This window comes from Neltuma alba, unplaced genomic scaffold (genome assembly GCF_004799145.2).
Source record: "Neltuma alba isolate B1F8T4 unplaced genomic scaffold, ASM479914v2 tig00012467_pilon, whole genome shotgun sequence".
Taxonomy (NCBI): domain Eukaryota; kingdom Viridiplantae; phylum Streptophyta; class Magnoliopsida; order Fabales; family Fabaceae; genus Neltuma; species Neltuma alba.
This window is the reverse complement of record NW_021636943.1, coordinates 103,124-236,648: the sequence shown is the minus strand read 5'-3', so window position 1 is coordinate 236,648 and position 133,525 is coordinate 103,124. Positions and strand designations below refer to the sequence as shown.

The window sequence follows — 133,525 nt, the reverse complement described above, 5'->3', positions numbered from 1 at the left end:
AATCGGTTTTATATTTGTTCAATGACTGTTTTAATAATTTTAAATTAAGATTTTAGTTGAAAAATTTGTTATCCGGAGATATAGAATATTTTTACCAATAAAATTAAGTTAAATAATTTATTTAAGTTATTTAATATACTATTCAAATTTTAATCGGTTTGAATATTGAATATATTAAAGATATATTTTTAAATATTTTTGAAGACTTGAAAAATTGTAAATTGAGAATTTTGTAAAATAGATAAAAGTACAATTTTTTTAATATTTAAAGAAGTTGTTTGGTTTGAGAAAATTTTTTTAAAGGAGACTATAATGAATAATTCAGAATTTTAATATAAAATATTTAGATTTTGGGTAATAAAATATATTTACTTAAGTTGTTAAATTTAAATAGTCTTATATGTAAATCATATTTTTCAAAATAATATTATATCTGTTGTAAATGGCTAGATTTGGGAGAGTTAATATATTTATGTAATTTTGATTTAGAGGGTAGTTTAGAATTTTAGAGTAGTTTTGAGTTTTGTATTAATAAATATTTATGTGCAATTTTATAGATTTTTGATAATTTTAAAGTAATCTTTGTGTGATTATTTGTAAGCTAAAGAATACCAGGTAACTCTGAAAATTCTTTCTTGTATATGTGAATTGTGTATGATTATATTGTAGATTTATTAATTTTTATACCATATTGAAATATAATATAATATTATGATTTTTTTAAATACATGTTTTGGTATATTCCCTGATTTTATTAAGATTTATTGCTAGTAATTATGATTAATATTTAAATATATTAATAGCTATGAAATTATCATGAGTTGCTGTTAAATAGTATATGAATTTTATTGCTCTCTTGTTTTTAATAATATATTTGAGAACATATTTATGATGTACCGTTATTTGCATATGGACATGCATTGTTGGGCTAAGGATAGAAGGAGATTTGCATGGATATAAATTACCACGTGGTATGCCATCACTCGGTGCAGTGAATGACACTTATTAAGGCCTTTCTTCCATGTTTTCCTTTGGCCGGGAATTCATTTGAGCTGTGGGACATGTGACACTTCTCTATTCGCAAAGGAGGGGAGCCATAGTCCGAGCTTGAGCTTTATATCTTTGGCCGGATATTATCTCTAGTATTGGTGAGCTTGAAATAATTCAGTAAAATTGATTAATTCTTATTAGACTATGTGTTAGCCTATGGCTCCAATCAGCGGTATAAGGATAGACGGTGATATAAGGGAAACAGCATATTGCATTATTTTTGGATATATTGGAAAAATGATATTGGTATATTGTTGAATCAAAAATGAAATTGAGTTGAATGTGTCAAATCCGTGATTTTCATACACACACACACAAACAGATTTTTGTTTATCATATATGGTTTGCTTGTATAGGTTAGAATTTCAACAGTTACTGAGACGTTTGATCTCACCCTTTATATTAACAATTTTCAGACGAAGGATCTAGTAGGAATCAAGGGAAGGCACCAATAGAGTGAGCCGTGAAGGCTTCTGTACTCCTCGGGCACATGCTATGTTATATTTTTAATTGTCATGACTATAAGACTTTAATAGTTTATTTTGTTGTTATGTCAGAAATATTTTGAAATTATGACTTTGTTGGAGGGTTAGTAATGTATAGATTTTTATATGAAATATTTTATCGGGTATATAGATATAATTATGTGAGGTGTTATGGCACACGCTCAAATTTAGATCTTTTTAACTAATTAAATTTTCAAACAGGAATTTTTTTTACCAATTTTTCCTAAAAATAATTCCCCAAAGTATTTAAAAATGATCGCCTAAAAAAAACTCACCAAACAACGTACTTTTTGACCAAGCTATCAGCGCCAAGCAACAAAAAAAAAAAGGTAAAAAATTTCTATTTGAAAATTTGATTAGCTAAAAAATACATGAATTTGAATGTATGCAAATATGATCTGTAAGTGCAAAATATCTTTCACCATGTGTAAATGACTTTTATAGTAATAATTGTTGTACATCATTAATGATATATTACACACAGCAGAAGATATGTTACATTCATGAATTATATTGCATTCGCTCAAATTCAGATCATTTTAACCAATTAAATTTTAAAATAGGGATTTTTTTTGCCAATTTTTCCCAAAAAAAGTAAATAAATAAATAAATAAACAGGAAAATGACAAAAAAAGAGACCGTTGAAATAGAAAATTACACACGAGAACCGAATTATAAAAATTATTGTCAAAACCAGAGAACAAAAAACCAGATTGAACCGGCAAGTGGTCTGATTCGTTATGGATATTGAACCAAGGGGAGTTAAACCGGTAGCCAATCGGTCAAACCAGTGTGAACCGGTAAAAACCGGTGTAAATCGATAATAAATCAGTTTGGATGATTATGTTATTATTTGTCCTGTTTTTTCTCATTCAGCTCTTAATATCTCAACCCCTATAAATTTAAATGAATTTTAATGATGATTTTAGTATTAATAATTATTAATTTTAGTTAATGATAAATCATAAAAATCAAAATTTTCAATGTTATTATACTTTGTTATTGTTACAATCAAACTATTTTTACATTTCATTATTTTTTGTTATTAGTGATTATTAATGTTATTATATGTTGTTATTTTTAATTAAATTATATTTATTTTAATATGGTCTTGGATCCCGAGTTAACTCTGGTTCAACCAACTGACCTTTGAACCACTATCTCAACTTGTTTAGTATCTGGTTCGGTTTTTTATTCTTTATTCAAAACTTATACTATTATTGTCAAAACTTATACTCCTCCGGTCCTTATTTAAGACCCAATTTGACTTTTTATTTGGTCCTAATTATAAGACCCAATCCATTTTGTCTCTTATATTTATGCATTTTTTTCCAAGATAATCCTTCTAATAATGATAGTTTTAGCCAATATACTTAATTAGCAAGGATATTTTAGGAATAACAACACTTATTTATTATAAATAACCAACTTAACTTACTTCCTTAATCTCCTCAAATAAGTCAATTGGGTCTTATAATTAGGACCGGAGGAGTACTAATATTATTATAAGTCTTTATTTGTAATTTTTCTATTTTGATAGTTTTTTTTGGTCATTTTTCCTAAATAAACCACCAACTTTTGGCATGCGTGCCATAGCAGCAATGGCAATTTTTGGAACAAAAGATTTGAGCGCGCACGGTCCCTCCTGCTGTGCGGGCTCTGGTTCCCCAAGAAAGCATGGTCCCTACTCCCTCCACCCTCTCTGAGTTTCCTTGTTTTATGCTGGGCTGGTGCCCTCTTTTTGTGCCCAAAAAACAGATACTCTGAGTCTGAATGTTCTTCGGATTCTCTGTTGAGGGCGTGGCTTCAAAATCCACAAAACATTCAGTGCTACTGTGTTCAGCGTTCAGATCAGAGCCAAGCCGATAGCCATGGCTAGGATTTTGTCTACATCTTTCTCCGCTGCCTCTTCCCCTTTATTCACTCATCGTTATTTCTCTCTGACCCCTAATCCACGACATTGTTCTTTTCCACGTCCAATCGTTCCCCAAAAGCACAAGAACTTGGGGATTGCTGCCCAGGCCAACGTTGCTCAGAGTGGAGGCTCGTCAATTAAGTCGTTCGGCCAGGTTTACTATCACGTCTTTTGTTCATCGTTTATTCTTTTGGATTTTCTTGTAAAATTTTTCATCCATTTTTTTTTTAATTCCTATCATCAATTATTTTGCATTCCTGAATGGTGCAGTTGATCGAATCGTTGATTAATGGCGAGAGTTTATCGGAAGCCCAAGCTGAAGCATCCCTTGACTTCTTATTGAACGAAGCGGATGAGGCATTGATAAGCGCTTTCCTTGTACTTTTGAGAGCCAAAGGAGAGACTTTTGAAGAAGTAAGTTCGCTGCTTTTGGTTCTTCCCTGGCCAATAGACTGGTTTGGAGTTTGGATTTTAGGCCCTCCCCTGGAGTCGACTGATGCTTTTGGGTTCTTCCCTAGCTAAGAATTATGTTTTTCCTTTTACTTATTATTCATTATCTAAACAGATTGTGGGATTAGCAAGGGCGATGATTAAACATGCCCTGAAGGTCGAAGGATTGGTTGATGCGGTTGACATAGTTGGAACTGGAGGCGATGGTGCAAACACCGTAAACATTTCAACTGGGGCTTCGATACTTGCTGCTGCTTGTGGTGCTCAAGTTGCAAAGGTGAAGATGCATTTTAGTGCATACACTGTCAGAGAGGCAGAAAATTATAATGCAGTGGGAGCATTTATTGATGTCGAAGTGTAATTTATTATTTTTTTACTGCAGCAAGGAAACCGTTCAAGTTCTTCTGCGTGTGGAAGTGCTGATGTACTAGAAGCATTGGGAGTGGCTATTGACTTGGATCCCGAGGTTAGTACAACGTATATCAAGGGTGGTATTTTTAGACTAGTTAAGAATTATGACTTTGGTATCAGTTCATCCTAGCCCTGTCTTTCTGGGGATAATTATCAATGAACAAAAGCTGTCAGTGAGATGTTTGGCAACAATGCTAACATATTTATAATCAAATCAGAAGACCTTTGTCTAGGACATTGGATGTAGTTGTGGTCATCAATTTGATAGAAAAGTGTTAGAATTATCCTGTGTATAGCTTTGGTCTAAAGAAAGCTATTTAAGTTTTAATAATAAGTTATGCTCTCGGGTATGCTTTTCTAGACAAATAAACTGTTCGATGGTTTCCTCATGATTCTGTCAATTTGAAGTCTAAGATGAAGCAGTCACAAGATTTAAGTAGATAAAATAATCAATTCATTTCGAAGTGTAGGATTACTTAAGAGTGAAGGAGAGTTTTGAACCTCATGTACTTTTATTTAGTTAATAGAATGAAGCAAAGAGATAATCTTGACATTGACAAATGTGTATAGTAAATTGATTTTGTTGTTCCCTTTTTTAATCGCAATCAGGGAATAATAAGATGCGTGAATGAAACTGGAATTGGTTTTATGATGTCTCCGAAGTACCACCCTGCGATGAAGATTGTCCGTCCTATAAGAAGAAAGCTAAAAGTAAAAACTGTTTTCAATATATTGGGTCCCATGTTAAATCCAGCAAGAGTACCTTATGCAGTTGTTGGAGTATATGCAGAAGATTTGGTGAGTTCATTCATTGTTTACTGTTGCTAACTGAAGATTAAATTCATTAGCATTCTACATCATCTACGCATAGTAGAAAACTATTTGAATCTTTCCTTCACCTAATTTTTTTTGGTGGAATATCGCATGCCTGATTATGAAATTATTCATTGTGTGAATTCTATATGCTCATAATATCTTCAATACTAACACTAATAATGGCAAAACAACTTGATTTATCAATTATGAACTTATGCATCACCCTGAAAGCCAATTCAGATTGTCTGCCTCTCCAATTGTCAACCTATCTCAATCGATTTGTAATCTAGGTTCCAAAAAAACTGGCATCTAAAACAACTTGTTCACAAACTTGAATTCACATCTGTCCAAATAGTAAGGTAGAATCCCAAGCATGTTTAGTTGGGTACTATGTAATCTATTGATTAAATTCTGAGATGTTGCTTAAGACTGGCTGATTCTCTTAAGGCTATATCTATTCATCCTATTGTGATAAGGTTATTGTGGAATAGTATTGTTTAAAATCAAACTAAATATTTAGATTACCAATACGATACCATGATTTTATCTAATAGCTAACACCAACCCAGGTATATAAGACATTTTCTTAGTGAGTTGACAGTAAAACTTAATGTATTATGTAGTTACTGCTTTTTTACAGTTGTACAGGAACTAAAGATTTAAGCTGAATGGATTTGGCATCTATTCTACCATACACGCTGCATCTAATAAGCTGTTTGTTTTGGCTTTTTGGATAGGTCTTCAAAATGGCTGGGGCACTTCAAAGGTTTGGCATGAAAAGAGCTTTGGTTGTCCATTCTGAAGGCTTGGATGAAATGAGTCCTCTTGGTAAAACCTCTTGCTTTCATTGCAGTTCTGGAGATTGTTTATTTGTTAGCTGTAGGTATTTGAATCAGATTTTCCTGACATCTGTATTTCGGTATTCTTGTGTTTTCCACAGGTCCTGGTTTGATACTTGATGTCACTCCAGAAAAGATTGAGAAGTTCCTATTTGATCCATGTAAGCGTGCGATAAATAATGGCTTTGTACATCTTATATTTTGTGAAGTATTTTGATACGACACACTAGCAACTAAATGAGTGCTATGAGAGATCTTTTATGTAGAATGGATAGTTGAATGCACTGATATGTGAGAACTATTTTCTCCCCCTGGAATAGTGGAGTTCAATATACCTCGGTGCACCCTTGGTGATTTGAGAGGTGGTGGCCCAGAATACAATGCAGAGGTTTTGAAGCGTGTCCTAGCTGGAGAGAGAGGGCCTATAGCTGATGCTTTGGTGAGTGGCTTTTACTTTCCTGATCTTTAAGCAGCTTAGAAGGTGGCACCGGTTTTACTTTCCTGTGTGTCTGGGATCCACAAGCTTCAAGCTTCCTTATTAGATGCGCTTATTATCGAGGCCAAATTTGTTACATCCGGTCTTAGTTTTCTCTTTTGTCCTCTTACTTTCAAAATTCTTGCACATTCTTTAAGTTCACCCTCCTTTTCCTGTCACGACTCTGAAACACCATCAGGAGGTGAAACTTGGCTCCCTATGGATTTTTAAAAAGTGTATTACACCATTGGAACTTGTTGATTGCTTATCTTGGTGGATTCTTCTTTTTTAAGATCCCCTGAAACTTTCACCATAGAAAATTATGGAGGCTAACCAGAAAAACAAATGAGAGTTTTAGAATTTGTTGAAAACCTGCTTTCGTTTCATAAATGTTTCCTCGAACTTCCACCGTAAAGTAAACGTTGATTCTTTATTACTTGCCCTTTTTCATTTTTCTCATTAAGGTAAATTATTGCATCGTGTGCTGCTTTGATGTTCATCATGCACTCTGTATGCACATGAAATGAAAGATCTATTTTGTTTTCCATATGCCAAAAAAAAAAAAATGGCTAGGTCCTCAATGCAGCAGCAGCTCTCCTGGTCAGCGGCCATGTAAAGAACTTAGGCGAAGGAGTGTCTTTGGCACGTGAAACACAAGGATCTGGAAAGGCTCTGAAGGCTCTGAACGCATGGAAGGATGTCTCTAATGTAAGTAAACTGATCCTTATTATTTAAATTCCATGACAATCTTCTTGCTAATCTCATTTCCCCATCACATTTCCACAATTGAAGAGAGTGAAAGAGAATGCAGCGGTGGGGATTGCTTGAATCAATTGTGTATTTCTCGAACTTAGTCGCTGGATAAATGCAGGGAAGGCCTCATACTGAATATGAATAAGCCAAGAGATGTCCGATCATCTTGCACGCAAAAATTTGTTTTGGTAGTAGCATGTAAAATAAATTATCCATCTCTAGCGGAAGGTTAGTCGAATGGTAATTTTAAATTTAAGTTTAGATTTTGAAAATAGAACAGAGTTTTGTAAGTTTAACAAAATCGAAGGAAGGCGTATCTATTTATTTATTGTTTTGATGTAAATGTGAAGCTCCTGATATTTGTTCTAGTTTGGAATATTATTGTGGCGATCGGTAGGAAAGAAAATGAGAATGAAGACAGCTAATGCACGGCAAGTTTGGCAACAATGAAGACATAACCACGTGATAGTTTGCTACAATAATGAACCTACCACCCGGGCGTCGCTACCATTCATTCGCTCACCTGCGCGCATTTTCGTCGTCATATGCCTTGCTGTGTCCGACGGCGACAGGCTTACTGTACATTCGTACACACAGTCGCTTTAATAAATCAGCAAGGACAGAATACTGCTCAAAATTTGAATCTTACAAAAATATCCCCGACGTTAAAAATGAGCAAATAAATTATAGAAAAAATGATCGAATTTTAAGAAGACAAATAGGTTTATTCTTGTAATGCTTTTTTTTTTATTGAGCTTAGGGCTTCCTTCTTCTTCACAAATAAGACCGGTGATTTTCATGGTGACACACTCAGGTAAATGAAGCCCTTCTTAAGCAACTCTTTTAGTTGTTTTTTTAGTTCTGCTAGCTCTAAAGGAGACATTCGGCAAGGTGCCTCACAGAAATTAGTAGATTACCACCTGAACGGGAAATTAAATTTACTATTGATTTGGTACTTAGAACGAATCTAATTTTAAAAGCTCCCTATTGAATGGCGAGCTTCATAGTAGCACTCCATCTGGTCCATTTTCCTAGCAAGGCCTTCTCTTTCAGTTTTGGACTCATCTAGCTCTCTAAGAAGTTCAAAAAGTTTGGCTAGCAGTGACTAATCCTTCCCTACCGTAGAATTCTTGACTAAATGTTTAAAGAATTTAACTAAATGCCAACTATGTTAGATCTATAGTTATTTTTCTAATGGTTTTGATTACTTTTACAATGATTTTGACAAATTAGAATATGTCAAAATTATAAATTTGTCATTTTGAAATTAATTAGGTATTTTTTTTAATCATTCTCCCTAAATTATATAGTTGCGGTGGTGCATTCTTAAGTAGTGTTTCCTTTTAAAATTCAATTGTTCGATTCAATCAAAAAAAAAAAATTCAATTGTTCGACGGAACTGAATCGCAGTGGGACGTTGAATTGGAAGTCCTCCAAGCAAATCCGCCTGATGCCGTCTGAGCCAAACCGGCACGTGCCACCTGTTGCCTAGCACGCTGCACAAGGCCCCCGTCATTCCCTTGCCCCAGATGCCTCACCCGGATCATCAACTCGTAATGGTGCCAGATGATAGGCACTGCTCTAACCTTGCTGATTCGAAGCCACTTCCTGCGTCAATGGGAAGTTGATATGGTGTACTCATTTTAATGAGGCATGCTGATGTGCCAACTGAGTTGCTGGACCATCCCATAAACTCTCCTCTGGTTTTCCGTTTACAAAGCTCCTTCCAAGCCTCGGATGATTGGCACAATTGGTGGAGCTAATCTCGGTGATCGAAATCTGTTGCAATTTGTGGAAAATTAGCTCTAACATCATAATCACCCTGGCTTTAATACATCCCAGCAACTATTCCAAATCCATTCACTTGGTGCTTAAATGCGACACACAGCTAACCATGCGTCACCTGTATCAAATTCAGGCCCAGCTTCTCGGCTTCCCTGTATTTGCCGATGCAAAATCTATTGACCCTAACATTGTCGCCGTTAAGCTCATAGGGGTATGCGGCGCCCGCGCCAATGCTCACCACGGTGCTTTAATCTTCACGCACCACCTTACAAACCCAAATATCTTCGCTTACAATGCCCTTCTCAAAGCATTTGCTCAGAACAATCTCTGGCACGATACCGTATATCACTTTAACAAGCAATTGTTTACGCCTGGTGCTCCAAACCCAGATGAATACACGTTTACTTCCGTTCTCAAGGCTTGCGCTGGACTCGCCTGGGCTGTAGAAGGTGAAAAAGTTCATTGCATGGTCACTAAATATGGATGCGAATCAAACCTTTTTGTCCGTAACTCGCTTGTGGATTTGTATTTTAAAGTGGGTCGGCTTGGGATTGCTCAGGTGCTTTTTGATAAGATGATTTATAGAGATATTGTATCTTGGAACACTTTACTTTCTGGTTATTGCTTAAGTGGAAACATCAATCAGGCAAGGTGGATTTTCGATGGGATGGGTGAGAAAACCATGGTTTCTTGGTCGACGATGATTAGTGGCTATGCAAAGATGGGCAAGTTATACGAAGCACGCCAGCTTTTTGATAAAATGCCAGAGAGAAATGTAGTTTCATGGAACGCAATGATTTCTGGTTATGCCCAAAACGAGAAATATTCTGATGCTATAGAATTATTTCACCAAATGCAACAACAAAGTAATCTGGTGCCCAATGATGTTACACTCGTTAGTGTATTGTCTGCTTGTGCACAGCTCGGAGCACTTGATTTAGGGAAGTGGATTGATAGATTCATAAAACGAAATAAGATAAAGCTGAGTCTGTTTTTAGGGAACTCACTGGCTGATATGTATGCAAAGTGTGGATGCATAGGAGATGCTAGGCATGTTTTCGATTCAATGCAGGAAAAAGACGTGACCTCGTGGACTATTATAATCACTGGCTTGGCAATGCATGGGCATGCAAATGAAGCCTTCATTTGCTTTAGAGAAATGATCGAAAATGGATTGAGGCCAAGTGATATAACTTTCATGGGGCTACTAACAGCATGTACTCATGCGGGACTGGTTGATGAGGGGCTGGACTACTTTCATATGATGGACCAAGTGTATGGAATTGCGCCTAAGATTGAACACTATGGGTGTGTGGTTGATCTTCTTAGCCGCACTGGTCGTCTGGAGAAAGCTGAGAGTTTGGTTATCTCAATGCCTATCGAGCCTAATGTCTTAGTTTGGGGTGCACTGCTTGGCGGGTGCAGGAAATATAGAGATGCAGAGAGAGGTGTACGCGTAGCTCAACGCATTCTTGAATTGGCTCCTGACCACTCTGGAAGCTATGTCTATCTTGCTAATATATATGCTTCAAAGGGAAGGCTAGACGATGCAGCTAAGTGTAGGTTGAGAATGCGAGACAAAGGAGTGATAAAAACACCTGGGTGTAGTTGGATCGAGGTGGATAATACTGTTCACGAGTTCTTCATGGGAGACTTGATCTCACATCCTCAGTCAGAGAAGATTGATTTAATGATTAGAGAATTAAGATGGAAATTGAAGCAAGGTGGATACAAACCTAGGACAGATCTTGTGGTACATAATGTGGATGAAGAAGAAAAAGAGGATGCGTTATCCATTCACAGTGAGAGGTTGGCCATAGCATTTGGGCTGATTAGTACTAGCCCAGGAACGACAATTAGAATAGTAAAGAACCTGCGAGTTTGTGACGATTGCCATGATGCTATAAAGATGATATCTCAACTTGTTCGGAGAGAAATTATTGTGCGTGACCGTAGTCGGTTCCATCATTTCAGAAAAGGCACATGCTCTTGTGATGATTTTTGGTAGTGAAATAGAAAAAGAGAAAAGATCTCTTGTTCATTTGCTTGAGTACATATTCAAATGACTAGGTCCCTTGGCAAACAGGAATGGGATGAGATGGATACGTTATGTGGTCTCTGAACTACAGTCAGAACCAGTCTATCTTCTTCCTAGCAGTTGGATAATTTTGGTAGCCTATAGTAATGCGGAGGTGTTGTTTAGCACAGGGTTCCCCAAAGCTTGACAGCGAGGACAAAAGATTTGGCATGAAAAGAATTTTGGTTTGGCTTTGTGGATAGGTCTTCAAAATGGCTGGGGCACTTAAAAGGTTTAGCATGAAAAGAGCTTTGGTTGTCCGCTCTGAAGGCTTGGATGAAATGAGTCCTTTTGGTTAAACCTCTTGATTTCATTGCTACTCTGGAGATTGTTTATTTGGTCGACGTAGGTATTTGAATCAGATATTCCGGATTTTGGTATTCTTGTATGTTTCCCACGAATCATGGTGTGATACTTGATGTCACTCCAGAAAAGATTGAGAAGTTCCTATTTGATCCATGTAAGCGTGCGATAAATAATGGCTTTGTACATCTTATATTTTGTGAAGTATTCTGATACGACACACTAGCAACTAAATGAGTGCTATGAGAGATCTTTTATGTAGAATGGATAGTTGAATGCACTGATATGTGAGAACTATTTCCCCCCAGCAATTAGTGGAGTTCCGTACACCTTGGTGCAACCCTGATAGCTTGAAAGGTGGTGGTCCAGAATAGAATGCAGAGGTTTTGAAGCGGGTCCTTGCTGAAGGGAGAGGCCCATAGCTGGTGCCTTTGTGCTGTGAGTAGCTTTTTCTTTCCTAATCTTTAAGCAGCTTAGAAGATGCCACCACTAACTGATGAGAAAAGGTTAACCTCAATTTGTGTTTGTGTGCATGCATGTATATGTACGCATGTATGATCCACGAGCTTCAAGCTCCCTTATTAGATGCTTATCTTTGAGACCGAATTTGTTACGCCTGGTTTTAGTTTGCTCTTTTCTCCTCTTACGTTCAAAATTCTTGCACATTTTTTAAGGTTGGCCTCCTTTTTCTTGTCATGGCTCTGAAACATCAGGAAGTGAAACTTGGCTTATCCTGGTGGATTCTTCTTTTTTAAAACGTTGCCCTTAAACTTCCACCATAGAAGTTATGGAGGTTAACCAGAGAAACAAATTAGAGCATCAGAATTAATTGAAAACTGGCTTTTCTTTCATAAATGTTTCCTCGAACTTCCACTGCGGAACACCTCAGATACCGACCAGGAGGACCATAGTAGTAGTTTAGTTTTGACCGCTCTCCCCATCCCTCTTGTTGCTTCAGTGCACTGTCTCATTGATGTTGAAGTAAACGTTGATTCTTTATTATTTGTCCTTTTTCATCTTGCGCTCTGTATGCACATGAACTGAAAAATCTATTTTGTTCTCATTATGCCCTTAAAAAAAAAAGGCTACGTCCCCAAGGCAGCAGCAGGTGTCCTGACCCGTGGCCATGTAAGGAACTTGGGCGAAGGAGTGTCTTTGGCACGTGAAGCACAAGAATCTGGAAATGCTCTGAAGATCCTGAACATATATGCAAGGATGTCTCAAATGCAAGTAAACCGATCCTTATTATTATTTTTTTTGGCAAAACCGATATTTATTGTTATTTTCATTTCATGACAATTGTAATGCTAGTCGCATTTTCCCATCACATTTATGCAATTGCAGGGAGTGAAAGAGGTTGCACCGATAAAGAATGCTTCAATCACTTGTGTATTTTTCAAACTTAATCGCTGGATATATGCCTCTCATTCTGAATATGAATGAGCCAAGAGATGTCCGATTATCATGCACACGAAATTTGGTTTTGGTAATAATATGTAAGATTATTTTTTTTTTAAATAAAAGAGAGATTTATGTAATTTAACAAAATTAAAGGAAGGTGAATCTATTGAGTGTTTATTTTTGGGTGTAAAATGTAAAGAAATTGAGTAGCTGATGCTATATGTTTTAATTTGGAATATGAGATTGAAGACAACTAATGAAAAGGCAATAGATAGAATGGCAAGTCAGGCAATAATGAAGAGAACTAATGCAAAAACAAAGTGTAACTCTCTCTCACCCCCTCCCCCAAAAAACTCCTATTCTCTGTTTCTGTGTTTCACTCAAGCATTTATTTACAAAGTGTGGTTTGATTCCACTTTTGTTAAATACTCTCAGGCAGTGGCCAATATTCAAATCCAGATCCAGATCACTGTCATCCATAGCAGCATACACGCAAATGGTTCTGCAAAAGTTGTTAGAAAACAAAGATCCCCATTTAATAATAGCCACATGATAGTTTGCTAAAATATGAAGCAACCACCCTCTGATAATTATTTACATGCTCACCTCCAAGCATCTTCATCATCATAGGCTTTGCTGTGTCCGATGAATATAAGCTGACTGTAAATCACCAAGTAAAGAATACTCTTCAAAATTAAATTCTTAAAAAATATCTATGAGATTCAAAATAAATAAATAAATTCTACACATTCTTTTAAGATTCAAATAGTACCACTTTTTACAATAAGGACGGAAATTTTCTTTTAAGATTCAATTGTATGACTGACCTGAATCACAGTTGGACGTCGAATTGGAATCCCCACACATGCAGATTTGCCGGATGCCGTCCGAGCCAAACCCGCACGTGCCGCCCGTCGCCTCGCACGCGGCACAAAACCCATCATTTCCTTGCACCGAATACCTCAAACGGATCCCGTAAGACCACCCTTTAGGCCCGTCAACCCGTAATGGAGCCAGATTGTAGGCACTGCTATACCCTTCACACCCAAGCCTGCTCAGATTTATGGCCTTAATCATCTCAAACGGCACTGCGCAACATTCGGGTGGGCCTGAGGCGAAGAACGACGATTCTGGGCCCACCCTCTTGTGGCCCAACATGTCCCAAGCTGGGCACCCATAATACTCTTCACAGCTCATCCCCGAAACGTTTCGACAAGGCATGTGCTTCCCTGGGAAACCTTGGAACAAAGGAGAGTCCGCCGAGCATCCTATGAGCATGAACACGTTGTCGGCTGTCGGATTCATGTAGGGCTGCCTCCACGGCTCCACCGAGAAGCCGTTGCCACGTCCTCCGAGGACGATTTTGTCGCATGTTGACATGTGAGGCTCGTGGAGAGTGAGGGCCCGATAAGCATAGTCTATCTCCAGGACTCTGTATGATCCGGAGCTTACGTGAAACATGAGGACGTCATTGATGCAGAAGAGAAGGTCGCGAAAGCCAGGGTGGCCGCATCCGTATCGGAGTGCAAATGGGTAGTCTATGGTTATGTTTCCACAATATGATCGGCACGAGTGAGGATGACCGGAGCTTAACGGGATTAGATCGGTTAAGAAGACAAGACAGAGAAGAAGGAACACTATGGGCATGACTGGCTGGAGATTGAAGGAAAAGGACTAAGTATTGAGTGAACGCTTGCCTGAAAATGAAGATAATATGCTTGCCTTGGTTATGACTTATAAATAATTTGATGATGAGAAAGGTGTCAGTGTTGGGTGGCTTTGTATTCACACATACACCCACAGAGAGAACCATGCATGGTAGATGCAGCTAGTGTTGAGGAATCTGGGTTGAATTGTTTATGGGTTTTCCTTCCACTTTTTGCTGTGTCGGAAGAATTAGTTCTTTAAGGTGATATTGATGGCTTTGTTGGTTAGGCTGCTTTAGAATCGAATATTATAGTATTGCTTCTTGATGACTAATGGTAGTGAGGAGGTTCCAAATTTAAAGTGAGCTTGCAAACTAAGGACACGAAGGAAGACAGAAACCGTCAGTGCCAAGAAAAGGATATCTGAAAATTAGAAATGTGGGAAGCAGGGTGATGCTCAAGCATCCAAAATTTAAATCCACATTTATAGATTTCTCAGCCCTTCTTTACTGAGTCAATAAAATACGATAAGTAAGTTGAACAATCTAGTTGGAATAATCAATTTTTTGCATCTTGAGAGAGAGAGAGAGAGAGAGAGAGAGAGGTTGTCTGTATTTTGAACTTGTTTACATTGTTTTAGCTAGTGTTCGATTTCATTTTATTCAAGAAACACCTCTCTCCCCCCGAGCTTTTTACGCACATAGATGTCGACTAGCTAGTTGAATGGTGGCGGCATATAGAGTCTGGACCTTCTCTGTTGCAAGACTCTGTTTAAAATGATGCCTCATATACTCTAATCCGTATGTTACATTACACTGAGAATAAATGCACGTTGCGAGCAAAGATGGAAGTGTGGCGTAAAAAAACACGAGCAGAGGAGATAAAATCTCTCATTTATGTAACAAAAACTAAAAATGACATTTGATTTCAAACTGTTGGAACAGGTTGCGCAACTATTAAGGTTGTGTTTGAATTAATGACGACAAACAACTAATTTTTGTAAATTTAAATTAGAATAAAAATAAACAGTGTAGTATGATTTATGTTTATATTAAAATTTATAAAAAAATCAATTGAAAAAGTTAAAATTTGTTTGGATGATTAATAAGAAAATAAATTTATATATAAAAAGACTAAAAAGAATATGAACTATATTGAATAATAGTATTTTATATTATATGATTTTAATGTGATAATCATTAAAAAATAATAAAAATTATAACTATAAAATAAAAATATTTGTTAATAAGAAAATTGTAATAAGAATTTTAAATTGGTAAAAAGGATTTAAATTAAAGGGTTTTTATAAAAATTTAATTTGTAAAGTGCCGCTACCCTGTGCATATAAAAATTTATCGAGTCTTTCTCACCAATTAAATTTTTAGTGAAGAATTTTTTCCAATTTTCTCCAAATTTATTATTTCATTTTTCTTTCTTTGGACAGTTTTATAAATATATTTCTCTAGTCCTATATATAAGACACTTTTAGCTTGTTTCATTTCACATAGACTAAGAAAAACATCAAATTGTATTAACTCTCTATTAAAGTTTAACAACTTCCCAACTTTACCTCTATTTAATATATATAACTTTCAAAAAAATAACTATCTACATTATAATAAATAAAAGATAAAATTATACATTCATGCTAAAAATTTAATCAAATTACTTATAAATAAAATTAAAAAACTTTCTCTTTTTACTTTATAAATAGAATAAGAGGAAATATAATTATTGAGTATTTTGAAGTAATTTTTTATTTTTATTAAAATAAAATAGAACCCACCTTGAGACACTCCTCGCTCTCATCTTATAATCATCTTTCGTCAACGTTGAAACACATCCAACTTTTACTTTAAAAGTTAGTTGGGCTAAAAGCCCTCCCAAACAACTCACAATACTTGAATAAGTTCCCAACCTCAATCTCACATACTCCAAGGCACTTTTGCAACTTAAAATGACAATCCAAATATGCCCTAAGCACATTCACATAAGTTGAACAAAAAAACTCTTATTACATATTATTTTGTTTTTTGTAAATCATGATTGAAAAACTATTTTAAAAATATTCTATCATCATCGCATGGGCAATCTCATTTGAGATAAAGTTTAAGAAGCAACTTAAAATATTTTTGAGATATGTCAAGTTCTCTAAAATATTTTGTGGTTCATTCAACAAGAAGTATCTTGAAAAATTAATTTAGGGTGCTTAATGAATTACTAAATATTTAAGATGTTGAATGCTTCTTAAAAAAAAAATTCAGCATGTTGCTTAAACTGGACCCATCTCATTTTAGTACTAAAATATAAAATTTATAATAGCCTGATTTTATAAATTACCACTATAATAATATGATTACCTTTTGGAAATTCACGTGCCATATAGGTTCACCTAAATTTAAATAAAAAATGATGCAGTGTTATTAAACTTTTTTTAATTCAAAAAGAAGTAGTATGATTAGATATTGGGTAGTTGGTTCAGGCAAAAAAAAAAGATATTGGGTAGTTGGCATAACTTAGGTTTAGTTTGTCTCCATTAAACGGGCTTTATGACCATCGCACTACTTTAAAATTTCAGGCTCGACTAAACTTAACGAATATATTATCTCACATAAAACCATTAATTTTTTTTTTCAATTGAAGAACAACTTTTCTTCAAAAATCTGGATTCATCGATTGCAGTTACCTCAGATTTTCGAAGTGATTCCTTCTCTACACCTCCTTTGAGTTCTATAAAGAAGGATTGAACATATTGTTTGATGCAGGTAAAAATAACATCTCGTTTAATTTGATGTGTGTTAAATTTTCACAGGAACAGAAGGGGCAATTATAGACTTACGATTAATATATCAAATAAGAAAAAAAACTTCGTGCTCATCCTTCATATGCTTTTTTATATCAACATTAATTAAGTATATGAATTATTATAGAATTATTAATCCTTTCATCTTTTTAATAATAGGAATAATATAATCTTTTCAACTATAATAAATATTGCCGTAAATGTATCAGGTCGAGACAAAACTAGCCTGATTAGGCCCTAAAAATTATTACACAGGAAATGGAAGCGCATGGGTGAATTCAGGTCAGCTGGTCCCATTTCAATTTGGCACATCACTCGTATATGGTTCATGTGTCCGTAAATTGTACTCTTTTTGAGATAAAAAGTCAATTTATTTCACTAATAAAATAATAAAGCCATAGCCATATATAAAACCACCTGTTGATTCTAGATTGGAAGTTTAAAGTTTGAAAACAGGAACACATTAGAACAACATAACATAGACGCTAACCCAACAATATCTGAAATAGATAAAATAAGAACTTCAACCAGTATGCTCAACAGTTGATCAGCACTTCAAAGACCAGCCAAAAGCTTAAGCCCCATCTTGAATCAACTGCAGCAACACCAAATCAGGCAGTGCTCAAAATCCCAAAGAGCAAGAGTAAATACTACTCAGCAACATCGATAAATCAAGAGATGCCAAGAGAGGACGCTATCACGAAACACCAACTCATACTAATGACCCATAATGTTGATAATTTTTAAGCTATTAAAAGGGGTCTGACTAAGCACAACCTTGCTGAAAAGAAGAAGTGAGCATGTAAGCCACAGATAGTGTGTCGAAAACCTTAATGAAGTGATGTTCAGTAAGAGTTTGTAAATACTGCTTCGGTCATTAATATAAGACCCATTTAATTAATTTGATTAGATTAAAGAAATTAGGTAAGTTAGTTAATTTAAAAAATGTGACACATTTTTCCTGAAACACCATAATGTTTTTTCTTAATACTCTCTCTCCTTCTTCTACTTGATTATGATTGAGGGAATATCTATAGGGGTAATTTAGAAAAAACTGATAAATATGAAAAATAGGTTTTATATTTGAATCAAAATTAACTCAATAATTAATTCTTATATTAAGGATCGAAGGAGTAGTATTCTCTCCTGTTTTAAAGAGAGGATCTAGTTGGCGTGTTTAGTTTAATGTTATATAAAATATTTCAAATCTATTTTATCCTTTCAAATTCGTAACATTTCCTTTAAATTTTCCTTACTGATTGCACAAGGAAGTTTCTATTAGAAGATTATTTGCACTATACATGACTAAATAAAATATTTTAGAAAAATCGATCAATAACAATTTTTATAAATAACTAAATTAATTTTTTAATTGTTAAAAATTAGTTATCTAGATTCTATAATTATAACTTGAGGGAGTATATCTTTTTTATTTTTTAACGATGTTGATGTCTTTTTTGGCCAATCCTTACCACCATATTGATATTGATAATTCAAACCCACAAATTATAAGCTTGCAAGGTGAGGCCAATTTGTAGCAGTTTTTTTTCATATGACAGATCAAGTTGGAACTCACAACAAGGATTTGAAAGTTGAGTCACATTATTTACAAGATTTGGCAAGTTTGGAGTTCTTATTAAAGTGATTAACACTCAAACTAGCTTCTATTTATAATTACCTCTGTTGATAATGATGATCGTGGCGGGGTAATATTTAATAGTTTTGCCTTGAAAGAAGAAAATGAAAATCCCAAATTACCAAAAATACACGACAATGCAAAGAAGTCAAAAGGATAAAGCAATCTATTTTTATTAGAGCTTCATGCGTTCACGTTGTTTCATTTTGGATAACTTTTGAACACAAAATACTAATAAACTTTGACAAATAGTTAGGGAACTATTTTAAAAATGGGGTGACGAAATCTATTTTGACCAACGGCATGCCTCAGCTTTCTAAGCCTTTAGTTAGCCTCCATGGTTGATTCTCACGGCAATTTCTAATTTTCTATAGAACTTCGAAGTTTATGTTTATGGTTCTTCCCATTTCTACGTTTTCCCCTATCTTCCCTCATAATTTTTGTTTTTTTCTCAGATGAATTTTTTTTTCTATTAAGGAAGCGTCCGTTTGATTGGGTAAAATATAAATAGAAGTTTATGTTTTTCTAGCAAAAAAAAAAAAGACAATAAGATTAATATCTTATTGTGCTATTCTTCGGAGGTAAAAAATCCAATTGAATAGCTATTTGCATAAAAATATTTTTTTAAAAAATGTTTTAAATTATTTTATTAAATATATAAAACAGTAGAATTGATGTATGCGTGGAATTAATGAGTAGCAAGTATTACTCACTTTATAAAATATGTAGGTGTATTGCTAAATTATTACTATTGTATTTAATTGTTTTAAAAAAGTATTAATAGAGATAATTTAAAAAATTAAAAATTAATAAATATTAAAAATAGATCTTATATTTAAGACCAATATTAAATTTCTAATTAAGTTATATATTAAGAATCTGATAAGCATTTTTTAACTATAGTACCATTAATTGCTTTTGTATTCTTACTCCTTTTTAACTTTTAATTTTATTGAATGAGACAAGACAGAGTAAGAGACAGACATGCAGAGAGTTAATATAAAAACACCTTTTTCAAATATAATTCGCATTTTTATATTATAAGTTATTTAATAACTATTTTAAATTTAAATGATAGCCACATTTTGTTAAAACGGCAAAAGATAACAGATTTGGGTTCCTATATGCGACGGTGTTTGTTTTTCATATTTTCCTTGGTTTTTTCTTCTAATTTTGTTTAGAGTCGCCTTCAACTTCTCAGTAATTTCACCAATCTCACCAAAAACAAAACAAAATATCCGATCCTAATTATAAGATCTTATTTATATACTATGAGATTTTATAATTATAACGTATGATGAAAGGCGAGTTGGGTTATCCACAGGAGAAGATGAAGGTTGGTCCATGATTATGAATTTTAATTGACTGGACAAATATGGTGAGGGACACACATTAATGAAGCTTTACGCCGGGGTCCAAAAAAAATGAAGCTTTATGTAATTGAGCTATCTCTTTCTTGAGGTAATATTACACTCTTCAATACTAAATGTGATTATCTTTTTTAATAAGAATTCAAATCTTAATTTACTACTCCTCCGGTTCTTAATATAAGATTTAATTCTTGAGTTTGTTTTAGTTTTAAATATAAGACTCATTTCTCATATTTATCAATTTTCTCTAAATTACCCTTATAGATACTCCCTCAACCATATTCAAGTAGAAGAGGGAGAGGGGTATTAAGAAAGATGATTATGGTGTATTAAAAAAAAATGCCACTTTTCTTATAATTAACTAACTTACCTGACTTTTTTGATTTAATCAAATTAGTTAAATGGGTCTTATAGTAAGGACTGGAATAGTACAATATAAGAGACTACTTTTTTTCTTCTAGATCCAACTCCACCGATAAGTTATACTACCTCTGATTTTTAATATAAGAACTAGTTGACCAATTTGAGTAGATTAAGAAAACTAATTAAGTTAGTTATTTGTAATAAATATGTGTTGTTTTTCTTAAAATATCTTTATTAATCAAGTGTATTGATTAGAACTATCATTATTACAAGGACCACCTCGAAAAAAATGAATAAATATGAAACATAAAATGAATTAGGATTTTATATTTATGATCAAAATAAAAGTTAAATGAGTTTTTATATTAAAGATTTGAGGTAGTATTAATTTATATACATACATGTTTCACAAATAAAATTACGGTATCCTCATGAACGGATTGATACACTACTTCTAGAGTGTTTTGCCATCTTAAATTATAAGATGGTATTGCTTACTACTATAAGTAATGAATAAAATATTTTTTCCATAATTTATTGTTTATAAATCACATGGTTCATATTATACTTTCTATTTCTTTTGTTTTATGAAAAAAAATGAATTTCTTTTAAAAAGAATTGAATTTAGTGGGGACAGCATATCTTGAGTGGACAAAACTATTTTTCACATGTATGCAATGTATATTGAGTCATGTGAAAATGTTTTTCCCATTCTCTACAACTCAGTTACTTTTGAACAACAAATGTTTTAATGGAGAATATTTTTAACAAATTTTGCTTATTTATTTTTGACAATTTTATTTTTTATTTTTATACTTTTACTATTTAAAAATGAGGTATTGGCAGACTTCATTAATTAAAATAAATAAGTTATCTCTTTGAAGGATTTTTTGGATTTGTTAATTGACCAACATGGGTTATGCCTTTATACATGTGGAATTGTCGTTGCGTGCCTCGTGGAGGTAAATTGGTCGTGCGGGGATCTGAATGGGAATTCTTAATCCAGGCTTTGTGTTTCTTGAGTGCTGTTGACTGTTTTCAGACAGGCCAGTCGGAGTTGATTGGTAGTTATACAAGCGTTATAATCGTCATTTTTTTATTCATGGTAGTTTTGAAAATTTCTCCGCTCCGCTCATGTTAAACGCAGACCCAAAAACTAATTTTCACAATCCCTACTCGTCTGCATCGTCATGCCTTCTTTTTCTTTCTTCTAACTTCTGTGTCTCTAGCTACCTACAGTTCAAGGACTTTTGGCGTCCCTTCTATTTTGAAATCTCGTTTGAATCCTGCGAATCTTGCTCTATGCTTCCGTGAATTTCGGAGAACCGGAGCCATCTCGGAGGTTTGGTTTTGTTTTCTCCTTAATCCTTGTTTTCGAGTTTTGAATTATATGATAAGTGGCGTTTCAAATGAGCAACGGGGAGAGGACTCGTGACGCCACCTCCCCCGATCCGTTGGATTCGTTCCCTCCCTTGCGGGTTCGGCAATCGGACCGTGGCGATGCTTCTCTTCCATCATCAAGTTATTCATCGTGCGGAGAGTCCGAGTTCGACCGCTATTGTAGCGCGAACTCAGTCATGGGCACACCGAGTGTGTGTAGCGCGATCACAGTTTTCAACGATTTTCCAGAATACGATTTCGGGTCCGCAAAAAGTGTCGGGATTGGGGGTGATAATGGGTTGGAGAATTTCAGTTTAGCTGAACGAGTTGAGATGAATCACAGGGATCGGAGACTTTCGACTTCTAGTGTGTCGGACGGTACGAGAGATTTCAGAACTGGGTTTGGCAGTGAGAATATCAGAAGCCAGCAGAAATTGAAATACCGCTTAAGTGGATTGGAATTTTACGGTGTTGATAATGATGAACTTACTATGACTATGCTTGATGCATCGAGTTCAATGGAGATTAACCAACTAGAAAGCAATTCGAAGGGAGGTAATGGCTTGGAGAATTTCAATTCACGCAAGGGAGTTGAGATGAATCGTAAAGTTGAGAGGCTTTCGACTCCAAGTGTGTCGGATGGTAAGAGAAATTTCAGAACTGGGTTTGGCTGTGAGAGTATCAGAAGCCAACAGAATTCAAACTACGGCTCCAGTGGATTGGAATTCTACGGTGACGATAATGACGAACTGACTATGACTATGCTAGATGCATCAAATTTCATGGGGGTTAACGAATCAGATAAGAATTTGGACCTGAATTTTGTTCAGCATCATGCTGTAGAAGTTTCCGAAGGGTCTAAAGGACGTAATGAATTTGAAAGTGCCGAGGTTTACTTGTCTAGTGATGCAGAGGATAATGCAGGATATACTCAGACGAATACATCAAGTAATGTGGATGACAAGGGTTCTCATTGTGAAACAACAGTTGGAGAAGGAGGTTTATCAGGTCCAGCTGATAAAAAGTGTGAATTGGACAGTTTTGATGCTCAATCTAAGTTGCAAAATGATGAGGGGGTGATAGAAAGGGAACAAGACAGGAACTCTTCCAATTGTGAGCATTCAGAGGGTGAGGACTCAATATGCAACTATGGTGGTGATGATGACAACAAAAATGATTATTGTTCATCAAGAAGTATTTATCATCTTCAGGAGTCAGAAGTACAACATGAGAATCCCCTCCTTATAAACTCTTCTGTAGCTTTTGGTTCAAAAGACCTGGATGATTTTCTGCTAGAAAATGAGGGAAATGGTCAAGTTGCCCAGGTGTTTAACGTATTTCAGAGTCAAAAAGAGAAGAATCCTGAAATTGACAAAGATGTAATAAAGTTTGGTTCTGTGAGATCAACAGGCATTTCAATTGCAGGCCAAAATGAAGAAGGGAAAGATAAGAATGGTTTGGTCATGTCTACTGAAAAAGTTACAGAGATAAAAGATCTTGGTGAACCCAAAGAAGTGAAAGCGGCCAGAGACTTTCCTGCAGCCTGTTGTCCAGTTCAGGGAGTTGATAAGGTTACTAACACAGCAGAAGGTTCTTCCAGTGCCTCAAGCAAGCCTCCAGGTACAGTCATATCGCATCCAGAAGATGTGAGAGAGATTATTGTTGCGAAAAATAATTTTCCTGAAACTGGTTTAAGCACTAAGGCCGATGATGTTGATTTGGACCCACTGGCAGACAAGGCTCCTCAGCATAGGGATTTGAATGTTGCCAGTGGTGGAACAATTGTAAAGGAGAATGAGCACATGAACACTGAAAAATCTATTGGCATTAGTGTTGTTCAACACGTAGAAAACCCAGAGCCGGATAAATCTAAGTTCAAGTTTGACAATTTTTCTGAAAGTGAAGCTGAACATAGACTTTCCAGTTCAACCAAACAACCTGGGAATATGAAAGAAGATTCCTCAAAGAATCTAGAGCAAAGTGGAATTTCTTCGAATTATGGAATGAAGGAATCAATAGAGAGCTTCTTCACCTCAACAAATCTGCCGGAGAAAAGTCCACAGACATCTCAGGTGAGCAGTGCCATTATCTATCATTTGGTCATCTTCCACTTTCCTGGATTATTGCCAATATCTATATAATTGCCGTTTTAATTGGATTCAGAATACAACTTAGTTTGAAACTTGATGGGGATCTTCATATGGCAATTCTAGTTGAAGCCAAATATATGAAAAATTTTTGGAAGACATTTTGGCTGACAAATAAAAATTCGAACTTGTCAGCTAACTTGCTGTGGTTGGTACGATCAAATAATTTTTTCAATGTTGATGGCATTGGATGCATCATCCAAGAAGCTTTCTTATTTTGTGTGTGGAGCTCAATTCGTATTTTTGTTGTTGAGAAACATTTTGGACTTGTAGTATGTTTGTCCATTAACCTTTGTTCTGGTTTAACCATTTTGCTAAATCAGTTCTAGATTCTGTCATTGTTGATGAACTAGTTTGTAAATTTTAAGATCCGTTGACTTATCTTTGACTTCAACAAGTCAACAAGTCATGCTTAGCAGCAGCAGCAATAGTAATGGTAACGCAGTCGTAGTTGATTTTCATTTTTTAAATTGTGGTTCTAACATCTGATGCAATTTTATGTTGTCTTTATAAATAAATGATTTTATTTGCAAGTACTTTAGTGTTTCTAGGTTTTTCAGTGGAATTGGAGTTGTTTGTTTTATGCATATCTTCTTCTTTTAAATTTTTCACCTTCTGAAAATTAAAGCCTTTCTTGTCAACGTTTGCCTGTTAGGGCAATAATTATTCACTGCAAATGGTTATAACTTGGATCTTGTGTTTCACTGAATGTCGCAGATAGAGAATTTTGAGCCAAATGAATTTTATGATGAGGTTGTCCATGAAATGGAAGAAATTTTACTAGATTCTGTTGATTCTCCTGGGGTTAGGCTTTCTCAGGGTAATAGATATCATGAGCCACAGTTTTCCATGCCTTTAAGAGATGGCGGGTTGACAGCATCTACTTCTGGTACTGATGATGCTTATCTTCTAGTTCAGCGCCCTGGGCGAATAGATAGGATTGAAGTGGTAGGTGCCAGGCAGAAGAGAGGAGATGTTTCTTTAAGTGAAAGATTGTTGGGGGTGAAGGAATATACTGTCTATAAAATAAAAGTGTGGAGCAGCAAAGGTCAGTGGGAGGTTGAAAGACGATACCGTGATTTCCTCACTCTTCACCGTCAGATAAAAACCTTATTTTCTGATCACGGATGGGATTTACCTTTGCCGTGGTCTTCAGTTGAGAAAGAATCCAAGAAGATATTTGGAAGTGCATCTCCCGATGTTATTGTGCAGAGAAGTGTTCTCATTCAAGAGTGCTTACAATCCATTCTCCACACCAGGTTTTATTCAAGTCCTCCAAGTGCATTAATTTGGTTTTTGTCCCCTCAAGGTTCATGTCCCAGTCCGCCTGCATCGAGTCCACTGGTGGCTCAGTCTTCTATAATGGGAGGGACAAATAATGGAAACCTTTCCTCGTTAGGGAAGACCATATCACTTATAGTTGAAATTCCACCGAACAAATCTATGAAACAGATGCTAGAAGCACAACATAACACATGTGCTGGATGTCATAAGCATTTTGATGATGGAAAAACTTTGATTCGGGGATTTGTTGAGACCTTTGGATGGGGAAAGCCCCGAATCTGTGAGTACAGTGGTCAATTATTCTGCTCTTCTTGCCATACAAATGACACTGCTGTCTTGCCAGCCAGAGTTTTACATCAGTGGGATTTTACTCAGTATCCAGTTTCTCAGCTGGCAAAATCTTATCTGGATTCTATACATGATCAGGTAATGTTAAGATCTATCAACTGCATTTTATGGATAGCATCTTTTTTATTTCTCAGGTATGTGCATGCTTATATCAGAGGTTCTGATAGAGCCCCCAACTCTAATAAGCACAAATAGACAACAAACAACGTGAGACTCTAATAATGCTTAGAAGTTACTTGTATAGTTCTCTAGTTTTTGTTTCTGGGCATGTTAGCACGTTAACTATTCTAAATGAATTTTCTCTTGCAGCCCATGCTTTGTGTCACTGCAGTTAATCCGTTCCTTTTGTCAAAGGTCCCAGCCTTGCTTCATGTTATGAACGTCAGGAAAAAAATAAGGACTCTTCTTCCATTTGTCCGATGCCCATTTCGGAGGTCTATCTACAGAGGACTTGGGACTCGGAGATATCTTGTTGAAAGCAATGACTTTTTTGCTCTGAGAGATCTTATTGATCTGTCCAAAGGAGCCTTTGCTGGTTAGCTTTTAATTGACTAACTGCTTTCTGTGCCTCTAATGGAAGTTAACTTCACCTTTTATGTACTCGTACACGCACATCTATATGTTTAGCATATCTCTCTTTTTGTTAAATGTGGAGACCTTGGTCATCCCTCTGATCAATATTTAGTTTTGAAGTGGTTTTGCTGCCTTGAGTGTCCCTGATGTAATAATCTGTTGATGCAGCCCTGCCAGTTATGGTTGAAACCTTGTCATCTAAAATCCTGGAACACATCACTGATCAATGCCTCGTATGCTGTGATGTTGGTGTTCCATGCAGTGCCCGACAAGACTGTGGCGATCCGTCTTCTCTCATTTTCCCTTTCCAGGTGTGTCTCTACCTTTAGCTGTGATAATATTGGACAGTATTAAAAAAGAAAAAAATGTTCCTTTTTTGTCCCCGGAAATGAAATATACTATGTGGCTTTGGAAGAAATTGCCTATCTTTTTTTAATTGTAATGGGGCACCTCTTAAGTGCAGGATGTGCTTTAGATAATGAGTGGCAGTGGTAGCTAGTCTGAAAAATCTTTCAATTCAGATATTTTTATGAACTTCAGGCAACTGAATAGATAAAGTGAGGATTGCTTCTTAAGGGATCTGAATTGTTTCAAAATAAGGCCCTTCTTGTGATTATAATTCCGACATGTAAAGCCAATAAACAGAGATCCTTTGGATGCTTTTCGCAACGAGTTAGTGGTGGCAGTGTTTTTTTGGACAGCTCTGAGGCTCCTGTCTAGCCAGTTCCTTTATTTTCTATAAAAATTACCCATGCAGTGAAAATTCGTCCAATGTATCCCACATTTTGTCTTCATCGAGATGTTTCTTTATTTTGCGGAGAGCTTCATAGTCAGTCCCATCAGTGCTTTCCTTCTGGGGACCCCCGCCCTTTACCTCATTTCTGTTATGCGTTTGAGTTTGTCTGAATGAATGAAAAATGTCGTCCTAATTTGAGACCAAATTTATCAGCAGGAAGATGAGATTGAAAGGTGTAAAGCTTGTCAGTCAGTATTCCATAAGCAATGCTTCAGAAAGCTCTCCAATTGTACCTGTGGGGCGCTCCTCAGATTGGATAAAACAAGAGGAAGTTCATACTTTTTAGGGAGGGGCCTTTCTTATGGGTCGTCATCCGGATTCCTATCTGGCTTGTTTACCAAGGAAGATCCTCACAAGACCAGGGATCATAAAGACATTATCTTGATGGGTTCCTTACCTAGCACTTCTCTATGAACCCCAGTACGTTGATGGGTTCTGTCTATATCTCATCTTGATCTGCTCAGCCATTCACCGTTTGTTGCATGTAAAGATGTTTTGTGCAGTGATCAGAATTTTTCCGCACAGTCATTATTTCTTATTTTGCTAGTGTTATTCTTTGCAACATAAAAATTTATGTACAGTTTTGTGGATCTCAGCATCCAGTTTTGTCCTTACTCGCCTGTTTTGTAATTTTGTTTAAATTCCTTGCTGAATAAAATTCTAGCTTTTATCAGATTCTCAGACGGGACTAGCATTATTTTCGTTTAATGGATCCTCATGGCCAGTTGTTCGAAATTAAAACTGGGCTGTTGAGCATGAATCATTCACTGGTGAAGCGCATGTTAATGTCCATTGGAAAATGAAGCATTTTTTAAATCAGGGAACATTGAGACGGACAAACCAGTTCAGGTTAGAAATTTGATATATTTTTGCATTGGAAGTGAACGAGTAAATGAAATCGAACTCAGAAACTTAGCAGAGCATTCAAGGTTGTATCACTCAGCAGAAAAACATGCGATGTCAGTCCTGAATATAACTTGAATCTGTTTTATCTTTTATATTTATATTTTTTTTTCTCAAATTAATTTATTTAATTTATAAATTGATATAATTTAATATTACATAAAAGTATTTTAAAAAGATTACGTCACATTTGTTAAAATTAAATAATTTATATAGCTTTCTTAATCAATAAAAAATTTGTTAAATAATCTTAATATATTTTTTGAGCTGAATAAGTAATTTTAATATTAAAAACCAGATAAGTAGTAAGTTGAGAGATAAATTTGAAAAGAATTTAAAATCATTCAAACATAGAAAAACTTTTTATTTGTGTAATTTTGATAAATATGTATTATATTTAAAGACAATGAGTACATAAACACGCTGCCATATTGAGGTTGTTTGAGACATAGGTATTCCTACCTTTGCAAAATGAATTCGTTCTTGTTGAGGTAGAGGTAATGCAGAGCAGAATATAATCTAACATCTACAATTGATTTCAACCTTGCGATTTCAATAAATCAATTCAGCAATACATAATTCTTTTTGTCCAAGGATCAACAGCATAAAAATCAGCTAACCATAATTCACAATATAATATATAATACATCCCGTGTGAAAAGCAGCCGTTGCAATTTCGCCCTCTATGATCGTTTCCAGGTGACCCGTTCTTCATTTATCAAAGTTCTGCGAAATTGTAGAAACCGCGGGGCAATCTGACAGCATCCTCTTCAGCTCGGCCTAAAATTTACTGAGGTATTTATTCCTCACAACTTAATAACTTCACAATTAAATAATGCAAAATAATTATCGCAAAAAAAAAAAAAAAGGCAAATAATTAAGCTGCTTGGGAACGTTTGACAAAGTTACTTCCCATTTCATGCTGGGGAAGCTACGTTTGCAATCTCACATGGTATCGCCGTCATCATCTCCGAGAAAAGAGAGTGAAAAGGGAGCAATTGCCACATTAAATGATGGGGATGAGCCTCTTCTATCGACGTAGATCATCTCAAAGTCACCTTCCTGCATTATAGTGTTGGCATAAATCATGAACCAAACAAAGCAGATGTAACTAATGGATTTAAAACTACTGAGAAACATCCAAATTTCGATATTGAACAACATAGCCGTGTAGCAGTTTCTACTGCATCAAATAAACATCGAAGATTGTGCGTTCAATGGCCTTCGTTTAGAGTTTTTCTTTAGCCTTCCTGCTCCAATTTTCATGACCAGCCCTCTGTAGTGTTTGAAACCCAATGCAAACTCGAGTTTATGTCGTGTGTTTATTTCTAAAGCCAGGAAAGTGAAGCTCCAGAAGTGATTCTAAATAATGATTTTATCGGATGAAGCACAGAAATCGATATCCATGAACTTTTGACGTCTTCTGATGGAAAAGGATTAATCTTATTATTACCATATACCACAAACAATAGTATATGGACACTGAAGCTAAATTAGCTCTTATCAGTCAATAGGGTCAACTGTTCAAAATAACAATAAAAGCTTCCTTACCATTCTACCACTCGGGGTGTTTAACGGGCATCCTGAGGAGTACTCAAAACCAGTCCTAGGAAGTATAACTGGCTGTTCACCAACATCCCCGATCCCCCTGTCATAAAGAATATAGAGGTTTATTTGATTGATTGAATGTCGTTTTGTTGATTTGGTCTGTTTGAATCTACATGAACAGATAGGATATATATTATTTTGCTCGAGATTCTGAAGAGTCTGTGATCAACTACTAAAATAGGGAAGAAAAATTACACAGCTCTCTAAGCGGATAGACTTCTTTCTACTTTTGCAAAAATTAAATGTAACCGGAAAGTTTGAGAATAAAGCATAGAGAAAAGTAATTTACTTACCAAACGTTTTCTGTCTTTCCATTAGCATTAGTTATAATCCAGTGCCTTCTAAAAAGTTGAACGGGGAGGTCTGAATTATTGGTAATTCTTATTCTGCATGCAAAGAAGTATATCCCTTTCGAAGGTCGACTTCTGCCCTCTATATAAGCACTGCTAACTTGAACCCTTATTCCCTAAATAAGTCGAGATTTATTAATGTTAAGAGTTGGAGATTTATTTGTTTACAAGCATTTGATGCCTCAAACACAATACAGATTTTGACGCTTTTCCCTTCATATTAAACACATTCTTGTAGAAGGGGTCAAATGCCTCAACCCACCGCCCCCCCCACACACACACACAACGAAAATCCAACATATATCAATTGAGGAAAGGAGCTACCCGAATCTGAACCAATTAGCATGAAAAACAATTTTACAAAAGCAGCTTCATTTTTGTTTTATTGAACATCAATCCCTCAAGAAAGGATCTTGGGGACTGGTAAACTCATTATAGTATGGATAACAATTTCTGCTTAGAAAATTTCAGAAGACACATACCGAGGTTGTGGCATCACTGGAACATTTTAATAGAGAGTGGGGGGCAATATCTTTTAGCCCATCTCGGTATCTAGCTGCATCCTGAAAAGAAAAAGGTTAAACAAGTTTATCAAAAAAATAATAGGACTTGAAATCAAGCCTTTTTTTTTTTTAAATCGAATTAGGTAGTCTTTTCTGTGCTATTTACTTCGAATTAACCACCAAATCGCATGTAATATCCGCAAATTAGGTACCTCAAACCTTTCATCAGCAATCGCTTCCCTCATCAATCTTCGCAGATGCAGAACTGGCTCTTCCTCCTCGAACAATTTTAGTGAATCTCGAATCCTTGCCGCTTCTTTGTAATCCTATCCAAAGTAAACGCAAAATTGTTCAAGATCACCACTCCGTGAGAATGAAGATTCTAATAATCTAAACCCACACACACAGAATCCTTGCCGCTTCTATTTTCTATATCTTCCTTTCAAGTTGCACAGATTGGAAGACCGATTTCATCAATAACTCTAACCTCGGATCTCGCAGCTACTTCCAATTGCTGCTTCAAGAGGGCGTAGGAGTGGGACAAAGAGGGAATCGAACCGGTCGGTCTTTGACTCTGCTTCTGACTCTGACTCTGACTCATACTCCGACTCTCTCTGGGGCCATTCCCATCCCTTTCTGCAGCAGCACACGCTATGGCGATCATATTTCTTCTCCTAACGTTTCTGGGATCCACCCACTGCACCCTCAACCCCGCCTGGGATTCCCCGAAACCCAAGCTTCCGGGACCCAGAGCCCGTAAATCCAAGAAACTCTGGACGCTTAATAACTGCATTTTCCTTATTCCACAATACTGGCAACAATCAGAATTTTGAATTCTCCCAGAAATCGCGTAGGCAGCTTTACTATACAGCTAGTAATCCAGTCGGATCAAGATCAAAATAGATTTTTTATTTCCCTTTTCGAACAAGAGTGCGTGGTTCAGGTCAGTAAAAGCACGTTTTGTCCGTTGTGCGGTTTTCTGCTTTGGACAGCGATGGGTTTAGCAACGTCTTCTGGGTCTGGCTGCTGAATTATTATTATCCAGATGGAGCTCTGAAATGACTGAAGACATGAGATCGGGAGCAAAAGATAGGATTTCCCGCGGATCGTGTCTGAAATAACGAAATTTTGATGGTTGCAAAAGACTCGCAGCCAGAAACAATCTAGCGGGTTCAGATACTTTTTGTGCTTGGGGTCCAGCAGAAAAAGATAGAGGCATCTTGTCGGATTGGAGTTTGCATGAGATATTTATATTTATCCCCTCGCTTCCATTATTGGCATATCTCGGAGATTTTTATTTTACTCGCCTAAATTCTACACGCCGGGAGCTCGGGACTGAGTTCTCCGATGCTTTTATGCCCAATAGATTCAAGCCTAACAAGTTGGCTAACAATGCAGATTTCCATTGCTCAGAGCTGAAGTTGAACCCAACTGGGAAAATCTTGAGTGTGCTAATGAAGGAAAGTGGTTTGCCACCTGCATTAGAAATGCTGACATTGATATCTTCAGTCGCTTAAAACTTAGGCGGGAAACGGATGGCCTCATATCTCTACGATGTTCTGTGATCTGTCCAACCAGATGGGTTAAAATGAAAATTTGCTGGAAGTTTTTACCTAAGTTAGGTAATTTGTAGGATAATTTGCCCAGAAAACTTGCATTTTATTCAGTAGCTAATGACAGTATTTAAAAGCACACATCCTAAGTTATAATCTTCCCTTCGGATAAGCCATATTTACAGAATCAAAGAAACATTAAAAGGAGAATCAAATCTAATCAAAATTGCTTAATAATCTGAATCATAATCAACCTAATGATATATGCTAATAATTAGACATAATGGACCTTCCTATTGGACTAGGCCCACAGTGCCTTCAACACTCCCCCTTAAACTGGCAAATAGATGTCAATCAATTCCTAACTTTCCTCTGAACTCCTCAAATAGTGATCTTCCTAATGGTTTAGTGAATAGATCTGCAACCTTATCGTGTGTTGAGACATGCAATATTTTGATAATCCCTGCATCTTCTTTTTCTTTAATGAAGTGTTTATCAATATCTACGTGCTTTATTTGTTCATGATGACTGGGATTTCTTGCCATTCCAATAGCAGACAAACTAGCACATTTCAACTATATGGGCATGTTAGGAATCACCCCATACTCTTTAAGAACTCTAAGAATCCACAATCCTTCACACACACCATGTGCTGAGACACGTAACTCTGCTTCTGCACTACTCTTTGAGACTACTGTCTGCTTTTTGCTTTCCCAAGTCACTAGATTTCCCTACACCATAGTACAGTAACTCGATGTGGATCTTCTGTCAAGGAGGAATCCTCCATGATCGGCAACAATAATTTCTTGAGACATTCCTTTGGCAAAGAGTAACCCTCGGCCATGAGTCATTTTCAAGCAATGCAAGATTCTATTTACAGTATTCATATGCTCCTCTAACAGCTCATTTGTGAAACAACTTACCACACTAACTGCATAGCTTATATCTGGTCGAGTGCGAGATAGATATAAAAGTTTGCCTGCTAATCTTTTGTCCCTTTCAATATCAACAGTACTGACATCTTCTTAGGTTTGTCTTTCTTCTTTTTGTAGTCTTTTAAGTTCTCAATTGATTCTTCTTCCTTCTCATCCATTTCACTGGTTTGTTCCATGGGTGTATCTGCTGGTTTGGCTCTCAGTATTCCTGTTTCTTTTAGAAGATCTAGAGTATACTTTCTTTAGGAGACTACAATTCCCTCCTTGGATCTTGCCACCTCCATTCCTAGAAAATATCTGAGTCCTCATAGGTCCTTGACCTCAAATTCTTTCTCTAGTGACTGTTTGACCTTTACCGTCTCAGATGTATCATTGCCCATTAGTATAATGTCATCAACATAAACAATCAGTATAGCCAGTTTACCTCTAGATTTCTTGACAAACAAAATATGATCTGCTTGACACTGGATGAATCCTACCCTTTTAACAGCTTTGGAAACCTCTCAAACCAGGCTTTTGGTGACTTTTTTAGACCATAGAGTGATTTGTAGAATTTGCATGCCATTCCAGGGTTGTTGTGCTCGGCTAACCCTTGAGGTACTTCCATGTACACCTTTTCTTCTAAGTCTCTATTTAGGAATGCATTCTTTACATCAAGCTGATGTATGGGTTAGTCTAGGTTTGCAACAAGTGACAAGAGGATTCTAATAGTGTTTAACTTCGTAACAGGGGCAAAAGTTTCTTGATAATTAATATCACAGGTTTGTGAATATCCTTTTGCCACTAGTCACGCCTTGTATTCATTTATTGTTCTATAAGGATTGTATTTCTTTGTAAATACCCATTTGCACCCCACAGTCTTCTTCCCGTTTAGTAATTGGGTAATTTTCTAGGTTTGAGTTTTATGTAGTGCCTTGAGTTCATCTGCTATGGCTTCCTTCCAATTTGGATCAGTAATAGCCTCATAAAAGTTTCTGGGTAAGTTTTCATTAGATAGCTGTGTGACAAAACTCAACATAGGAGGTGACAATCGATTATAGGACACAAAATTACTAATAGGATGTTGGGTGCATTTTCTTACCCTTTTTCTCAAAGCAATGGGCCACCCAAGATCATTAGAGCTTGAAGTTGGTGTTGTATCATGGCACAGTCCAGCTCTAGAGGGTTTGTCTTGGTGGCTTATCTCTGGTTCATTGTCTAGGTCAATGCCTCCATGCTCATTACGTGGGTTGGAGTTATCATGATCTTCCTTTTCTATGCCTTCAGGAATATCAGTTTCCAAATTAGGTAGATTAGGATTTGTTGTAGGCTCGGCTAGAGCTGGTAGTGTAGGGCTAGGCAGATTTGGTCTCAAGTTAGGTGATTCTGGGCTAGGCAGGTTTAGTCTCAAGTTATGAGAGTCTAGGTTTGCTGTTAGGGAATTTAAAACCTCTCGTTCTGTCTCTCTCCCCTTGAATAGGTGTTTTGTGGTAGTAGCTTTGATTTTTTGTAAAGGTTACGTTCATAGTTATAAAAGATTTTTTAAGGATAGGAGAGAAACATTTCTAGCCTTTTTTAGTGGTAGAATAGCCAATAAAGATGCACTTATGGGCACGAGGTTCAAGTTTTCCACCATGATCATTGTGAACATAGGCTATACAACCAAAGGTTTTTTCTGGGATATTTGTGAAGTGGTGCGAATTTGGATATGTTTCAGTCAATAGCTGGATTGGCATTTTGAAGTTCAATGTTTTTGAAGATAGGCGGTTAATTAGGTATATGGCAGTGAGTATTGCTTCTCCCCAATAGAATTTATGGACATTATGAGTAAGCATAATTGCCCTTGTTACCTCTAATAGGTGGTGGTTTTTTCTTTCTGCCGTTCCATTTTGTTGTGGGGTGTTGACACAACTGGTTTGGTGAATAATGCCATGGTCTTTTAGGTAGGATTAGAGAGTAGACTTTAGGTATTCTGTGCTATTGTTGCTTCTCAGGGTTTTGATGGAGGTATCATGTTGGTTTTGGATCATTTTGTGAAATTTTTGAAAGGTTTTTATTAGGTCAAATTTTGTTTTTAGCAAATAAACCCAAGTTACCCATGTGTGATCATCTATAAATATGACAAACCATTGTGAATTTGTAAGAGTAGTGATATGTGAGGGTCCCCTAGGTCACTGTGTATTAGGGCAAAGGTTGAGATGCATGGCAGGCTTGAGCAGGATATGTATGCTTTGTATGTTTTGACAGTTGGTAGATTTCACAAGGAATAGAAGAATTACTAGGAATTTTATTCATCAAATCTGGAAACAATTTGGCCATATATTTGTAACTTGGATGGCTTAAACGATAGTGTAATAACAAGATCTCATCATTCTGAACAGAAACAAAAGAACCAGTTGTTATTTTGTCTCTTGAGGCATCTTTATTCGTCCATGATTGTTCCTTTACGCAACATAAACCCTCTAGCAACTTAGCTACGCCAATCCTCATCCCTGACTCCAAGTCCTGAAACAAATAGTAAGAGGCAAAGAAGTTTACATTACACAACTAAGCCGCGTAGCCTTAGTAACAAATATAATATTGCACTTTAAATCAGGTGCATATAAAACATTTGTGGGAGTTAATTTTCCAGATACCCATGCTTCATCAATGCTGTACACTTACAAAAATTTCCCAACAGCAACTTTAATAAACATAGGATGGGGGTATGCTTTGATATGTTGAATAAAATTTATATCACCTGACATATGATCAGTAGCCCTAGAATCTACAATCTATATACTTTCTCGATGTACTTCAGTTTTAAGGGCTAAAATAGTTTTACCTGTGAATGCTACATTACCAATTGCTACCATGGCGTCTTGGGTGTCACACTTATCTAGGGGCTTTTGTAAAAACTCTATATTTTCTTTCTTCAGTTTGTCACCAAGATCAGATTTAGAACCTAAAGTGGCAGCATATGCCCTGCCTTCTCTGCTCCCTTTTCTTTTGCTATTTGGTGGCTTGCCATAGAGCTTCCAACATACATCTTTGGTATGTCGTGCTTTCTAACAATGTCATCATTTATTGCCCCTGTTTTCTTTATTTTCATTCGGTTGTCCCCCTTTAGAGTAAAAGGCACCAGTCTCTGTATCACTAGGGCTTTGTTGTTTGGGAACCAAGAGTTTTAGTCAGCTCTCCTCCTGCTTGGTGGTGAAAATGACCTCATGCAAACTTAGGAGTGATTCTTGTCCAATGATGCGTCCTTTAGTGGCATCATATGTAGAGTCGAGGCCTAGCAAAAATTTATAAATCCTCTTTTCTTCTTTTATTTTACAATACAACATCGCATCAGTCGTATAGTTCCATTCAATTGCTTCATACGAGTCTAATTGTTGCCACAGCACATGTAAGTTAGTCCAATTTTTAGTGACTGAGAGATTTTCCATTTTAAGGTTGTCCAGGTTTATCTCTATCTCCAGGATTGTAGCCTGGTTTTAACCAGGGCAAACATGTCACGTGCAGTGTCCTAAACGTCCTTGGCTGACTAGAACAAGGAGAAACTTGCGCTGATTTATGTTGTCATCGAGTTAAGTAGCCAATACTGGACCATCGAATTTTTAGTTTCCTATTCGCCATATGACTTGTCAGTGAGTGCCGGTCTGGGCTTCTTCCCTGTCAGATAATCAAGTTTGCCTTTTCTGGTCACATATAGTCTCATACCGGTCGACCATTATAGGCAGTTATGGCCATTAAGTCTATGGTTGGTAATCGCAACGGACTAGGCATCAGTTGGAGCTTGTTGTTTCGTCCCCTGGTTCTTGGTAGTTGTGACGTTATGCGCTGACGGGAAGGGACCACTTTGGCCTTGGGGATCCAATCCAAAATTGAATTAGATCATGGTGATCAGTGTCACTCTGATACCATGTAGGATAATTTGCCTAGAAAACTTTCATTTTATTCAGTAGCTAGTGACAGTATTTAAAGGCACACATTCTAGGTCATAATCAGCGTAATGATATCTGCTAATAATTAGACATAATGGACCTTCCTATTGGGCTAGGCCCATAGTGTCTTCAAGATAATTAATTTTTTGGAGATGCAAATCTACCTAAAAAGTTTGGAATCAAAGCAATTTTACTTCATACTAGTAAAAAATGAACATTAATAATTAAATAGCAACGTCAACCATTAATATTATGAGAGGCAAAAACAGAAAACTACAACAATTATCCAAATTACCTTTCTTGTTCCCTTTTAAGTCCAAATGAGTTGGGTTTACAAGACCTTGGGAAGAAATTTGCCATAGTAAAAAAAAAATCATTCGCAAAATTTTAACAGTTAATATTAATTTTTTAATGGTAAGAAGCAATATTATTGTGATTTTAAACTTTCTAAATAAATTTATACCTAAAAAACACTCTCAAGTACCAAATGTTTCTAAGTAAAAATTTTCAGAATAAATTTGTATTAATCCTTTTTAAAAATAGAACTAAAGAAGAGGATTCCTAAACCAAAATCTTATAGTTCAAATTTAGTAGTTCATTTTAGTTCAAAAAACCTCGCAAAATAAGTTTAGGAAGTATTTACAATCTATGGAAATCAAAGTCTAGTGGCGCATGGCTCATATCAAAATTCAACCATATGAAGGAGTTAGGCACTTGAGACAAAAAAACAGTGAAATTTTATCCTTCTAAACACAACATAGGGTCTTCCAATACTACCAAACAGAGTGGTAATTTTTATTTGAATAGACGAGAATTAAGATTTTATCATAACACTAAAATAAATTTTACAATATTTGTGTCTTTTTGAAATTAATATCATTAAATTAATCAATAAATTTTAAAAAATATTTACTCAAATATTAGTTTATTATTCATGAAATTAATATTTGATATCACTTCAAGGTTTATAATAATATTTGTTAAATTTGTATATTTAGTCAAATAGGATTTAGACTGTGAATTGAAATTGAAATCAAACTATAACTGTATATGATAAAAATTTTATGAAAATTATGCTATTGATCTGTCACGAATTATATACAAGCCGCTTCATACTCCATGTAAACCAGAAGCCCACAATTTTGTTAATTTTTTCCGGGCGTCTGAATTAATGGAAAATTAAACCGGGAAGAATAGTAAAATAGGTTAACCAACTTTTCTTAGCCTCTCTTAGGTTAGTGGTCCAACTTCCTCCTTCATCTTAGGCCCAACCCAAATGGGCCCACAAGCACCTCTCTGGAGAAATCCAAAGGAAGCAAAATGACAATCTAGTGAGTCAACACAGGGCAGGGCGACATCCGGATTCAGGGCACACCAGCAGGCAGGGACTGAAATAAAGAAAGGCGAAAATGTGACTCGGTGGGAAAACGAAAAGATAGCTGATGAAGGCGATGATGAGCAAGATTACTACTATCTCAACGCTACCATTATCACCAACACCACCAACATTTACTTGTACACATGGAATCATCATCTTTCTTCGCTGCAACTACTTGCATTTCCATTTCCACCAACACCTTTCTTACCGCGAAACGCCAACGCACTTTCTGACTACTACCCATGGTAGCTATAATGCTCCTCTCTGCTCCATCTTTCTAATATCGGCCCCCGCCAATCCTGATCTTCCCGTGTTTCCAGGAAAATGCCCAAGAAGTGTAAGCTTTCTTTTTGTTCTGGATGATCGGATGTTTCGGGGTTGTCCTAAATTATGTTGTTTTTTTTTTTTTAATTTCTAAATATCGTTTACTTGAGATTCCATTGTACAAATCTGAGTGCGGACTATTTTGTTGCTATAATCGTCAAATGGAGATGCTTGTTTCCTTTCTCCTCTTTGTTTTTGGGGTTTCATAAACATGTCATTGGATTTTCCGATTGGATTTGATTTAGTAAAAGTAGCTTCTTGATTCTATGGGATCATGGCAGACGGCCTGGTCTTTGCATAATCTTTTTTTGTACTTATTTTTGTCATTGCTCACTCCGTTGGCCTGTGAGAACCTTAGAAGAAAGATAGGCGTTTAGTTTTTGTTTGAATTTCATTCTTTCGTTTGTATATGATTCTCATTGTTGAGCTGGTTGTAATCTGCTAAATTTTCATAGGATTTATCAGCATTTAGTAGAGGCCTGCATGTTCATATATTACAAGGGAAATGGTATTTCAAATATGCGGAGGTGGCTTAAATCTTGCTGTTTTAAACTGGTTTCTTCTGAAATATGTATATTCTTTGTTAACGAGTGTGTTATTTTTTTTATTTTAAATGTGTATGCCTGTTAATTTTTCAAAACAAGAAAATCCTAAATCATGTTTTGCAACAATTTCGCTTGCCTATATAGATGTATTAAACTCTGATATTTTATTTTATTTTTTTTCCTTTTCTCTTTTTAGGAACATGTTTGAAGGGGACAATGTTTATCCCATGTTCTCCTCTTCTGTTAGGAGAAATAGGTTGCAGTATGATACTGAGGGAATTCCGCTGCAATTGTTTGGGGACTGTAAGTATTTCCGAGAGGCTGACTTCTGCTTTGTTACTTCCTTTCTTAATCTGACGTGTTTTTCAATTTGTACCTCTGCAATATGCATTAGTTGCTTGTCAGATGTTATATTTTGCTTTGTTTTGCGCTCTACATGAATGCAACACAAAAACTTACTTATTTTTTAATTCGTACCTTTGCATGCTTTTCTTGATTTCTAGTTTCTTGCTCACCCTGCATTTTCTCAGAAATATTTTCTTCTGCTTCGACATATTGGTCATATACTCACATTCACTGACAAGTATTTGACTTTTTGTTTCTTCTCTTTCTAAACTTGGAACTTTGGATACTCTCCTTGAACTGATTATAGTAGTGGTACTTGTGTACCGATTATCTCTGTTAGTGTCTTTATTCAGTTTGCTGAAGAAAATAACATAATAACTTTGTCACAGCTCGAGTTGGGTGCAACATTGGTTCCTTAAACTGTGAAGGAGTTGAGCATAATCCTCTTACTGAAACAGCGAGAGGAGTTGTAGAAGTAGGATCACTGTCCAGAGAGCGCAAGCATCCAATATCTGTTAATAATAAATCTTTCCATGACAATGTTGGCCAGTCTGGATATGTCCCAAACATGGTTTCCACTGGTCTGAGGCTTTCATGTGAGGAAGATGATCCCAATTCTGCTGTCACTTCTGCCAGCAAAGGCATTAAAGCGACACTTCCTATAATTTTGTCCCTTGATGATAATCTAAAGGTTGAAATTGATCAGCAGAAAAAAGAGCTTGATTGTTATATCAGGTTTCAGGTAAGGAAACCTTTTCATTCCTTAATTATTTCCCTTCTGGTATGGTTATGGTGTAGAATTTCTTGCAGAATAACAAAATCTCTCTAGTTAGACCTAGTGATTTCATGGGTTTCATTCTTTTCCAAATAAGTTTAGATGGAACCTTTTTTGTTGCTGCTATGCAATAACAAGAACTGATAGTGAAGCTTAACTCTGTTTATTCAGGAATATGGTATCTTGTCTGGTATTGTTGTGGCTTGTATTGGATTCCTCGTGTAAACTGATAATCAAAGTAGTTTGTATGGCCATCCGTGTGGAAATTAGTGCGTAATGTTTAGCATGTAACCAGAACGATGATTCTGTTTGCTGGCAGAATGCATATTCACATCTTACCATGATCATATTCAACAGGAGGAGAACACCATCAAAGGTCTGAGAGAACTGAGGCTAAGACACATGGTTTCTTTTCTGAGTGCCATTGAGAGAGGAGTTAGCAGGAAGCTGTATGAAAAAGAGCTAGAAATAGAGAATATGAATAACAAGAACCAAGAGCTATTAGAGAAAATGAAGCAAGTTAGCATGGAACTTCAATCCTGGCAGTTCAGAGCGAAATATAACGAGTCTGCAGTTAATGCATTGAAGAACAACTTACAGCAAGTCATGGCCCAATGTGTTATGCGTGGAAAAGAAGCTCATGGCGATAGAGAAATAGAGGAGGTAGCTTCATGTACGAATACAGGTTATCAAGGAGTTACTGAGCATGCTGGAGATTCAAACTCCTTCAAGAGGCAGATGAATTGCAGGGCTTGCAAAGTCAAAGAAGTGTGTGTTTTAATGTTGCCTTGCAGGCATTTGTGTCTCTGCAAGGATTGTGAAGTATTTATTGATATATGCCCTGTCTGCGGGATCATGAAGACTGCGAGTGTTGAAGTAATTATGTCATAAGAATATAATTTTAGTGAGGCTACGGTTATGCATCTGTGTGTAGTTGTGATGACTCGTCATTAACGAACCCCTCGAAGTTACCGAGTGATATGGATACCTGTAAAATGTGAGATGGCGTATTTCTTCGAACTCAGGAACACGAGGAGGGCCTTATTTTCAGGGTATTTTTCTCAGTGATCCGATACGGCTTAAGTGAACAATCTTCATTTTCATTTTGAAAATATATATCTTCCCCTCTTGTAATAATAGTACAAGTATTCGGATTAAACTCACTATATGAGGAATCCATTTCTGCTTCCAGGCGATTGATAAAACTTCACGTATTTCAGTCTACGAAAATTAATTTTTTGAACCGCTGGATTGTAATTTGGTGTATTTTTGATAATTTTACCTCAATTGTAACTCAATTCTTAAGTACAATTTAATTTATATAGTGTAGTCATTTAAAAAATTAGTTTTTATATTTTCAAAAGTTACGTATTTCATGGAGTTTAAATATTAAGGTTTTAAATGATAAAAATTATAAGGACTGAGCAACTGTGCGTTAAAGTTTAGAGATGAAGTTATAATTTTATTAAATTTATAGGAATTGAGTTAAATTGAGTTATGATTAAGCCTCTAATCTTTTTTTTATCAATAAAAAAATTTACAGCTTCTAACACAAGTAGGTTCAAATTTTATTACCCCAAAAAATTGAAATTCACTCATCACTCCTGAAAGTTATTAGAAGCTTCTCTGCGTGTGTGTGTATGTGTGTTAATCTCCAAATTGTCCTTATGGGGACAAATTAATCTCAAAATTAGAATATTTATTAATTTTTTTTGGCTGAATTCAGAGTATTTAATACTGGTAGTAGTGGCTTTTCAAAAGGGCTTTAACATTGATCCTCCATATACACATTTCAAAATTAGAATATTTATTTTAATCCCAAAATTCCGACGTTTCTTCCCAAATCTCAAAAAATAGGCACCCCACTGTGAGTGGAACATCCAGCATCTTTGAATCTGGATTCATTGCGATTTGAACCCGCAACTATAAATTCCATTTATATTTATATTTCAGGACAAAAAATGATCTGAGCTTTTACGTTACTCTGCAGGCTAACACCTCTTTCTCCCTCTTTTGGAATATTCGAGAATTAGATCCGTCCCTGAACTTCGAAAATGCAGAGCACAGCTTTCACTCTCTCCCCTTCGCTTACTCTTCACAGACCTCGCGGACCTTTTTCCTGCAATCGCTTCGATCCTCCACACCTTTCTATCTCTGCTTCCTCTTCCAAGCCCAATGAAAGCTCCTCCTCCTCGTCCTCGTCTTTCCATCGCCGATATTGGTCCGTTGCTTCTTCTTCCTCCTCATCCTCTTTTAAGTTCAGGCCCTTGACATCTTTGCCCACTCCTGCTTCCTCTGATTCTGATGCTACTACTCGGTTTGAGGCCCGGGCCACTTCTGTGCCTGAAAGCGCGGACGAGAGTCCCAACGCCTTATTCAAAACCCTGCAGCTTGGATCCTTGTTTGGCCTTTGGTACCTCTTCAACATATACTTTAATATCTACAATAAGCAGGTATTCAATCTCAATTCCTATCTCAGAACTACTTTGTTCTTTCTTTTTTTGTTTTTTGTTTTTTTTTACCATTTTAAGATTCCCGAAGAAAAGCTATGGAGATTTTTCCGTGAATTATTTTTTTCCTTAGTTGCTTTTGGTATTAAACGGCCGAAAATTTATGCAATTGTGAACCATAGTCTGTGTACGGTGGAACTGTTGAGAATGCGTCACATATTATTGGTGCTTTTGGACTTTCAAATTATGCCATATTAATTCAACATCTCAGTCCGGATTCCGATATGCTGAAATGTTTCCCGTTTGTTTGCTTGTCGATCGTCTTTTGTTTTTTTTGGTTAATGGTCTGATAATTGATAGATGTTCTTTGGAAGACTTTCGGATACTATCAACTAATTTTCGCCAGAAGGTAGACATTGACATATAGTATTAGTCTTCAGAGGCTCGTAGTTGAAATCCATAAGCTCCCGATTACAAATGGTGGATGGACAAACTTATGAATGAGGAATTAATTCTTGTTGAAAGATGTCTCTGTTTCCGGAGATTTTGAGGTAGTATTTAAACTTTTACTATTTTCCTTGCTCACAGGTCTTGAAGGTGTACCAGTTTCCAGTAACTGTCACTGCTGTTCAATTTGCTGTCGGGACTCTCCTTGTCTTATTTTTATGGACTTTTAATCTCTATAAAAGGCCTAAAATAAGTGGTTCCCTGGTATTTGGCTTTGTGCTGAATTATCTATTCTATCTTATATTCATTATTTGGGCCTTTTCTTGGGTTGGTGTGTGTGTTTAGTAATTGACTCTAAGTGACTTAATGGCAGCTTGCAGCCATATTGCCTTTGGCTATGGTACATACTTTGGGGAACCTTTTCACTAACATGAGCCTTGGAAAGGTGGCCGTATCGTTCACTCACACTATCAAAGCAATGGAGCCTTTCTTTTCAGTGGTCCTTTCTGCTATATTCCTTGGAGAGGTGATAATACATCACTGCACCCCGTTTCTTTTCTTTTCTAGATGCAACCCCTGATATGATTTCTTATGGTCACAGAAGTGGCATTTTATGTAATTTTCTAACGAGTTATAGTTGGTAGTTATGTTAATCACAAGTAGCATATCGGTGTATTTATCATTTACTGGGCTTTGACTACTAAAGTCTAGTGTAGTCTAGTTTAGTTTCTTTTAAAGGAGAAATGAATTTTCATCATGACTAAACTTTTGCTAACCTTAGTAGCTTGTTTCACTGTCTTACAGATGCCGACTGTATTGGCGGTCGCTTCGCTTGTGCCTATTGTTGGTGGAGTGGCACTAGCGTCTGTCACTGAAGCCTCATTTAATTGGTAAGATCTTCTTTTTCGGTTCTTATACCTTAAAGGGGGTGGAGACGGAGAGTGAGCATAGCGTGATTATGGAGGAAAATAAACGGGATATGTCTTCTAATCTGCTGCTCATTCTGTGGAATACTCAAAAGGGCTGGATTTGGGAGTGCAATGGCATCTAATTTGACGTTTCAGTCTCGTAATGTTCTCAGCAAAAAGGTCATGGTTAATAAAGAGGTAATTTGCTGTATGAACACTAGTAAGAGTGTGGGATCTATTTCATTAGATATTAATTATTTGCACTAGTAAGAGTGTTGGATCTCTTATCTTACTCTCTGTCTTTTCACGAAGAAGAGAAAAAATAACAGGTGTTCTATTTTTTCTCAGGAATCAGTGGACAATATAAACCTCTTCTCAATAATAACTGTTATGTCCTTCTTTTTGTTAGCACCTGTGGCTATCTTCATGGAAGGCGTCAAATTTACCCCTGCATATCTGCAATCTGCGGTGAGTATCTTGATTATTAAAATCGATATATATTTTCTCTTATTAAGGGGAAAAAGTTAAAAATGCCGTCTGGTGCTGAGCTTTTTAATCTGTAAGCGTGACTTTCTTTTCTTTTCTTTTGGTTTTTGAAACAGGGGTTAAATGTTAGGCAATTATACACCCGAGCTCTTGTTGCTGCACTCTGTTTCCATGCATATCAACAAGTGAGTTTTCCTCTTCTATGCATTACTGTAGATTTTTCCCCTGATATCCATCTTGCATGTTGACAAAACCAGTGGTTTGACAGGAATTGTTTTTTTTCCCATTATGGATTAAGCTCATTGGTAATCTCTCATGATTCTCAAAAACTTTGTTTGAGATAGTTAGAATTCATTTTGAAATAATTAATAAACGTTATGCCATGCCAATTAGGAAGGGCATTCTGAATGTTACGTGCTGTGGGTCTTACGATGGTCTCATTGAAAGCACATAGTTCTGTTGGCCTCACTTATGGTTCTGCGCTTCTAAATGCACGCTAATACGATTCTGTATGAATGGTTTTGCAGGTTTCTTATATGATATTGCAGAGGGTATCCCCTGTTACCCACTCTGTGGGCAACTGTGTGAAGCGGGTTGTTGTCATTGTGAGCTCCGTCCTCTTCTTCAAAACACCTGTATCACCTGTTAACGCTTTAGGTAAATTTACATTCTTCTTTCATTTCGCAACAGTTAAAGCTCCTTGTTAACTTTAGCTTAACTGCTGCACAAGACACATGGTGATGAGATTTCATGCGCTTATTTTTCAACAGGCACTGGTATAGCTCTTGCCGGAGTGTTCCTTTATTCAAGGGCAAAGAGGATTAAGCCAAAGCCGAAGACAGCTTAGTGTTTCGTAAAATTGTGCTAGTCGCTTTGAGTTTATTAAAGCCGGATAATAGCTGCATTTTATAATTACTTTGTAGGTGAGGCAGGGAATTTGAGTGTTGTCATTCTTGTCCCCACACCTTTCTTTTGATTTTTCCTTCTTGCCTTGTGAATCTTATTGTTTGTAGGATGAATAGCACCTGGTTGTTCTGCTGCAAGGAAAATCTCTCATCTGCTTAAGAACTACCTTCAAGTGTTTTTTTTCGAGTGTACAAATACTATGTCACTTGCACAAATATATGTAAATAGTCTTGTTATATGGTGGGGGATGTGCTGCACAAAATGCGCCCACAAACTAATTCTCCATTTCTCCATTCCCAACTTCGGAAATTGGGGCCAAAAGATGTGAAAGGAGAATTTATGGTTATGTGATCGTCTTGGGGCTTGGCCTGCCACTACCATTCATCAATAGCTTTTTCCCCTGGACCAAGAAAATAGTGTGTCATTACTATTTTACTTGTGGCAAATGCAGGCAAAGCCATGGGATGAAATTTAGGGTATTGATAACATGATTTTGCTTTTTAAAATGAAATTATGAGATCTACTTTTGGTTCATTCATCCATACTTGGAGGAGATATTCAACTCTATAATCAATGGGGGAGGTTTATCCTCTATTTAGAATGAGATAAAACTTTTTTTAACATACTTATATATTATAAAATTGTTTTTAGAAAGCTGATCCAAACAATTCCCTAATCTCAGTTTCTCGAGATAAGCACTAGCATTTCTATATATAATCAATATGAACCATGATAATTATATAGAAGCAAACATCCATAAGATGGTATTGCTGATTTTATTTTAATTTAAATGTATATTTTACTCCATTTTTAATCATACAAAGCTAGTTGGACACCTACTAAGCCTATCAAGAAAATGTGGATGGCGCATTTAACTCATGTTAGGTAAACATTTTAATTTTTGTTTGAACTGAAGAAACATAATTGACAAATTGCTGACGGTGAGTTGTATTTAATTATTTATATCATGCAGCTACACTAAACAACATTTAAGATAACGAAAATATATATTTCTTAGTTTCATCCTAGGTGACTCCATTCCCTATTTAATGGACAACATGACCAAGAAAAACCCTTCGTTTGCAACTTTAGTCGAGAAAAACCCCAACCCCTGGGATAGAAAAAGGACGTAGGACTGCAAAACGAGACAAACTCCTCCACATATTTACTTCGTACATCATAAAAATATTTTTAAAATCATGGTTTTGATTCCATCCAAACACCCCAAATCTTATTAGAACTATAGTCGAAACAAAATGAATATACCTGTTTGCACACCATCCAATCTTAATTTTCATAAGTATAATTTGGAGAGGAACATTAATTACATTTCATAACGAAAATACATGTCAGTGTAGAAATAAAAGAACAATGAATAGCTAAGAAGGAGTAAAATTGCCTCCCTATCAACCATCCAAATGGGTATAGTCAAATTTCTAAAGTGAAGGTTACATACTCACTGAAATAAATGATATGTTACAATAGCAGATAGTAAATATATCTTCAATATTATTTATCCCCATAACCAACAAAGGCTTGCAACTTCTTTTTCCTTGGAATTAAAATTGTACCCGCACGGTATGAAACGAAAAGCAAAGAACTAAATAGCATTATAAAGTAGTATGTATGCTAGTGGATGGACTCCGAAAGACCCGAGAGGCTTTGCCAAAAGCATGGTTTCTTTCCAGTGTATTCTCTCTATACATCACTTCCACTTTAGAATTAAACTGTTTGATTAAATCTAAATAGTCTGAATTTAATAATTCATAAAAACATTATCAAAATATTGAAATATAAAAAAATAACTTTGAATGGTTTAAAATTGTTTCTGAACAGTCTAGAACTACTGTTGAGAGAAAATATAAGTAGTGGTATAAAAGCAAAGAGTAACCATGTTCGGTTTGACAATATTAATGATGAACTACATAAATAACATAACTGAAGTATTATATCTTATTCAACTTCATTCATAACCTTAATAGCAGTTACTAACATAGCAAGAACAAAAAAAAAAAAACAGAGAGAGAGGCTTGATTTGGGTCAATTAACTCATTTGAAGTTTGAGAAGGGTTTATATCCCACCATTGGATGCTTCAAATATTAATTAATGCATTCCGACTCTCCACTATAAAATTAAGACCAGGGAAGAACATGTCCTTGAAAGTGGAACATTAAGATATTGGTTAGATGCTTCCCTCATTTTCTGTTTCACTCTCTGTCATGGATCTGGAAACAAAGAGCAGAGAAAACTATGTCTCCCAGCAGCCAATGCAGTTGCAACAAATGGGTGCAAAATCCAAATTAAAAGATCTCGAGTTTCCTATTTTTGGGGTTCCTTCATCACAAGGTAATTCCCTGCAAGGTTTACTCCATATAGATCCATTTCAAGTATATGGATCTTCATCAAATCCAGTAACTGGGGTGCAAACTGCAAATTTTGTTAACCCTTTTGATAGTTTCTCCTTTGGCTGTTCATCAGCAGATTTTGATGTTTATGAGTCAAAACCATTTACTGAAAATATTAATGCCAATAAAGCTGGTCATGCACATGTTATGGAGAATTTCCACTTCGGAGGTAATAATTATAGCCTCAACGTCTCTCACGAGAGAAATCAAATGGAAATGGTGGATGCAAACCTAAGCAATTATTGTTTGCCGTTTGATCACTCTCAAGAAACCAAGCCTATGAATTTTGTAGTACCAGATGATGAAATCTCAATCATATCTCCCGATCACAGTTTTCTCAGAAGGGTTGGCTTGAATAATAGGAATAGAAGGTTATCAACTTCAATCAGAAGGGCATGCAAAGTTCGGAACAAGTCCAACGTAGTAAAGGGACAATGGTCGGTGGAAGAAGATAGGTACACACACACATATATTGAAAAGATCAATTTTTTTCAAATATAATTAATTCTATTATTATTTTCCTTTCTTCAACTTGATACTTCTTGCATTTTCTGCTCATTGCAGGCTGCTAATTCAACTGGTTGAACAATACGGAGTGAGAAAGTGGTCTCTTATTGCTCAGAGTTTGCCAGGGAGAATAGGAAAACAATGTCGAGAGCGTTGGCATAATCACTTAAGGCCTAACATCAAGGTTCTAATTTGTCTCTCATATTTTGTCATGCTTTTTCACCTACACATGTTTTCTCTTATGCGAAGCATCACTACTCTTAAAAAAAATATTCATATAAAATAAAATACACACCGAATATGATATCAATATATATATATATAATGTATAGAAATTCGTAAGTTATGAGTACGATTTAAACTCTTGTGATACATCGGTTGCAAATATATATAGTTGTGTTCTGTTTTGGCATGTTATCATTAACTTCTTCTTTTTATACTTTTAAAATGCATTGCGATTTTTTGAAATATTCTAATACATTTCAATACCTTACAAAAAATCTTGGTAATATGAAAGGAGATGCTTATATTTAGCCCACATTTGATACCTAATAATGTCTCAAACAGTATTAGACGATACTTATACTTAGCAAAAAATACACACACACACATGCAGTCCCATATATCCGATAGTGCCTTCAACTTTTTCTTGTTTTGGGCTTATGTTGCAGAAGGACACATGGAGTAATGAAGAGGATAAGGTACTGATCGAAGCACACGTAGAGATAGGAAATAAATGGGCAGAGATTGCTAAGAAGTTGCCGGGAAGAACTGAAAACTCCATTAAAAACCATTGGAATGCAACCAAGAGAAGGCAATATTCAAAAAGAAAGTGTCGCTCGAAGTGCCCTAAGCCCTCGCTTCTTCAGGAATACATCAAGAGCTTGAACTTAGACAGAAACCCACCCATAGATTATCGGAAAAGATCCTCTTCTTCTGCTAACCGTAACAACAATAACAATCCTATGACTGGTAGGAGGAAAGCATCAGCAACACCAGCAAGTGAGCAGTTTTGTCCCGACATTGACAGATTGGTTCCTACATATGACTTTAACGAGGTCGTCCCAGACTTTTGTTTCGATGAGAACATAACTTTGTTTCAAGAGGGATGCAATCTTGATTCTTTGCTTGATGATATGCCTTGTGCTCCTGATCATACTGTGCATCGAGGAGACTTTGAAGTAAAGTTGCAATTTTGTGGCGATGACGTTGTTGATAATACTATTGATCTTGATGGGGATGATCAGTTTGATTCAGAGAAATCACAGAATGAGAATGTGGAAGTTAAGCGGGAGATGGATTTGATGGAGATGATGTCTCAGATGAAAGATGTTCTTTGATGTGTTAAACTCTTGAAGGAAATTTTAAAGGATGATGATACGTACGTACAGAGCCGGATCGTCGGTGTGTCTCAGAAGCACAAACACCATGAAAGAGAAGTGCAGTTTGCAGATAAAGAATATCCAAATCCAGAAAATGAGGGAAAATAATACACCAAAAATAAATAGTGGAATAATCGCGGGAAATATTTAACATGTATATGCAGCTAAATAAAGTTTGTACTTTGATGTCTTCAACAAACAAATGAAAAAAAGAAGATTGTAAGACCTCGTTCCTAGTTTGAGGGGAAAAGATGTGCATGTGGCCTTGAAGCCACTTCCCCCCACACACACGCACACCCACACGCGCGAGCACACACGCACTGTGCGGGCTTAAAAGGACCGGCCTTGCAGGACTGAAATTTTAAAAATACCCCAATTTGCTAGGGCCCGCCCTTAAGCTATAAGGCCAGAGTTGGTCCGCGAGCTTTTGACCCGTTTAAAAAAAATACTATTTTTTATATTTATCATATTTTTTTTATAAAAATATAAAAATAAACCAATGAAATTATTAATAAAAGACATAAATATGAATAAAATTAAGTCACAAATATAAAATATCATCTTATATAAATATTCATCAACATCTAAGAACATCTAAAACATTCATTAACAAGATAACAACATCTAAAAGTTTTATCTATAATGCAATTGTGCAATAAATAAACACTATTATTAATCTTTTGAAACTTCATCATCACTATAATTAATTACTTTTTTTCATAAGTATACTTTTGTTTCGTAACAAAAATATCAAGTTTTTCTTTTTTATAAGAATTTTATTTTTAAATTTTGCAATCTAACTATTATTTTACTTTAATGTGAGAAACATTGTTGTTGAAACTCATGAATTTCTAATTCAAATTATAGAATCACAAGTTATATAAGTATAAAAATATTCTATTATCAAATATATATATATAGTTTAAAAATATTAACGCATATAATATAAATCAAATCATTATTAAAATCCAAATTAACCCATTTTTAAAAATTTAATTGGATAAATTATTATCTAAAACTAAATTTAATTTTAAAATGATAATAATAACTAAATATTTGAAATATTATTAACAATGTAAAAAATTAATAACATTAATATTATATAAAAAATTTAAAAAATAAAAAAATTATAAAAGGGTTTAAAAGGGCCGGCCCGCGGCCCTCCAGGGCTTATTTCTCATTTTAAGAGAAAAATATCTGACGATTTTCCCGGCTCTACGCACACACTTCTGCATAATTTTATGTTTATGTAAAGGTGATATTGAAAAAATCAATCAAAGGGATGATTTGGCTTTGAAAAAAACAAAGGATATAAGCTGCAACAAAAGAGATGACGTCTGCGGGAAGGGCGCAACGGTAATTATCGAACTTGTTTAAGAGCCTACTATTATCAGCTTAAGTGGATACTGATAATGTCTGTGTCTCCCGGAGTTAGTTAACGACAGTAACTTGTCTGAAGAAGGCAATTAATAGTCCGCTCATTGTGCTTTAACTACGACAATTAATGTTATTAAGATTAATTGAAGTCATGAATCTTACTCAATTGGTATTGTACCGTAAATTCAAAATAAGCCATAACTGAATAAGATATATTCCCCTGTAAGTTTAATAACATGTTCAAATGATCATTTTCTGTTTTGCCCCGGTTGTTTAGAATAACAAAGGTAAAAGATGAAAAATAATTTCATGAAATTGGACAACTTTATTTTATTTTTTTTAATTGAACAACATGACTAATTCCCAAGCTTCTTGAGAGGCTCTAGGGCTGACAACTAGAAGTTATATCACAAAAAATTTTCTAAATCAAACTATTTTTAATCTTTCATTTTTTTTTCTCAAGGCTTTTTTAACCTTTTGGATTGAAAAGAAACGGTAGGAATTGAGAATTGGTTTAGAAACGTTCATTCATCCATGCCTTCGGGAGAAAAGAAGTTGTGTGCTCATGCAGTCACAGCTGATCCTGTTTCACATAAGCTCCATCTTCATGAATTCGAAATCAAAATTGTGCGAATTTAAATGATTGAATCAACTGAGTGTTTGTATAATTATTATCATAAGCACTTTTTATACGTGCAAACTATTAAAAAAAATAAGTTAATATGATAATTACATAAAAGATAGATTTTATAATATATTTTAATATGAAAGAATAAAGTTGTTAATAATATATTTTTTACCAACATAATTAATAATATATAAGATAATATAATTAATAAATAATTAATGTGTATATATATGTATAAAATATAAAATTAAATATGTTTATAAAAAAATAATTGAGGAATATTAAAGTCATATTATCGTTGAGATCTGCTCTGACAAACACAATCATACTCTTTAATTTGAACCAGAAGCAGAATTGATTTACTTCATCCAAAATCATGATTTTGGACTATGAAACCATAGTTTTGAACTCAAACCATGATTTCTCCATATTTGGCAATCTCTTTTTCCAAACCATGATTTGGGATGACATCCAAACAGGCCGGCCCCTTGGGGTATGACACCCAACCAAAGGGGAAAGCATTGCAAAATTGACCTTCTTTAAAGCATTGAGGATTGAACTGAACAAAAAATAAAAATACATAAACTCACACATGAGCCGACCCACCCCTAGGGCGATGATGGAATGGGCCATAAGCCATGTATAAAATGAACAGATGAAACTTCACCCCAGCCTTGCCTAACCCAACCACTGGGCCCATTTTCACAGCTTACGGAACGAGTGGCTCTGAATGTGAAAGACCAGCCGAACAGCCCATGTCCATTTCATAAATGTTTCTCAATGGGGCAACTTCGGTCAGGAATAAACTTCAATCTTGTTCTGTTAGAAAAACCTATCTAGTTCAGGAAGAAAATTCCATGAACTCCTCACCAAACTCAGCACAGTAGGAGTACAACATAGCGAAAGTTCAACCCCCAAAGAGTCCGTGGATATCAAAATTCACAAACATTTTTGCTGGAAAGCAATCTCAGGACTTTTTCCATCAATTAGTGAGTGGTGAGGAAAATCATATGGCATTTCTTCAGCAGAAAGCCACGCCTCATTGAACACCCTTGTGACTTCTTGGTACACTACTTCGTTTCCTTCTGGCGTAAGGTGCAAGCCATCACTGGAAAACAATGCAGGAATGCAGAAATCTTTATAAGGCTAAACACAATGCAATGCCAAGTTGAATTGACCCCGATGCTATGTGTAACATCCTTATTTTTATCTAGTATTTAATTAAATTTATAAATAAATAAATTTTAGTATTAAGTTAAAAAAAAAAGAAGAAGTTAGATATAGGCAAATTATTATTATTATTATTTTAATAATGTTTTTGTATGTGATTGTGTGTATGTGTGGATGATATTCTAGAAATTAAACCATGGTATAGAAGTCCCACATCGACTAATTTTTAGAGTGAAGGAGTTTGAGGAGCCTATATATAGGAGCTAGTGAGTGGAGCTTGGAGTAAGTAAATAATTTTCGCACATATCTGAGGTAGTCTCAGAAAAGTGTTATTTTTGATTTTATTAACCGTTGGATCGGACTGAAATCTGGTCAGTCCATTTGGGACATCCAAATCGTTAATTTCAACGGTTGGATCACCCTTTTTATCTCCGAGTTACAAGTTATTAGGTACGTTTTTAACTTATATCTTTTGGATTTAACAGATAGAGTCATGAATAGTAAATTAGCATTTTAAAGTTTATTCACCGTTAGATTGAGCTATAATTTGGAGGATAGTATCATGATGGATAGGAAATTAAATTCAACGATTAGATTATGGGTTTAACTTCTGTAGTGAGAATAACTTGGTTCGTACTAAGTCTATTTGTCTAAATCTTTCAAAAATGGAATATAAGTTATAAATTTATAGTTTGTCTATTTCCATTATGAATTTGATGATTCTAATAAAATAATCTAATAATTAAAGGATATTTAAGTAAGGAAATTTAAGAATCGAGTCTAAATCACATATATATATGTTCTCATTCCAAACCTTAGAGAAATGTCTTTTAGGCTAGAGTTCTGAGTAAAATTAAAACTTTTAGAGAAGGAGTTAGAGGCTAAAATTTTGTGAGTAGCCTACTCTAATACTATAGAGATAATATTTTAATTTTGTTCGTAGATATAAACTCTATTGTGACATTTTCGAGGTTGGACTCTGGTTGTAGTTGACTGATAGTTAGGAGACCAGGTAACTAAATTTCTATCTGTTGCATGTTCTAGTATGAAGTTGGTGAGCGGCTTTACAACTAATTCTGTAAAAGTATATTACGTTTTGTATGAATTGTCTTGTGGGATGCTATTTTAAAAAGGATTGACATAGTTTGTATTGCAAGAAATTGGTGATCATGATTATAATGTGTTATTATAAAATTTTGTTGATTATGCATATAAATGTGTCATTTTGAACCCTGTGTATTTATTTTGGATGGGGAAAGGAGATAATTGGAGTTGTTGAGATTCATATACTTGCCACGTGGTATTAGCCTCCATACGGAGCTCTATAGTTAGCTGCTATTATTGTCCCACTAGTTCTTCGAGGGACTGCGACACCCCACTAGTTCTTCGAGGGGGGATCCATGGTCCACCAAGTGCTTTGTGGTCTTTGGCCGGTCCACATCATTCGTGTGGTGAGCTTGTCAGAGTTGCCAGTCAAATGGAAAGAACTTAGCCCATGGGTCCAGTCGGCGGAAATAAGGAGGATATAAGGATGGATTTGGGTTCAAGAATTGCATATGACATGAGATATTCATTGATATTTATATCTTTTACGCTGTGTTTGGCTCGATGGAGAGAAGGGGAGGGGAGGGATTTTAATCAAGGGAAGGGGAGGGGAGGGAAGGGGAGGGTAGCTACAGAGGGGAGGGGAGGGGAGGGAGGGGGAGGGATTTTAATGATCTCCTGTTTGGATTGATTGGAGGGGAGGGGAGGGAGCAATTTTAATAATACCTTATTTTATTCTAATAAAAAATTGACTATTTTAGCCTCATAAAATTTAAATGAATTTTCTCACTTTTTTATTTTGTTAAGATATAACTATATATATAATACAATTCATCAATTTTGATTTACAAGACATAGTCACACACTTATAGAATATCAAGATAAAAAGTCACGAGTGATAGATTTCAATCAGCAAAAAGACCTTGAAGGTGAAAGAAAATACCAACAACCTCTTGGAATTAGAAGAAGAGAAAAAAAAAAAGTTTACAAATGTTCACTAATTTTGGAGACAATTATCTTAATAACCTCTTGTTAGATGCTCAAAAAAACTCTCTTATGTAGAAATATTTACGATTGATTAGAGGTTAACAAATCAAAAGGGTATATAAGGAATTGAAATATTATCTCTCATCTCCCCTCCAAAAAACCCCACTTTTGGAGGGGAGGCTAGAAGGGAAGGGGAGGGGAGAAGAATCCCTCCCCTCTTTAAAAAACATCTTAACCAAACGAGGGAAGGGGAGGGGCTCCCCTCCCCTCCTAAAAAATTACACCAGCCAAACGAGGGGAGGGGAGCAACTCTCCTCCCCTCCCCTCCAAAAATCCCGTACCAAACATAGCGTTAAATAAATGACAAGTATGTTATCTCTTTTGAAATGTATCCATTGCATGAGACTGGTAGAAATATTTGTCTTGTATGATTATTGTGAGTTTAAATGTTAAATAAATGTTTATCAACTATTATTAACTCTATGTATCCCACCTGACACCTCGCTAGCCCATGTTAGGGTGTGGGATAGGTAGGAATTTAGTTACTAAGACGTTGTCTCACTCCTGTTGCTTTACCATTTTCAGGAAACAATACGTTAGCGGGACCTTCGGGGAAGACTCCTGAGGCTCAATAGCTGTAGCTGACAGTGTAGAGCTTCTGGACCTTGTTTTATGTAATCTTTTCGTATATTGCCACGCATCAGGACTGCATTCATTTGGAACTTATTTTACCTCCTTATATTTTCATGTCGTTTGACTTAGTGGACGTATTATACTTTCTATCTTTGGTTTATTTTGTCTGGACATTGGACTAGAGTGCTAGTAGTGGGCCTGAGGCCCTTAGATTGCATGTGATTGAATTATTGTGGATCCATGATGTGATAATGGCAATTTTGACAAGTTTAGTTGTTGCTAGTGTTGACTAAGATAGTCAAGTCTAAACTGCTATTATAATTTATCATTCAAAGGCATATTGTTTTATAACCATGTTTGCCATGATTACAAATATAGGTTATTCTTTTTCTAACCATGATAGTCTTAATTAAGGTCGAATGTTTTTCTATCATGGTTAGCCCTTTAATGATGTGATTGCTCTTAAATAACCATGATAGGGTATGTTTACTAGTTTTAATCTTTTCTATCATAGTTAGTTCTGGTTAGTAAGTAGTGATGTTACACTATGCATCTGAATGAATCTCAAATTATTTTTTTAATAACCTGCAACCTTTGTTCTTCACAAGAACATAGTGACTAAATATTCCTCCTTTTTTTTTTTTTGGGTGTCTTATGGTCAAGGTCGTCCTCACTTTTTCAATGCTAAATTCCCTCCTATGGTATTTGATCAAGCCTGCTGATTTAAGATTTTTACCTAGAGTGTTCCTCTAAAGATTATAATGTAATAAAATGGCATCCCCTTGAATAAGACATTTAACTATTTTGTTGCAACACAAATAGACCAAAAAGTTTGAAAACATTCATGATGCTTCAACAAGAGAACAGGGTCAAACCTAAATAATATTCACCTGTTCTCTCAAGTGTCCAGGAATTAAGCATCACAAACCTTAAAAATTTCTTTTGCCAACCATCTGACTCTTGCATCTTGGACCAAAGATTGATAAAGCGAACACCTAATTCCTCAGCTGTTTCAATACAAGCTTTTGCATATTCACCTGTTACTTCATTTGTTCTTTCTGACAGTTTTCTGGCATTCTCGCCATATAAAGATCTGCAAGACAGTGAAAACCTATTAAAGTTAACAATCATTTAAATGATGGAAAGATTATTTAGCCCATGATTCTCTTGCTCTATTAAAACATTCAAATTTCAAGGACAACAAGTCTAGAGGCCAAAAAAATTTACAAATTAGAAGTTCACCCAGCGGTTTTCCCTCCAGGAATTGCATGAAGATACATGTCACAAGGAACAGCTCCATTCAATGCTTTTGGTAAGGTTAGCAAATAACTTGCATCGTACAGTGAGACAGCGACCATAAAAGAATGCAGATTTTGGATATTGAATCTAAAATGAGAGACGGAATCTATCATACCTTGCATAAGCATCACGCCCTTCCTCACAAACTGGCGGTGGAGTAATAAGCACAATTAGCATAGCTGGCGACCGTTCCTGCAATTTTTTGTTCAGTTATGAAATAGTGTTAGATCCTATAATATGAACAATAGATGAGTAGTTACTTAGGAAATTACTATCGTAGTTCATTGGAGCAGTTTGCCTGTCCGCTTTCTCAATATATACCAATGTACCAAGGGGTATGACTTAGGAGGACATGTATGATGGTTCATGAAGATTCTTTTTGTCTAAATCTCTCTCTCTCTCCTCTTTCATCTCTATTTCTACTTTCCATAACATCATATGATTGGCACTTAATGGAATATGGGTCCAATTCACGCTATGCCCTGATTGTTTTCACAATCAACATTAGGATCCTCCTCAACCCAATGAGGCAAAGTAACAAGATGGAAAGAAATCCAAATCATTATACTGAATTCAAAGGGATGAAAAAGGCAAAAAGTACTTTAAAAGTTGAACTTCAATTTACAGAGTATTTCCAGAAGTAAAAATTATATCATATAGAAGATAAAATCATAAGGTTATACAGTTTAAAAAATCCTTGAGACTCCAATAAAATACATTTCCTCTAAGTCTATTCGTGATATACTTATTCTTTCAAGACATTGCTATATACTGGAGCAAGTTATCCAACTTATAAACTTGGAACAAGTAAATTATGATATCTAAAACAAGAAATGGGTACGCATAGATGTAATATATACCATCTGCGTAAATTAGAATAAACAAAAATCCAGGTTAAATGATATTATCCTGGATTATAGGCAAAGTCTAACCAAAGGAACACAAGTTAGCAGATAATGATTTGAAAGGATTGAACAGGTTGCTAACCAACTGATTTACGTTGTTGAAAAGTGAAACAGCAAAATTTGACCTTCAAATGTCGAACAATCTTTCTAAGATTCTCCTTGTACTCTTCAATAGGTACATGTTGCCTTTCACTATTTCTTCCCAACAAAGCAGCATCATTAGCACCAAAGAAAATTGTGGTAGCAACAGGAGGTTTGGTTGAGTCCTGGAAAAGAAGTCACGCTATTAAAACATTAGGAATTCAACCGTCAATGTAGCTATTTGCCGAGCCTCGAATATATTATCAAGCACGGCATTGCAGTATCACAAACTAAGAGATTTTTTTGTTTAAGGAAAATTATGCATCAATAGGAAATATAGCTTCACTGTCGGGGCAGCAAGAAGTGTCAAAAGACTATATGAAATCCCGCAGATGTTAATGAAAGGTCCAATGTTCAATCAGTACATCACTATGACACAGCCAAGACTAGCAGATTGCTGAATCTTTAAAACTAACCTTTAAAGGCTACTAAATTTATATAATTAGAGCAATGCGTGAAGGAGCCCATTGATTAAATCATCCTCTCATTTTGTCTCATGCTTAACAAAAAGCTGTATGTCAAATCAAAAATTTTCTTCCATTCGCAACCAAAAGGGGGAAAAAGAAAAGAGGATCGTCCATGTTTAAAAGCACCCAAAAAAGACAAATTGCATGCATGCTACTTTGAGTCAAGTGATTTTAGTACTGACCAATAATGGCAGCTGAATGATCCACACATAAGGCAAAAGGATCAATGGCTAGCCATATACTAGGATAACAGATGGAAGTAGGATGCAAACATAGATATTAGTGAAGAAATGAAGATAAAGATGGCAATTTACCAGAGGGAATATGTGATGCAACAAGAACAAAGCCCACCTGGTGTTGTATCCACCATATCCACGAATGAGAACATCAGCCTTCGCAATGAGAGAATATAAAAGATTATTAATTTCTGAAGCATGTACGGAACCAGAAGACAATTTTGGATCTCTGATGAGGACGAGAACGAATGAGAAAAACAAACACGAAGGGAAAAAAACCTTGCGAGAATATGAGTTGGCAAGAGCAGCACCCCATCCGCCAGGTCGGAAGGATTGCTCCGTCAGCGAATCTCCAAACAACACGATCTGAGGCCTCATTGTAAGTTACACTGCCCAGGCTTCCCCACTCAGGCCAGCGATTTGATCACCAACCAGGCGCCTCAAAAATTGTGGGACAGATTTCTAACTTGCACTGCAGATGAAGTAACTGACAACCAATTCACAATCAGGGGGTCTGAAGAAGACCTCACTGAACGCGCAAAAAGATCTAATATCAAATCTCAGTTTTATTTCGCTGGTCAAAAAAATCTCAGTTTTATTTCTCGTTTTTATTTAATATTTTTAAATTTATTTTTTATTAATTTAAAATTTGTTTACTTTCTTTATCTTTCATATTTAATACTGTACTTTTTATTTTAAAAAGGACGTTTTAAAACAATTGACACATATTTTTAATAATAACAATTAATTTAACTATTTTTTTTCGATTCAGACCTGTAAGAGTAGAATGAAGCATGTAAATGTTTGTACACTATAGGGGAGAGCACTGTGCAAGAGGCCCTAAGCCTGGATTTATTTCAAGGCTTTGGTCTAACCTTGGCCTATGGCGATTGAACCTTAAGCACAATGATAATTAGAAAGTGATAATTGTACGTTGAAACTATAAGAAATCAATATCAGAATGAAATCTACAAAAAGAAACTGAACCATGATATGTATAATTAGATATAAAAATTGTGTTAGAAGTTCTGGATTGATTCATTGATGAAAAATTTGAAATACTAGCTCTAGCTCTTAATCAATAAGCTTGTTTGATTTTTATTTTGATTATAAATATAAGATTTTAATCTATTCTGTCTCTTATATTTATTTATTTTTTTAAAACAATTCTTATAATAATAGTAGTTCTAACCAATATATTTGATTACCAATGATACTTTAAAAAAGACAACATTTATTTATTATAAATAATTAACTGATTTTTATATTAAATACTGGAGGCAGTACTATTCTGTGAATTATGGTGGCAGTTCTTGATTATGGCTTGTGATGGGAGTCATGAATAGAAGCTTTTTATGACGCCAACGAGTCCTTCTCCCTTTCTATCGAATGATCATGATAAATTTTCGTAGTCGAAACCACCGAAATTCTGAATGATTAAAAAAAATTATATTTAAAAAGAGCGTGAAAAACTCTTATTGGCTAAAATTATCTAAAAATCTAATCCTTAAACAGTTGTAGCTATATATTTTTATGTATGTTTAAATGTTTTTCTTCTAGCACGTACAATAAATAAATAAATGAATGGGTACTGAAGCCTTTTGGACACGTGGCCACGGCCCAGAAGATTCCCAAACCAAGGAGGAGGGAGGAGTAGAACCGCCATTGGAGGAGCCCTATTTATTTTCCTGGTATCCTAGCCCCTACGCAGGCACAACGTTCGGCATCCGCCTGAGAGAGGATTCGAGGAGTGAACAGTGAAGCTAGAAGAAGACGCTGAATCAAATTCGGGGACAAAATGCTAAGGCTCGCATCCAAAAGACTAATCGGAATCGCATCGCGGGAGGCGCCGACGTCCCAGCTCCTGCCCCGGTTTTACCACGAGAGGGTTGTTGATCACTACAACAATCCCCGGAATGTTGGATCCTTTGATAAGAATGATCCCAGCGTGGGCACGGGGTTGGTCGGTGCACCTGCATGTGGGGATGTTATGAAGCTTCAGATTAAGGTTGATGAAGAGACCGGTAAGATTGTTGATGCTCGCTTCAAGACCTTCGGCTGTGGGTCAGCCATTGCCTCTTCCTCTCTGGGTACGCTTTCCTGTAAACTCTCTTTTTTCGCTGTAGAGTTTCGATATCATTCAGAAATGGAAAGGAGTCCGGTTGGATATGTACTTTTCGAGTCTGTTTTTGTGGGTTAGGGCGCTACCTTTTTGAATGATGTTTTCTTTCTGGAATTCTGTAGGCTTTTTTTTTTTTTTTCGCTTTTTCTTTCGTAAACCTTTGTTGATTTACCTGTCAGTTTATTCTATATCTATTGTAGTCTAATCCTCGTTGAAGATTTTTCTAATTTTCGAATTTCTCACGTTTCAGCTACGGAATGGGTAAAGGGAAAGCAAACGGAAGAAGCCCTTTCTATTAAAAACTCGTAAGTGTCAAACGCCGACCTCTAGAAAGGATATGAAGTATGTTATGTGTTACTTTTCAAGATCCACCTGTATTTATCTTTATATCAAACATAAAGTGTACCTTGGCTGTTAGAAATCCACACTCTAGCTTTGTATTGGAGGATATTTATTTGCTTTTATCTGTTTTTCATCCTGTCTCTTCTACTGTGGTTCCTAGGGAGTGTTTTGCTCATTTAGTTAATATTTTGCCTTTACCTATAGTTGCTTCTACGTTGTAGGACCTTTGTTGTTATATATTATTTTGCCTTTATCCGAAAAAGAACATAAAGCATACTGGGTGGTGGTCATCAGATGAAAGTAACTTGCTCTGAGTTTCTTGCTATCTGAGGGTTTCTGTGATTATGATTTACTTGCTGGTGGCTCCTTCTCTATATTTTCTTTGCCACTCCATATTTGATTGCCTGTATAGTAATGAGTCTGAGCTGAACAAAATTAGTCAGATAGCCACAAGTATGGAGGAAGGTGAGCTTATAGAAGAGATTGAGAATGTTTGGATTATGTATTCATCTGATTAGAACGGTCGGTTGTGGAAGATATAGGAAGCTTTTTATTTTTTCCACTCCTATGCCTGCACGCTCCCCGCACACATGCATGGATGGTTATTTTAGATGAAGTATTGTTAGGCTTGGTTGATTTCAAAATTAGATCGTCTATATTTATACATTCTTGCATTCATAAAGAGTATACCCGTCATGTCTTTTTTCTTTTTCTTTTTTTTGAATGAACTTCATGTCTTATTTTAATATTTCGTCAAATACATTATATGCATTCGCTTCTGTAAATATGGGAGATTGTGATGGTTCTGGACCTTCAAATAATCATGAATCTGGATTCTATCTTTAGCTATGTTGATCCCCCTCTTAATGGTTCTGGTCTCTGCTGTTATATTGTTGAAATGATGCCCAATGACTGGTGTTCTACAGTGAAATTGCGAAGCATCTTTCACTTCCGCCGGTTAAGCTTCACTGCAGCATGCTCGCTGAGGATGCCATTAAAGCAGCCGTGAAAGACTATGCAACTAGGCGTGCTAATGGAAATTGTAGTGAAGATTCAGCTTCTGCAGAAAAGGCTGCCCCTGCTTGATTATTCTACGTGGAGAATGATGATGAGAAGGTCTTGTGTTTCTTGGCTGGAGGCTTGGAGCTGGTCAGCTAAGTTGTATTATCATAATGTAGAGTAAATAATAGTGTGCTGTGCTGTCTATACTTAAATATCTGTATGGGCTCTGGCTAATTGGGCGTAGTGTTTGTAATCAACTGGATGCCCATAAATAAAGCAGCCCAAATAAAAGGCAGGTTGCATGAATGAATTAACAGAGACTTATGTTATGCCATGAAACAACACAGATTGAATGCGGTAATTGATGGGTGAATATTGAAGTTGATAATTGAGTACTTTGTTTGCTCTATATCAATATATATTGTTAAACATCTGTAGGATGTCAAAAAGTTAAGCCTTCGATGTACAGTTTACCTCCGTTATTGTACAAGAACGGGGTTCATATTTGGCTAAAAAAGGAAAATAGAAAAGAAAGGAAGGAATGGGATGCATATTCTAGTTGCACCCATGATGAGTTATCGCTCTATACACACAAGTATGTATGTATTACTGTTGTTTCGAAGTAGTTAGGCTGAAGGAAAATAACAATCGTCTGAGGGTCTTCGTGATGTTAATCGCGTGAAATGCGCAAATGTAATTAGACCGCATGACGGCATATATTGTATTATAAGGATTATTCACTTGTAAAACGTAGTATTGATACTGATCCCCGAAGCTAAGATATCATGAAAGAATCCAGAAATGGTGGACGCCATTTTAGAGTCATTAGTTACCTTGGTGGATCGATCTCTTTATTAACCGACCAAATCAAAGCACATGGATTTCTAATATTTTATTTATCGTATAATAAAATAACTCATTAATATTATTAACACTTCAAAATTCATTTACAGATGTCTAATTAGATGGCGGAAAAAAAAAAAAGAGATGTCTAATTAAATGTAAAATTTATAGGACAATAGACTCAGTCACGTGAAAAGATGTGGATAGGCGATAAAAATAAATATTTTCTCCTTAATAAACTTCAACCCGATTTTGCCAAATTCCTCTCTCAGTTTATAATAAAAATTCACTTTACGCAAATTTTACAAAATCTTCAATTTACAATTTTAGATGCAGGAGCAGGACTGACTAGGAACCTACGGATTTTTTTTTTTTTTTTGGCGCAAATGCAAGAGACTCTTGAGAGAATTCACCAACATCCTGGGACAAACTAAACTAATCGGACATTTTTGGTGACAAGCAATGAGATCCTCTTGAGAGCATCAGTCAATGTAAGCGCGTAACCATTATAGTCATTATGAAGAGTTGATTTATTACAGCACTAGCAGCTAAATATTAATCTCAAGTAGTAATTCACAAATTTTTTAAAGTTAGTGTTGCAAGTAATATATGAAAAAGAAGAAAAGCAACTGTCTGTTCCAACATCATGACAGTGAGTTTTGTGGTATAATAGTGCAGCCATTAACACCATAACTTGGTTGAATCGTTCATGACAAAATCGAGTATACCAGAGAATAGTGAATAAATCATTCTTTTGACAGTTTCATGGCAAGTTGAAGCCTATCTCATAGAGATCAAAACTTGAAGTTAATATACAAGAAAGAATGAAGCTGGCGACAGAACATTTCGACTGCTAAGCCAGATAATGACAGCTCCATGCTAAAATTAGAATTGACTCAAACAGCCCGTATGTTGATCAATCCATCCAAGACAACCGTACATGAACGCATTCATACTATGCCTGTCCTTCGATAGGTCCGACCTTTGTGTATGATACACCCTTGATTTTCTTATGAGAAGTCTGTTTCGATTTCTTTAATTTCCTTTTCTTGGAAGCAGCATTTTCTTCAGCGTGATCTTGGTCATCAATGGCATGTTCTTCATCTGTATGCTCGTTTTGGGAATGCAACAAAGAATTGACATTCAGTTCTGCCTGCTGAATTTCCGGTTCAAGAACCGACATTCCCGTTAAAGTGTAATCTAACAAAAATGTGCCTCTAACAAGTCGGTCTATCCTGCCATAGTGTCTTTGAGTATATGGAATGAGACCTTCAAGAAGTTCCCTGATGCCTTTCATCTGAATCATCCAAGCAGTAAAGTCAGTTAAGCAAGATCTATCCTTGTAGAGGCCAGAAAATGAACAGAAATTTTGGGCGCATGACTGAATAGGCATAAGAACAGCACTAATAAGCTATACGCATCACACAACACCATTATACTTCATTCACAGCTAACTCTTCCAATATACCATTCACCAATAGACCCTGATTGATAACTTTCTTAAGTGTTTATTGTCTCCCTTTACATTTCTTTATAGGATTAAAGACTATATGCTCAACCCTCCTCACTGATGCCTCCCACCAGCCTTCTTTACACACGACCTAACCATTTAAAAAATTATACACACACACACACACACCATTTTCTCCTTAATAGATGCAACGCTAACTTCTCCTCTCATACAACTAGAGATCTTACCTTTTTTGGTATGACCTCAACCATCTAAATATCCTTATCACTGTTATCTCAATTTTATGCGCTTGTTTCCCGTTCAATGCCCAACAACATACTAAATAGCCCATTAAAGTTTATGCTGACCATCCAATACAGTTCTCAGTATCACAACAAATGCATAAATAAATAAGATTAACATAATCTTTGGTCCCTCAAGTTTACTCTGATTTTGGTTTTAGTCCCTCAAGTTTCAAACCATAAGTTTTTGGTCCTTCAATGGGCAAAATGATCTAGATATTTATTGAATTATAAGGACCAATATTTTAAATGAATAAAAACTTGAGAAACTAAAACCTATGGTTTGAAACTTGAGAACTGTATTTTAATAGTTGCCAGAAACCAAAATAGAAAATGGAGAAGTGCAACCTGAACAATAAACGTTGGAGGAAAGATGTTGAAAACTCTGTAAAGCACAAACTGTGCAACATAACATAACTTTGGCTTTGTGTTCCATTCTCGAATGTGTTCAAACAGTAAGCGCAACTCTTCCTTTTCTAGACCCTTAAGTGTTCTGTCTATATGATCTTCAGGTTCTTGCTTCCTGCACACAACTCGTGTTATTTATATTTTATACATCAATAACATAGACAACAAAAAGAGATAGACTAAAGCGAACCTGCAAAGTTCTGCAAGTAACGCAAAAAGTCTATGGGGCCTGTGCAATTCAAAAGCAATTTGGATTGCTTTAGCATAGTCAGCATCTGAGACGGCATTCTCCAGTTCTTGTCCTTTCAAAACTCCCTCTTCCTGCATCAACATCAGAAATGATCTCCAATAAAGCAGGGCACATTTGAGAGATAAATTAACATATCCAAATACTAGCATTGCTAGCTCTGCCAATGTAAAGCCCAAGCAGACAAATTTCATTCAATGATTGCAATGACTTGGAGATCTGTTCTAACACTTTAAAGAGTAAACTGAACGGAAACGAGGACAGGCATGATGAGGGATAAATCACTTAATCTCCAACCTCCAGATGGCAAATGGAACATACCAACAAATTTTCCCTTACATATATCTTGCGCATTGTTACTTATTCCACCTTAAAAAAAAAAAAAAAAAGACTGGTGAAAGCTTGAGCAAACTGCATGAAATATTGAACTTTATGATGGGCCCTGAATATATGGTAGAAAATATATGCAAGGGGTAAGGGAAAGATATATCATGAAAGGATGTGTAACCAACATGGAGCAAGGCTTGGCTGAAGAAGAATCTAACGGGACACTGCCATTAAGTGTTTCTAGAAGCTAGCCCGGAAATGGTCCATGAAGAGTGATCGAAGAGAAAGCAAAAGGTTATGGAAGAGATAGCTAGCATCTTGAAGGCCTCCCATTGTTTTATCTCTTCTGCATATTTTCATGTTTTCTCTGCAACGGCATTCTGCCTTATCTGGCAGGTTGTCAGTTGTCTTTGCTTTTACTATCCAAACTTTATAAATTCTGATATTTCTCTTGTATTTTGTAGACTGTTGTTTGGATTCCAACATTCTCATTGATTAATACTTCGTTCAGTCAAATTTGTAGAATGTACTTGGTTTTGATCGTTAAACTTGAAATCATGACAACAGGAACAAAAGGCTATATGTGGTGAAACATAATGTGTTAAAGAATCACTGTAATGAAATTTCCCTACGCTTTAACCTCTGTAGCTACCAAAATAGAGGATAGATATGACTCACCTCTTTACGGAAAGCAGCTTCTTTGTCAGCAGCAGTGGAATCAAACCACAAATTGACAACAGCATCACTGCCACCAGTTGCAAGCATTTCTGTTTTCCTACCAACAGCTAAGGCCCAAACCTGCCAGTCACAGTTACTCAGGAAAAGTATAGGACAAACCAATTCCAAATATTTTATGCCTTTATGTAGATTTTTAGTGGGAAGAAAGGAAAAATAAAGGCTCAAAGAAAACAGCTATAAATAGAGATGCACTTCGGAGAAATCAAGCATATTGAAAGCATCTTGGAATATAATGTGTATATAGACCCTACATAACAAATCAGGGAAATTGCGAAGATTCAACCAGGTGAAATTTTTAATGAAATTTGTGGTCGACAAAAAAGGGATGATCAGGCCACTTGAAGTAAGCTCAGATTGTTGAATGAGCAGTTTTGGGTAAAGGATTACTGGTTTGACCCATCTCTTGACCCAAGTGATGCAGAGTTGCAGACTAAGTTAGAAAAACTAGAGATGCATGGCAACTGCAATAAGTCAATGAAGACACCCTATAAGAAATTTATAAAAAAAATTGATTGAGACTTTCTAAATATAGGGTGACTATGGTTAGCATAACTTGAAAGAACAGCACTGCATAGATTTTGGGGTATTTATGAAATTTAGGTTTGGAACCATTTGATTTTACAGTGACTAAGGGCTAAGTAGACCATAACTTAAGATCCTAAAAAAATTTTAGAACTTCTTTCAACATTAAGCTTGAAAACAAACAATGGGAACATCTCCCCCATACAATGTATATAGATGTAAAAACTAGGGCAAATATTATATTACATGAAAAGATAAACAAATTCAACAAAAACATATAACAAATGATTGACCAGCACCTTGTCTTCGTGTTGATCATAAGTGGCAATGCACTCATTACTCTTTACCGTCCACAGCTTTACTAAACCATCAGCACCTGAAACATTGTTTAAAACAAATGATAAATACTATCAAAATGATAGAAGAGACCCAACTTGGTTCCAGAGGGATTCATACCGCAAGAAACAAATTGTGTCCCACGAGTAAGAAATGATGCTCTTAACACACTTGAAGTGTGCCCTTCAAATGTCTTCAAACATGAGCCATCAGATATAGCCCATATCCTTATTGTCTTATCACCAGATGCTGTTAGGACACACTGATCCACTGGAGAAAACTCTACGGACCAAATTCCCCTTTTATGACCCTTGAGAACCGCTACTGATACTAGATCTGGAAGTCTCCAAACACAAGCTGTACGATCCTGATGTGCAGACAAGAAAGGAAATTATGGCAAACTGAAACAGCAATTTAATAATCTTTTTATTCAAAAAATGAAATGTAAAAAATACAAGAGCCTTCTTAGCTATTGCATTTTCTTTTCTTCATAAAGCACTGCAAAGAACTAAAGAGGCTAATCCTAGTTTTTGGTAAGAAATTTGATTGCTTAACGGCCAAAACAAAGCTTTCGTAAGAATAATACCAACCTGAGAACCACTGCATACTAAACTATCATTTGGAGCAACAGCTACAGAATTAATATCCTTGTCATGAGCTGCCACAACAGCTTTTGCTTTCAAACTGATGGGCAGTGCTGAACTGTCTGGGAGGTCAGCTATACTCCACACCTTTAAGGTATGATCACTATGAAATGAAACATGGTGAAATGGCTTGGTAAGGAATAAATTTATATATAAAGATACAGTGCACAAAAGCTTATTACATAAACATTAAAAAAAAAAAAACTATCATATTCTCCATCAACAAATAGCAATATTCAGTTAACATGGCAGAAAGAAGCAGGTAGTTTAGATAATCCATTCCACTTGCTTCACATGATTGACGTTCATTCTTTTTGAATGATACTATCTAAACTACAAGACAACATTTCCTCAAAACTACAAGATACTTTTCTCCATATAAAGACACAATATAATAACTGCAGCAAAGCAAACAGGATCGTGACTTGAAATTTCCCAGACAAAGAACGTTAATCAACCTTAAAGATTCTTGAAGACAGTACCTCCTCGGTTAAAGCCAGGATTTCTTTTCTTTTGTTTAATGAAGCTCAATAAAATAGCAAAGTATTGTAACAATATAAGAACGCAGGATATAATATATATATATATAGCATAAATTACCCACTATCGTCCTCACTTCTCAAGTTAAACCCATTACAATTAGCATAATACAGTATCCTAGATATTTTAATGTTCATTTCTAATCACATTTGTGATGAAAAGCTTTGACCAAAAGAGAAAGATAAAAGGCAATCTAGAATGTAGGACCTATAGGGAGTTAGTTTAGATGAAATATTTGTCTTCTCAGAAACAATGCATGAACTCTCACCTACTACCGCTGACAAAAAAGTCACGTTTTTTCTTTGAAAAGGCAACCGCTCCAACAGCACCCATATGGCCTATGCCTACTCCAAGGCAGCTTCTGCTTTCTGATTCCCACAACCTAACCTACAAAGGAAGTGAGCATGCAAATATTCACTATGCATATTTTATTAAAAATCCACCATGCACAAGACTAATACAAAATACTTGAACACAAGTATACTGAAATCATATTATGAACTTAAAAGAAAGAAAGTGAAAACTCCTTACAGGAATCTTGGAAGCCAAGAGGAAATTAAACTTACACTGTTGTCTTTACTTCCAGTAACAATCATTGTTCTTCCAGAACTTGATACACAGGTATCAACACAAAGAACAATTTCCGTATGACCAGCTAAGACATAGGAACATGACATGGATGCCAGGTCATAAACCCGTACCTGCAATTCCAAGTTGCGTTTGCTTTAGACATTAAAACCCTAAACATCAACTTTGATAGACCTAACACAGAAATACACATTTAGGGGTGAATCAAAACTCAAAACATCTTACATTCATTAACCATCCTAATTACATCAACCTAGATGTGGATTTTGTTCTTTTCCCGTTATCCTTTGTTTTGGTTAATTACTCAACCCTACAACATTGATTATATATTATCATTAATTGTCACTTTAAAATTAGATTGGGGGCATAAAGCAATTCGTTGCAAAATATTTTTACTGGAAAATCTCAAGTTTCTAGCCTTTTCTTTTCTCTGCTCAATGGTACTTCAAATCACGTTGCCCTAAGAAGCCATAAACAGCTTAAGATTTGAATAAACATTGATGTAATTAAGGTAATGAGATAGTTGTAACAATTAAATATTTACTACCTAATCAAGGAAAGCATGTATACAAATTAGCTCTTCATAATCATAGAGTTAATAACATCATGAAAATTCAAAATCATCTCTCGTGCATATATATAAATGGATCCCCAGTAGTCATTTTAAGAAAGAGAAGGTTTCAATATGACCTTTATATGAAAATTGACAGAATCAATTACCAGGTAACTCCACAAAATAGAATCTAATAAAAAATTTAGTTTTCCTCTAAATCCTTTTTAAGATGGTAGTACTTTTAGTCTTGAATATATAGTTGAGTCATCAACATGAATTTCATGCCACACATCACCTGTTACATTCATTGACAGATATTCTGCATCACAGAACTTGAAGTGGTGTCACAAAAAAACAGTTAAATACTATAAGAATAAAAAATCAAATGCAGTCACAATATCCTTTAGATAAGGAAAGTTTAGTCTTTTGTAGAAGGGTTAATATGATCTTTAGTCCCTCAAATTTGCCTTATTTTGGTTTTAGTCTTTCAAGTTGCAAACCATAGATTTTGATCTCTCAAAGGGCAAAATGGTCTAGGTTTCTATTGGGTTATAGGGACTAATGTTTTAACTAAAAAGAAAATTGAGAAACCAAAACCTATGATTTGAAACTTGAGAGACCAAAACCTATAATTTGAAACTTGAAGAACCAGAACCAAAATAAAAACAAACTTGAGGGACGAAAAATTGAATTAGCTTTTTACAGAATAGTATATTCTACTTCAAATAGATTGAAAATTAATGCAATTCTACAACTAGGTTGATAAACAAATGCAGTTGTACCATTTTTTTCAAACACAAGATACAGACCTACTTCAATGCAGTCAGTTTGCAAATTTCTAGATAGCAAATGCAAAATTCAGTACCTGTTCAAGGTTGGTAGCAAGAGCAAGGAATTTCTCATCATCCCCCAAAAACTTCATATCCACAATCTCCTCATTATACCCTATAAGTCTTTTGGTTAGGTTTAATTGCAAATTTCCATTGCTGTATTCCAGAGAGTAAAAAAGAAACTGCTGATCCGCAGTCACACAAAGCAATCCTTGATCTGAGGTAAGCATAGTAGCAGCAGTGAAACCCCTTTTTGAGCCATCCTCATCAGTACTGACTGAAACATCTGAAGTTTTTTGCTCAAACAAGCAAACTGCACTGTCAATAGAAAAAATATCATGAAACACTGCACCGTTCCATCTTTAATTGACGCAGTTTTTAGACGCAATCACTTGAAGGCCCTACATTAAACCCTATTATACTTAAAGCACTGATAAAGCTATATTACCCTTCAGAACTCCAAATCCGTACAATTCCACGTTCACCAACTGTGACGAATTGGGTTACCCATGAACCACTTTGTTTCTTTGTATTCTGTTGACGGCATAAATCCAAAGATGATGCGAAAGAGCTCCCCGGACAGATTGCACATACAGCTTCAACTGCCTCATTTGTGACAACAGTCTTCTTGTTGCTATAATCATGAAGGTCCCACAATGTTACCACCTGAAAACATTCTGCTGATCAATTTGGCCAGCAATATATTTCTAGTGCAAGAAAGGCTTGAAGAAATAACTAAAATATATATTTACCCATAGCAAATAGTAACAGAACAGAAACCAAAAGGAAAAGAGCTTGATACAAAAGACACTTGTAAAGTAGCACAAAATAGATGGATGATCAAGGCTAAGTAACACAAGTATTGTCGCCTAAAGTTGTTAGGACCAACTGTACTAATGAGGTAAATTCTAGAAATCGTAAAAGCACTTATCACAGGACAAAATTAGGGCAAAGATTATGATATTATCAATCATACTTTTGGAGAAAAATATGAGGCGAAAGTGTGCGTCTGTGTGTTGGTAGGCGGGGACCTAGAAGTACCTTCTCGAGGATCAATATAAGGGCAAACATACCAGATTGACAAAATTTAGAAATCATGAAGTTCATTCCTGTTAACTTATACAGAGTTCAAAACCATAATGTGTGTCTGTACAACTTCAATGGTGCGGTTGATTATTATGATCAATATTATTATGCCTGAATGTTAAATTAAGATACCAAATGATGTTACAATAATTCATATTTATTTGTTACATTGTAAGACAAACAATAAGATTGAGCCATGTGGAGCCTACCTTATCTCTTCCAGCACTAAGCAACGTCCATCCATCTTCAGATATTGCCAAAGAAGTCACAGCAGAGCTATGATTGTCTAGTGTTGCAATGCATTTCTTCCTCTTGGCCTTGGAAATATCCCAGACCCGTACAGTTGCATGATCACCACCATCATCACTCCCAGAAAAAAGCTGTGGAGATCAAGCTCATCATCAAAATGATCGATTTAAGGTGGGATGAAAGGCAGGTATGATTGATGATAGAGGAGTATGGGGGAAGACGCCATATTGGCAGGGGAAAATGTTTAATTTAAACACTTGAAAGGAAATCAATTATATCAATTTGCATGACTTGATTGTTATTAGTGACCCCGTTAGAATAACTACCATCTTCTATCACTGCAGAAATCATGGGTTGTAATGGTGAAAGGCTAGTCATCACCAAATAACAAAACTAGGCATGACATGCATAACCATTGGGTAAATTTGCCTAGAATTGGAATTTAGGGTGAAAAAAATGAGAGAAATGGCGGGTTTCCACCTCTTCCAATTAATGCCAGCCTTCCACGAGCACTTGAAAAGGCCCATGATAAACCAGTTTCAATGTTAAATTCCGTGTATATACTATACGGAAATAGATACAACATTTCCCCTCAATACCCATAATTGCAGTTTATAAACCGGTTTGATGGTAAATTCGTTCCAGACACCCTGAAATATCTAAGCTTTGGACTTACTAGATGTTTCTCTGGATCAGGATGAAACATAATACTAGAAACAACTCCTCTGTGACCCGTAAAGTAATGAGTGCAATATCCACCATCAACATCCCAAACAAGGACCTTCTTGTCAGCTCCTCCTGTGGCAAGTAATCCCCCAGATGGGTGGGACGCCATCGACATAACGGGACCATCATGACCCTGCCAGATGTCAACCCCGCGCAACAGATAAAATGAATAAATCAGAAACACAAGCTGCCTAATTAAAAAGCACCCAGCAATTACCTTCCAAGAACGCACGCATTTGAGAGTAGATAAATCCCAAACTCTAATTTGCCGGCTGTGACTCGAGGAGAAAAGTAACTGATCATTTGGGCTGAGGGCCAAGGCCGTGACAACCTCAGAATCGCCCTCAATGGTTGACCTTATGGATGCGTTAGCCGAATCGACGATCTTAATGGATTCACCGCATGCACAGGTGATGAAGGACCCATCGGAGGAGACAGCGAAAGGTCCACCAGTGTAGAACTGCTGCAGGGCGGGAACACAGCGATAGTTTCTTTTCAATGAGACGGATTCCATCGGTGCTGCCTCGCATCAGCTTCAGCGACAATAAGTTGGTCACAGTTTTATCATGGCATCTACCCCAGAGGAAACTAGGGTTTAAGGAGGGTTCTTGTAGCCGTTGCTTTTGCGGGCATGTGATTAAAAAATATTTTTCCCTGAATTATTATTATTTCCCTTTAACATGGGAAAAATTAATCTCTTCCTCCAACTTAGTTATAACTCAATTCTCATTAGTTGTAACTTGAAGGTGTGAGAACTGAGTTAAAGTTTAGGATGCAAGTTTTATTTGAGTTGACTGAATTTTACTAAACTAAAACTTGAAAACTAAATTATATTCAAGTCAAAACAATAACGATTAAAAAAATCAATTTCTCTACCAATGTATCATCATAATTACAAATAAGAAAAGTGACCTCAAAAATTATTTCTCACAGCAAATTAAAAGTTTTAAGACCTTTTTTCGTGTTTCAACTTAGCAGATTACTTTTGCTTACAAATAATAAAATTTAAATGCTTTTATATTATAAAAAATCGCATAATTAAAAAGGGTTTATGATTTTTTACCTTCAGGTCATTGACTTTCACCGCTGGTAACCATATTTTAATTTCATCAGAATTGGATTGAGAGAAAAGAAAGGGGTTGGCAAAATAAAAAGAAAAAAAAGCTTGTGATTCTTCTTCTAAGGGAGAATTATAATGAGATTCTAAAAAAAATAATTATTAAAAAATTCTAATGATAGCCTGAATAATCTGTAATGATAAGTTTTTCCAAAATTTATTTTGTAATTATTTTTTTAAAAATCTCATTATAATTTTCTTTTTCTTTTAATTTATTGATGCGCACAAATAATTTCTTTGCATAGGTTCGCTTGTTTGGAAGAAATAAAGAAGGAAAGCTTTATTTATTTAGTTGGAAAAATGGAGAGGATCAGGCAAAACCCCCCCCCCTCACCAACCCACAAAAACCCCTCCATTGACATTATAAATCTTCCCTCACTTTTCTCATCTCTTTTATGTTGAATTTTTTTTTTTTTTGGTTTTTTGCACTTCCCTCTCCTTCATTAAACTAAACACACTGTAAATCTTTTACTAAAATTATTTGGATAATAATTCAAAAATCTTATAAACATAAAGATTTTATTGCATTCTAAACTTCCAATATATAAAGAATTATCATACAAGATAATCCCTTAATTTTTACTAACAATCCTAGTTATCACGGATAACCTCAAACATAGGAGACTCTTTGTTTTTTGTTTTTATTTTCATTTTTTTGAATAAATCTGGAGCCGGAATCCTAACCAATCATATCATCTGTGCGGCTCGTGAGATGGCCACTCCCAGTCCCGGCATGTCGCAACTCGCAGTTCTCTTAGCCTGAGGTACTTCATCAAATATTTCCAACCTCTTTATCTCATGCCACATACTCAAACTGCCTAAACAATCGACACACAAGTTTCCTTCCCTTCAACTCTTTTAACATTTAACTTCGTAAGTTCGAATATCTCGCTGGTTCCATACCCGAGGGAGCCTCCCACAACTCTGATTGCTGAACAAGTTCCAAAATTCTTTGCAAAGCCACGAACCCAGTCACTATGGCTTTGCACCCAGTCATTGTCCTTACTTCTCAGCAGACCTAAACACCCTGCATGTCCAGGTTGTCCTCTTGCTGCACCATTGGAAGTAAGTTTGATCCAGCCATCTTCAGGAGCCTTCCCGCCGATATATTAACCTCCTGCTTCCTCAAGCCATGCCCGCAAAACTTACCCATTGCCACTATGATTTCTTAGTTTTCAATGAGTAATTTAGGCTCTTTATTTTCTTCTTCTTTCTATTATTTTTAGTTATTTTTTATTTAAATTATGTGGACAGAATACGACCAACACGTTGCCTTTGGCGGATTGTTGAAGCGTTGTAATACACACGCGCGCACGCTATATTAAAAGTCTTGATTGATAGGTCTCCTTTTATTGGTTTTGACTCTGAAAAGATCATCCTTTTCTCATCCTAGTGCGGTGATCAACGATTTTTCTAATCAGAAAATGGTAAAAGAATTTAAAAAGTGTTTTATGTTTCTTTCGGCACAGGACTAGACCAAAGAAGCGTTAGAGGAAGGTTTGGTGGGGATCGGGACTGGGCGTTAGCTTTTTCGGTTCTTCAATAAATATGGCTGGCCTGGCAGAAGATCAAGGTCGAGAGGCTAGCAGGATAAAGGACCCGGAGGCCGAGGAGGAGAAGCGCTCGCAGAAGCCCGCGGTCTCCGAGGAGGGTCATAATATGGCGCCCACATCAGGCAATCCAATTCACCGCTCGAGTTCAAGGCCTCAGCTTGATGTCAGTAAAGCTGAAATCCAAGGGAATGTTGAGGAGAAGTATCCCACTATTTTGTTACCCAACCAATCTGATGATATATCTCACCTTGCTCTTGACCTTGGAGGTAATTTGACGTCCCCGTTTCTGATTGAAGTCGGGCTCTTAAAATTGTTGGCTTTTCATAGTAACTTTGGGGGAAGCAGATGTGGGAGTTGCTAGTTTCCCATGTTTGTGTTAGTTAGTTCCTATGTACAAGACATTGCGATCTGTTGCTCCTTCATTCCAATCCAGAGAAGTTCTCTGTTCTCCTGTTTGACCCGAAGAAAGGGATTGTGCCATTGTTTTTATTAGTTCTTTGGGATTAAGTAGATGCGATTTTTTTTGTTGGTTTTTGGTTTCCAAGACAATGACAAGTTCAATTACATCTTACAAGTATAAAGAAATGGGTTGGTAGCATCTGAAATACGTGAAAGACTTATGAATACTATTTGATGTACATGGGCAGGATCTCTGATAAAGTTGGTTTATTTTTCAAGACACGAAAATCAATCAGTCAATGATAAAAGGAAGAAAAATATGAAGGAGCGACTGGGAATTTCTAATGTTAACAGGAGAAGCTATCCTATTCTCGGTGGGAGACTTCATTTTGTGAAGTTCGAGACAAGCAAGATTAACGAGTGCTTAGACTTCATTTATTCAAAGCAGCTTCACTGTGGTGGTATGTTATTATTGCCATTATCATTATTCTAAATTAGCACTCACTTGGCTATCATTCTACTATTTTGTAAACTCCTGCTAGTTCATTCTTCTACTACTAAGATTTGTGGAAGGGTTCGGTATGTTGGCACAACTTATTTTAGCTATGATCTCAATTATGTGCTGTTGCTTACCTGTAGGGTTGGAATCACATTACGCTGATAATGTGGCTGAGCGGAATGCCATAATTAAGGTAATTTTATGTTGCTGACTGATCTTAGCATTTTCAGAAACTGAATGAATTTTCTATTGATTTGTGGATTGTGTATTATCATGAAATATCTATTTTAATATTTTTTGTACTTGAATTGCACGAGTCTATGGTTATGAAATGATTTAATTGATTTAGTTTATGAATTATTTGCCAACCAAGCTTTGTCAAAATGATTTTTTTTTTTTTTTTAATCAGCAACTACGAATAACTAATGCGTTGATTTTGTGACAAAGGCTACAGGCGGTGGAGCCTACAAGTTTGCTGACCTTTTCAAAGAAAGACTTGGGGTTAGTATCGAAAAAGAAGATGAAATGGTCTGTCTTGTGTCAGGAGCAAATTTTCTGCTTAAGGTGAATCCCTGATTTCAAGTAATCGATTTTTTTCTCATCTTTTTACAAAGTTAGCTTAAAATTTGGCATTTTTCTGAGTTGTACATGTGCGTGGATATATACATGTTAATGTTGGGTTTTCTTGTCCTTTCATTGTGTAATGGTTTTTTTTTTTTTTTGGGTAAACCACCGGGTATATGAAGCCTCTGACTGATCTGGATAGCTCTGGTGTAATAGTTATGTTAATCACGTACAAGTATTTCTTTATCTCCAATTTAAAGAAATTTTTTCTATGGTTTTGACTTCTGCTTCTTTTGTCAATTTATTTGTTTATGAAGTTAAATTGTCAGCACTTGAATGTCACCTCTTCCAATAAGGATAGCCAGTACATAGTTTGAGTTTGGATATGCTTGATGATGCTCTTTTTTGTTGAAAATAGGAAAAGCCTGGATTTAGGTGTTATCTATTGCTCAGAGTTATTCTGCATTTTTCTTCTTGACATAGTTTGTTTCTTTCCATTAACTATTAAGTAAGATTTGATTAAGCTCTCTATTAAGTCTTCTCCAATGGAAGAAAGCAACTTGTATCAGTCTTTCTTTCGATTCAATTTGGAAAATGTGAAGGACATATGTTAATACCATGCAATTTATTATTTAATGATTCATCCATATGTGTGTAGATTGCTATCAATAATTGCTTATTTGAAGTTCTGTTACCTTTTAGTAGGCAATTCGTCATGAAGCTTTCACCCATATGGAGGGCCAAAAAGGATTCGTTCAAATTGACCCTAATGATCTGTTTCCTTATCTTCTAGTTAATATTGGATCTGGTGTTAGTATGATCAAGGTACATGTGCCCCCGTCTTTCCTCATTTTATTATCTTCTGATCTCTAGTTTAGATGTAGTAAATGCTAATGAATTGTGATCTACTTCTTAAATTTGAACCTGCATAGGTTGATGGGGATGGGAAATTTGAGAGGGTTAGTGGCACAAATGTCGGTGGTGGTACGTATTGGGGCTTGGGAAGGCTTTTGACAAAGTGCAAGAGGTTATCTTTTATGTTTGCTTAATTCAATTTATTTAGTTTTATTTTGGTATTTTTGTCTAAGTTATTGTTGGAATGAATTCCAGTTTTGATGAGTTGCTGGAGCTGAGTCAAAAAGGAGATAATAGGACCATTGATATGCTTGTTGGGGATATTTATGGTGGTATGGACTACTCCAAGGTAAATTTTGGGGTTGATAATTTTGTTATGTAATCCTACTGAGAAAAAGATTCAAATCAACTTTATTTATAGATTAGATAGACTTGAATCATTTAGTCCTTTGATTCATCATTGTGACTAAATGCTCACTGATATTAAATAATTCTAGATTGGCCTATCAGCTGCAACCATAGCTTCAAGTTTTGGCAAGGCTATATCAGACAAAAAGGAGCTTGAAGACTATAGACCTGAAGATATCTCGCTGTCTCTTTTACGAATGATTTCATACAATATTGGCCAGGTGGGGTGGCAGCTTTGATTTTATCCAACTTTTTTGACAAAACATTTAATCTGGAACTTCCGTAGTTTTCATGTTCTATTGCAATATGTATTCTCCCAGAGTACCTAACAAATCTGAATTCTTTTCTTCTCTTCTGTGTAGATATCTTACTTGAATGCACTGCGGTTTGGGCTGAAGCGTATCTTTTTTGGAGGATTTTTTATACGGGGTCATGCTTATACCATGGACACTATTTCTTTTGCAGTTCAATTCTGGTACATAAATTACTGATGACTTTACTTGGTAGCTAAATTTCTTTTGGTGAGTCTTTAGATTGAATTACTTTTGATTTAGGTCTAAAGGGACAGCGCAAGCAATGTTCTTGCGACATGAAGGATTCTTGGGAGCATTAGGTGCGTTTATGAGCTATGAAAAGCATGGTTTGGATGACCTCATGGTGCATCAGTTAGTTGAAAGATTCCCAATGGGTGCCCCGTATACTGGAGGCAAGATTCATGGCCCTCCACTTGGTGATTTGAATGAGAAGGCAAGTGCTAGCATCCTGCTAGATATACATTGATAAATTTTTGAAGTGTTTCTGCTTATTTTCTTAGTAATTAGGATGTTTTATTTTTATTTATAAGTTTCACTCGGATTTAAGTGGTTTCAATACAGATTTCATGGATGGAGAAGTTTTTGCAAAAGGGAACTGAGATAACTGCACCCGTGCCAATGATTCCACCTGGAACTACTGGACTCGGGGGTTTTGAAGTTCCTCTGTCAAAAGGAAGTACTCTGCGATCAGATGCCAGTGCTCTAAATGTTGGTGTACTCCACCTAGTCCCGACATTGGAAGTGTTTCCATTATTAGCAGACCCTAAAACGTATGTGTGATTACTTGGCACTTTCTGTTCTAAGAGCAAAAACTCTTCATCTTTATTTGCTGCTTTTAGGCTATTATGTTTTGGCTAATAACATTGCCTTTTAAGATGATTATATTGGAAATTTTGCTCGTGTAAACATGTGCATAGAGTTGTTGATTAGTTGCTATCTTAGAAGGCGGCAGGACGGGTTTTTCAAAAAATTATTTTCTTATTAAAATGCTCGGTTCAGGAATAAATTTTCAACTGCTTCAGTATCAGTGTTTCCAACACTATAATTAGAAACCATCTAGGGAGAAGTGTGTTGTTAAGAATTAGGCTTTCTTTTGTGTGCTTGTCATGCAGTTTATTTTATTATTTTTTTTTAATGGTTTGTATCTGTTATCACCATTTTTTCTTTTAACTTGAACAAGAAATTTCATCTCTACAGGTATGAGCCTAATACTATTGATCTCGCAGATCACAGTGAATTAGAGTGAGTAGATTTGTTTAAATTGTCTAGCTCTATATTGAAACATTATAATTTAAAGCAGAGATTTCCCATCACTTGCTTACACATTGCTTACGTGAAATTTGTCTGTAATGTAGATATTGGTTCACCATTCTGTCAGAGCACTTGCCCGATCTTGTGGACAAGGTAAATCATATTGTCTAAATGCCCCTGACCTCAATGTGTGGTGTTTATATTTGTCTTTGCATATGCCGATCTTTTTTTTTTTTTTTTGGCCAATGCATCTGCCGATCTGTATCTATGTGAATGTTGGACAACTAGAGATATCCATGCTCATGATAAGAGGCTTAAAAACAAGTTTTCTTTAAAAGAATCAGAGTAAGTGATTGTAGTTCCCTAGCCCAATCCTATTCATTCACCCCTTGGGCCAGTAGCACCTGGCCCAGCTTTCTCTTCCTTCGATCTTGAACACCAGTGGCATTTGCAAAGGCTACCAGGTTGCAGGTCTCATCTTTCATGCTTCTCAGGTTGTGCATGCAAATTAAGAAAATCAATTATATATCAACCAAAGTGATAACAAACTAGAGGAAGAGCTTTAAGCATTATAATTTTACATCTTTCAATTTTTTGCAGTTTTCTCGTATTAGTTTCTAGACAACTTTCATAACATGGTGGCTGAAATCAACATTATGACCACTGTTTACAAAAGCTGAGGACCCATATTTCCTCAGGAAAAATTGGAAATAAAACACCGGGGCAAGTGAAAATGAGAGACCAAACATCGAAACCCAAACCTTCTGTGCACATTCCCGAGAGCTTTGACCCCTTTACCCTAAAATTTCAGAAATGTCGTGCTAGAAGGTACTCTTAGTTTTGTGGAAACTCCAAGACCCACCAAAATTCCAAAGTTTCTACTCCCTCCGTTCCTTAATATAAGAGACATTTGATGCTTATAGCATGTTCCTATATATAAGAAACACTTAAAAGTTGTTTCTACTTTTTTGTGTTGATTTCCTATTTTATCCATATTTATTTTCTCTCCAACTCATTCTCTCTCCCTCTCACTTCTCTTTCTCTTAATAATTTAATTGTTCTCTCTCATGCTCTCTCTCCTCATTAATGAGGGCATTTTTGAAAAAAAAAATTATACTTTTTAGACATTGATTGTTCTTAACTAATTTTAACTGTTTTTTTTTATCTATGTGATTCGGTTATTCGTCTCTTATTATAAGGAACAGAGGGAGTATACCAGATATCTAATGACATCTGTACAGTGTAATAAATGGCTACTCTTAGAATTTGAGAACACTTGAGAGAGAGAACTGTGTCCTTTGTGAATCTGGATTCTATTAAGATAACAAACCCCCAAAAAAAAAAAATTTGTTGGTATCACAAAAATTTTGACTTTCATGTCTTTTAGGCAATTTGAAGGAGCATGTAATAAAGTTACTTATGTAGAAGTCTTACAGTAATCCATTGAGTCTAGTAATGGACTGGATGAAAACTGTTGGCTTATTTGTTTCTGCATTTTGCTGTACTTTCTTTCCCATCTTGTTGGATATTATGGTAGGCCGCGGCAAGTGAAGGTGGAACTGATGATGCCAAAAGAAGGGGTGATGCTTTTGCTCGTGCATTTTCTGCTCACTTAGCAAGGTAGCTTGGCATAAGTTTCCTATTTGAGTTTACTTTCATCATTGAAGCATAGGCTTTTTATTTGATAATACTTACTCAGGCCAACCTGTAAATCATTTGAAAGTATATGATCTTTCTTATGATTAATTACTTGGATTAGTTCTAATTTATTATAGCATTTTTAGTTGGTCAAGCTGTTCACTCGATTAATTGATGGCTCTTGGAGAAACTCGAATGAGTCTATTCTGTTACCATTTCCATATCAGAAGCAACTTGAGTTACCGAATTCCTTGTATTTATTTGGTAACAATGCTCTTCCGTCTTGCATGTATTTGGAATATAATAGTTAAATTAAAATGATAATCTTTAGCTATTTGATTTCTCTTTATCCCCTGTCCCATGACTGCGCATCTCTCATATCATAGTATATTAATCTTCTTCCGATGATAACCTTCAGAGACATGGCTCCTAAGAAACCATGCATTTGATTTGCAAAACTAAGAAGCATATAGAGACTTGGGTGATAAAAAGAGGAATTATTGTGTTTTATTTATGACTATGAACCAGCCATTTAGTTATTGATAACTAGTAGTGTTCAGGGTTAACGTCTTGATTTTTTACATGATCATAGCCCAGTTGAGTTTTACTTTATCAGCTGCATTCCTGTTTATGCTATCTAAAATGTCATTGCACGACTTTTTTCTAAAAATGTTGGATGTTTTCAGCTGTGGGTAAGTTATATATACTCTGTCGTGTGACAATGTCATTTAGGATTTTGTAATCTTATTATTGTTGTAATATTGATATTAAGCTTATTAATTTGTTTTAAAAACTTCGTTGATTTCACACGGCTTACAATTATTCCTCTGATCAACTTCCACGCTAATTAAATAGATTGATGGAGGAACCTGCTGCATATGGGAAGCTAGGCTTGGCCAATCTATTGGAAATGAGAGAAGAGTGCTTGAGAGAATTCCAGTTTGTTGATGCCTATAGAAGTATAAAGCAGAGGTAATTTTTATATCATCAAGCTTTAAAGTTGAGATCCTTACTTGGAGTTTGCCTATATTTAATTTTCTCTTTAGCCACCATGTTTCATATGCAAAAGTTTCTCCGGCAACCAACCTAGATCAACACAAGTTGGATAATAATATGAAATATGATGCGATACCAGCATGCTGAAACGTATGCATGGTGCTTTATCTAATCAAGATCGAATCTTTCTTCCTCACAGAAATCATTAAAGTCATTAAGCTGACTGATTTGACTTTTATATATCCAATCGCAATCATAGATGAGTTATGAAAATATCGATATTCTTTCAGGCTGTTATCTCCTTGGTAGTCGTCTTACAAGAATGAAAGCTTTAATTGTAGAATTTGGATATGTTTGAAAAGGCAGGAAAAATAGTTTGTATATAATGCCAGTAAAAACTATCTTGCTATCTGTTTGTCTATGTTCTCTTAATTTCCTTGTTGTTTCTAATCTATATATATATTTTTTAAATTGGATATATAACAGGGAAAATGAAGCTTCACTTGCTGTTTTAGCTGACTTGTTAATGGAGCTTGACAGTATGGATGAGGTATGCATAAATAATATTATAATCCTCTAAACCAAAATGATGGGAGGAGTAAGGAGTTTGATGTTAAATTTTCAGTTGTGGCTATTACTCCTTGACATATTAGTAAATTGTATAGATGTAAATCTGCATAAGTTAGACTAATCAGATCCATCCAGTGCTTAGTCTAAAACTCATACAAGTGGCAAACATGTAGTCATCTAGTATTTGTGGCATGCTTAAGATGAGTTAGCCTCTCACAAATTGGCTCTGTAGGCAATCTAAAACCATCCTTTGTTTCAGGAAACAAGACTACTTGCGCTAATTGAAGGTGTTCTTGCTGCGAATATTTTTGATTGGGGGTCTCGTGCTTGTGTGGATCTTTATCATCAAGGAACAATTATTGAGATCTATAGAATGAGTCGCAATAAAATGCAGAGACCTTGGCGGGTGTGTGGATTTAAATTGCGGTTGATTAGGTTACTTGGTTTCTTGAATTTACTGATAATATTCCTCTGGGTCCTAAATATAAGACCCATTCACTACAAAATGGGTCTTATATTTAGAACCGGAGGAGTAGTTGATAGTTGATGATAGGATACTAAACCAATCTTTGTATCTAGGTGGATAATTTTGATGACTTCAAAGAGAGAATGCTAGGGACTGCGGACAAAAGACCTACCCCACACAGAAGAGCTTTGCTGTTTGTGGATAATTCAGGTGCTGATGTTGTTCTCGGGATGCTTCCCCTCGCTCGGGAGCTCCTTCGGCATGGAACTGAAGTGGGTTCTTTCTCTTCCTCACTAATATTTTATGCTATTTATTTTGATAATTCTCCTTTTAGTGATCCTGGCTAAGTGATATTTGATTGAATAAATGGGTACTAGAATTCTAGTTGTATTTTTAATAAACAGTAGACATATATTAATTAACCCTTCTTTATTTTTTGAAATTTGAGGAGATAGAGAAATGATTCCCACTCTATTAATGTCCATTCTATGATACAGAGAATCACACCAGACATTAAGAGAACATAGAAAAGGAAATAAAACGCTAATCTAGTTAGGAGGTTGAAACGGGAAACAATTAACATCAAAGACATAATTCAATCCCGCGACTGATGGGATTGATCCCAATCTTTGACATTTTTTTATAACTTTCTTTGTATGAATCTTCTGTTTCTCCACTGTGATCTATATACGTAAATGAAATATACTTAGGGCGATTGATTACTGTAGACCACTATTTCTAAGGTCACATTAATTAACAGTGTATCTAAAGTCTAGGAACAGTATTCTTGCTTTCCATGTCTTTTTAGAAGACATGAGAATGCTGTTTTGTGTATCCTTAATTTCTACGTCTTTGTAGAAGTTTAATTATCTTCACACAATGCAGAGGGCTGGCAATTCCTATTGATGATTAAGTGGAAAATAATAATAAATTTTTCTGTCTATCCGTTCAGCTGCTTCTCAGCCACTTGGTTCTTTGCTTCTGAATTCTATGATATACTTGAAGATTTGAATGGGCGTATATTTGCAGGTGGTTCTGGTGGCAAATTCCCTTCCTGCATTAAATGATGTAACTGCAATAGAACTTCCTGACATTGTAGCCGAGGCTGCCAAGGTCTGTCTTCATAAGCTTCAGTTTCTGATTTCTGTGATGTATAAAGCAACCCGATAAAATTCAAGTTCATTTTTGTATCTGGTGAAATGTATTGTTGGAAGATCCCAATATTGTTCTCCTTATTCTTCCTGTCCATTTGTTAACTTTACTATAATTATTGCATCCACTGTGTTATTCATTAGTTAAAACTGCAGTACTAATTCTTCCAGCCCACAGCATTGTGACATTCTTAGGCGAGCTGCTGAAGCCGGAGGTTTACTTGTGGATGCAATGATTAGCCCTTCAAACAGCTCAAAAGGAAGTTTAACTTCAGTTCCCTTGATGGTTGTTGAGAATGGGTGTGGGAGTCCTTGTATAGACTTCAGACAGGTCAGCTCTGAGTTGGCTGCTGCTGCTAAAGATGCTGATTTGGTGAGAGGCTTGTTCTGTCTATTTGAAAAGGTCTGAGGAAACCAAGAAATCATATCCTAATCAAGCTTTTTGCGCTATGCAGATAATTTTGGAAGGGATGGGAAGAGCTCTTCATACCAACCTCAATGCTCGATTTAAGTGTGATGCCTTGAAGGTAAGGTGGGCTGGCTTTATTGCTATTTATTAGTCAGATGCTCGATTTGACACACTTTCACTTTCTCTGTGGGCAGCTTGCGATGGTGAAAAACCAGAGGTTGGCTGAAAAGTTGGTTAAAGGGAAAATATACGACTGCATTTGCAAATATGAGCCTGCTAATTGAGCTCCGGTATCTTCGGATGGGACTTTGTTAGAATAAGTAATCATTGATGAAATTGTTTTAAAAAAATTGAGTTATGTTGAGCGTATATTACTTGTGTTGGTGTGAGTTTTCTTAATAATAGTTGCTGGGCTGGTTATTCAAAATGGTGTTCCACCATAAAACATATAAAAGCAGAGGTGTAAAGTTGAACTTTGATGCGGCATTCCGATAATGACATGTACATAACAACAAGGATGATAAATCTCTGATTTTTGGGAAAAAAAATTGTTTTAATAAAGTTATAATATAGTTTTTTTCACCAGCAAAGTTATGATGTAGTTTTAGATTAAACCTTTAATTACTTGTGTGAGAGAAACGTTTAATTAGTTGGAACTGTATGCTAAATTTTAGTATATAGACTTTAATCAGGTGCGAAAGGTCTCAAGTTCGATTCTTGGAACGCCCAGTTGGAATGCCCCTTTTGCTGTTTGTCGTTGGTGGTTTTTTTCCTTTTTTTCTTTTTTTCGTTTTTAGCCATCACCCTTTTGGCTGTTGTTGGCTGCTGCAGCCAGTCGCCAAATATCAATGAACATGGTGTAGTTGTTCCTGAAAAATAAAGATACTCCTCTAATCCTTAGTGTAGTATAATTTATACTATAAAATAAGTTTTATATTAAAGAGAGTATATATTTGATTTGGACTCATGATAAACTTTTTTAAGATAAAAGCTAAATAATTAATTTGGAAATATTAAGAAAATTAGTTAAGTTGATTGTCTATTACAAATACATGCTGATCTCTTTAAACCATCCTCTTTAATTATTAGCATTAAAATTATTTCTTTGTAAAACTCTTATAATCAATATTTTAACAAAAAACAAAGAGGAGACCAAATGTATTGAAGTCTTTTGATTTAGTATCAAATTCAATCCTCAACCAACTTTTATATTAAGAGCCTAAGATAGTAGTTATTTTTCTTCTAATTTCCCCAGAAACTTTCGCGCTGCATATTTATAAACAGTATCTTCTCGATATATAATAATATATGATCTTCTAATTCTGCTGCTCTCTGTTCTGAGCTTAGTACTTAACTATTTCTCTTGCTAATTATTTCCTACTTGTACACGATATATTTACTTAGTTTGCGCAGCAACATGAGTGCCAATTACAAGTGGGCCATAATGTTCCTTTCAGCTTTGCGTTGTGTTTGTTTCTTTGTGTGCCCGTGGCTATGGTCAGAGACAGCATGTTAATCCCGTAAAGATTAAGATAAGAGCTTTTGAAAGAAATTGATGGCAGCAGATAGCTAGTGCATTTTCATCGAAAAGATAACTAACAATATCTTCCTCGATATTACAACAGAATCCTAAAACTTTCAAATAATGTGTTACACACAGCAGACAGGAATATATAAACCAAAAGTAACGCACACCAAGGCAGCCCCCCATGTTGGACCCTGTAGCCTCTCGTTCACACTATTTAAATATTCGTGTGAGGTCAAAAGAAACCCAAAGAGACCACCTTAATAGAAGAAGAAAAACTGCTAACTTCCTCCACAAGTGGCTTGTGCATAATATATATGGATAAAGTGATTGATTATGTCATGGACCAAATTAACCAACCCCAGAGACAGATGAACACCTGAGCCATTGATCATAATCTGAGCATACATGCATGATTTTCAAGTGTCCACTGTCTGATCTCTTAATAAAAACATAACAGTGTGAGACATACAGAACTATCAAAATGATATTTACTCGTTATGCTTTTATTAATCAACCCGGTGAGCAGTAAATTGAATATGCAGCAGCAAGAGTAGTTTAGATCAAAGGGTGTGTTGTGGAGGGTCCATAACCATTGATCATGCCAGTCCATGATCCCAAAGTGGTGTTGATATAACCAAAAGGTTCTTTCCCAGCATCAGAACAACCTTGGTCTTGCCATTCGAGAGACAATAACTTAGGATTTGGCTTCACATCAGGAATAATTCCACCAACATTTTGATCTTCACTGCCATGGTAAAAAGAGTCCAATGTGCTATAAGCCCCACCATTACTGTTATAGCCATCAAAGTAACACATATTTCCTCCAAAACCCTGGAAATTCTGCGCCAATAACCCATTGCGGCCATAATTTATCTGATCTGCAATCCCAGTATCGCCAATATTTCCCATAACATTATTTATCCCTCCAAAGTTAGTTTCCATGAGCCTGGAATTCTCCATCATTAGTCCCACAGAGTGGGGAAAATGCATGGCATGATCTGATGGGAAATTAGAGGCTGTGAGTTGAAGATCTTTGGGTTCTGACTGTGTATGAACAGTGTCGTTGAATTTCTTGGATGAGACTTTCTTGTTCTTTCTGCAACCTCCGCCTACTGGGATGTTTCTCAATGTGCCTCCTTTGGTCCAGTACCTTCTGCAAGTTTTGCAGAAGTACCTTGGCTGAGAGAGACTATAGTTGTTGTAGTAGCAGAACTTGGTGTTTGTTGACTCACACCTCGGACACTTCAACGCTTGGTCCGCTGGGGCTGGCCTCACCCTCCTCTCCAGTAATGGTGGAGAAGAAGATGAAGAATCCAATCCTCCTGCAGATTCCTCTTGAACTGCGCCCTGAAACATGTACCCACCCTCTCCATTAATATATTCTCAAGTCCTCCATAATGATGATCTAAATTACGCAAAATGATTATCAGAAGCAAATACAATTGACATATCCATCGATCAAATGTAGGCATTACGTGCGTACCTGAAGCCAATGATCAGAAGATTCCATGCAGACGTGCTCGTGCAAAGGAGAAAAATCCATTGGCAATAATTGAAGAACGACCCACCTGATCTGAGATGAGAGATGATATATCCGCTTTCACCGAACCCTTCTGTGTCGAACGCCACGGTAACGCAATGCCAATGATAGCGAAGGATTAAGAGTGTGAGATAAGAAGCGGGCTGTGAGTGTGTGTGATAGATGGGGGAGGGGCCGTGAATAAGAAGGCGGAGAAAGGTGTCGTGTCGGTGACATGAATGGTGGGACCCACATGTTTTTGTGTATCGCGCAGTGAGCCCACTGGATTTGAGGGACATTGACGAAAGCGACGGTGAGATTTGGGGGATGGGCAGCGATGGAAGAATGAGGAGCGTCGGATGGGAGATAAGGCATGGCGCCAACATATGTCACCATGTTTGTTTTGTCGTGGAGTGAGACTGTGAGAGAGAAGTTGAGAGAATATTTGGGTTCCTCGATAAAAGAAATCATACCCCAAAGCATCCTTCTTAAGGGGCCCACCCGCCCTCCTTCCACAAGCAAGGGATTTATTCTCTCACACGCCCCTCACGTGCCTCCTTTTTCGGTTGTTTATTGAATTTAAAATTGAAATAAATTGATTTATTGTTTCAATTCAATTAATATTCATTTGGATCCATTATGTTTAATCAGAGAGACCAACACTAACAATCAAAATTATAAACGAAGAAAAATTTTATGCTGCTAAATTATAAGACGGATCGAAATTGTAAAACCCAATTTTGATGGTGCCAGTGATCCACATCCAGGTCCTCATGGTCATTTCCCATCCTGCAACATTCTTCATGGGATTCCTTCGTGCATGCATCGATTTGAGATGACGTGTCTTATTTCTTCTTTCCTTAGAATAATCCAATGCATACCCTAGCTAGCCATAACTCCTGACCTCTCTCGACCTTTCGAGAAGAAAGTGCGTGTGAAAAATATATTGAACTCGGATACAATTATTTACATTTTCATCATCATTATTAAAAAGAAAAAAAATCTATGTCTTACATATATATGTGTGTGTGTGTCAAATATTATTTAAGAAAAGAACTATAAATGAAGTTTCGTGGAAGCTGGAGGCACAAGCAGTTGAAACTTAAAGACAGCTTTGTTGAAGAAATTCAAACTTTGGAACCTAGCTACATCATATTCCCAAAGTGATGAGAGAGGGAATAATCAGAAAAGCTTTCATCAGAAGAGTGACACCTTAAAGCGCAACGAGAGGGAGAGGGTGCTTTATATCCACTCAGAAGGAAGAACATTTATGTGGCAGAGAGATACTTGGCGTGACCATCACACTACATAGCTCCTCTGAAAGCACATACATTTTTAGAGACCCATCATCCACAATTAATTAATTAATTAATTAATTAACTAATCATTAAAGATATCCATGAGCTTTAATGAACACCAGTGATTACGAGTTTGCTTAATAATAATTGCTGACTGATTAAAGCATGCATACAAAGAATGTCAGGAGAATATATTAAAGTTGAATGAATATTGGTTGCCCACGTTAACCCCACCGTACTGCGTATAGCTTTGAATTGATCATGCTTTAACTTGTAATGAGTGTATTATTTAGTTTGAATGATGTGAAGATTGAGATGAATCATTGTTTCAATCATTAAGTGAGGTCTATATCATTTCAATTTGTGTATTTCTAGAGTTCTTGTCTTCCATCTTGGTCTTTGCTTGTTCTTGTTGCGTTAGTAAGGCTGATTCTTTCACGTAAAGATCAAACAGTTAGATGGGAGCTAGCTAAGTAACCACTGATTCGTTCTTCACGTACGTGAATATCGGTTAATGTAATCATGTGTTGAGATACAGAGGAATAAAATCAGTGCTAGCTAATGATTGTATAAGTATATTTTAGACCTTTAATTCTCCTGGAAAAGAAATATATAATTCTTTTTCTGAACAGGATTAAAAATGTTGTTTATTGTCATGCATGCATAGGATTCGGTGTGATCAATTGTTTGATAGATTATAAGAAAGACGATCAATTAAATTAAAGTGCCCATCACCAGCACCATCTTGATGGAGATTTGAAAACTGCTATACGACCAAACTTCATTCTGAAGCTAAGGATCTCTGTTACTTTCTGCAATCGAGCTTCTTTGTTTTCTGCTTTTGTTGTTTCTTTCTTTTATCAAAACCGGTCGATCAAAGCTGGGAAAAAGCAAAATACGTAGCACGAGGGATTCTGAAGCGGGAAAATGTTGTAGACGTCTTCTTTTTGCTATCTTAAAAATTATGAAATCTTTTAGCGCCCAATCAGATTTTGAGTTATGATGCATTTTCATCCCAGAAAAAGTATTTTTGGAAGAACAATTAACAATGCATTTTCATTAGTGCTATTTGATTTTGTGTAAGACCCAAAATACTCAATGATCTCAGTTACCCTTGTTCGTCCCTTAGGGTCTTATGCGTACGCGAGCGCACTATCCTATTTGTATAATAGTAGTTTTTCGCCTCTAGATTTATGTGTGTGTATTTATGCAATAATTTTGAGTTGAACCGGTGACGTGGATTGAGTCTGCCAGCTCAATCCTCCAACCTGCAGGTTATGGTGAGCTCGGATTGGATATTAACCAACACTTATCGGGGTGCGGGTTTGTTCGAAGCATTGGCCGGCCCACGTTCCATCTTAGGAAACAAAAGATAAAGAAACAAAAATCAAAGAAACCAAAAACGGGGTTAGATTTAGTATAATAGATTAATTACTCATAATGTGACGGACGGACCGAAATTTAAATTCTTATTGGAAGAGGTATTATATTTATACCCGATAGTACTTAAAAACTGAAGAACGATTACATCGTTTTAGAAGTTAGGATCCCTATGATAACGCCCTCCCATGTGATGGACGATGCCGCAAGGAAACTAGAGAAAAAAATAGGGATAAGAATACATAAGCACATATGGAATATTGGAATAGTGCATGTGAAAGATCAGAGATGTATATGAGAAAGTAGAAAGTAGGTACATGAATTGGATTTGGTGCGTGAACCTGATTTTATTGAGTCTACATTATAAGTGACATTATGATTTCTAAAACATAGTATACCTGGTCCTCAATATAAGATTTGCGGTTTAAAATTGAACTACAAACTAAGTTTTATATTAAAGTATAGAGTTACTGTATATATGATGGGAGAGGGGGCAGTGAAAAAAATAGAGAGGTGAGCATGGCGGCTTAAATATAACGGTCGCGTTTGATTTCCCCTGAATACAAAGAAAATCTTCAGAAGAGCTATTTTAGTTTAAATTTGATAATGACTTAATTTAACTTAATAATCAAGATCAGATATCGGTTTAGGCAGAAAAAAGGGGAATAGATTAAAGGAAGAGGTAGATGATAGATGGCATTAATCAGATTTGAGAGTAGTTAAAGACGCATGCCCGACAAAGCCACCGGTGACTGCGGCGCTCGCCGAAAATATATAAACTACTACTAAACTAGGCCGCCGCTGAACCTATCTATGTGCCCACAGTTTCCTGTAGGGTGTTTTATGGTCAAATTGAGATTTATTTTTTTTTTTTTTTTTTTTTGGAGATGAAAAACGGGGCAACTAATCGCCCATCATGGGACCTTTTAATTATCTCAACTTTAGTTTTAGTTTTTTTTTTTTCCTTCTTTTATGGGAGTTTTACTAGCTGTCCTTAAATTCCGTCCAATTCGAGTTAAATGTTTTTTTTTTTTTTTCCGTGTGTTTGTGCGTGTAATAACTAATAAGAATCCAACTAGTAGCCGAGGACTAATGCATTTCAAAGTGTGAAGATTACATGAGTGAATTTTGCTTCTCTAAACAGAGTCTTTTTTATTCACATGGTTAAAGATTGAGTGTCTAACAGTATGCTTAAGAGACCTAGCCAGATATGTGTTGATTTTATTGCAAGTTTTTAACCTTATATGTTTCTCTTGAAAGAATCATACATTCCTATTTTAAACTTGTCTAAAATGACACAGCCATGGAAAATAAATTATACAGACTTTTTTGGGAGATGGTTTGCGTGTATTTTAAAAGTAAAATGTATATGTAATTTTAATAAATTTCAGCAAAGTTATGTGTAATATTTTCTCCGTTTTAATAAAAAAAATCTGTTTTTGATTCACACTATTTAATATTTGTTTGATCGTGAATAGTGAATTTTATTATATATTTTATATTTTTTATATAGCTTGTTATTAATTTTATTTGAAAAATATTTAAAAAAAGTTTAATTTGATTTCAAAATAAAAAATAAAGCCTAACCGGCAAAGTAACAGTTTTTCCATATCAACTATAATAAAATACTCTTAGCTTCTTAATGTAAGACTTATTTAATTAATTTGATTATATTAAAAAAATTGGTAAGTTAATTAATTATAAAAAATATGACATCTTTTTGTAAAACATTAATCATCTTTTTTAATATCACCCTCCTTTGCTATTTATTATGATTAATAAAATATCGATAGGAGTAATTTAAAAAAAATTAATACATATAAAAAAATAAGTTTTATATTTAAGATCAAGATTAACTCAATAATAAATTGTATGCAAGGATTGGAGTGCTCACTATTAAAGTTGAAGAGAGGCAGGGGTTAATTTAGTAATTTGATTACTTAGTCTCTTCCTTGACTTTGATTTTTGTCTCCCATATCTGTACTTTGCTGACCGAGAGAGAGTATTTTAAAGCTAAACATGACCACATAAAAGTTTATTAAATTTTTAATTTGATCTCAGATATAAAACCTTAATTTATTTTATCTCCTATATTCATCTATTTTTTTAAAATAGTTTTTATAGATGGTAGTTTTAGCCAATACACTTGATTAGTAAGGATATAAAAAAAAAAAAAAACTATACCTAGTTATTACAGATAACTAATTTAACTAATTTTTTTAATCTACTTAAATTAGTCAACTTTGGGTTGGCTCCACGGAGATCACTTTTTATTGCAGACAAATTTGTTGCTTGGGTTTAGCATCATCCTCTCTGCTTGATACTATAGGGATGAAATGGATCGGACGGATAACTATTGTGAATCAAAAAGACTAATCATGTCAAAATTTGGAAGGAATGAAAAATATTATGAAAATCTCGGAAAACAATTTCATTTTCATTCATGTCAAATTAACTGGCCCCCAAAGTTTTAGTTGCAAGGGTCACAGGGCTCAACTTCTTTTATTTAGGCCGAAATCAAGGGCAACGCAAACATGATGGCTTGAATTGGGTCGGAAACACAATTCAACAAGGCACTTATTTCTTCCCTCTTCTCTCATTTTTGTGTTTGGAATGATTAGTACTGGGTAATACATTTTTTGGGCTATTATCGTGGAGCCCATATGATCATGAACAGCTTAGCCCAAATCTCCCCATTTGTTGGACTATTGTGGCCGAGCCCATCATATACATTTTTTGGGCTATTATGTGTGAATGAAAGCCCATTTGTTGGACTATTGTGGCCGAGCCCATCATATGTTGGGCATGTGAACAAGTATTTTGGGAGCAAATTCCTCCTGGATAAACTTATTTCATTACCAATGGGGTTGGGACTAATCTCTCACAACAACGCGATGAATCAAAATTTGAATCCCCACTAAAAGAGGTGCCCACATTTAGTACCTGACAGTGTCTCGAATATGATTGCCTCCAATAGAAGAATACCTATGCTTTAGTAAAAAAAAAAAAAAAAAACTCATTTCATTTTAGCTGGATGACTCACAAGGTCGAGAAAATTTAGCCAACTCATTTCATTTTCAGAACTTTAAAACGCACAACATAAAATCCGTGAGCGTGTGCCTTGTTAACATAAATCCTCTTACAGGTTTGCTCCCTGTTAGTCGACTTCTCCTTCAGTGTTTTGACTAAGAAGAAGGTCATCTTGAGTCTTGACCTCTCAAGTTTCAATGCCTTCTTTCTTTGTCTCTTGGCAAAATAACGAGGAAGTTTTATCGGATCTTGTGCTCCTTTTAATATCATTCTTGGTCATTAAATTTTGCATCCAATCGTTACTTCCCAAATAATGCTTCCTTGATCCATGCAATAGCTCTAAATATTGGACGGAGCAGTGACACGATCGTCATCTTCAAAACACCTGTGATGAGATCAGATATGTTTAGTTATCTTTTTGATATGGCTGTTTAATTGTGTGAGATTTAATTACTGTAGATCTCTCAAATTCTATGTTTGAGCAGCTAAAACCCTTCTGTCAGTGATATATGTTGAAAAAGTTTACCAGTGCCTGCTAATTCTGCAGGAGAAGAGTGAATATGGAGGGAATGTTCGAGTCTGGAATTCTTGGGAGCGTCCGAGATGGAGTGCGAGGAACAAGAAAAGAGCTTTTTGAATTGAGGAAACCCGAGGATCAAGTAATTAGGCCAGCATCGCAATTTGACCTCTTCTCTTCGTCCATAAGCATCGTATCATTCTTGGCTTTCTTCTACCACATGAAAGCCTCACTTTTTGGAAATAAAAAAATAAAAATATATACCATCGTGTCAAAGTTGGAAACAAAAAATATATGGACCATTTACTGTGCTCCATCTTCATGATTTCTCATTAATAATTACTATTAATATCACATCAACTCATGCCAATCTTTTCTTTTCTTCAGAAGAATCTTTTGTGATTCCTTATCTTTTTTGTTTTAAGTCTCATTTATGCCTTGTAGCTTTGTTGGATTCTAGTTTTTAGTCCTATACTTTCATGTTAAGTTTTATATACTTTTCCGGAAAATATTTCTTCATTTTTTTCACTTTTGTGTTTTGATTATTTTATGTTGGTTTATTCGTTGTTTCATAAAATAAAAAAAACTTTTTCCCCTGACACTATCAATTTCAAATAATTGTGGAAAATAAAGAAATTTAACAAATTAAAAAGTACAATAAACTTACAATGTAATTAAAAGGATAAATATTCATGTCAATATCCTTAAAATTCAGTTAATCTTTACTTAGTGACTTTTTTTAAAAAAATACCCTAATATCCTTATGTTTTATTTTTATTTTAAAAATTATTTTTACATGTTTCGCAAGATAAATATATTTAACTATATTATCATAAAAAATAATGAAGCTGCATTATTAGTATTGAAAATGTTAATTTATTCAATAGAAATAATTGAAAATACTATATCATAAGTTATCATAATTTTGGGCTTGTTATTTATTTAATAAAAATCAATTCAAGTTGGGGGCCTCAAATCACCGCCAGATTCAGTGTCATCAAAATAAGGAGAGTCAGCTGACTCAAACTTTCTTGGGATGCAAACATACACCAAAAAAAATATCAAAGGGTTTCCAAATTTTATACAACCAGTGTTTAATATTTTAATTTCCAATTCTATCCTCAAAGGCATGGCTTGTTGTCACCGACCACGTATGGGGATACCGTGTCAATTAAGTAATTTAAGATTAGACAGACAAATGTATTTATATAGAATTGCGAGCATGTATTTTGAGAATTCTGAATTCCCCGTTTTTGAAATTGCGGCCTTCATCTCTCCTCTCTGCGGACCGCCATTCTCTCTCCAGTCCACCTTGTGAATCCGCTGGCCTCAAAACTACGAGCGCCTGCAAGCACCTTCTTCACCGCCCATTGCAATTCCAACACCACCCCCCCCCTTTTTGGCGGTCCCAGCTGATAGGTCATTGAATACACAGAAACTAATTATCCACTAGGCCCTCGATTTTCCTTTTAGTGTAATCTTTTTCATTACACTACAGTTGTTCTAGAACATATCTTGATCTCTTCTCTGTGTTTCTAATTCTGGGTTCTGGGTAACCGCCTCTTGTAGGTTATAATACTGTTTGGGGGCAAGTCCTAGTGCCAGCTGAAGATTCTTTGACTATGGACTGCACTGTTCGATTCTTTTTTGCCCCGTCTAAGGTCTCAACCTGTTGAGTTTCGGAATATCTTATAGTTCTTTGATTTCTTGGCGTGCGGGGGATTGTAGTTCTCGCATTCTTTTATTCCGAGCAGTTCGTGGATCTCTAATGGGCTTCATGATTCTTCCAATTGTTTATTCTGTACATACTTCCTATTTTGGTTTTGATCTGATCGTTGTATCTTAACTCCGTAGTCTAGGTAGCTTCATCTATACGGTCGAATCTTTTTCCTCCTCCTTCTGGTTATATTGTTATCATGGAACAAGCAATCTTTCCTCACGACGGGTCTGTACAGAAGCTCAAATTCGACGACACTGCAAGTGAGCAAGATTCTGGAGATTGGTCAAATGATATGAATATTAAGAAGTCGGGTGTATGGGAGCCTGCAAGCATTGAAGACTCCACTGTCTCCGATTGCGAAAGTGGTGTTTCCGGAGGTACCTGCGTGCAGCGTAGTTTGTTCGATGGAGGGTTTGTACGACTCGTAGAAGGTGACAGGGTTCATGACCTTATTCAGAGAAGGTTCATTCTCAGTTTGGGGTTGCCTGGGGCACAGACCCAAGTCGTCGCTATTCATAGGAATGCTTGTTCCAGCGTTATGTCACAAGCCAGGGTCCAATCGTTTCGGCTTTACCTGCAAGCAATGCAGAAGAGGCGTAGTGGTAATGCCAATTTGAAGTATGCTTGGTATGGAACTTCTGGTAAGCAAGAGGTGGGAGAGATCATTTCACACGGCTTTGGTCATTGTGGGAAATCACAGAATAATAATAAGCTTTATGGTTGTGGACTCTATCTTTCTCCAGATGATTCTCCTCTCGACAGGTACGCAATTTCTTGTCCTCTTTCATTATTTCTTTTAACATTCATTACCGTTGTTGGTTGTGTGGGTGTTTAGGCTAAAATACTATCTTTTGTTATTTTGCGTTTGCTGGGTAGTGTGAAGAGCTGCGCTGTTGACAAAGACGGTCTACGTCACTTGTTACTGTGTCGTGTAATTCTGGGGAGAACAGAGCTTGTGCATCCTGGTTCTGAGCAATGCCATCCCAGTGCTGAGGAGTATGATTCCGGGGTGGACAATCTTTCGGCTCCTACCAAGTACGTGATCTGGTGTAGTCGGATGAACACCCATGTGTTGCCGGAATATGTTATAAGTTTCAGAATTCCTCAAGGTTAGTGAAAATCCGTGTCGGCGGAGTGGTATTTGGGAACTATTTGTGTTTAAGAAGATGGATGTATTTATAAATTTGTTTGTATGCTCGATATTTAGGGTCTGTGAAGACTGAGGAGCCCGCGAGAAGACCGTCTTCCCCATGGATGCCATTTCCAACTCTAATTTCTGTGCTTTCCAAGTTTTTGCCTCCAGCTGATATTGCCTTGATATCAAAGCACCACAAAGATCACAGAGTAAGTGGTTCTGAATTAACTATGGGATTCAAGGCATTCATTTGCTTTGCTTTAGTTAAAAATACGGCATTCACTTGCTCCTAGCCTCATTGGTCGAGCTTCCTCTGCTTTGCAGGCGAACAAGATTTCACGACACGATCTGATCCAAAAAGTGAGACAAGTTGCAGGGGACAAGTTGTTGATTGGAGTCATCAAGTCATTCAGAGAAAAGGTACACCGGTGAGATGATTTTGGTTATCACTTTTGATCTTACATATTTCTTAATGAAGAGTACGAAGTATAATTAAGAACAATAGGATTTGCGCTGACCTTGGCGAAATGTGTTCATTTGTCGGTGGAGTTAGATATTTTAGGCATGGTGTGTTGCAAACAGTTGCCTTAAGCAGCAAGTTTGAGCTCCCAACGTTGTGGGTCACGCGCGTCAATAGTTGATATTTATAAAATATGAGTGAAATGAGAGTAACGCGTGGCTTTTGTTGTGCAGAAAACGGGGGAGAGCCTGCAGGAGCAAAGGAGGTCAAAGAATGGGGCAGTAGGTAGAAGAAGAAGATCCTTCAATATGGCGGTTTAGGCTTTAGAGGAAGTCAATAGGATAGGAGGGTGGTGAAGTTTTAATGAAAAACTGCTAATAATAATGTGATACCTAAGCTTAGGAGCAGAGCAGTTGGCATTTGGGTGGCGTGAAGGAATTGCCCTTTCTCCTTTCTGTATCAGCATGACACAGCATTTGTAAGTTGGGGTCTATCGGCTTTCTTCTTTTCTTTTTATTAAATGATAACAAGTTGAGGGCTACGTTTGGCACAGCGACGCCTTTAATGAATGGTTCACAACTGTACATGTTGATCCTGTTGCTTTCGTTCTTGGTCAGCGAATTTATGCCATCCCTTCATTCTGTACGCGTACTGGTTTTTTTCCCTCTTGAGTAGATACGCGCAATGGTTGGTTGGATATGACTATGAGTTTGCAGCTATTGGGCTGAGTTACATAAAGCCCAATAACGCATGGGCTTCTCAAGTTTAGCCCGCAAATACCAACGAAAACGCAATGATGAGCAAGGAATTACCAAATTATGGGAATGCCAATGATAGTAAAATATGAAGAAAATAATAATGAGGGAGGCGTTGGAGAGGAGAAGCCAACTTGAAGCCTAAGTAATAGAATGTGGGGGAATATAAATAAGAGAGGGAATGAATGGGATGGGATAGAGGTGGCGCTATGATGGGGAAAAGGTGGAGGATGGACGTTGACGATTGCTTAACGGCCAAGCCGAATCAAAATGATGAAGCCACAAATTCAACAATAATTAAATGAGCAATGGCCAATCCCCAAGCTTACATCTCATGGTTTGATGGAGATTAGAGAGATCATTTCATATTTGATCTGAATGCATCCATTCCATCATTTTGAGGGCTTATCATACGAAAGCGGCGCCCTCCCTCCCCTAAGTAACTTCTTTATTTTCACTTATTGCCAATTCAGCTCCCCCCCCCCCCCCTTTCTTTTTTTATTCCACACACACGTTATTATTATTTTTTACTATATTTAATTAGTTGGTTTAATCAGGACGTGACAATGTTCTTACAAGGATATGATATGCATATATATATATATATGACACAAATAACCGAATTACATACGTAAAAATATTAATTAAAATTTATTAAAAGCAATAAATATGTAAAAAGATTTTTTTTTAAAAAAAATACTTTTATTATTTGACCACAAAGAATGTTCTCAGTATATGCATTGATTGAAGTGTTCATTCCCTCAAGTTCCCTTTCCCCCAAAACCTACTTATATTATTATTTTTGTGTTTTGTAAATTTACCCAATTGAATATTATATTATACTCAGGGCTCAAGCTACGTGTATCACAAGTTAATCATATACACGTCCGTTGTTTTTGTTTTTAAAGTTTTATTATTGACTCAATCTTATTTTAGCGTTTTAAGTTAAATGACGTAAAGCAAAATACGTAAACCCGTGGTGAGTGTGTTCTTGAGATGAAGAAAGAGAACGATCTCAAAGCATTATAGAGCTCTATTTTTGTTAAGAAATAAATAATAAGTTGTGTTCATAAAAGTACTGTAGTGCTATACTGCTTCTGGTCCAGAATTTCTATAGGACCAAATATTTCTTATTTAGTTAAAAACATTGAACTAAGATATAGTGATATACTCCATCCGAGTTTTTTTTTTCCTCTTAAATGTAAGCAAATCTTGAACATGGTTTTTTTTTAATAAACAAAAGCAACAATATGAGATGCATTTAAGACATATTTTTAAAATTGCCTCCCCTTGACTACTATTTATTAAACTTGGTTAAAGTTTGCTTATGCGTGAAAGTGGGGGGAGCGGTGCTTATATTTTTCATTATTTTTTTAGTGAATGACAAAATTGAATAAAAAATACTAAATACTCCTCCAATCCTAAATACAAGACTAATTTTATAATGTAAATTTTTACACTACAAAATGAGTCTTACATTTAGAACTGGAAAAAGATCTTGAAATAACACCTTACCCTATAATTAGAATTGAAAAAAAATCTAATTATATGCATACATGTGTGTTGTGCCTCAATATAACTCCTACTGTTTGATTTATTTTCTGTCCATCTCACTCATCTTTGAAAGTTAAAAGCGTCTTGCTCTTTTCTTACCCTAACGTCTATTCAAATAGATATTTTACAGAGATAAAAATGAAATTTTACCTTTGGCTCAGTATTTAAATGATTAAAAATAATTATAATATTAGATTTATTTAAGATTTATGATAATTGTTCCTAGATAATTTTTTCCCAATTAATCCCCCCCCCAAAAAAAAACTAATCTATCTCTACGCGTTACGTGCTTTTTTTGACCAGCCTACGCGTTACGTACTTGGGTGAGTATGTATTTTACGATGTTGATTCTTACCGTTACCTATTTATTTTATCGCTTTCCGCATTTATTAATTCAACAGAGGTAAAATTAGAAGGAAAAAACTCACTAATTGCCCTGTAAGTCACTTATATTTAAGAACACTTTTTTTTTTCTCCAAGTGACTTATATATATAATACTCCCTCTGGTTCAATATATAAGCTTCAAATTTAAAGAAAAATGTGATTCAGTTTTATGAGCTTCAATTTGACTTTATTTTAATATTTAATACATTTTTTTAACTTTACCTTTAACTATTTATTCTCTATCAGTTGTCATATTTTTTCTTATCACATTTCTACACACATTCTCTTTCATCTTTTTTCTCATTTATTATAAGAGTATATTTAAAAACAAAAATATATTTCTAACATATTTATTGCTTTTAACTAATTTTAACTAATTATTATTATTCGTGAATAGGTTATTTGAAACTTATAATAAAACCAAATAGAGTATATATACACACATTATTCTGGTTCTATTTATAAGATAAAAAGAGAAGACATTTGTTAGTCTTATTTATGAGATAATGAGAGAAATTTTTTAGATGGACGTATAATTTTATCATTTATTTATTATAGTATTAACTTTTTGACATGAGGTATATATATTAAATAAAAATAAAGTTAAAAATTGTTAAATTTTAAATAAGAGTTAATGAAGTTTAAAATTTTTCTTAGTCTATATAAAAAAAAGTCAAAATAACCTATAAATAGGATGAAATGAGCACGTAATGAAGTGGTAATTTATTTAGAACTTATTAAAAGTGGCAATGGTGATTTTATAAGTCAAACATGACATGAATAAGGAGTAAAAAGATGCGTTGAAAAAATAACTTGGAGTAATGGCTGTGTCTGCTGGTTCCATTGCTGGTAAACACCGGCCCTTACTCTAACCCTATCATATAGGCACACCCACAATTATGCCCATTAATAACCCATCACCCACCTCTTCCTCTCCTTCCATTCTTAATCCTACTAGTAATAATAATATTACTGTTCTTTTCTATCTTTTTCTACAATATTATCATCACATTCACAGGAATATGTTTTTTTTTTGCCAACAAAAATAAACTTAACTCCTGGGTGCCTTATTCTTTAAATATTTCATATTTGTAGGGAGCTATCACAAAGTCAAAATGAATCCCGCATCATGGAACCTGGAAACACAGTCATTGAGACTGTGACCCTAGACTTTAATTCATATGTAATTGGAAGGAGAAGTAAAGAGGGAGGCGGGGCCCAGCTTCATTAATCAATTGAGGGGATTGGGCCGCCTCTACGCCTCCATCAATCTGCATCACTGCTGCAAGCAATCCCACCACTCCCTTCGTTCCTTAGCCTTCTGGAAGGAAGGGGTCGGATCACCTGACACGCGTCGCGCTCTCTCTGTCTTTTCCTCTGCCGTCTCAAATGAAATCCCTTCAAACTTCCATTCCATTCCTTCTACGTGTCCACCCAATCACACTCTTTCACATCACCCAACCTTCACCTTTTCCATAGCAGTCACACTTACCAAACTCTGCGCCTCCCTCACCCAATCCTATCTCATTCTCTGTTTAATTACCCCGGTCTGATTTTTATTTTATTCTTAATTACATATGCACCCAGGATTTCAACTATATGTTTTCTAAATACCCATTTTAATTATTTACATGAGGAACTACTTCTTTCTTTTGTTAGAATTTTCCACCATTGACTCTTACACTTAAAATCGGCATTACCACTATTACTTATTTTAATTATTAAAATAACATTATTTCAATAATTAAAATAATTAAGATTTAAAATAATTTTGTATTGAATGGAGGACACAATAAAGAAATGATTCTAATGGATCACACATATTTTATTTATTTAGTCCGTATTTTTTTAATGAGAATAAGTAAATACGTACAAAGCCAGTATAGTTCAACAACATTTATAACTGTATTATATATGCAAAATCCCATCACAGGACAAGAAAGAGGAAAGAAAATACCAAGAAATATATCAGCGTCTCGCGCTCTCCTATATATCCCGTCTTCCCCATTTTCCTTTCGTGTGGCTTCACTTCAATCAATATCTGTGTCTGTGCAAAGCGAAGGACGCCAAGTTGGAGCATTTTGAGGCCGACAAGAAAGGAGTTGTCTATGATACAGGTTCAGGTGACGGAAGCCATGGCTTATCAATTATCGGCTTCTTCTCCCAGTTTCAATGGCTACTCTTCTGAGACACTCGCTGAGATAGCCGCCAGAGTTCTGAATGAGTTTCGGAGCGACCCTCTTTCCGCCTCCGACGACGACCTGCTTTTTGACTCTTGGGAATCTGTTGATTGTAGTACCCAATCTCACGATGATGCTCTCAACCACCGACACCCAAACAACGACGACGAGTTTGAGTTCGCTTTGGTTTGTGCTGACCCCAACTCCTCCACTGTATCTGCCGATGATATTTTCAGCAATGGCCAGATCAAGCCCATGTACCCAATCTTCGACACCAATTTGCTGTTCAACCACCCTCACTTTGCTCCACCGAAAGAAGTTGTTGTCGCAGACGCTTTCGTTTCTTCAATTCCCGCACCAAATGAAACGGTGCCGGCTCCACGCCATCGTCGACCTCCTCTGAGGAAGCTCATGTTCGAGGAGCGAGAAACTTTGTCGGGCTCGTCTACCGCCTCCGATGCTGATAAAAGTGACGTCGGAGGCGTCCCTCCGGAGACCTATTGCGTGTGGAGTCCGAAATCAGCATCGGCGGGAAGGACGAACAAGAACAACACATCGACGGGATCGTCGTCAAAGAGATGGGGGCTGAGGGACCTGCTTCTCAGAAGCGGAAGCCAGGGAAGTGGAAGGAAAGAAGCGATGGTATTTGTGAGTCAAAGCAAGAGGAGCAGCAAAGTGGCTCACGAGGTGTCAAAGCCGACCTCAGGCGCCGGCACCGGCGCCGGCGGCAAACAGCAAGCGTCGGATCACATGAAAAAGGGTACAACAAAGGAAGGTGAACAAACGAAGAAGAAGTCGTTCTTCCCTCATAGGCAAGAACTGGTTGGAATATTTAGTAATGTGAATGGAGTTGGTAGGAATTTGCATCCATTCTGAAGCTCAGAAATTGTATCCTATTTCTGCTTCATCGTTCTTCCAATTAAACTAGGAACCGATTAGGTTGGATTCTGTGTAGATTGAGATGAGATGATCCAAATGTGCATGATTTTAGTTTAATGATTCTTCCCTTGTTCCCCCCCCCCCCCATACTATACATCACAGACAAATTCTGAATCTGCGGATAAAAATTAATGGGTAACGAAATCGAAGTTACTATATAAAATTGCATAAAGGAAAAGTGAAAGGAACCAATTCCGGCAACCAAAAAACAAAAGTTTAATTAGTGGACCATCAAAAAGTGCAGATAGAAATCAATATCAATTAATTGTCAGTATTTATTTAATATTTAATAAATATATATATTCCATGGGAATTCTCAAACTTTATATGATAGCTCATAGGGTCCCCATTTGGTTAATGTAAGTGTTTAAAGAAGATACATAGCACCTTGAATAGCATATAGGCAGCGTCAGATTGTATGCAAATGCACTAGGCATACTCTAACTATGCAGAGACTAATTAAGAACGATTACCATCATCGCCAACGCATGACATTCGGAATTTAATTTGTAACTAATCCAAATTAAAATCTAAAAATGTTTAAGAAGTGTGTGCATATTCAATAATAAGATAAATGTTAAGAATACAGAAGTATACAATATATTAAAAATATATTCTTAAATTGGAATTACATAATGTTAATATTTTTATGAGTTTTCCATCAGTTTCAATACATTTTAATTAAAATGCAGGAAATGCATACGTGGCATTCAAATCCCATATCCTTTTTTCTCTTCCACAAATTTAATATCCTAGATGAATATAATTCTTATTCCAAGTAATATATGTTTGTTTTTTCTTTCCCAATTATATTCCATGTAGATATGTATGTGCATTTCCAGTGGGGATGGGATCGTGTGGGTCTCACACGGCATAGCCTTCGGTAGAAATGTCTATGAATTTGTGCCGAACAAGATTTACGAATCTGGGTTTAGTTATTTGACTTTGATTTAAAATGACAATACTATATAGAATTTAGTACAATAGCCTACATCGATCTTTCAAATTTCAAGAGCCAAATTTGCGACTTTAATAATAATCTTATTTTCCTTTCTTAAATGATAAAGTTGATGTTCTTCCTTTTTAATAATTATTTAGTTTGTGTCGGTTAGATTCACGCTGTTACATCTTTTACATCGAAATTTTGAATTAATTTGTTGGCGTTTCAGTTTGAAATTTGGCTGTCATATAAACAGAAGTACTTTAAAAATACATGTTAAGGAGTTGACAATTCTAATATATACAAAGTTGGAAGAATATTTTGTAGAAACATATTTTTTGTGGATAAATGACTTCCCGCTGTGGATAGCGCATCACATTATTTCTACGCCTCGAGGCAGCCAAGAGATATAGAATTATGAAAAGTAAGATATAAATTATTCAAATTTCATTTATTACTTGCGAAAAATACAAAGATAATTTTCTTTAATATTTTAATTTCCTTGATTACCTGTCTAATAATGTTATGTATTAAACAATATACACGCAAACCTTATTCTAAATGAAAATGCATCTTCATAAATCATAATATAAAAATAATTTAAAGAATAGAGCTCTTTGCCGTCTTATTTAAGATATACATGCTCAAACAATTATAGTGTATATTATAGTGCACTTGGCTATTTAGACTTTAGTTATTGATTCTTCTAATTAATAATGAACTAAATTCATATAGAAATAATATTATATACCAGAGTGCATTCTGAGCAAGGGGCGTGAAGCACTAAAAACAAAATATAGTGGACTTTGAGGAGAAACATGTTTAAAAATCAGTGGGCTTATGCTTCCACTTGGTGTTGTTGAGAAGTTTAAAGCGTTATGGTGAAATTAGAGGGATGAAAACACAAGCAAATAAATTCATAATTTTGTTAAATATTGAGCGGGGATTAAAGAGGCAGAGCAGGAAAGAGCAATGTGGGCTGCTTCGGCTTAGGCCTACACTAGAACATTACATAATCTTGGTCTCCTCCATCTGGTCTTTGCGTTTTAGGATTAACGATGACTCTGAGGTGTCCTTGTCTTGTCCTTTGTGGAATTTTCCAGCAATCCCAGTTTCCACAATCCCTAGAAACTGGGCATAAAGTTGAAAGTGAAAGGGACCCACACTACCCTTTTGCTTTTGGAAGAAGAAGCTTTTTTTTTTTGGGGGGATTAAATTAGATGCTTGCGTCAACATTCATATGGTATTATTATTATTCCCACACTACACTTTTGCTTTTGGAAGAAGAAGCTAGGATGAAAAAGAAGAAAGAAATTAAATTAAATACTTGTGTCAAGATTCATATGGAATTATTATTATTTCCACATGAAAAATCATACTCTTTCAATCCTTAATATATGACTTAATTATTAAATTAATTTTGATTCTACATGTAAGATTTTTTTTTATTTATTTATTTCTAAATTACCTCTCTTAGTATTTGATACCTTCTCAACTATAATCAAATAGGAGAGGAATAGAAGATATTAAAGAAGATGACTATGGTGTTTTAAAAAAAATATATCATATTTATTATAATTAACTAACTTACATAATTTTTTTAATCTAATCAAATTAGATAAATATGTATTACATTCAGTAGTAGCACGCCAATGCTCACTTTGGTCCTTGACACACAGGACCAGATATGCCCGGAATTGGAAAGAGTTTTGTTTTGTCAATTAAATTTGAACTTTTTAAATACCTTTCTGTTAAGCAGAAGAATTAAAAAGGACTTGATGATGATCTGAGAAATTCCAGACAAACTCAACGTAAAACACGGGGTCAAGGTGCGTGTCGTCTTCCTTTTCTCCGTTTCAAGTGCTAATGACAAGCTTGTCAATCCTACAATTAACTGGAAGTTTCTAACATTACACAGTGATTGGTGACGAAACAAAGCATGTACATTCAAATTACAAGGGAACCCGAAAATAAATGAATGCAAAAGATATAGTACAAGGGCAATGCGTGAGGATGTGGATGAAGATGATTGGTCCGCCATGGAATAAATGAAAAGTTCCATGAAATTTAGATGAACATTCCCATTTCCCAATCAGCATTTTGTGGATGAGAAGACAAGGAGATTTGAGACATAGAAGCACACTATGTTTGGAGGTGTGGCTAAGTAGGAATGTCATTTTCTGAATAAATACTTAAACTATATGAATCAAAACCAAAAGAGATTCAAGTCTAATGAGTACAAAGAGTGAACCTCCTTTAAACAAGAAGGTGGGGGTTGATCAAAGTTACGAAAATCATTGCTAATCCTGTGCGAAAGTTGGCCTAATTTTATCATCTGATGGGTTAGTTTTTGTAACAGCAGGGTTTAAGTTTTGGAGTTTGCAGCAAACCCTCCTTACAATTTAGCTTTGTGATTTATAATTACACCTCCACATCCACAGTTTCCATGTTGCCAAAACAGATCCATGAATGTTCCCAATTTAACAAATTCTTTTTTAGGTGGGAGCCATTTGCTTGAACATGTTCTATTTCAAGGAATGAGAGTTCAGATCCATACAGGTTCTATACAAACTAATCAAACCATTCAAACGGTTCCCATGAACAGTCTGCTCAGAAGGGTCAAAAACATTCTTGCATCTTGAGACCCAAATGTCCTAGCAAGTATAGCCAAAACAAGTTGCCCATGGAACATTTTCAGTGAATTCATGTCCCACTTCCCTTCTAACGTTCCATTTAATGCAGTCCATATATACCTTGTAGTCTTGAAAAGGTCCTCCAAAAATTAAATCTGGTTTAACAAGTATCTTCCATTTTTCTGCAGCATGGCAGCCAAGTAGAAGAGGATGCCAGATTTTAAGCTCAATCTATTCCTAATTTTCTAATTTAAAAACACAAAAAGACACCTTGGATCCTGTATTTATTAAAAAAAAAAATTACTGATATTTTTATTTTACATTGGAGACTAACCTTTAAAAAAATCATGAAGACGGTAACGACTACTTATTTGAGGTGATTCAATCAATTCTCTGCCGACCTTCTCACGCCAAAGAGCAGGAAGATATATGACGGGTATTTGCAAAGTGAAAGAGCAGTATTAGTAATAGGATAGGTTAGAAGCTAAAGAGCCGCATTAGTAATAGGATAGGTTAGAAGCTAATTGGGGTTAAGAAAGAGAGCAGCTAATAACGTGTTTGACGGAAAATAAATTAATCCCATACTGTAACCGCAAAAGATGCATTCCTTCGTCCCCACCCCTTCTCTCCATTATAGCAAGCCAGCACTGGACAACGCTATTCTCTCTCTTTTGTCATTTTCATTCATTCTATTATCTGACAATGACATTGTTTTATTTTCGCACTAAATCAAAATCAGATTATTAATTCTTCAAAACATCATTCCCAAAATGAAATTAATATTAAGAATATCAAGAACCTTCTGCCATGAAATTACTGATAGCATTGGAGGCCCACTTGTATGTACTGTAGTGGGGTATACTCTTTCTTCAATACTTGTCTTCAATGGCGGTGGCAGACAACGTTCATGACTTTGGCCTTTTTTGTTCTTTCTTTACTCCTTATCCCAATCAGCATTGGAAACGTATAAACTGGCACAGAACTCGAATCTCAAGTTTCAATCCCATTTTCCTCTCTTTTGCCCAGAAGTTTCTTTCCTTCTTTCTTTACCATTTGCCTGTATGAACGTCCATGCAACCAAATCAACATGGGGCGGCGCAAAAGCCTACAGGTGACCCACAAAGTTTAGACAAAAATACTACCTCTAATCCTTGATATAAGAGATTAGAGTCGGAAAAACAGACTGAGCTTGTCGGCTAGCCTTTTTAAGCCCAAAAGTTACAAAAGGACAAGAAAATTTTTTTCCTCAAATAAGAAACAAGCTTTATAGGACTGGTCCTATAAGGCCGATGGCCGACCCATTTAGGCCCTTTTATAATTTATTTTTATTTTTTTAAAATTTTTTGTGCAATTCTAATATTATTAATTTTTTACATTGTTAATAATATTTCAAATATTTAGTTATTATTATCATTTTAAAATTAAATTTCACAGAATGGTCTGATTTATTTAGTTTTAGACAATAATTTGTCCAATTAAATTTTTAAAAAATGAGTTAATTTGGACTTTAATAATGATTTGATTTATATTATATGCATTAATATTTTTAAACTATATATATTTGATAAGAGAGTATTTTTATACTTATATAACTTGTGATTCTATAATCTGAATTAGAAATTTATGAGTTTCAATAACAATATTTCTCAAACTAAAATAAAATAATAGCTAGATTTCAAAATGTAAAGGTAAAATTCTTATAAAAAAGAAAAACTTGATATTTTTTTAACGAAAGAAAAGCATACTTATGAAGAAGAGTAATTGATTATAGTGATGATGAAATCTCAAAAGATTAATGATAATATTTGTTCATTGCACATTTGCACTACAAATAAAACTTTATGATGTTATCTTGTTAATGAATGTTTTAGATGTTCTTGGATGTTGATAGATATTTATATATGATGATATTTTGTATTTATAGCTTAATTGTATTCATATTTATGTTTTTTATTAATAATTTTATTGGTTTATTTTTATTTTTTTTTATAAAAATATGAGAAATATAAAAAATAATTTTTTTCTTAAACGGGCTAAAAGCATGTAGATCGCCCCTAAGCCCGTTAGTTTAAGAGTTGGGGTTAGTAAATTGAGGTATTTTTTAAATTTCGACCCTGTAAGGCCAACCATTTTAAGTTCGCCAGCCCTGCGAGGCCAGCCCTAATTCCTAACTTTATAAGAGATAATATTTAAAGAGATTAAAAAAATTAGTTAAATTAGTTATTCGTAATAAGTATGTGTTAACTTCCTTAAATTATTCTTATTGAATCATGTACATTGAAACTACACTTGCGTAAAAATACCTTATAATTAATAGGAATATTTTTTAAAATACATTTTAAATTTAAGAGACAAAGTAGATTGAAATTTTATATTTAATATTGCTAACTAACTCTTATATTTAGGATCAGAGGCAATACATCTAAAACCATTCGTTCTATGATTCACTAAAATGTTGAAGTGGCTAGAATTCCAGTCCGAAACTAATTCGATAACATTGATGTTGCCGGTTGTTCTATTTTATGTTTGGTCTCTAACTTCATCAAGAGAGCAACACTGATTTAGTGATTTATTCCATGATATGCTCACACACACATACTACCAGTTGACTCCTTTGCCCCAGCATGTCTACAGGCCATGGGAACGTAGCAACATTATCTTTTTTTGTTAAAGCATAAGTATTCTCTTATTGGAGACAACCCTATTCGAGGTATTATCGGGTTCTAAATGTGAACATCCCTCCTAACAGGAATTCAAATTTTGGTTTTTCACATTGTAAGGGACTAACCCTTTCTACTAAACCAAATTAAAAAGAAAGAGCATAAAATTAAAGTCAAATTGAGACGCCTGCAGGCTTCACACACAGAGCAGAAGCCTGCATGTTTGATCGGTTGGACAGTGACAACGACGAGCTACTATTTGTCAACAAGACCTTATAATCCGATGTTTAAGAACTTATAAAAACATTTGACCCCCAACTAACCTGCCTTTCTTCAAGCTTTTTAGCCACGGTAAATTCTAAATAGTAGACTTCGCGTTAACAAGGAATGACCAACCTAAGAAGCATGCATGGCTGCCACGTAATGTTCTTTACACACACATTCTTGATGTTGCTGTATTAATTTGTGTCAGTAAAAGTTTAAGGAAACAAATCCATAATGGAATGCTCAAGATTTCGTAGACTACAAGTGTACAACAACACTCATTGATCATTGCTTGCTAAAAATTACAATATTATTCTATCATAAGAAGATATGTATGTATCTTGCATTGATGACTGGCCAAAAGTTCAGACTAAGTATGACTATAAAACAAAGGTTCTTTCAAGCTCATCCTGAACTTTGAACAACAGCTAGTACTACTGTTCCCAATGTCACACAATGATAAAACAAGCTAATTAACTAACTTGACCTGACTTTATTAGTTGACTTCCTGAGCCGCCAGTAACGCACCAGAGTTGGGCATTGAGCTGAGTCCGCTGTCATCTGTAGCGCCTTCAAGTTCAGATGTTATTGGGATGGTTTGCACCTCACCAGACATGTCTGAAGAATGGGCTGCTGATTGATCATCTTGCACCTCTTCCTTCTGAGCCACTGACTTGGGCCGTCTAATGGCTTCAACAGCCTCTGGCATTGCTACGGGAGGCGGCTGAGGAGGAACCCATGTGTGTTTCACTGGCTGCTGCTGACTAGATGGAGCACTGTAAGGCGCTGTGGCATGCTCATTGCCACTATCCATCTGACTGATTCTAACATTTTTCCTTTGCCACCAGGGAACTGGAGTGTCTCCATTCACTTCAATGGAGGCATCTTGAATCTTGGAACTCAAGTCTCCACCATTGACCTGAGATTGAAGCATTCGGGTATGGGTGCTCTGCACCTGACTAACCTCCCAAGGCTGCACAAGAGTGGAGACAAGTGATCAGTTTCACGTGTAGTTATCCGCTGGAAAGGAACGTTGAGAATTCTACGTGGTTTCTACTCCATAACAAAGAGATCCCATGAATTATGTTATGGGATTAATTAAAAGCTGCCTTAATATGGCTCCATTGCCCATGGCTCCTTTCTTATCAAATACATAGAACCTCACCATTACTCTGGCGATCCTGTCTCATCTTCAATTAAAACATAATATCACTGCTGAGTGATGACTAATTCAATCGAGAAATTTCCAAAGTAATATCCTTGATGGTCCGATTATTAGATATACTATCTTCACACGGTCATCACTCATCAATCAAACTGCCTCTGCCAGGCTATAAACCATAAATACTGCCCATGGCTATTCAGATAATTACTCTTCATAGATAAGCCATTGTAAAGTTCCGACACGTTACGTTACGAAAAGTAAAAATAATGTTATTTTCTTTTAAAAAAATCATAAACCTAATATGTTGAGAAATAAATATATTTGAGGAGGGGGGGGGGGAACCTTGGCTCTAGGTGCCATGCGAGGATTTGAAGGTTGTTGATTCGGATTGGGGGGCCGATCATCAATGTCCTGCATCAAAACCAGCACTATTTTAAAAAGGGAAAAAAGAAGAAGAAGAAGAAGAAGAAACAATAACAATGACCGGCAAAAAAATGCTAAACCCAATATTTAACAATCCCTATTACTAACCACATTTTCTAAGTACCCCTATTCCCGTTTATTTTATTCTATGTTACTTCAATCAACTAATTGTATTAAATCTATGATACAGAAATGAGGTAGAATAAAGTTAATGCACAAGTAGACTAATGCAGTGTAGAGGGTAGATAATATACTCTAATGTTAGAAGGCTTCTCCCCTCTCTGGATCATGGCCATTATCTGCAAAATATAACGAAAATAGTATTGGAAACTTTGCATACTAAAAGAATTACAACCTATATCCATTAAATCTCTCACATCAAAAATGAAAATAAAAAAAGAGCAACTAATCGTTGAGCTACTAAATTTTAGGCAGTTATCAGAGCTGAGGTACTCAACAGTCAACAGTCTTGATAGATGACAAGAACGACCAGAGCAGCTTTGCATGTCGAAAGTGCATTAGATTTTATTCTTTCCTTGGAAAATTCACATGACGGACAACACATCTTAAATCAATAAGCCTACTGGCAAATTTGATCTCCATCGTGAGCCCTAGAAGGCTTGACCTTGGGATTCTGAGGTCAATGTTTGTACCAAAACGAAAGGAAGAAGAATTTTTCATTGGAGGTAAAAAAGAGCCTAAGCTAAGTTTTAATTAAAACATTAAAAAATTAGGGAGAGGCTAAGGGAAGCCAAAAGGCTCAATTTAAAATTTGACGCCCATGCTAGAGTCATTGAAATTTCACAACAAATAAACATGGTTATGACTCCCGAGAACCAAACCTGCAAAGGTTTAATTTTCAAAATGTTTTCAACTAGTGTATTTAATCAAGGTACGTGGCATTGTAGGCCCACTATACAATATCAATATATTAGGCTGATCTGAGATATAAGATACTCCTCCGGTCCTAATTATAAGACCCAATTGACTTATTTGAGGAGATTAAGGAAGTAAGTTAAGTTGGTTATTTATAATAAATAAGTGTTGTTATTCCTAAAATATCCTTGCTAATTAAATATATTGGCTAAAACTATCATTACTAGAAGGATTATCTTGGAAAAAATGCATAAATATAAGAGAGAAAATGGATTGGGTCTTATAATTAGGACCAAATAAAAAGTCAAATTGGGTCTTATAATAAGGACCGGAGGAGTATAACTTTATATTGGAAATAACATTTTAGTATAGATACAAAACCTTTTCAATAACTCAGTCTGCAGAGCTAGTTGCATAACCTAATCCTGCATGCCTAATTAGCAGTGTTGACTTGATCATTTTCCAAAGCATGAGTAAAAAAAATACATAGTATTAAAAAAGAAAAAAATAATAAGAAGCTTGAATCTAGAGCCCAATTCCAAAGTACTTAGCATAAATTTCATTTTAGATTACCAAAACAGTTATTATTATCTTCAATTAATTGATTCAAAATGCCACGCATTTGGATGTTACCCCTTAAAGAAAAGGAGGCAAAAACAAAAAGACAAAAGGAAAAACAACATAATGACTTACCTCCATATATGACTTAGGATGAGGTGCAGCAGATGGTCTAGCAGAAGCAGGTGTTGATGAATAGCTCCCTGCAAATGACAATTTCATGATAGGTGAAATTTCAGAAAATCATTGGTTTGAAGGGGGGGAAAAAAGACAATTATACTTTAATTAATGTATCTAACCTGAATGCATGTTATAGTCCACCTTGCCATTTGCAATCAGTCTCTGCCCAGATGATAGGGGAAAAATATTACAGTCAAAACACAACTTATTTTAGGCAACTCAAACTAGGATAAGAGAAGGCATGCCTAAGTTTCACTAAAAATCCTTAAAAAAATAGCCACATATGCCTATATATTTCTGACCTTTGAACTTGCTTGAGTGACTCGGTGGTCATCTTGCTCCAAAAGAGTGGCTCCACTAGAAACTAGTTTTTTTGGCAGAACAGAAACAGATGATAATCAATAAAATCAATGTGCTAAAGCTTGGCCTGGAAGCGACCAAAATTTGGCCAGAGAGTAATAACAGATAAGCAAAAACTTTAGTGCGGAGCTTGGTAAAATCCCTATGAGATTTATATTCACAAGTTCTCCTATCACACAAACTTGTGCATTGCTGACAGATATGCCAACACAAGTGCAATTGATGAATTAAAAACCAAACTACTTGTTAAATCATATATTGTAGGTGGCATTGGTCATCTCATCCTAACAGACGAAGTACGCAATCCCAGTTCCAAGAGTACCTTCTAATCTTCTTATTTCATTAGTCAACAACTTCATTTCTTGTACTTGCTGATCTGCAAGGCTCACAAGTTCTCCAAAGTATCTTTTATCTGCAAAGTATAAGACCAGATGCAGAAGCAAAGAGAATCACTATCACAACTCAAAGATGTCATAATCAATGTGGAACCAGACAAGCAAATCTAAAAAATTATCCTAATTTATGTTGAATTAAAGCCACCTTCATTTTGTGAAAGCAGCATTTCCTGCCTTGCTTTTGCCACGTCCGCAGCTGCGGTGGCAGCAGCTTTTGCAGCCAGCGCTGCTTCTTCTACCAACGACTGTTTTGAGACTATTTTCTTCAATGTTTCATCATCTTCTGATACAACCTTGCGTATCCAAGATTTTAATCGAGGAAGAAATGACCTCTATAAAATAGCAATGGAGGCTCAGACCCAAAGAGAAAATATTTATGCATATAATAGTACATTAAATACACGAAAGGATATGAGTCACTAAAAAAGTGAACAGATCAATGCAAGATGCTTTTATGCCCTATGATACTAGCTATACAGAGGTCTCCAACAAATACCTTTATTAGTAAAGCTGTTCCAACACCTGAAGCAGAAAGAAATCCAATTGCTATGATGACTTGGGACCAGCGAAATCTGGGATATGAAACAGTTGTACTAGAAGTAGGTGCACCCTGCTGCAAACTCTGTGCCAGGGCTTGTTGCTGAACGTTTGATGATCCCTTCAGCTGCCCATCTGTGAATTTTACATGTCATGTAGGAAGGTAAGTGATGCAAGAATCGGTCCAGCCCTAGTTAAACAAAATGGATGCTTTCACTGGCAATCTAGCTGAACTAAGAAATGAAAGAAAAGAAACAGAAGCCCAACTGCTACTTCAATATTAGACCTTTCACCTTTATTTTCACCAGATGTCATCACATTTGGAGGCGAATCCTGTGATTTGCAGGGAAAGCAAGAATTAAAACAGAAGATCAAACCAAAGAAGAAAATAAATTGGCTGTGTTATACATGCTCAGGTGAAAGAAAATGTAGAAAAATGAGTAAGCTGACCAAATAACTAGCTTACCGGCACACGGCGAAAGGCTTCATCTATCTCCTCCTTCGTAAGGCCCTTCTTCTCCAGAAATGATCTCCTGTATATGACAGGAGAGCCTCTAACTTTTGGGTGTGATAGAAATTTCACGGCATTCTGCACTTGCTCTTCCCGCATAGGTTGTGAGTTAACAAATAGTGATGTTGAATTCTGTTTTACAGGCTCTTCTTGGGGTTGATCAACATTTGGTTGCATCGTTTCAGGACCTAAACCCACAGAAAGAAAACCACCAAACGAGTTTTATCATTTACTGCGGTTGGTATAACCTAAATCTTATTCAAAACATTCTGCCAGCACATCCAATCAGATATGACAACATTCAGCAAGACAAAAATGGAATAAAACATTGTAGGAAAGGCATATGATACTATTGGTAGTAAAATCAGCTGTCCTTCATACATACAATGTAAATGTTTCAGAATAAATTAAAGCTTTAGATTTATCATGCCAATTAAACATGTCTTTAAAATGATTTCCTTCCCAAAAGTTCTAATAAGACTTGAAATTCTCTATTCAGCTAATGAACGATGTGATGTTGAAATTTCCATCAGAAAGTCAATAAAGATAAGAAAATCACAAGGAAAATATGCTTTTATCTTGTAAAGAAGTTGGCAATGGGTACCCAAATATGCGAAGAATACAACAAAAAGAAGTTATTTTTAGCGTTAAAGTATAATTGGATAGACATGAAAGTTCTTGCAGAAAAGAATTATCAGAAAACGGGAAATTTGGCACTGAGATCAACATTAAAAATTTAGCTTGAAGACATAATACACGCATGAGACAACAATTATATGAATGAAATCATGTACTATTTACCAGACTTCTGTCCCAGTTTCTGAGCCCCTAAACAGCTGGTCAAATCATTCAACTCAGGACCTTCCAGAGTACTAGCTTAGAGAGAGGGCGAGAGACAGAAAATCATACCTGGGTTTCGAAGTTTATCGTCGGAAGTATCTGGAGGAGCCGCCGATTGGGTAGCCATGCTCACTTAGAGCAAATACGTATGTGTGTGTGTATTTCCTGGCAGCTGAAGAAGATTGAAGGATCAATAAGAAATTGGAGAAGAAAAAGGGTAGTTCGAGGTCTTGCTCCCCTGGTATCGTATGCAATGCTATCGTAGGCGAGGGGCGCTGGGGGCAGCCTCTGCTAAGGAGCAAGGACAACCAAACTGTGCAGATTTGCATATAATTGCACATCGACAACCCGTTGCCGATTACCATTGTTTTCTCTGGGTTAAATTACAAGTTTGTCCCAAAAATTTGCTCAGGAACATTTGCGCTCTTAAGTTTTTCTTGGGTTTAAAATTGTAATAATTTTGTCTTTATCTTGGAAAATGTTAGTGATTAATAAACGACTAATATTAGTAATTTTTTATTTGTCACCTATTGTAATGTAATGCTCATTTCAATATTGTTTTTTTGGGCTTGGTTTGAGTTTAATGACAATATAAAGACCAAAACTAAAACTTAATCTTTGTCTCTGTTTTAAATGAGTTTAGGTTTTTATCAGTAGATTGTTAACAAATTTTAATTTGAGTCCACATATTTAAAAGCATTAACTCAAACTAAGTTGTTATAAAGGTATAAATATAAAAAATTACAATTCAAAATTATAGAAACTAAAATTAAACTATAAACAACATTGATAGATAAATGATTATATATAACAAAATCAACAATAAAATATGCCGTTCAGAACCTGGGCCCGTAACAGATAGAAGTTTTTTTTTTTTTTTGATACATAACAGAAAGAAAAATATTGACTAATGATAAACAATACTCCTCCGGTCCTTATTATAAGACCCAATTTGACTTTTTATTTGGTCCTAATTATAAGACCCAATCCATTTTCTCTCTTATATTTATGCATTTTTTTCCAAGATAATCCTTCTAATAATGATAGTTTTAGCCAATATACTTAATTAGTAAGAATATTTTAGGAATAACAACACTCATTTATTATAAATAACCAACTTAACTTACTTCCTTAATCTCCTCAAATAAGTCAATTGGGTCTTATAATTAGGATCGGAAGAGTATTGGATACTGACAGGAGCCCGCTTGGTTCAATTGAATGGACTTATGTGCAGCCCAAAACTCCTGAACAATGACCTGGGCTTTCCTTCCTCTTTTCATTTTTGGATAATTTAATGTTAACCAAATGGGTAGCAAGAGCATAAGTTCATTCATGGCATGATGGACTTGACCCAACATTAAAATGAAAGGAGAACCCTATCTTTATCAGATTTATGTGATTTGGCAAAAAACAAAAAAAAAAAAAAACCCTCTTGTCATTCCATATGAATACTTACTTCAGAGAATTGAAAATTTGAAAGTTTAACCCACAGGAGTTTGGTCTAGCAGAATAGACTAGTCTCTTATAACATGACGAACCAAAGTTCAAATCCCTGCTGGAAGAAGTATTCACATTTAATGCCCGACAGTGCCTCAAGTAGGAGGATACCTATGATTTAGGGGGAAAAAATTGGAAGTTTAGTTTTTTTACCTAATGAAACGTGTAGGCGTTGGAGAGAGAGGAGAAATAGCATCGTGATTAGATTCCTTGCCATTCTAATAAAAACAAAAGGCACGTGAATTATATACAGAGTTTGAAAAATAAGGGGAAAAAACAAATCATCACCTACCACTGCAAAATCAATATGCTCCCCCACAAAATGCTTGGCATTGCATAACCTTCACGTTAAGTAATTGTGACTACATGGGATAATTTGATTTTTATTTTGGTTATAAATATAATACTCTAATTCATTTTGTTTTTTATATTATCTCTGGTCCTAATTATAAGGCCTCGTTTGTAAATTACAAACGAGGCCTTATAATTATTACAAACGAGGCCTTATAATTAGAACCGGAGATAGTAGTTATTTAGTTCTTTAAGGTAATCCTTGTAGTAGTTCCTTATGTTAAAGATTTCACCAAATGGTAGTTATAATTAAACATATTATTAGTAAAGGCATTCAGAAAAGATAACACATATTGATTACAAATAACTAACTTAACAAACTTTTTTAATTTATTCAAATTAGTCAACTAGCTCTTATATTAAAAATCAATAGTAGTATTAAATTTTTTTGCGGCATGTGCTACTAAGCATAATTTTAAGATCCGAAATTTTGTATCGTTCGTATAATCACAATTTCAGTGACCGTTAATTTAGTCATGCCGGATTATTCAATTTCAATGTTAAAGTTTACTAATATTGTGATGACCCATCACAAGACGTAATCCCAGCCACTAGCCCCTTTTTTTTAAAAGCCCTCCTTGTGTGGTCCTAAACTGACAACGAGCACGTTGTTCGCATGTGACTTTAGGCGCAGCCACACATCATTTTATCAAACCCCCTTCAAATAATTACCGCCTCTAATCTTTTGGATAACTAGTTAATTTATAAATATTACAAAACTAACGAATTTGTGTTGGTTTCTTCAAATACTCTCTTCAACTATATGTATTGAAATTATCTTTGATGGAAACTCATTCATATGTGCAATTAATCTAACGTGGTTTTAATGGCCACATATATGTGTACGCACAAGCATACATGTGCATTGCATCTATTTAATTCTAAAAAGCATACATTCTCATTTTTCACATGGTCCTTAGCTCACCTTTTAAAATATTAAGTTAATTCTTTTCTAAATCAAACTATGAAAGTTTAATTCTAGTGCTTGAAAGTAGTGTTTTTAGGATCGGACCGGACCGGGCGTTCTGGTCGATCTGCCGTCAATTGAAGATGAGGGCGACTAAAGCCATGTTTAAAAACCATCTTTGATGTTAAGCTGTTTTGAGTTGGCTTTTGAACTGAAAACCGCTATTAGCTCGGGAACCGGAACGGTTTTGGAGTAACCGGCTGGCCTAAGTTCTGCTTAAAATAACAGTCATCGGAGATGAAGGAGAAAGACGGACAAAGAAGAAAGACGAGGGAAGAGAAAAGAAATGCAACGCAATAGAAGAGAGAGAAAGCATCAAACCCATCTACTAACTACTGCAAATGAGTTTATCTTTTTCTAGAACTCGAAAAACGTGTTGTCATTAAAGAAATAATATATTATATTATCCGCGTTTTCATTGACTTTACTCTTCCACATCTACTCTTTTTCGTTCTTTTTTTTTTTGGTGAAGTCTGTTTTTTTTAGTTATATTTAGACATCTTGCAAACAAAATGTGTTTTTAACCTTTTTTTTTTCAAATTTGTTTTTTTTACTAAGATCATCTTTGCTTTTTTTTCACTCTTACGATCTTATTATATCTTTTTATAATAGGATATTCTCACACATGTTGAAATATTTGAAGTGCTAAAGTTTATCTTTTTCTAGAACTCGAAAAACGTGTTGTTATTAAAGAAATAATATATTATATTATCCGCGTTTTCATTGACTTTACTCTTCCACTTCTGCTCTTTTTAGTTCCTTTTTTTTTTTTGGTGAAGTCTGTTTTTTTTAGTTATATTTAGACATCTTGCAAACAAAATGTGTTTTTAACCTCTTTTTTTTCAAATTTTTTTTTTACCAAGATCATCTTTGCTTTTTTTCACTCTTACGATCTTATTATATCATTTTATAATAGGATATTCTCACACATGTTGAAATATTTGAAGTGCTAAACATTTTTAATACTATCTCATTTTTTATTTTACATATGTTATAATATAATTATAATTATAAACAAACTTAATTTATATTATTATGCATATATAAATATTTTTATTTAATTATTATGTCACCGGTTTGACCACCGATCCAACTGATCTGATTGAACGAACCATGACCCGCTAGGTTTTCCGGTTTGATATCTAGTCTAGCTTTTAAAACACTGCTTGAAAGAATGAATAGTCGCTAAAACAATATAATTGAGAAGGGAATTTATGAATGCTTTCAGATTCAAACCATTCTAACTTAACTTACTTTGAAAAAGGTCCATGACTCGAGTTTTATTAGCTTAAAATATTCAAACTAAATAAAAAGTCTTAAACATATAATCATTAATTATATGAATTGAAATATACAAGGAGACAGGGAAAATGACGCCACTGACTTATCCTGAACTTCATATATTTATTCTTAAACCCATCGTCACACTAAGTACAAGTGGACCGGAGAGCATACCCCGTGAAAAATCTGTTAAAATTAAGAACACGTTTTCTGTTAAGATTAATAATTTTTAGGTTTGATTAAAAAAAAAAAAGAAGGGGGATTATATTTCTAGATTATAAATAGGACATGCATGCAGGCAATGGGATGTGTGCAACGCTAGGTGTCTCTCTGAGTATTCTTACATATTCTTGTTTACATTTAGTCATTTACAGGTATCTACCTCCATATCCAGAAAAACTCATTCTATAGCGCTCATCTACCATTAATGAAAAATTTACCTTCTTAAATTTATGAAACCTCTGATCCTTATACAATTTCTACTCTCTCTCTCTCTCTCTCTATATATATATATATCAAGTTTGTTGTTATTCATAGTTTTCAGCTTTCATGCTTAAATTTGTTTTACTAGTTGAGAAGGGTTTAATTGGATGCATGGATTTTAATTTCAGGTGTAACTATGGCCAAGCAGTCACCCGAATCAGCCATGGAAGAGCTGAAGAAATTTCTCAGGTGAAAATTATAGTAAACGCATGGACGTACACTAGAATGCATCTAATATGATATATACATATATATGAGTGTGTGTGTGTGTGTGTGTGATTTATAGTTGTGATTGGGACGTTGCAGAGAAAAAGAAGATTTGAAGGATGAGGCAACCGAAAAGATCATGAACCTAATAGCTGAGCTGCAGGGAAAAGCAGATGATCTGCGTCCTAATGATCCTGCTGTTCAAAAGATCATATCTGGCTTTTGTGACTTCAAATTCAACACATTCGAGTAAATTAATTAACCTCAATATGTATTTACTATATAGTTCTCTTATGACCGGCATTTCCATTTTTTAATAATTAAATCACGTATATGTATATTAAATTGCAGCAAGAACCCAGATCTGTTCAACGAACTCGCCAAAGGCCAAAGCCCCAAGGTGAAGAATTACTAGTAATATTTACTGGATCTGGCTATATATTTCTCGTTGTTGTTTCATATCGTTATTTCATGTGTTTCTGTCCTTTTAATCTGAGTGGACGTTGTGTGGTGGTAGTTTCTGGTGTTTGCATGCTCAGACTCACGAGTGAGCCCCGATCTGATCCTAAACTTCCAACCAGGAGAAGCTTTCATGGTCCGCAACATTGCTAACATGGTCCCTCCGTACGAGGTCATCTTTTTATCAATTCATTCTCTCTCCCTCCCTCCCTCCCTCTCTGTCTATATATAATATAACTCAATTGCATCAAATTACGAATATTATTAATTATTTCTTCCGGTCACATGAGAAAAAGTTTTAACGTTGTTCTATTGGACCAATATGCAGCTAAGGGACAACGGAGTTGGTGCAGTCCTTGAATATGGTATCACGGCACTTGAGGTGCAGACAGATTATTCATAAGACATATATATATATAGCTCAATATCACGATGCTAAACTGTTTTAGTCCTAATTAAAGACAAAACTGGTTAATTAAGAATGGGAAACTGTAATGATTTGACAGATACCAAACATTCTGGTGATTGGGCACAGCAAGTGTGGCGGAATCAAAAGGCTTATGGAACATCCAGAGGATGGCTCTCCTCCCTTGTAAGTCTAAAGCCTTGAACTATATTTGGCTAAACCATTGATCAAACGGCGATTCAAAACCTATCATTACGCTTTGAGTTCATCTAACGTGTTTGTTATTAGAATTTTACCTCAACGTTATATATGTACACTTTTAATTCATTTTTCAATTTATGGATGAGGGAATTAAGTAATACATTCTAATATGTACGTGGGTGCAGTGAATTCATAGACGAGTGGGTGAAAATTGGTTTACCCGCCAAAGATAAGGTGAAGAGCGAACACGACCCCGATACGCCTATGGAAGTCTTGTGCAAATACTGTGAAAAGGTCAGCTAATTAATTATGTAATTTCATTTACATATATATATGTATATACCTAATGAAGTTGTGAACAATAATATAATGAAGAAGAAGTTTTATATATATGGGATCTTGCATGATATAATGGCAGGAGTCGGTGAATAACTCGTTGGCGAATCTGCTGACATATCCATATGTGAAGATGAACAATTTGGCATTGATGGGAGGATACTATGACTTTGTGAAAGGACAGTTCAAGCTTTGGAAGTACCATTCTCATCACAGCACTGAACCCATTATTATCCCTGCCCCATTCCAACCCATTTCTCTCTTAGATTAATGCCCATTCACTTCATCAACTTATTGTGTGCCTTTTGAATGGAGTAATATTTTACGGTTTGTAATTTGTTTCCAAATAATCTGTTCATGTCCGCTTTCGCTTTTGTACGTACCGTCCCAAATTAATGAATAAAATTGATCCATGTGGTTATCTCTTAACTTTTCCTGTGATTTAATGTTTCATGGCCAATCTAATTTCCGAAACAAAGGCAGAACATCGCAAACTTGATTCTGGGTTTGATTAAGACCCGAGTTGTCCCAATTGAATGCGCTAATTGGTAGCTCAAAAAAGTTCAGTCATAATGAGTTTCGGTCATTTCTGCCCACCTAACACGTGGAAGAGGATACTCTCAGCGTCCTCTTCCCCTCAGCGTCCCTCAGCGTCCAAATCGCACCCGTTAAAATTAATCTAGCACCGCTCATATTACATCACATCATGATGCTATTAAAATTTAAAAATTAGAAATAAATCCCAATTATAGTGTAAATTTGTTTACTAGCTTTCAGCTAGGAGTTTTTTTTACCATGAAATATCCAGTTTTTTTCACCTGCCTCATTTTAGCTAGAGAATTTATGAGAGGTACAAACTCTAGATAACCATAAAGAATGAAACAACTATCAAATATTTATATATAATTTTTTGGACTCATTTATCTGAAATTGGAAGATTTATCCAAGTTCAATCTTATGCAAATTAAGGCTTTTTTTTTTTTAAATCGAGACAAACCCCTTCATATATTTACTTCTTATACTTTAAAATCATTTTTAAAATCATATTTTGGTTTTCATTCAAACACTTTCAAATTGGACAAGACTTTTTTTTAATTTTTAATTAAAATACTTTATGGCATAACTTTGCCTTTTTTTGTAGTCTTATGTGACTCAATTCATATTAATTTAGACTCTTCATAAACTTTACGGTCAAAATAAATATATTCAAGAAATTAGGTGTTGCACTCAAAAAATTTTTAAAAAAATAGTTGATTTTTGAAAAAGCAATTTTATAGCATTAATTACATTTATTTTACATTTTTAATAGACTGATGATGTGGCATATCGTGAGCTCTTAGATGAATCTGATAGTAGGCATTGGACACAGACGCTCAGGGACGCTGCCGCTGAGAGAATCCGGACCCCACCCAACACATGGAGTTGAGGGGAAAGGAGAGTCAGCAACTTTTCAAATTGCCACATTCAATGGATTTTGAATTTTATCTTGCAATAAAAGTTACTATTAAATTTCCATATGAACTTAGTTGATCAGACGTAAGAATGAGATGATATATATGAGGTGATGGGCAACGAATAAGATAATAGAGATGGGACTACGTGGACGAGAGAAAAAATATTATTGTATCTTGAGAATGTTCTGGCTTTTGTGTAAGTTAATTATCTCTTAGAATATATTATATTGTTAAATTTTCAAAAGATCACATTAAATGTGGGGACGAACCGTTGGCAAAAAAAAAAAACGTGGGAACAATCGATGGACTATATTAAGGGAAGTAAATTTATCACAACACATATTTGTTGATTGCTGGGAGGGGAAAAAAAAAAAAGAACAGAGAGATTTTAGTTAATTATCTTAATTTAATATAAATGATAAGAATGAAATGGAGTATAAGGAAAAGCGTATAATTTTAGAGGCTTCTAAGAGAACAATATATTTACATATATATGTCTTCGGTGTCTTAGTTAAGAGAAATCAGATTTTCTCTTTACTTTGGGCACGGTCAGACTAATCTGTATTGAGTGTAATTAGTTAAATGTTTTAAGTTAGATACACATGTAATTCATCAAGCGAGGTGGATCAAACATTAAAAAAGTGAGGATTATATTAATGGTTTTCTGGTCTAGTAAACTTTTTGTCATAGAGGGGGGTGGAAAAAGAGAAGAAAGGACAGCATTATTTGGTTAAATTTGAGCCGTTTGTTACCTAAAATTTTGTCTCTTTATCACCTAATATTCACGCATCTACATATATACGCATTCAACTATAAACTCCACATTGTTCCTAAACAATTTTTCCGTTAGACTCTACCTTCTATCATTCATGCTCTCTCTCTCTCTCTCTCTCTCATGGCTTACTTAAGTAAATATGTAAACAGAAACTTTGCTTTACATAATGATTACAATTTCCAAAATTAGTTAGTATCCGATGTAATATCAAAGTGATGGTCAATTATATTTCATTCTGCGTTACTTTTTTCGATGCAAATTAATTAGTTTTAGTTTCTGTCATACATGCATTCTTTATTTGTCAGCTAATCTCTATAAAATACATGAGAAGAGTTTCCAAGTTTCATATATATGTTACCAATCTAAACCTTTCAAATTAGATTTGATATTTACCATACAACAAATATAATTACTTAATACTCCTCCAGTTCTAAATATAAAATCCACTTTGTAGCTGCTACAAAGTGGGTCTTATATTAGAATTGGAGGAGTATTAATCATTATCTCACAAAACACGTATCTTTTTCCAAAACTTTGGCTTAATTTAAATGAAGCTAGATGTGATCAAGTTTCATATGCTGTATAAAGTATGGGACATGAGTTATATTATTTATTCTTTATGATATGAGTGGTGTGATTTGCTATAAATTCAATTTATGTTGATAATGATCTGACATTTCAAATATAAACTTTCTTCATCTTCTTATAAGGATAAAAAAAAATAAATCAGTCGAAAATTGTTGTGAGTTAACGGTGGAAAAAAATTTCATATGAAATATTGAGTTAAGAAATATGCATATAAATGATTAAAAAACAAAAAGCCATAAACTTAATGATTGAGTTGTATGATTAAGATATATATGCTGTCTTCTCCATGCGAGCAGCATGCTCCAAAGAAATAAATAAAAAACAAAAGATTAACTAGCTAAAAGAGATTCTTCCATATCAAACATATATAGCCTAGTTACTTTTGAAATTTGAGTCCCTATCTTCTCTGCTTGATTGCAAAAGGACAACGAAATGGTTTTATTTTCAAGGATCCATCAAAAAATTTTGACACTATATGGTAGACATCTATTTATCGTTCAAATGAATAACCCATGTACGTACTGTTAGCGTTCTGAACGTGAGTTGGTCTCATGTTTCTGCATAATATTTACATTACATGTGCCGTTTTTTATCTTGTTAAAACATTTCATGTGCCCTTTATTCTGTGGTTCTTGGTCTACTCTGCATCCTCATTATCTAAGAACATACAAGGTCGTGAAAAAGACATTCACCGTAACCTTACGTATTCTTTTCAAACACATCATCATACTGATCCATGAGAACGAGTGAACCAGGAATTATCCTCGTGGAAACTCTGCTAAAAATACTTTTTTTTAAAATATTAGAATAAGTAATAATTTTCAGCTATAAATAGGACATGTATTATGGAAAGCACTGCAATGTGTGCAAGCTAGCTTCTTAATTATCCACTTTAATTCGGTGTCCCTCAGTGCTCTAGTTTTCTCGTTTCGTACTGCAAATAGGGTATGTATCTACTCTTCTATACCCAGAAAAGTTCTTGCAGCTATCAGAACTTTTTGTGTCACTTGATCAAAAAAACCATTCATCATTACGAAATTGACGAAACTGGAGCATTATTTTCTAGCTAGTTGTCAGTTCCCCTTTTTGAGTGAACGGAGCTAGAACTCCATGGAATATTAGGCTTCTGATAATTAGGCATGTGTAAATCTATTACTTATCAGGTTAAGTGTTGTTACCGTGCATTTTAATCCACAGTTCTGACTTCAGGTGGAAATATGACTAAGAAGCAGTCCTCCGAGTTGGCCATCGAAGAGCTTAAGAAGCTTGTCAGGTGAAAACATATATACATACACACATAATATATACTTCTACATAACCTGTGCTTAACATGGACTGGGAAACATAAATAGTAATAGATTCACACACTCATTGTTAGCGTTATAATGATTATAATAATGAAGCGTGTGTGTGTGTTTCAGAGAAAAGGAAGAATTGGAGGGTGTGGCGGCGGAAAAGATCGGCAAGCTAATAGCTGAGCTGCAGGGAATCCACCTGGATCCATTAGACGATCCGGCTGTCGATAGGATCAACATCGGCTTCAGCCACTTCAAGTTCAACATATTCGAGTAAATTAACATATGTTAATCACCATTTAAATCTCACTGTACACTGTTTCTCTTCTAGCTTGCTAACTTGTTTAATTTGTGTGGATGTAATTTATCAAATGGCAGCAAGAACCCAGGTCTGTTCCAGGAACTTACCCAAGGTCAGAGCCCCCAGGTAACTAAATTAACCACACTAATTATATTCTGTCTTTATACTTTCATTTCGTGTGTTTCTGTCGTTTTAATCTGATATTATGGTGTGTGTTTGTGTGTGCGTGTGGGGGTGGTAGTTCCTGGTGTTTGCATGCTCAGACTCACGAGTGAGCCCCGATCTGATCCTAAACTTCCAACCAGGAGAAGCTTTCATGGTTCGCAACATTGCTAACATGGTCCCTCCTTTCGATCAGGTCATCTCTTTTGTTAATTCATTCTGTGTTTGACTGTTTGTAAATATACACTCACACTGAGCTCGTTTCAATTAAATTATTAAGAATATTTTGATCATTTCCTGATTCCTCTGCGGGAGAAAGGTTTTGACGTTGTCCTGGTGGACCTACAGCTTAGGTACGGTGGAGTTGGTGCAGTCCTTGAATATGGTATCACAGCCCTCAAGGTGCACATATATAGAGCTCAACATCACAATGTTAAACTGTTTTGGTCGTGAATATAAAAGTAATTAAGAATGGGAAACAATGATTTGACAGATACCAAACATTCTGGTGATTGGGCACAGCAGGTGTGGTGGAATCAAAAGGCTCATGGAGCATCCAGAGGATAACTCTCCTCCCTTGTAAGTCTAAACCATTTGATGAAAAAGGCAAATCAAAACCTGACATTTTAAGCTTTGAATTCTTATTTGTGTAAGTGTGGCGGTGCAGTGACTTCATAGATGAGTGGGTGAAAATTGGTTTACCCGCCAAAATCAAGGTGAAGAGCGAACACGATCCCAGCAATACAAGTTTCGAAGAGTTATGCAAATTCTGTGAGAAGGTCAGTTCACTTAATTTTCATTCCATTACTCTAAAGCTGAAGTAATTAAAACGTGTGTGTGTGTGTGTGTGTGTGTGTGAATGAGGAGGAATATGGAACTAAGATGAGAAGATGATGGGTGCTGTGAGTTTGCAGGAATCGGTGAACAACTCGTTGGTGAACCTGCAGACGTATCCATATGTGCAGAGAGAGATGAGGAAGAACAAGATGGGACTGTACGGAGGGTACTATGACTTCGTGAAAGGAGAGTTCAAGCTGTGGAAGTATGACGCTCACGTGACAGAACCCATTACGCTCCCAATGGTTCCAGGCCCGCCTCCCCGTCCGCCATTCGGGATCATTCAGCCGCCTGTTGGGATTGAGCCAGCTTCTTCCAAGTGACCATCCTTGCTTGCTCTTCTCTCTTAATTACTTCTTGTTTACTTCCACCTGTTTCCTTTGCTTTCTGTGCCTTTAATTTGTAGTTTTTCCTCGCATTTTAATTACCCCCCCCCCTCCTTATGTTGTTATGTCTTGTTAATAAATGTCGTGTGCCTTGCCTTTGTACCTCTCGTGAAATATCAAATAAAGTTGATCCCAACTCTGTTTTCATTCTCTCAGCATTTTCATAGTTTATTAGTGGCGTCCTAACTTAAAAGGTAACTGTTTGATATAAAAATAGAATTTTTTTTTATGGGCTTAATGCTGACTACTCATCTGGTCCTATTTATAAGGCACTTTCAGCATATTTCACACAGACAAAAAAAAATCTTAAAATTCATTAACTCTCATTTAAAATTTAATAACTTTCTAACTTTATCCCTATTTAATATACATTATACTTTATATAAACAAAGTCAACATAATAATAAATGAGAGGTAAATTTGTATATCTATACAAAAAAATTTCTCAATACCCTATAAATAAGACCAAAAAATACCTTCTCTCTTTGTCCTATAAATAGGACCAGAGGAGTATTTTTTAAATATTATTTTTTAACATACATTAATTTGTTTGTTTTTTATAATATTCCAGAATGAATTAAAGTTCAATTCATTGATTGAACAAATTATCGCATCTACAAGGCAATAATTGAAAATAGCGGAGCAAAAATTTGGAAAAGACAAACTGGTTCCGATGACATGGAGCTACTTTCATGAGTTATGCCAGTCAATAAACGGATATGGAATGATTTGTCATTGCATTATTGGGAAAAGAAAACGCTAACAAGATTCTTCCCATGTGCTTTCCGTTCGACAAGAGAAAAAGTCCCAGAACAGGAAGCCGAAAGCATATTTAGAACAGAAGAATGAGAAGCAAGAGATTAAACACGTTTATAAAGATGGGTTTGCCAGACAAGAACGAGCATGTCAAACCTTAACGACAGCCTCCTAGGAAGAACAGAAAAGGAACATGAAGCCATGAAATAAATTTAGGCTACGTTTGGATCTCCGTTGCAGATGAAAAAAACATATGAGAAAGTGTGCAACTGATTTTTGTGGCTTAATTATTGTCGCTCAGAAGATTGTTTGAATGGGGTTTCTTTTTTAACTGACTTATAAAAAAAAGTAACTTTTCTGACTGATTTTTCCAACGCAATCTGGATCAACTTTTCTAACTGACTTATAGAACAATTGTGCAGAGCTTACGATCTAATTAGTTATGTAATTTCATTTACTTTAATTAGAAACCAAATGAATTTTAATTTATATTCATGTTTATCTGTTAGGTATATTTAATTAATTATCTACAATGTATTTTTAAATTTTTCTCCGTAGTAAATATTTTTATTTTATAATGTGACAAATAAACTATTTATATTTTATCATAATAATTTTATATTTTTTTTAAAAACTATTATCACATTAAAAACATAAAATTTTAAACACTACTATTTAATAAAATCTATGTCCTTTTTAGTTATTTTATAACTAAACTAATTTTTTTATTAATCATCCAAATAACTTTTAACTTTTTTAACTAACTTTTTATAAATACCTATCCAAACATAAATCACATTACACTAACTGACTTTTACTCTAATTTCAGTTACAAAAGTCAATTAGAATAGAAGTCAGTTTTACCTAACACTAATCCAAACACACTTTTAATAACTGAAAAGTTGGTTTAATTTCACAGGACAAAAGCCCTCTTGGACTTCCGAGAGACGCATAACATTTACTGAAACCCTTCAAATCCTGCTTTTACTTTTACTTCATAAGCTTGGGCCCTGGTGGAGTGGTGGTCCTCCTCCACCACGCTGCAACAACTTCTATGATTCTTGAACCTCTCATTCTTCATCTGCTTGGGCCCTGGCATAGTGGTGATTCTGAATATCTCATTCTCCACCTTCTTCAATTTTACTGTCACGCTTTCTCAGATTCTATATATGCCAATTCATAAAACATCCAATGCCTAAAAAACAAAGCTAACGACGAGCGTGTTCAAATCAACAAGACCTCATAGAAATTGTGCGCACAAAGCAAGACGCCCCAATTATTATTAGAAAAAGCAGAACTATATATATATATATGGGGGATGGGGACTAAAAGTCTCAGCTTTTAGCTGTGTAGCCAAATCTATAAGAATATATTGACGCATCAGCAATCGAAGTGTTCAAACAATGAGCATATCGGAAGACCATGCATAATTTACATCGTATCATACAAGAATATATATCTTTAAATAAAATATGGTACAAATCATTACCCCCATCGGTCATTTCATATCTCCTCAATAATTGAATTTCACAACCTGTTCATCTGTGTTGTAAAGGCATTATATTTCTCTCTGTGCCCTAGCTAGCCATCCTCATGACAAAATTGTTTAGAGAATAAACATTGGAATCAAGGAGGCGCTCCAGTGATATGGATTTTCTGCTCCGGACTCTGCCTGCTTCCTTCAACAATTCACTCAACCTTCTTTTCTCATCATATACATCAGGATTTGCAGTCCCAAGTTTTTCCTCCCTCAAACTTACAACGTACTCCAGAATTTCAATTGCATCATCCAGCCTGAAATAAACATCATACACAGAGGACCAGTGAGTTCCATCATCTGTATTAATACAATTATCCCTCAAAGCCAGTCATTTGGTAGGATCTGTTCTTTTCTGGAACGCTAGTGACACAGGTTTCATGAGGTATATCAGAAAATAAAACCTTGAATCTTGCAGGTTGATTCAGCAGTAAAAATCGTTAGTTGACTGAAGAAATCAAATGATACAGGCATGTACCTAGTCATAACGCTTCATAAGAGACCTAACACCATGCAATAATATAAAGAACATAAAAGCCTACTTCAGTTACTTAACCACGCGTAAGACTCAAAGTGCTCAAGATGCCTAAATGATGAAGGGCATTTTACAGGTGGAAGAAGGTATGTTACAACAAGAAAAAGAACAAAAAAGTGAATACCTGCCAAGTGCATCATATGTGCCGGCAAGATTGCTATACACGCCAAGCGTTTCAGGGTGATATGGCCCATACTCTTGTTCCAAAATATCCTTTGCCTCTTCAAACAATTCTGCAGCCTCACTTAGGGCATAACGCTGCACACAGGAAAGTCCCATTTGATTAAGAGCAATACCAAAGAAGGCTGATTTCTTCTCTCCAATAGCACGGAGCTTTGAGATAGCATTCTTGAAAGCATTATAAGATTCAGCATAGTCCCCTATAATGTAGCACAAGACCCCCATCTGAGCTTCAATTCCTGCTATTGTGCTCTGCTGACCAGGGGCATCGTTATATATACCCAATGCCTTCTTCAGCAAATTGAGGGCCTGTTTATGTTCATTCATTGACTCATAGATAGCGGCAACATCAGTAAGACCACTTGCAATATCCTCTAGAAGGACTCCAGGAAGAGGCTTTTCATAGATTTCAAGTGCATCCTCACAGTAAGATTTGGATTCCGTTATCTTCCCTGTCCTCTTACACAAGTCAGCTAAACGTACAAAAACCAAAGCCACAGCTGGATGATTCTCTCCTTTGCTGGCCTTGAAGGCTGTAAGTGCTTTTTGGTAAGCAAAATCAGCTTCATCGTATCGACACAAGGATAGGTACGTGTCTCCAATGCTACAATCAACGGATGCCACTTCTGCTTCTTGTCCATTTGCTACCATTGCCATGCTTGCTAAAACAAGATGCTCCAGAGCCGCTTCATGCTTTCCCTTTGTTTCGCATATAAGGCCCATGAGCCTCCTATCAGCTGCTTCTTCAAGAGAAGGAAGTGAATCTCTTGCTTTATGAATGTCCAAAGCCATTTGGCATAGCCTCTCAGCCTCGTCAAATTGCAACGCTTGAACATGAGCTTCAGCCATATACCGACAAGTTTCACCAACTCTCTGATCTGTTTCTCCCAAAATCTGTTTCTGGACTTCCAAACCTCTGGTGTAGTACGTAATTGCATTCTCAAGCTGGCCCAGCATTGCATAGGTGTCACCCAGTTGCATCAGACCAGCAAATTTAGCCAGGGCATGCTCCTCGCCTTCCTCAACAACAGGAATGTCAACAGAGCGCTCCAGGACTGGAATCGCATCACTGTATTGACCCAAGCTACAGTATATTGCTGCTATAACGTGTAAGCTCATAACAAGGTCCAAACTTGGTTTGTCACCAGCGTACTTCTCAAACACTTTTGTAGCTCGAAGAGCTAATTCAAGAGCTTTATGCGGATTATCCCCTGATGACATCTGATCCGCTGCCTGCTTAAGCAAAACTGGACCCATCTCTGGCTTATCTGATGCTGGTTCAACTAAATTCTTGGCACGACTCTGTGACACTGACCTTCCAGCAGGAGGAGCATTTTGTGATTTCTTCGAGCCAACAACTCCTGGGCTTTGTTTTTTCAGAGGCTTATCATTCTTTCTCTCAACAGAAGGCTTCACAGGAGGACTTTTGACTCTGGGTTTTGATTTTAATGCTGTCTTGGATTGCAATTTTGAAGTGGATGGTTTGGTTGGTTTCTCAGAAGTGCCAGAGCTTGTACTGGCAGGTTGAATCTCATTCACATTGTCCACCTTCCTATCATTCGACGAACTACCCTTTCTAGAAGATGATTCACTAATTCCATCACCACCTTGCTTTTCCTCCATTTCCTCTTCCATTATCTCCACCTCCCTCATCTTCCCCCCAACTAGATGATGCAATTCTGAATCAATCCTAGACTCATCAACATCAGATCCAAAACTTTGCCTTGAAGGTGACCGATCAGAACTTCGCATATCATACACATTTTCATAAAGCTGGTCGATAGAGGTCTCAACGGCACCATCACCACCTGTACTCTCTGGATGTTGTGACTCAATTGGAGTAGAGCCCTCCTTAGAGTTAGAGGAGGAAGGATTCATATTCCTTTCATTTGCCTTCCCCTCATCAGTAACTCCGTTATCGGTTATTCCCGGCATCTCTAATCCCTTTAGGAACCAAAGTTACCGGGCTGGGACAACTAATATCAAGCAGATAATCTACAAGAATTAAAAAAGCTAGTCACAACAGATCCAACCAACAGAGACCAATGATCCTGAAAAACAAAGAGAAGCATGATTATCGAAACATAGATGTCCGAATAAATTTATGTTTATTGTAATGTGGTAGTAAAAAAAAAAAAAAAAAAGGAGCTTTGTCAAGGCATTATGTATGCAAAGTCATGATCATTCAAAGTACAAGCATGAAAAAATCAGGCCAAAAAGCATTATTGAAAAGGTCAAAGCTCTCCATATTTTGCCTTTTCTGTTTCCCTCCTATCCAGAATAATCAGAGGAAACCCATAGGATCTCCGATGATGAGTTTAAATATAATCATGAGGAATTCAGACAAACAGAAATTACTGTATTATGCATAACGAACCTTAGCTCGATTGACACGAAACACAAACCCATAGAGAACGAAAGGAGATATTTCCTAGAAAGAAATCGTTCCAGAACTCTAAAGATGATAAAACAGGAAGCAAATATAGAAAGAGTAAAATGAATAAAGAGTCTTTTTCCTTTTTGCGTTTTCCTTTTGATTGGACGAGAGCAGCAAATGAATTGGAAGAAAACAGGGGAATTGCAAAAAAGCGAAGAAATAGGAAACCATACCTTTATAATCATTAACGAACCATGAAGATGAGAACCAGATGGCTTTGTCCTCCCGTTCTCTGAGAGAGATAGAAGGAGAGATAAAAAGGAGTTTATTTATAGAAAAGAGCCATAGGAAGAAAAATTCCACCATTTGGGTGAGATGCATATATTAGCCTGGGGCGATAATGAAACAGAGGACTAAGGCTATGGGTTTAAGAAAAAGAATGGGGGCAAAATGGGGAATTCAAAGGGGATGAGCGTGGAATTAAGGGCTGAAAATGATAAAATGGGAGAAAGTTTAGCAGGCTCGGAATGTCAGAGAGGACGGCGACGTCGCGCCTGCTGGCGCGGGACTGCAACTGCCGAGGTTTATTCTGTCTGTATTTGGTCCTTGTCAACACGCTGGCAGCATGCCACGTGGCATCGTGTTTGTTTAAGGACAATTATGCCACCGGCAAATGAGTAAAGACAAATGCGGACGCTTTCCCCTCTGTTCTTCGCTTATTCCTATTTAACTGTGTT

At 35.7% G+C, this 133,525-nt stretch overlaps 18 protein-coding genes across 25 annotated transcripts; 11 read left to right on the top strand and 7 right to left on the bottom strand.

Moving 5' to 3' along the window:
* Nucleotides 1-3,250: 3,250 nt before the first annotated feature.
* Nucleotides 3,251-7,580, top strand: LOC114727382 (anthranilate phosphoribosyltransferase, chloroplastic-like). Its single transcript, XM_028914093.1, has 10 exons — nucleotides 3,251-3,625; nucleotides 3,742-3,885; nucleotides 4,037-4,198; nucleotides 4,304-4,387; nucleotides 4,942-5,130; nucleotides 5,886-5,976; nucleotides 6,089-6,148; nucleotides 6,308-6,426; nucleotides 7,036-7,170; nucleotides 7,255-7,580. Exons 1-10 carry the CDS (start codon nucleotides 3,428-3,430, stop codon nucleotides 7,288-7,290), a joined length of 1,218 nt encoding a protein of 405 aa, XP_028769926.1. The 5' UTR covers nucleotides 3,251-3,427; the 3' UTR covers nucleotides 7,291-7,580.
* Nucleotides 7,581-8,697: 1,117 nt separating this feature from the next.
* Nucleotides 8,698-12,188, top strand: LOC114727381 (pentatricopeptide repeat-containing protein At5g48910-like). Its single transcript, XM_028914092.1, has 2 exons — nucleotides 8,698-11,537; nucleotides 11,689-12,188. The coding sequence occupies exon 1, from the start codon at nucleotides 9,110-9,112 to the stop codon at nucleotides 11,006-11,008; it is 1,899 nt and encodes a 632-aa protein (XP_028769925.1). The 5' UTR covers nucleotides 8,698-9,109; the 3' UTR covers nucleotides 11,009-11,537; nucleotides 11,689-12,188.
* An 846-nt stretch (nucleotides 12,189-13,034) lies between these two features.
* Nucleotides 13,035-14,460, bottom strand: LOC114727387 (uncharacterized). The gene is made up of 3 exons (XM_028914099.1): nucleotides 13,609-14,460; nucleotides 13,388-13,441; nucleotides 13,035-13,283 (listed from the first exon to the last, which is right to left on the bottom strand). The coding sequence occupies exons 1-3, from the start codon at nucleotides 14,426-14,428 to the stop codon at nucleotides 13,231-13,233; spliced, it is 927 nt and encodes a 308-aa protein (XP_028769932.1). The 5' UTR covers nucleotides 14,429-14,460; the 3' UTR covers nucleotides 13,035-13,230.
* Nucleotides 14,461-21,658: 7,198 nt separating this feature from the next.
* Nucleotides 21,659-27,808, top strand: LOC114727369 (uncharacterized). 2 transcript variants are annotated; one of them, XM_028914076.1, is made up of 5 exons: nucleotides 21,659-24,051; nucleotides 24,844-25,836; nucleotides 26,068-26,293; nucleotides 26,500-26,642; nucleotides 27,284-27,541. In XM_028914076.1, the coding sequence occupies exons 1-5, from the start codon at nucleotides 22,009-22,011 to the stop codon at nucleotides 27,539-27,541; spliced, it is 3,663 nt and encodes a 1,220-aa protein (XP_028769909.1). In that variant the 5' UTR covers nucleotides 21,659-22,008. The 2 variants fall into 2 exon arrangements, with proteins under 2 accessions (XP_028769909.1, XP_028769908.1); XM_028914075.1 differs by having other exon boundaries at nucleotides 21,660-24,051; nucleotides 27,281-27,808.
* A 737-nt stretch (nucleotides 27,809-28,545) lies between these two features.
* LOC114727380 (uncharacterized) lies at nucleotides 28,546-31,692 on the bottom strand. The gene is made up of 6 exons (XM_028914091.1): nucleotides 30,979-31,692; nucleotides 30,704-30,817; nucleotides 30,471-30,551; nucleotides 29,932-30,104; nucleotides 29,582-29,678; nucleotides 28,546-29,092 (listed from the first exon to the last, which is right to left on the bottom strand). Exons 1-6 carry the CDS (start codon nucleotides 31,282-31,284, stop codon nucleotides 28,976-28,978), a joined length of 888 nt encoding a protein of 295 aa, XP_028769924.1. The 5' UTR covers nucleotides 31,285-31,692; the 3' UTR covers nucleotides 28,546-28,975.
* Nucleotides 31,693-38,278: 6,586 nt separating this feature from the next.
* LOC114727383 (probable BOI-related E3 ubiquitin-protein ligase 2) lies at nucleotides 38,279-41,363 on the top strand. Its single transcript, XM_028914094.1, has 4 exons — nucleotides 38,279-38,599; nucleotides 39,328-39,434; nucleotides 39,866-40,218; nucleotides 40,609-41,363. Exons 2-4 carry the CDS (start codon nucleotides 39,332-39,334, stop codon nucleotides 41,140-41,142), a joined length of 990 nt encoding a protein of 329 aa, XP_028769927.1. The 5' UTR covers nucleotides 38,279-38,599; nucleotides 39,328-39,331; the 3' UTR covers nucleotides 41,143-41,363.
* A 777-nt stretch (nucleotides 41,364-42,140) lies between these two features.
* LOC114727355 (triose phosphate/phosphate translocator, non-green plastid, chloroplastic) lies at nucleotides 42,141-45,696 on the top strand. The gene is made up of 9 exons (XM_028914059.1): nucleotides 42,141-42,704; nucleotides 43,290-43,412; nucleotides 43,522-43,674; nucleotides 43,953-44,038; nucleotides 44,170-44,254; nucleotides 44,405-44,524; nucleotides 44,659-44,727; nucleotides 45,070-45,199; nucleotides 45,313-45,696. The coding sequence occupies exons 1-9, from the start codon at nucleotides 42,306-42,308 to the stop codon at nucleotides 45,387-45,389; spliced, it is 1,242 nt and encodes a 413-aa protein (XP_028769892.1). The 5' UTR covers nucleotides 42,141-42,305; the 3' UTR covers nucleotides 45,390-45,696.
* A 1,972-nt stretch (nucleotides 45,697-47,668) lies between these two features.
* LOC114727358 (transcription factor MYB98-like) lies at nucleotides 47,669-49,701 on the top strand. Its single transcript, XM_028914062.1, has 3 exons — nucleotides 47,669-48,309; nucleotides 48,419-48,545; nucleotides 49,033-49,701. The coding sequence occupies exons 1-3, from the start codon at nucleotides 47,669-47,671 to the stop codon at nucleotides 49,699-49,701; spliced, it is 1,437 nt and encodes a 478-aa protein (XP_028769895.1).
* Nucleotides 49,702-52,277: 2,576 nt separating this feature from the next.
* Nucleotides 52,278-59,147, bottom strand: LOC114727378 (GDSL esterase/lipase At5g62930). Of its 2 annotated transcripts, none has more exons than XM_028914087.1 (6): nucleotides 58,910-59,147; nucleotides 58,709-58,786; nucleotides 57,912-58,052; nucleotides 56,997-57,079; nucleotides 56,511-56,675; nucleotides 52,278-52,856 (listed from the first exon to the last, which is right to left on the bottom strand). In XM_028914087.1, exons 1-6 carry the CDS (start codon nucleotides 59,006-59,008, stop codon nucleotides 52,688-52,690), a joined length of 735 nt encoding a protein of 244 aa, XP_028769920.1. In that variant the 5' UTR covers nucleotides 59,009-59,147; the 3' UTR covers nucleotides 52,278-52,687. The 2 variants fall into 2 exon arrangements, with proteins under 2 accessions (XP_028769920.1, XP_028769921.1); XM_028914088.1 differs by having other exon boundaries at nucleotides 56,997-57,073; nucleotides 58,910-59,146.
* A 4,402-nt stretch (nucleotides 59,148-63,549) lies between these two features.
* On the bottom strand, nucleotides 63,550-73,057 carry LOC114727379 (transducin beta-like protein 3). The gene is made up of 14 exons (XM_028914090.1): nucleotides 72,703-73,057; nucleotides 72,436-72,618; nucleotides 71,720-71,890; nucleotides 70,873-71,090; nucleotides 70,460-70,742; nucleotides 69,020-69,154; nucleotides 68,722-68,840; nucleotides 67,860-68,016; nucleotides 67,390-67,636; nucleotides 67,233-67,309; nucleotides 66,352-66,471; nucleotides 65,290-65,420; nucleotides 65,040-65,214; nucleotides 63,550-64,236 (listed from the first exon to the last, which is right to left on the bottom strand). The coding sequence occupies exons 1-14, from the start codon at nucleotides 72,997-72,999 to the stop codon at nucleotides 63,895-63,897; spliced, it is 2,655 nt and encodes an 884-aa protein (XP_028769923.1). The 5' UTR covers nucleotides 73,000-73,057; the 3' UTR covers nucleotides 63,550-63,894.
* Nucleotides 73,058-74,489: 1,432 nt separating this feature from the next.
* Nucleotides 74,490-85,260, top strand: LOC114727374 (pantothenate kinase 2). Of its 2 annotated transcripts, XM_028914084.1 has the most exons (23): nucleotides 74,490-74,667; nucleotides 75,078-75,421; nucleotides 75,803-76,015; nucleotides 76,194-76,246; nucleotides 76,501-76,617; nucleotides 77,323-77,442; nucleotides 77,550-77,644; nucleotides 77,728-77,821; nucleotides 77,970-78,101; nucleotides 78,243-78,355; nucleotides 78,435-78,627; nucleotides 78,756-78,964; nucleotides 79,392-79,436; nucleotides 79,550-79,598; nucleotides 80,983-81,065; nucleotides 81,939-82,055; nucleotides 82,566-82,629; nucleotides 82,909-83,055; nucleotides 83,229-83,387; nucleotides 84,145-84,228; nucleotides 84,445-84,639; nucleotides 84,722-84,793; nucleotides 84,870-85,260. In XM_028914084.1, exons 2-23 carry the CDS (start codon nucleotides 75,151-75,153, stop codon nucleotides 84,957-84,959), a joined length of 2,715 nt encoding a protein of 904 aa, XP_028769917.1. In that variant the 5' UTR covers nucleotides 74,490-74,667; nucleotides 75,078-75,150; the 3' UTR covers nucleotides 84,960-85,260. The 2 variants fall into 2 exon arrangements, with proteins under 2 accessions (XP_028769917.1, XP_028769916.1); XM_028914083.1 differs by lacking the exon at nucleotides 74,490-74,667 and having other exon boundaries at nucleotides 74,999-75,421.
* A 1,306-nt stretch (nucleotides 85,261-86,566) lies between these two features.
* LOC114727384 (dof zinc finger protein DOF5.6-like) lies at nucleotides 86,567-87,865 on the bottom strand. The gene is made up of 2 exons (XM_028914095.1): nucleotides 87,687-87,865; nucleotides 86,567-87,550 (listed from the first exon to the last, which is right to left on the bottom strand). Exons 1-2 carry the CDS (start codon nucleotides 87,744-87,746, stop codon nucleotides 86,759-86,761), a joined length of 852 nt encoding a protein of 283 aa, XP_028769928.1. The 5' UTR covers nucleotides 87,747-87,865; the 3' UTR covers nucleotides 86,567-86,758.
* Nucleotides 87,866-95,233: 7,368 nt separating this feature from the next.
* LOC114727361 (probable inactive poly [ADP-ribose] polymerase SRO5) lies at nucleotides 95,234-111,200 on the top strand. 3 transcript variants are annotated; one of them, XM_028914066.1, is made up of 6 exons: nucleotides 95,234-96,429; nucleotides 96,544-96,776; nucleotides 96,875-97,011; nucleotides 97,127-97,230; nucleotides 97,496-97,560; nucleotides 111,185-111,200. In XM_028914066.1, the coding sequence occupies exons 1-5, from the start codon at nucleotides 95,864-95,866 to the stop codon at nucleotides 97,545-97,547; spliced, it is 1,092 nt and encodes a 363-aa protein (XP_028769899.1). In that variant the 5' UTR covers nucleotides 95,234-95,863; the 3' UTR covers nucleotides 97,548-97,560; nucleotides 111,185-111,200. The 3 variants fall into 3 exon arrangements, with proteins under 3 accessions (XP_028769899.1, XP_028769898.1, XP_028769897.1); XM_028914065.1 differs by lacking the exon at nucleotides 111,185-111,200 and having other exon boundaries at nucleotides 97,496-97,913; XM_028914064.1 differs by lacking the exon at nucleotides 111,185-111,200 and having other exon boundaries at nucleotides 95,236-96,429; nucleotides 97,127-97,222; nucleotides 97,496-97,913.
* Nucleotides 98,763-103,158, top strand: LOC114727362 (uncharacterized). Its single transcript, XM_028914068.1, has 2 exons — nucleotides 98,763-98,768; nucleotides 102,019-103,158. Exon 2 carries the CDS (start codon nucleotides 102,065-102,067, stop codon nucleotides 103,010-103,012), a length of 948 nt encoding a protein of 315 aa, XP_028769901.1. The 5' UTR covers nucleotides 98,763-98,768; nucleotides 102,019-102,064; the 3' UTR covers nucleotides 103,013-103,158.
* LOC114727360 (peroxisomal membrane protein PEX14) lies at nucleotides 109,787-115,708 on the bottom strand. Its single transcript, XM_028914063.1, has 12 exons — nucleotides 115,487-115,708; nucleotides 114,533-114,765; nucleotides 114,360-114,399; nucleotides 114,026-114,201; nucleotides 113,675-113,861; nucleotides 113,457-113,546; nucleotides 113,077-113,138; nucleotides 112,894-112,936; nucleotides 112,730-112,797; nucleotides 111,415-111,459; nucleotides 111,080-111,148; nucleotides 109,787-110,545 (listed from the first exon to the last, which is right to left on the bottom strand). The coding sequence occupies exons 1-12, from the start codon at nucleotides 115,542-115,544 to the stop codon at nucleotides 110,069-110,071; spliced, it is 1,548 nt and encodes a 515-aa protein (XP_028769896.1). The 5' UTR covers nucleotides 115,545-115,708; the 3' UTR covers nucleotides 109,787-110,068.
* Nucleotides 115,709-119,853: 4,145 nt separating this feature from the next.
* Nucleotides 119,854-122,034, top strand: LOC114727364 (carbonic anhydrase 2-like). The gene is made up of 9 exons (XM_028914071.1): nucleotides 119,854-119,887; nucleotides 120,125-120,185; nucleotides 120,303-120,452; nucleotides 120,555-120,603; nucleotides 120,721-120,834; nucleotides 120,991-121,044; nucleotides 121,169-121,254; nucleotides 121,455-121,563; nucleotides 121,688-122,034. Exons 2-9 carry the CDS (start codon nucleotides 120,133-120,135, stop codon nucleotides 121,874-121,876), a joined length of 804 nt encoding a protein of 267 aa, XP_028769904.1. The 5' UTR covers nucleotides 119,854-119,887; nucleotides 120,125-120,132; the 3' UTR covers nucleotides 121,877-122,034.
* A 3,251-nt stretch (nucleotides 122,035-125,285) lies between these two features.
* On the top strand, nucleotides 125,286-127,452 carry LOC114727363 (carbonic anhydrase 2). Of its 2 annotated transcripts, none has more exons than XM_028914070.1 (9): nucleotides 125,286-125,367; nucleotides 125,632-125,695; nucleotides 125,844-125,990; nucleotides 126,096-126,144; nucleotides 126,260-126,376; nucleotides 126,529-126,582; nucleotides 126,674-126,759; nucleotides 126,848-126,959; nucleotides 127,095-127,452. In XM_028914070.1, the coding sequence occupies exons 2-9, from the start codon at nucleotides 125,640-125,642 to the stop codon at nucleotides 127,338-127,340; spliced, it is 867 nt and encodes a 288-aa protein (XP_028769903.1). In that variant the 5' UTR covers nucleotides 125,286-125,367; nucleotides 125,632-125,639; the 3' UTR covers nucleotides 127,341-127,452. The 2 variants fall into 2 exon arrangements, with proteins under 2 accessions (XP_028769903.1, XP_028769902.1); XM_028914069.1 differs by having other exon boundaries at nucleotides 125,620-125,695.
* Nucleotides 127,453-129,485: 2,033 nt separating this feature from the next.
* On the bottom strand, nucleotides 129,486-133,138 carry LOC114727370 (protein KINESIN LIGHT CHAIN-RELATED 3-like). 2 transcript variants are annotated; one of them, XM_028914077.1, is made up of 3 exons: nucleotides 133,022-133,138; nucleotides 130,356-132,462; nucleotides 129,486-129,953 (listed from the first exon to the last, which is right to left on the bottom strand). In XM_028914077.1, the coding sequence occupies exons 2-3, from the start codon at nucleotides 132,344-132,346 to the stop codon at nucleotides 129,737-129,739; spliced, it is 2,208 nt and encodes a 735-aa protein (XP_028769910.1). In that variant the 5' UTR covers nucleotides 132,347-132,462; nucleotides 133,022-133,138; the 3' UTR covers nucleotides 129,486-129,736. The 2 variants fall into 2 exon arrangements, with proteins under 2 accessions (XP_028769910.1, XP_028769912.1); XM_028914079.1 differs by having other exon boundaries at nucleotides 130,356-132,406.
* Nucleotides 133,139-133,525: the final 387 nt, after the last annotated feature.

Coding starts and splice junctions, on each gene's coding strand:
- LOC114727382 (XM_028914093.1), top strand. CDS start 3,428: ATGGCTAGGATTTTGTCTACATCTTTCTCCGCTGCCTCTTCCCCTTTA. Junction 5,131..5,885: donor GAGTATATGCAGAAGATTTG/GTGAGTTCATTC, acceptor CTTTTTGGATAG/GTCTTCAAAATGGCTGGGGC. Junction 5,977..6,088: donor GGATGAAATGAGTCCTCTTG/GTAAAACCTCTT, acceptor TGTTTTCCACAG/GTCCTGGTTTGATACTTGAT.
- LOC114727381 (XM_028914092.1), top strand. CDS start 9,110: ATGCGTCACCTGTATCAAATTCAGGCCCAGCTTCTCGGCTTCCCTGTA.
- LOC114727387 (XM_028914099.1), bottom strand. CDS start 14,428: ATGCCCATAGTGTTCCTTCTTCTCTGTCTTGTCTTCTTAACCGATCTA. Junction 13,442..13,608: donor GACGTCCAACTGTGATTCAG/GTCAGTCATACA, acceptor GGTGATTTACAG/TCAGCTTATATTCATCGGAC. Junction 13,284..13,387: donor GATGATGAAGATGCTTGGAG/GTGAGCATGTAA, acceptor CAACTTTTGCAG/AACCATTTGCGTGTATGCTG.
- LOC114727369 (XM_028914075.1), top strand. CDS start 22,009: ATGAGCAACGGGGAGAGGACTCGTGACGCCACCTCCCCCGATCCGTTG. Junction 25,837..26,067: donor TGGATTCTATACATGATCAG/GTAATGTTAAGA, acceptor TTTCTCTTGCAG/CCCATGCTTTGTGTCACTGC. Junction 26,643..27,280: donor CTCTCATTTTCCCTTTCCAG/GTGTGTCTCTAC, acceptor CAAATTTATCAG/CAGGAAGATGAGATTGAAAG.
- LOC114727380 (XM_028914091.1), bottom strand. CDS start 31,284: ATGCAGTTATTAAGCGTCCAGAGTTTCTTGGATTTACGGGCTCTGGGT. Junction 30,818..30,978: donor AAGTAGCTGCGAGATCCGAG/GTTAGAGTTATT, acceptor TACTTTGGATAG/GATTACAAAGAAGCGGCAAG. Junction 29,679..29,931: donor GGAAAGACAGAAAACGTTTG/GTAAGTAAATTA, acceptor TCTTTATGACAG/GGGGATCGGGGATGTTGGTG.
- LOC114727383 (XM_028914094.1), top strand. CDS start 39,332: ATGTTTGAAGGGGACAATGTTTATCCCATGTTCTCCTCTTCTGTTAGG. Junction 39,435..39,865: donor GCTGCAATTGTTTGGGGACT/GTAAGTATTTCC, acceptor ACTTTGTCACAG/CTCGAGTTGGGTGCAACATT. Junction 40,219..40,608: donor ATTGTTATATCAGGTTTCAG/GTAAGGAAACCT, acceptor CATATTCAACAG/GAGGAGAACACCATCAAAGG.
- LOC114727355 (XM_028914059.1), top strand. CDS start 42,306: ATGCAGAGCACAGCTTTCACTCTCTCCCCTTCGCTTACTCTTCACAGA. Junction 43,413..43,521: donor CTAAAATAAGTGGTTCCCTG/GTATTTGGCTTT, acceptor ACTTAATGGCAG/CTTGCAGCCATATTGCCTTT. Junction 44,525..44,658: donor CTGCATATCTGCAATCTGCG/GTGAGTATCTTG, acceptor TTTTTGAAACAG/GGGTTAAATGTTAGGCAATT.
- LOC114727358 (XM_028914062.1), top strand. CDS start 47,669: ATGGATCTGGAAACAAAGAGCAGAGAAAACTATGTCTCCCAGCAGCCA. Junction 48,310..48,418: donor TGGTCGGTGGAAGAAGATAG/GTACACACACAC, acceptor TGCTCATTGCAG/GCTGCTAATTCAACTGGTTG. Junction 48,546..49,032: donor ACTTAAGGCCTAACATCAAG/GTTCTAATTTGT, acceptor CTTATGTTGCAG/AAGGACACATGGAGTAATGA.
- LOC114727378 (XM_028914087.1), bottom strand. CDS start 59,008: ATGAGGCCTCAGATCGTGTTGTTTGGAGATTCGCTGACGGAGCAATCC. Junction 56,676..56,996: donor GGGCGTGATGCTTATGCAAG/GTATGATAGATT, acceptor ACTGTCTTGCAG/ATCTTTATATGGCGAGAATG. Junction 52,857..56,510: donor TGGCAAAAGAAATTTTTAAG/GTTTGTGATGCT, acceptor ATTGTTTTCCAG/TGATGGCTTGCACCTTACGC.
- LOC114727379 (XM_028914090.1), bottom strand. CDS start 72,999: ATGGAATCCGTCTCATTGAAAAGAAACTATCGCTGTGTTCCCGCCCTG. Junction 72,619..72,702: donor AATGCGTGCGTTCTTGGAAG/GTAATTGCTGGG, acceptor GACATCTGGCAG/GGTCATGATGGTCCCGTTAT. Junction 68,017..68,721: donor TTTTTTGTCAGCGGTAGTAG/GTGAGAGTTCAT, acceptor TTCATTTCATAG/TGATCATACCTTAAAGGTGT.
- LOC114727374 (XM_028914084.1), top strand. CDS start 75,151: ATGGCTGGCCTGGCAGAAGATCAAGGTCGAGAGGCTAGCAGGATAAAG. Junction 75,422..75,802: donor CCTTGCTCTTGACCTTGGAG/GTAATTTGACGT, acceptor GTACATGGGCAG/GATCTCTGATAAAGTTGGTT. Junction 78,356..78,434: donor TCTTTTGCAGTTCAATTCTG/GTACATAAATTA, acceptor CTTTTGATTTAG/GTCTAAAGGGACAGCGCAAG.
- LOC114727384 (XM_028914095.1), bottom strand. CDS start 87,746: ATGGATTTTTCTCCTTTGCACGAGCACGTCTGCATGGAATCTTCTGAT. Junction 87,551..87,686: donor CTTCTGATCATTGGCTTCAG/GTACGCACGTAA, acceptor TACATGTTTCAG/GGCGCAGTTCAAGAGGAATC.
- LOC114727361 (XM_028914064.1), top strand. CDS start 95,864: ATGGAACAAGCAATCTTTCCTCACGACGGGTCTGTACAGAAGCTCAAA. Junction 96,777..96,874: donor AAGTTTCAGAATTCCTCAAG/GTTAGTGAAAAT, acceptor CTCGATATTTAG/GGTCTGTGAAGACTGAGGAG. Junction 97,012..97,126: donor AGCACCACAAAGATCACAGA/GTAAGTGGTTCT, acceptor TCTGCTTTGCAG/GCGAACAAGATTTCACGACA.
- LOC114727362 (XM_028914068.1), top strand. CDS start 102,065: ATGATACAGGTTCAGGTGACGGAAGCCATGGCTTATCAATTATCGGCT.
- LOC114727360 (XM_028914063.1), bottom strand. CDS start 115,544: ATGGCTACCCAATCGGCGGCTCCTCCAGATACTTCCGACGATAAACTT. Junction 114,400..114,532: donor AAGCCTTTCGCCGTGTGCCG/GTAAGCTAGTTA, acceptor TGCAAATCACAG/GATTCGCCTCCAAATGTGAT. Junction 111,460..112,729: donor ATCCTAAGTCATATATGGAG/GTAAGTCATTAT, acceptor TATATTTTGCAG/ATAATGGCCATGATCCAGAG.
- LOC114727364 (XM_028914071.1), top strand. CDS start 120,133: ATGGCCAAGCAGTCACCCGAATCAGCCATGGAAGAGCTGAAGAAATTT. Junction 121,045..121,168: donor ATGGTATCACGGCACTTGAG/GTGCAGACAGAT, acceptor ATGATTTGACAG/ATACCAAACATTCTGGTGAT. Junction 121,564..121,687: donor TGTGCAAATACTGTGAAAAG/GTCAGCTAATTA, acceptor ATATAATGGCAG/GAGTCGGTGAATAACTCGTT.
- LOC114727363 (XM_028914070.1), top strand. CDS start 125,640: ATGACTAAGAAGCAGTCCTCCGAGTTGGCCATCGAAGAGCTTAAGAAG. Junction 125,696..125,843: donor GAGCTTAAGAAGCTTGTCAG/GTGAAAACATAT, acceptor TGTGTGTTTCAG/AGAAAAGGAAGAATTGGAGG. Junction 125,991..126,095: donor TTCAAGTTCAACATATTCGA/GTAAATTAACAT, acceptor ATCAAATGGCAG/CAAGAACCCAGGTCTGTTCC.
- LOC114727370 (XM_028914077.1), bottom strand. CDS start 132,346: ATGCCGGGAATAACCGATAACGGAGTTACTGATGAGGGGAAGGCAAAT. Junction 129,954..130,355: donor ACATATGATGCACTTGGCAG/GTATTCACTTTT, acceptor TGTTTATTTCAG/GCTGGATGATGCAATTGAAA.